Here is a 144,179-nt window from a genome sequence, read left to right as displayed (position 1 = left end):
CTATGGGCCTCCTCCAGAATCAACTCCCGAAGCCCATCTACATTGGGCACACATATCCGGCCTTACATCCTCAATGCCCTATCATCACCAATAGTCACATCTCTGGCATCGTCGTGCTGAACTCTGTCTTTAAGGACACGCAAATGAGGATAATCATACTGGCGCTCTCTGATGTGATCAAATAAGTAAGACCGAGAAATCACGCAAGCCAATACTTGAATAGGCTCCGAAATATCCAACCTCACGAACCAATTGGCCAAGGCCAGAACATCAACTGCAAGCGGTCTCTTCCCAACTGGAATATATGCCAAACTCCCCATACTCATCGCCTTCCTACTCAAGGCATCGGCCACCACATTGGCCTTTCCCGGATGGTACAAAATAGTAATATCATAATCCTTTAGCAGCTCCAACCATCTCCACTGCCTCAAATTGAGATCCTTCTATTTGAACAAGTGCTAGAGGATATGATGATCAGTAAACACCTCACAAAACATACCATACAAATAATGCCTCCAAATCTTCAATGCGTGAACAATGACAGCCAACTCCAAATCATGAACATGGTAGTTTTTCTCATGCGGCTTCAACTGACGAGAAGTATAAGCAATAATTCTACCCTCATGCATCAACACACACCCAATACCAACTCTCGAAGCATCATATTACACTATATATGAACCTGAAGCTGATGGCAAAACTAATACTGGAGCCGTGGTCAAGGCTGTCTTGAGCTTCTGAAAGCTCTCTTCACACTCATACGACCACCTAAAGGGAGCACCCTTTTGAATCAACTTGGTCAAGGGTGATGCTATATATGAAATTCCTTGAACAAACTGGCGGTAATAACCCGCCAAACCAAGAAAGTTGTGAATCTCTGTAGCTGAAGATGGTTTGGGCCAACTTTAAACTGCATCAATCTTCTTCGGATCAACCTGAATACCCTCGCTGGACACTACGTGCCCCAAGAAAGCCACTAAACTGAGCCAGAACTCATATTTAGAGAACTTTGCATACAGCTTCTCCTCCCTCAACCTCTGCGACACAACTCTCAAATGCTCCGTGTGCTCCTCCTGACTACGCGAGTACACCAGAATATCATAAAAAAAACAATCACGAACGAGTCGAGATAAGGCCGAAACACGATGTTCATTAAATGCATGAATGTTGTCGGGGAATTGGTCAATCCAGAAGACATAACAAAGAAATCAAAATGACTGTATCTGATCCTAAAGGCTGCCTTAAGAATATCGGAGTCCCTGATCTTGAACTACTGATAACCTGAACGAAGATCAATCTTGGAGAACACCCTCGCTCCTTGAAGCTGTTCAAGCAAATCATCGATATGAGGCAAAGGATACTTGTTCTTGATTGTTACTTTGTTCAACTGCCTATAATCAATGCACATACTCATCGTGCCATCTTTTTTCTTCACAAATAGAACATGCGCACCCCAAGGCAACACACTATGCTGAATAAAACCCTTATCAAAGAGTTCCTAAAGTTGCTCCTTCAACTCTGCTGGTGCTATACGATACGGTGGAATAAAAATGGGTTGAGTGCCCGAAACCAAATCAATACCAAAATTAGTATCCCTATCCGGCGGCATGCCCGACAGGTCAGTAGGAAACACATCGGGAAAATCCGTCACAATAGGAACAGAATCAATACTAGGAGTCTCTACACCGACATCCCTCACAAAGGCTAAGTACGAAAGACAACCCTTCCCAACTATACATTGGGCCTTCAAGAACGAAATCACCCTACTGGGTACAAAATCAGTTGAACCTCACCACTCAATCCGTGGCACACCCCTCATAGCCAACGTCACTGTCTTAGCATGACAGTCCAAAATATCACAAAATGGAGATAGCCAATCCATGACCAATATCACATCAAAGTCCACCATATAAAGTAATAACAGGTCCACTCGGGTCTCCAGACCCCCAATAGTCACCACACACGATCGGTACACACAGTCCACAACAACACTGTCGCCCATCAGAGTAGATACACGAACAGATGAAACAAGAGACTCACAGGGCGTATCCAAATAACGAGCAAAATGTGATGACATATAAGAAAAATGGAACCGGGATAAAATAATATAGAGGCATCTCTATGGCAGACTAAGACAATACCTGTAATCACAACATCTGAAGCAATAGCATCGGGTCTAGCTAGGAGTGTATAAAAACGGGTCTGACCACCACCTGATCAACCTCCCCCTCTGGGGTGACCCCTAGCGGACTGTCCTCCACCCCTAGCTAGTTGGGTGGGTGATGGTGAAGTAACTGGCGCTGAAGTCGATGGCTGACTCCTCTACTGAGATGAACCCCCAAGACGACGAGGACACTGCCTCCACATATGGCCCAACTCGCCACACTCATAACAACTCCTGGGTGCTGGAGGTAGGGACTGAAGGGAACCTCTAGCACCGGAATCACTAGCAGATGCGCCTGACATAGAAAAGCCCTGAACTGATGGATCACGGGACAAACTCTGGACTAGAAGGGCACTGAGTGATGAATGGCCCTAATGAGAACTGTGAGAACCATGACCCGATAATGCCCTACGATAACCTGGGCGAGCTGACTAAGTATGCTGAATGGATGGCCTCTATTGTGCTGAAACTGACCCCTCGAAAGAATACCACTATAACTACCAGATCCCCGAGGCCTCTTGGCCTCCCTATCTTCTCGCTTCTAGCAACGAACTGACTCAATATCGCGAGAAATATCAACAACCTTCTCAAAGGTAGCACCAGACACCCTCTACCTGGTCATGAGAATACGAAGCTGGTATGTGAGGCCATCAACGAATCTCCTGATCCTCTCTCTGTCTCTCTCTATCGGAACCAACCAAACATCATGACGAGCTAACTATGAGAACCTCATCTCATACTACATCACAGTCAAATCTCCCTGATGCAACCACTCGAACTACCTGCGCAGCTCCTCTCTGCGAGACTATGGCACATACTTCTCCAAAAAAAGAATGGAGAACTGCTACCAGGTAAGGGGTGCTGCACCAACAAGCCTACGCCTCTCATAAGCCTCCCACCAAGTGAAGGCAGCTCCTGAAAACCGAAAAGTAGTAAAAGCGACCCCGCTGGTCTCTAGAATACCCGCTGTATGAAGAATCCTCTAACACTTTTTCAAGAAACCCTAGGTATCCTCGCCCTCTACACCACTGAAAGTCGGAGGCTGAAGTCTACCAAACCTTTCCAATCTATACTGCTCATCCTCTAGCATAACAGGAGCCACATAGTCCTGAACACCTGCAATCGGCTGGGCTAGAGGTGCCTCCAGTGTCTGAAGTCCCTACACGACCTGCTTAGGTATGCGAGCGGCGAGAGTCTGAGTGCCTCCCCTGGCTTAAGAAGTAGCTGCAGCTGTAGTAACTGAGACTGCCTGATCTAGGCCAGTGCATACTGATAGAATCTAAGCCAGGGCCTCCTGAAGACTCGGAATCACTATGGGCACAACTGGTGCCTGAGCTAGTGCTACAGGAGCGTCCACAATTGGGACCTAATCGTGAACTGGGGCGGCTGGTGGATTTGCAGATGCTACCCTAGCTGCTGTGTGGGCTACACCCCTGCCTCTACCATGGCCTCTACCACGTCCTCGACCTCTAGTGGCCACAACAGGTGGCACTGGTGGTCATCCATCCTGACCAGTAGCACGTATCCTCACCATCTGTGAGAGAATAGAATAATAGAAGTTTAGTACTCGGATCAACAAAATTGCACGACAAGAATTTCAAGAATATAAAGTTTCTAAAGGTTTTGCAGCCTCCCGAGGATAAATAAAGACATCTCCATACCGATCCGTGAGACTCTACTAAACCTGCTCATAACTCATGAGACCTATGTAACCTAGGCTCTCATACAAGCTTGTGACGACCATAAATCCCGACCCGGTCCTGATAGCCCTATCGTGAAACAAGGCCAGCTGACACAAACCCCTAATACTAATTAACAGTTTTATAATTCATAATTAAGTCATTAATAAGTGATAAATTCCAAAATAAGGTAAAATAGAACAAGTGCAGCAACAAACACAGGCCGACATCGGGGTGTCACCAGTCATGAGCATCTAAACATTTGTCTAATAGTATGAAAGAGGCTATGCAGTCTATTACAGAACTAATTCAAATGAAAGTAAGATAAGAGGGAGAAGCACTGGACTGCGAACGCCGAGCAACTACCTAGTTGTGACGACCCAGATAGTCATCTCATGAGTTACGCTCTGTTTCCCCCATTTCTACTTCTTATTGCTTTGTTTATTGGTTCTATGTGTGATCGGGTTGGTTGGCTCGAGTTCGGAAAGGTTTTGAGAAGGTTTGAGACACTTAGTCTCTTTTGAGGAAACTTAAGTTGGAAAAGTCAATTGGACGTTGACTTATATGTTAGAGGGCTCGGATGTGAGTTCCGATGGTTTGGATAGCTTCATGAGGTGATTTGAGACTCACGAGCATGATCGGAATGTATTTTGGAGGTCCGGAGTAGATTTAGGCTTGAATTGGCGAAATTGGATTTTTGCATTTTCCGGTTGATAGGCGTGATTTTGATATAGGGGTCGGAATGGAATTCTAAGAGTTGCAGTAGCTCCGTTGTGTCATTTGGGATGTGTGTGCAAAATTTCATCTCATTCGGACGTTGTTTGGTTGGGTTTTTGATCAAAAGTGGAATCCGAAAGATTTTGGAATCTTAGGCTTGAATTTGATATGATTTTGGTGTTTTAATGTTGTTTTGAGCATTCCAAAGGTTGGAACAAGTTTGAATAAGGTTATGGGATATGTTTGTGCTTTTGGTTGAGGTCTTGGGGGCCTCGGAGTGATTTCGGGTGGTTGACGTAAAGAATGGAAATAAGAATTGGCAGCTGAAGTGTTGGAGCTACTGTCATAACCATATCTGCGGTTGGGAGGCCACAGGTGCGAACCCCGTAGATGTGGAAAGGAGTCGCAGAAGCAAAAAGGACCAAGGAGAGCTAGAACCGCAGAAGCGATCAATGAGCCGCACCTACAATGGCGCAGGTGCGGACTATGCATCGCAGATGCGGGGTTTGGCGTTTAAGTGGTTTGCACAAAAACCCACCTGGGACCACAGGTGTGGGTCCGTAGGTGCGGATCCGCAGGTGCGAGCTTGTGGCCGCAGAAGCGATTTAGCTGGGGCAGAACATATAAATGTTTTTCTTCGCAATTTTTGAGCTATTCCACCATTTCTAAGTCGGGTTTTGGAGTTTTTTGGGTGATTTGAAGAAGGATTTCAAGGGGGTTTCATTGAGGTAAGGATTTTGGACCTAAAACTCATTTCTATGGTATTATTTCATGGATTAGAGCTTTAATTAATGGAATTTAAGGGTTAAAATCGGGGAAAACTAAGGCTTGGTATTGGAGACCTAGACTTGAGGATTTGAGGGGCCATTTATGGTCGGATTTTGGGACTTTTGATATGTATGAACTCGTGGGGAGATAAGGAATCCATTGATATAAAATTTATCAAATTTAGAGACGTGAGCTCGGCAGTCGAGTTTTGGTAATTTCGGGATTTATGTTCAAATTTGATTATTTTTGCATGGGCTTCGTTCCCTTAGCATATTTTAACGTCGTGATTCTGATTTTGGAAAGATTCAGTGTGAGTGGAGGCCGATTCAAGGGGCAAAGGCATCACAGGCTAGAGTTCAGACCGGGTTGAGGTGAGTAATGATTTTAAATGTAGTTTTGAAAGTATGAAACCCCGGAGTGCACATCGTGGTGCTATATTGAGGTGACGCACATGCTAGATAACGAGTGTGGGGTCGTTCACTATTAGGGATTGTGACTTCGTCCATCCGGAATGATTGTTTTACTGCGTATTTGACACAAAACTATTTGATATCATCATGTTTTGGGCTGAATGCCATATTTGAGCCTTGTGCCAGCTATTTGAACCCTTAGGATATTTTCATTGATATTTCCTCACTGTTTTGACCTTATACTTGTACTTGGTCATGCTACATGCTACTATTTTCATAACTCATCCATATTTACTCTACTTTAACAATTAAAAAGATATTTTGGGCTGAGCATCATGTTTTACTATTGCCGAGTGGCTTGTGAGATTCTGACTGAGTAAGGCTGAGGGCCTATGTTGTGAGGAAACACTGATTATGATTATGAGGCCGAGAGCCTGAGATTTGTACGTCATGAGGTGACTTGTTGATATGAGGTCGAGAGCCTATGTGATTATGCCACGAGATGGCTTGATATTGCACTTGGGTCATAAGGGGCCCCTCCAGGAGTCTGCACACCCCCAGTGAGCGCGGGTACCCATTGTGATATGAGATATAGCGTGATGGGCTGGTTATTGTTCCATGTGTTGCCCGAGGGTCTGATCCTATTGGTATTGTTCCCGAGGGGCGTTTCTTTATGTGTTTACCTTTTCTAGTTTCCTGTCTTTTACTTGCCTAACTGTTTAGAAAGGAATTTTAAGAAGCTTAAACTAAATTAAAATGACTTTGCATATTTTCACTATTTCATTACTTTTACTGGCTTTTACTGCTTCCTTATATCCTGTGACGTGCCTTACGTGATTTCTTATTTCTCAGTCTTCATTTATTATTATTACTCAATGATTTGGAGTACTCACTTTACTCCCTGCACCCCGTGTATAGATTCAGGTGCTTTAGGTCCTGCTGGCGAGGGTTAAGAGCTTCCAGCAGATTCCAGAGTTCACAAGGTAGCTGCTCGGCGTTCGCAGCCCCGTGCTTCTCCCCTATCTCATTTATTTTCTCTTGTTAGTGATTCTATAGTGGTTGTTAGACTCTTCAAACTTGTAGTATATTGATAGATGCTCATGACTGGTGACACCCCGATGTCGTGCTGTGTTGGTTTCATTTTCGCAAATTGTACTGTTTTGCTACTTATTTTGGGATTTTATCATGATTAAGACTTAATACTTATTACTTAAATTTCTTAAAAAATGAATTGGAAATGTATCGACTGGGCTCGTCTTCACGAGAGGCGCTATCACTACCGAGTCCGGGTTTAGGGTTGTGACAAGTTGGTATCAGATCCTAGGTTACATAGGTATCACGAGTCATGAACAGGTTTAGTAGAGTCTCGCGGATCGGTGTAGAGGCGTCCGTATTTATCCTCGAGAGGCTGCAAAACCTTTTAGAAAAACTTCACATTCTTGAAATTCTTGTTGTGTGAATCTGTTGATCCGAGTAATAAAGTTCTGTTATTCTATTCTCTCACAGATGGTGAGGACACGCGCTACCGATCAGGATGGATGACCACCAGTACCACCAGCTATGGCCACTAGAGGCTGAGGACGCGGTCATGGTCGCGGTAGAGGTAGAGGTGTGGCCCGCACAGCAACTAGGGCAGCATCTACAGATCCACCAGCCGCCCCAATCCAGGATCAGGTCCCAGTTATGGACGCTCCAGTAGCACCAACTCAGGCACTAGCTGTGCCCATTGTGATTTTGGGTCTTCAGGAGGCTTTGTCTTAGATTCTATCAGTTTGCACTGGCCTAGCTCAGGCGATCTCAGTTACTACAGCCGCAACTACTTCTCAGATCGGGGGAGGCACTCAAACTCCCGCCGCTTGCACACCTGAGCAGGTCATGCAGGGACTTCAGATATTAGGGGCACATCCAGCCTAGCCGGTTGCAGCTGTTCAGGACTATGTAGTTCCTACCATGCTAGAGGATGAGCAGCGTAAATTGGAGAGGTTTGGTAGACTTTAGCCTCCGACTTTTAGTGGTGCAGATGGCGAGGATGTCCAGGGTTTCTTGGATAAGTGTTAGATGATGCTTCGTACAACGAGTATTATGGAGACTAGCGGGGTCGCTTTCACTACTTATTAGTTTTCTGGAGCTGCCTTCACTTGGTGGAAGGCTTTTGAGAGGCATAGGCCTATTGGTGCATCACCCCTTACTTGGTAGCAGTTCTCGTTTTCTTTCTGGAGAAGTATGCGTCGCACTCTCGTAGAGAGGAGCTGTGCAGGTAGTTCGAGTGGTTGCATCAAGAGAGATGACTGTGATGCAGTATGAGATGAGTTTCTCTGAGTTAGCTCGCCATGCGATTTGGTTGGTTTCGATATATAGAGAGAGGATTGGGAGTTTGTTAATGGCCTCACTTATCAGCTTCGTATTCTCATGACCAGAGAGAGGGTGGCTGATGCTACTTTTGAGGAGGTTATGGATATTGCTCATGATATTGAGTCAGTTCGTCGCCAGGAGCGAGACGAGAGGGATGCTAAGAGGCCTCGAGGATCTGGTAGTTATGGTGGTGCTTTTTCGAGAGGTTAGTTTCAGCACGGCAGAGGCCGTCCATTCAGGCATGCTCAACTAGCTCGCCCAGGTTATCGTGGGGCATTATCGGGTCATGGTTCTCACAATTCTCATCAGGGCCAGTCATCACTCAGTGCCCTTCCAGCTTAGAGTTCATCTCGTGCTCCATCAGTTCAAGTCTCTTCTATGCCAGGTGCATCAACTAGTCATTCTGGTGCTAGGGGCTCCCTTCAATCCCCGTCTTCAGCACCCGGGAGTTGCTATGAGTGTGGAGAGATGGGTCATATGTGGAGGCAGTGTCATCGTCGTCTTGTGGGTTTATCTTAGCAGAGGAGTCAGCCATCAGCTTTAGCACCAGTTACTTCGCCACCCCCACCCCCCTTAGCTAGCTAGGGGTGGAGGTCAGTCAGCTAGGGGTTGCCCTAGAGGGGGAGGTCGATCAGGTAGCGGTCAGGCCTGTTTCTATGCAATTCCAGCTAGTCCTAATGCTATTGCTTCTGATGCTATTATTATAGGTATTGTCTCAGTCTGCCACAGAGATGCTTCTGTGTTATTTCATCCTGGTTCCATCTTTTCTTATGTGTTATCATACTTTGCCCATTATTTGGACACGCCCCATGAGTCTCTTGTTTCATGTGTTCATGTATCTACTCCGATGGGCGATACTGTTGTTGTAGACCGTGTGTATCAGTCGTGTGTGGTGACAATTGGGGGTCTGGACACCTGAATGGATCTATTGTTGTTATGTTGGTAAACTTAGATGTTATTTTGGGCATGGATTGACTATCTTTGTGTTGTGCTATTCTAGACTATCATGCTAAGACAGTCACATTGGCTATGCCGGGTATGCTAGGATTGAGTGGCAATGTGTGACTGATTATGTTCCTAGTAAGGTAATCTCATACTTGAAGGCCCATCTTATGGTTAGGAAGGGTTGTCTTTCGTATCCATCCTTTGTGAGGGATTTCGGTGCATGGACTCCCAGTATTGATTATGTTCCAGTTGTGAGGGATTTACCCAATGTGTTTCCTGCAGACCTGTCGGGCATGCCACCAGATAGGGATATTGATTTTGGTATTGACCTGGTGTTGGGCACTCAGCCCATTTCTATTCCGCCGTATCGTATGGCACCAGCGGAGTTGAAGGAGTTAAAGAATCAGCTTCAGGAACTACTTGATAAGGGGTTCATTCGGCCTAATGTGTCACCTTGGGATGCACTGGTTCTATTTGTGAAGAAGAAGAAGGATGGCACTATGAGGATGTGCATTGATTATAGGCAATTGAACAAAGTAACAGTTAAGAACAAGTATCCTTTGCCTCGTATTGATGATTTGTTCGACCAGCTTCACGGAGCGAGAGTGTTCTCCAAGATTGATCTCTGTTCAGGTTATCACCAGTTGAAGATCAGGGACTTGGATATTCTTAAGATGTCTTTCAAGACCTAATATGGTCATTATGAGTTCTTGGTGATGTCTTTTGGGCTGACCAATGCCCCAACAGCGTTCATACATTTGATGAATAGCGTGTTCCGGCCTTATCTCGACTCGTTTGCCAGTCTTCATTGATGATATTCTGGTTTATTCGCGTAGTTAGGAGGAGCACGTGGAGTATTTGAGAGTTGTGTTGCAGAGATTGAGGGAGGAGAATCTTTATGCAAAATTTTCCAAGTGTGAGTTTTGGCTCAGTTCAGTGGCTTTCTTGGGGCACGTGGTGTCCAGTAAGGGTATTTACGTTGATCCAAAGAAGTTAGAGGCATTTCAGAGTTGGCCCAGACCGTCCTCAGCCATAGAGATTCGCAGCTTTCTTGGTTTGGCAAGTTATTATCGTTGGTTTGTTCAGGGGTTCTCATCTATCGCATCGCCCTTGACCAAGTTGACTCAGAAGGGTGCTTCATTTGTATGGTCGGATGAGTGTGAGGAGAGCTTTCAGAAGCTCAAGACAGCCTTGACCACAGCTTCAGTGTTAGTTTTGCCACCAACTTCATGTTCATATACCGTGTATTGTGATTCTTTGAGAGTTGGTACTTATTGTGTATTGATGCAGGAGGGTAGAGTTATTGCTTATGCTTCTCATTAATTGAAGCCCCATGAGAAGAACTACCCCGTTCATGATTTAGATTTGGTTGCCATTGTTCATGCATTGAAGATTTGGAGGCATTATTTGTATGGTGTGTCTTGTGAGGTGTTTACTGATCATCGTAGCCTCCAGCACTTGTTCAAGCAGAAGGATCTCAATTTGAGGCAGCAGAGGTGGTAGGAGTTGCTTAAGGATTATGATATCACTATATTGTACCATCCGGGAAAGGCCAATGTGGTGGCTGATGCTTTGAGCCGAAAGGCAGTGAGTATGGGGAGTTTGGCATATATTCCAGTTGGGGAGAGACCTCTTGCAGTTGATGTTCAGGCCTTGGCCAATCGATTCGTGAGGTTAGATATTTCAGAGCCCAGTCGGGTATTGGCTTGTGTGGTTTCTCGGTCTTCCTTATATGATCGCATCAGAGAGAGCCCATATGATGATCCTCACTTGCTTGTCCTTAAGGATAGAGTTCAGCATGATGATGCCAGAGATGTGACCATTGATGATGATAGGGTGTTGAGGATGCAGGGCCGGATATGTGTGCCCAATGTGGATGTGCTTCGGGAGTTGATTTTGGAGGAGGCCCATAACTCGTGGTATTCCATTTATCCAGCTGCCGCGAAGATGTATCAGGATTTGAGGAAACATTATTGGTGGATGAGAATGAAGAAAGAAATTGTGGGATTTGTAGCTCGGTGTCTAAATTGTCAGCAGGTGAAATATGAGCATCAGAGACTCTGTGGCTTGCTTCAGCGGATGGATATTCCAGAGTGGAAGTGGGAGCGGATCACTATGGACTTTGTAGTTGGGCTCCCATGGACATTGAAGAAGTTCGATGCTATTTGGGTGATTGTGGATCGGCCGACTAAGTCCGTGCACTTCATTCCTGTGTGTACTACCTATTCTTCAAAGCGGCTGGCATAGATCTATATCCGGGATATTGTTCGTTTGCATTGTGTCCTAGTTTCCATCATTTCAGATAGGGGCACTCATTTTACTTCGCAGTTTTGAAGGTCTGTGCAGCGAGAGTTGAGTACTCAGGTTAAGTTGAGCACAGCTTTAACCCTCAGACAGACGAGCTGTCCGAGCATACTATCTAGATATTGGAGGACATGTTGCATGCTTGTGTCATTGATTTCGGAGGGTCATAGGATTAGTTTCTACCGCTTGTAGAGTTTGCTTATAACAATAGCTACTGGCCGAGTATTCAGATGGCTCCATATGAGGCTTTGTATGGGAGGCAGTGTAGATCTCCAATTGGTTGGTTTGAGCCAGGTGAGGCTAGGCTATTGGGGACAGACTTGGTGCAGGATGCTTTACAAAAGGTGAAGGTGATTTAGGAGAGGCTTCGTACAGTGCAATTGAGACAAAAGAGTTATGCTGATAGGAAGGTTCGGAATGTGTCCTACATGGTTGGTGAGAAGGTTCTATTGAAGGTTTCACATATGAAGGGTGTTATGAGGTTTGGGAAGAATGGTAAATTAAGTCCCTGGTTCATTGGGCCTTTTGAGGTGCTTCAGAGGATTGGGGAGGTGGCTTATGAGCTTGCTTTGCCACCCAGCTTGTCGAGTTTGCATCCGATATTTCCTGTTTCTATGCTCTGAAAGTATATTGGAGATCCATATCATGTTCTGGATTTTAGCAAGGTTCAGTTAGATGATGATTTGACTTATGATGTGGAGCCAATAGCTATTTTGGGTCGTCAGGTTCGAAAGTTGAGATTAAAAGATATAGTTTCAGTGAAAGTGCAGTGGAGAGGTCGGCCCATGGAGGAGACTACCTAGGAGACTAAGCGGGAGATGCGGAGCAGATATCCTCACCTATTTGAGGCTTCAGTTATGTTTCTTGACTCATTCGAGGATGAACGTTTGTTTAAGAGGGGAGGATGTGACGGCCTGGCCAGTCGTCTCATGAGTTACCACTCTATTTCCCCTATTTCTGCTTCTTATTGCTTTGTTTATCGGTTCTATGCGTGATCGGGTTGGTTGGCTCGGGTTCGGAAAGGTTTTGAGAAGGTTTGAGACACTTAGTCTCTTTTGAGGAACTTAAGTTGAAAAAGTCAACCAGATGTTGACTTATGTGTTAGAGGGCTCGGATGTGAGTTTCGATGGTTCCGATAGCTTTGGGAGGTAATTTGGGACTTAGGAGCGTGATCGGAATGTGTTTTGGAGGTCCGAAGTAGATTTAGGCTTGAATTGGCGAAATTGAATTTTTGGCGTTTTTCGGTTGATAGGAGAGATTTTGATATAGGGGTCAGAAGGGAATTTCGAGAGTTGCAGTAGCTCCGTTGTTTCATTTGGGATGTGTGTGCAAAATTTCAAGTCATTCGGACATGGTTTGGTTGGGTTTTTGATCAAAAGCGGAATCCGGAAGATTTTGGATTCTTAGGCTTGAATTTGATGTGATTTTGGTATTTTAATGTTGTTTTGAACGTTCTGAAGGTTGGAACGAGTTTGAATAAGGTTATGGGATATGTTTGTGCTTTTGGTTGAGGTTCCGGGGGACTCGGGGTGATTTTGGGTGGTTGACGTAAAGAATGGAAATAGGAATTGGCAGTTGAAGTGTTGGAGCTGCTGTCATAACCGCATCTGCAGTTGGGAGGCTACAGGTGCGACCCCCGCTGATACGGAAAGGAGTCGTAGAAGCGAAAAGGATCAAGGAGAGCTGGAACCGCAGAAACGGTCAAGGAGCCGGACCTGCGATGGCGCATGTGCAGACTATGCATCGTAGATGCGGAGTTTGGCGTTTAACTGTTTTGCACAAAAGCGCACCTGAGACCACAGGTGTGGGTCTGCAGGTGCGATCTTGTGGCCGCAGAAGCGGTTTAGCTGGGGCAGAACATATAAATGGTTTCCTTTGCAATTTTTGAGCTATTCCACCATTTCTAAGTCGAATTTTGGAGTTTTTTGGGCGATTTGAAGAAGGATTTCAAGGGGGTTTCATTGTGGTAAGGATTTTGGACATAAAACTCGTTTTATGGTATTATTTCACATATTAGAGCTGTAATTAATGGAATTTAAGGGTTAAAATTGGGGAAAACGAGGGCTTGGTATTGGAGACCTAGACTTGAAGATTTGAGGGGCCAGTTGTGGTCGGATTTTGGGACTTTTGATATGTATGAACTCATGGAGAGATAAGAAACCAATTGATGTAAATTTATCGAATTCTCAGACGTGGGCCCGGGGGTAGGGTTTTGGTAATTTCGGGATTTATATTGAAATTTGATTATTTTCGCATGGGCTTCGTTCCCTTAGCATACGTTGACGTCGTGATTCTGATTTTGGATAGATTCAACGCGAGTGGAGGCCGATTCGAGGGGCAAAGGCGTCGCGGGCTATTGTTCGGACCGGATTGAGGTGAGTAATGATTTTAAATGTTGTCCTAAGGGTATGAAACCCCGGAGTGCACATCGTGGTGCTATGTTGAGGTGACGCCTAGATGACTAGCGTGGGGTCATGCACTATTGGGAATTGTGACTTAGTCCATCCCGAATAATTATTTTACCGCGTATTTGACTGAAAACTATTTGGTGTCATCATGTTTTGGGTTGAATGCCATATTTGAGCCTTGTGCCAACTATTTGAACCTTTAGGGGATTTTTACTGATATTTCCTCACTGTTTTGACCTTATACTTGTACTCAGTCCTACTACATTCTACTATTTTCATAACTCAGCCATGTTTACTTTGATTTAATACTTAAAATGATATTTTAAATAATATTTTGGGCTAAGCATCATGTTTTACTGTTGCCTAGTGGCTTGTGAGATTCTGACTGAGTAAGGTCGAGGGCCTATGTTGTGAGGAAATACTGATTATGATTATGAGGCTGAGGGCCTGAGATTTGTATGCCACGAGGTGGCTTGTTGATATGAGGCCGAAAGCCTATGTGATTATGTCATGAGATGGCTTGATATTGCGCTTGGGAGGTAAGGGGCCCCTCCAGGAGTCTGCACACCCCCAGTGAGCGCGGGTACCATTGTGATATGAGATATAGCCCGAGGGGCTGGTTATTGTTCCATGTGTTGCCCCAGGGGCTGATCCTGTTGGTATTGAGACCGAGGGGCATTTCTTTATGTGTTTACCTTTTCTAGTTGCATGTCTTTTACTTTCTTAACTGTTTAAAAAGGTATTTTAAGAAGCTTAAACTGAACTAAAGTGACTTTGCATAATTTCACTATTTCATTACTTTTACTGGCTATTATTGCTTCCTTATAGCCTGTGACGTGCCTTACATGATTTCTTACTTCTCAGTCTTTATTTATAATTATTACTCACTGAGTTGGAGTACTCAATTTACTCCCTGCACCGCGTGTGCAGATTCAAGCGCTTCAGGTCTTGCTCGCGAGGGTTGCGAGCTTCCAGCAGATTCCAGAGTTCACGAGGTAGCTGTTCGGCGTTCGCAGCCCCGTGCTTCTCCCCCTATCTCATTTATTTTCTCTTGTTAGTGATTCTGTAGTAGCTGTGTAGACTCTTCAGACTTGTAGTATATTGATAGATGCTCATGAGTGGTGACACCCCGATGTCAGGCTGTGTTGATTTTATTTTCGCAAATTATACTGTTTCACTGCTTATTTTGGGATTTTATCATGATTAGGACTTAATACTTATTACTTAAATTTCTTAAAAATGAATTGGAAATGTGTCGACTGGCCTCGTCTTCACGAGAGACGCCATCACGACCGAGTTCGGGTTTAGGGTCGTGACACTAGTGAACTCCGAACCGCCTACTGGAAGCAATCAATCCTCGCTAGTAGAACCCGAGGCTCTTGAATCTGCACATAGGGTGCATGGAATAATGTGAGTACGCTAACTCAGTGAGTAATAAAAGTAAAGGCAACTGAGCGATAAGAAAACACGTAAAACACAACAAAATGATACAACGAGGCAGTATAAAACTAATACAATGCAATAAAATAGTGAAAGCTCATAAAAACACCTTAGTTCAGTGAAAACCTCTTTAAAACATCTTTTAGCAGTTTAAACGAGTGATTGAAAAGTAATGAGAACAAATAGAAACATAAATCGGCCCCTCGGGCAAAATACCAACAGAACTAGCCCCTCGGGCTATCTCACCATCTCATATCAGCCCCTCGAGCAATAACATGGAACAACATCAGCCCCTCGGGCTATATCACATATCACACTAGGTACCCATGCTCACTGAGGTGTACAGCCTCCGGGAGGGGCCTCTTACGACACAAGCGCAATATCAAGTCAAATCGTGGCATAATCAAATAGGCTCTCGGCCTCATATCAAGCCACCTTGTGGCATCACAAATCGGGCCTCGACCTCATAATCATGAATCAGCACAATATTGATGCGGCACGCAGCCCAATCCCATAATAACCTCACAACATAGGCCCTCAGCCCTACTCAGTCAAAAATCTCTAAAAGCCACTCGTGCACAGTAAAATATGATGCTCAACCCAAAATATCATTTAAGATGTCAAAACAGAGTAAATATGGCTGAGTTATGAAAATAGTAGAATACAGCATGACTAAGTACAAATATGAAGTCAAAATAGTGAGGAATAGTAGTAAAAATCCCCTAAGGGTCCAAAACAGTTGGCACGAGGCCCAAATATGGCATTCAGCCCAAAATATGATGATAGCAAACAGTTTTCAATCAAATACGCGGTAAAATAGTCATATAGGACGGACTAAGTCACAATCCCCAACGGTGCACGACCCCACACTCGTCATCTAGCGTGTGCGTCACCTCAAAGTAGCACAACGATGTGAAATCCGGGGTTTCATACCCTCAGGACAACATTTACAATCATTACTCACCTCTATCCGGTCCAAACTCTAGCCCGCGATGCCTTTGCCTTTCGAATCGGCCTTCGGATGCTCCAAATCTATTCAAAATCAGTACATAACCATTAAAATATGGTAAGGGAACAAAGCCCACTCGAAAGTAATCAAATTACAACACAAATCCCAAAATTAACCAAAACCCGACCCTCAAGCCCACGTCTCGGAATTTGATAAAAATTACATCAATAAACTCCTTATCCTCCCACGAGTTCATCCATATCCAAAGCACCAAAATTCGACTACAATTGACCCCTCAAACCCTTACTCAAAGGTCTCCAATCTCAAGCCCTAATTCCCAATTTTTAACCCTTAATTTCCATTAATTTCAAGCCAAATCAGTGAAATAACACCATAGAAAAGCGTTTAGGGTCCAAAAACCTTACCTTTATGAAATTCCCTTGAAATCCCTCTTCAAATCGCTCCCTCAAGCTCAAACTCGCATGCAAATTGTCACGACCCTAGTTCCCTCTCCGTGAACTATTGTGACGGCACCTAGTCTCTACGACTAGGTAAGCCTAACAAATGCGGAAAAGAAACAAATTTGTTGAAAGAAAATAATATAAAACCGAGATAACAAAATGAAATAGTTTTTAAGATGCTGCCCGGCATATAACAGTACAAGAATCTCAACCTAACACTCCCAAAATCTGGAAACCCATGAATCACAAGTTAAGAGGTACATAAGAAGCTCTAACTCCAGAAATGTCTAACAACAGGAAAAATACAGAAGGGCTATACTATTACAGAAAGATAGAAAGGGACTCCTCGGTCTGCGGATGCGGCAGATATACCTCGAACTCTCTACAAAATCACCTCGCCTCAAGGATGATAAGGCTGAGTGGAAGTACCTGGATCTGCACATGAAAAACATGCGCAGAAAGGGCATGAGTACACCACAGCGGTACTCAGTAAGTGCCAAGCCTAACCTCGATCGGGTAGTGACGAGGAAGGTCAGGGCCCTACTGAGATTAAATGAAATACAAGATTTAACAGTATAGAACAAAATAGTATAAATAAGTGCAACAGTAAAAGTAACACAGGATAGAAAGAACAACAACAACTACTATAGAGGCAAAGTAAACACAGAAAGAAATATAACTCAGCACAGAGATAACATCCGATCGAGTGGATCCTGGTATCTCCCAGGATACCGTCCTGTAGTCCCCAAATATAAATATCCAGTGGATCTCCCGGGATACCATCCTATAGTCCAACTCATAAAGCGAGGGGATCTCCCAAAATACCGATCCGTAGTCCCAAACGTAAATACTCAGTACAGGGGGAATCTACCGGGTGCAGTCCCGTAGTTCCAATGTAAATGTGTAGGGGGATCTCCCGGAATACCATTCTATAGTCCCAAAGTAAACATACATGGGGATCTCCCAGGATACCATCCCGTAGTCCCAAAGTAAATACACAACAACAAGAAGAAGAATACACAGTTCAATTCAAATTCCATACCAAGGTAAAATAGGTATTTCTAGCCTAGCATGCTGCATATAATACAAATAAGGCAGTTTGAGCAAGTAAAACAATTAAGTCAATTAGACATGCTTCCCTAAGCTAGAAACAGACTTAAATTCCAAGTAGTATAAACAGGAAAAAAGAAACATAATTGTAATTACTTAATGAAAACCGAATTTTCAACAATTAGCACAAGTACTCACTCGTTACCTCACGTACAAGGCATTTCAAATATCAATAATACCAAATCCTAAGGGTAGTTCCCCCACACAAGATTAGGCAAGCCACTTACCTCGAACCGGCTCAAAATCAATTCGAAATAATGCTTTTGCCATGAGTACTCGACTCCATATGGCCCAAATCTATTCAATTCAATTGCATAATGTAAATAGCACTTCAAGTAACTGATTCTACAAATAAATTCTGAGCTAATATGCGAAATTAGGTAAAATGACCAAAACGCTCCTCGGACCCATGTCTCGCGATGGGTAAAATTTACATTTTCAGAATCCTCACACTCTCACAAGTTCAGTCATACCAAAAGTACCAAAATTGGACCTCAAATGGTCCCTCAAATCATCATTCAAAGCTCTCTAATTAATCAAGCCCTAACCCCAAATTTACCACTGATTTTCCCTCAAATTTCATGCTTACAATGATAAAAATCACCATAATAACGAGTTTATGTTCCAAGAATCTTACCTCCTCAAAGCTCCCTTGAATTCCCTCTCAAAAACCTCCCAAAAAGCTCAAATTGCGGATGAAAGTGGTGAAGGAATGGGCAAAATCGCGACTGAAACCTTATATAGATTCTGGCCCAGGGTTTTTGCACATGCGGCCTTTTTCTCGCACCTGCGGACCTGTACCTACGGTCCCAGGTGTGCATCTACAAAATTTCACTTAAAGGGGTAGGCCTCACCTACGCTTCTTCTACTGTATCTGCGGTCATGCAGGTGCGTGGGCACTTCCGCACCTGCGGCTTCTAGCTTTTCCTCAACTTGCCGCATCTGCAGCTCCGCACCTGCGGTCTCCAATCTGCAGGTGCAGTTATGATAGAAATTCAGCATCTTCAGCTGCACACTCTAACTCTCAACTTCCCGTCAACCATCCGCAATCATCCCGAGGCCCCCGAGACCTCAACCAAAAGCACAACCAAGTCATATACCACTATCCAAACTTATACCAATACTCAAAACACCTAAAACAACATCGAAACATCGAATTAACCATGGATTAGAGCCTAAGAACTCCAAAAACTCTCAAATTACGTTTTCGATCAAAAAGTCTATCAAACTTTGTCCGAATGACCTGAAATTTTGCACACACGTCACATTCAACACTACGGAGCTACTCCAACTTCCGGAATCCCATTTCGACCCTTAGATCAAAATCTCACTATCGAACCGAAAACTTCCAAAAATTCAAATTCTGGCATTTCAAGCATAAATTAACTACGGACCTCCAAAACACAATCCGGACACGGCCCTAAGCCTGAAATCACCCAACAGAGCTAACAGACCCGTCGGAATTCCATTCCAAGGTCATCTTCGCACCACTACAACTACGGCCCAAATTCTACAACTTAAACTCTCATTTAGGGACTAAGTGTCCCAAAATACTCCGAAGCTCAAAACCAAACATCTCGGCAAATCAAAATAGTATAAACAAACACGGGGAAAGCATCGTTACACAAATGGTGAAGAATAACTCAAAAATCATGAAGGAAATTTTTTATACTTTCTGACCCAGGCTTTTTGCACCTGCGGTCCATACACCGCATCTGCAGTACCGCTTCTGCGTTCTAGCCCACCGCACTTGCGGATTTCACTTAAAACCCCAATTCCGCATCTGCGATCGAATACTCGCATCTGCGCCATCACAGGTGCGCTCTACATTTACGGCTCCTGACCTACACGTCCTTGACTGCATCTGCGGCGTCACACCTGCGGTCCCCAATTCGCAAGTGCGGAAATAACAGGAGCAGGAAATTTTGCAACTTCTCAAAAACTCCAAACTATCTGTCAACCATCCGAATCCATCCCGAGGCCCTCGGGACCTCAATGCAATATTCCAACATATCCCATAACCTCATTCAAACTTATTCCAACCTTCGGAACGCTCAAAACAACATCGAAACACCAAAATTACATTGGATTCAAGCCTAAAAATTCCAAATTCCGCTTTCGATCAAAAAGTCTATCAAACCTCATCCAAATGAACTGAAATTTTGCACACACTTCCCAAATGACACGACGGACCTACTGCAACTCCCGGAATTTCATTCCGACACCTATATCAAAATCTCACCTATCAACTGAAAAACACCAAAATTCCAACTTCATCAATTCAAGCCTAAATCTACTCTGGACCTCCAAAACACATTCCGATCACGCTCCTAAGTCCCAAATCACCTCCCGAAGCTATCCGAACCATCGAAATTCACATTCGTGCCCTTTCTCACATAAGTCAACATCTGGTTGACTTTTCAAACTTAAACTCACTCAAAAGAGACTAAGTGTCTCAAACCTTACCAAAACCTTTCCGAACCCGAGCCAACCAACCCGATAACACATAGTACCGATAAACAAAGCAATAAGAAGAAGAAATGGGGAAAACGAAGCAGTAACTCATGAGACGACTAGCCGGGTCACATCCTCCCCCTCTTAAACAAACGTTCATCCTCGAATGAGTCAAGAAACATACCTGAAGCCTCAAATAGGTGAGGATATCTGCTCCGCATCTCCGCTCAGTCTCCCAGGTAGCCTCCTCCATGGGCCGACATCTCCACTGCACTTTTACTGAAACTATATATTTTGATCTCAATTTTCGAACTTGACGACCCAAAATAGCTACTGGCTCCACATCATAAGTCAAATCATCATCTAAATGAACCGTGCTGAAATCCAGAACATGAGATGGATCTTCAATATACTTTCGGAGCATAGAAACATGAAATATCGGATGCACACTCGACAAGCTGGGTGGCAAAGCAAGCTCATAAGCTACCTCCCCAATCCTCCGAAGCACTTCAAAAGGCCCAATAAACCGAGGACTCAATTTACCCTTCTTTCCAAATCTCATAACACCCTTCATAGGTGAAACCTTCAACAGAACCTTCTCACCGACCATGTAGGACACATCCCGAACCTTCCTGTCAGCATAACTCTTTTGTCTCGACTGCGTTGTATGAAGCCTTTCCTGAATCACCTTCACCTAGTCTACATCATCATGCACCAAGTCTGTACCCAATAGCCTAGCCTCACTCGGCTCAGACCAACCGACCAGAGATCTACATCGCCTCCCGTACAAAGCCTCATATAGAGCCATCTAAATACTCGATTGATAACTATTGTTATAAGCAAACTCTGCGAGCGGTAGAAATTGATCCCATGATCCTCCAAAATTAATGACATAAGCACACAACATGTCCTCCAATATATAAATAGTGTGCTCGGACTGCCCGTCCGTTTGAGGGTCAAAAGTTGTGCTCAACTCGACCTGAGTACCCAACTCTCTCTGCATGGCCCTCCAAAACTGAAAAGTAAAATAAGTACCTCTATCTGAAATGATGGAAACCGGGACACCATGAAAACGAACAATCTCTCGAACATAGATCCCTGCCAACCGCTATGAAGAATAGGTAGTACACACAGGAATGAAGTGCACGGACTTGGTCAGCCGATCCACAATCACCCAAACAACATCGAACTTCTTCAAAGTCTGTGGGAGTCCAACTACAAAATCCATAGTGACCCGCTCCACTTCCACTTTGGAATATCATCTGCTGAAGCAAGCCACCCGGTCTCTAATACTCATATTTCACCTGCTGACAATTGAGATACCGAACTACAAACCCCACAATATCCTTCTTCATTCTCCTCCACTAATAATGTTGTCTCAAATCCTGATACATCTTCGTGGCACCCGGATTAATGGAATACCATGAGCTATGGGCCTCCTCTAAAATCAACTCTCGAAGCCCATCTACATTGGGCACGCATATCCAGCCTTGCATCCTCAATACCCCATCATCACTAATAGTCACATCTCTGGCATCGTTGTGCTGAACTCTGTCCTTAAGGACAAGCAAATGAGGATCATCATACATGCGCTCTCTGATGCAATCAAATAAGGAAGACCGAGAAATCACACAAGCCAATACTTGACTGGGCTCTAAAATATCCAACCTCACGAACCAATTGGCCAAGGCTTGAACATCAACTGCAAACAGTCTCTCCCCAATTGGAATATATGCCAAACTCCCCATACTCACCGCCTTCCTACTCAAGGCATCGGCCACCACATTGACCTTTCCCTGATGGTACAAGATAGTAATATCATAATCCTTTAGCAGCTCCAACCATCTCTGCTACCTCAAATTGAGATCCTTCTATTTGAACAAGTGCTGGAGGCTACAATGATCAGTAAACACCTTACAAGACACACCATACAAATAATGCCTCCAAATCTTCGACGTGTGAACAATGGCAGCCAAGTCCAAATCATGAACATGGTAGTTCTTCTCATGGGTTTTCAACTGACGAGAAGCATAAGCAATAACTCTACCTTCTTGCATCAACACAGACCCAATACCAACTCTCGAAGCATCATAATACATCATATATGAACCTGAAGCTGATGGCAAAACTAATACTGGAGCCGTGGTCAAGGCTGTCTTGAGCTTCTGAAAGATCTCCTCACACTCATCAGACCATCTAAATGGAGCACCCTTTTGAGTCAACTTGGTCAAGGGTGATGCTATATATGAAAATCCCCAAAAAACCAACAGTAAAAACTCGCTAAATCAAGAAAGCTGTGAATATCTGTAGCTGAGGACGGTCTAGGATAACTCTAAACCGCCTCTATCTTCTTCAGATCAACCTGAATACCCTCGCTAGACACCACGTGCCCCAAGAAAGCCACTGTACTGAGCCAGAACTCACATTTGGAGAACTTTGCATACAGCTTCTCCTCCCTCAACCTCTGCAACACAACTCTCAAATGCTCTGCATGCTCCTCCTGACTACGCAAGTACACCAGAATATCATCAATAAAAACAATCACGATAGAGTCGAGATAAGGCCGAAACACGTTGTTCATCAAATGCATGAACGTTGTCGGGGCATTGGTCAGTCCAAAGGACATAACAAGGAACTCATAATGACCGTATCTGGTCCTGAAGGCTATCTTAAGAATATTCGAGTCCTTGATCTTCAACTGGTGATAACCTGAACGGAGACCAATCTTGGAGAACACCCTCGCTTCTTGAAGCTGGTAAAATAAATCATCGATATGAGGCAAAGGATACTTGTTCTTGATTGTTACTTTGTTCAACTGCCTATAATCAATGCATATCCTCCTCGTGTCATCCTTCTTCTTAACAAATAGAAAAGGCACACCCCAAGGTGGCACACTAGGCTAAATGAACCCCTTATCAAGGAGTTCCTGAAGCTACTCCTTCAACTCCACTAGTTCCATACGATACGGTGGTACAAAAATAGGTTGAGTGCCCGACACCAAATCAATACCAAAATTAATATCCCTATCCGGCGGCATGCCTGGTAGGTCTACAAGAAACACATCGGGAAAATCCCTTACAACAGGAACAGAACCAATACTAGGAGTCTCTGCACCGACATCCATCACAAAGGCTAAGTACGAAAGACAACCCTTCCCAACTATACGCTAGGCCTCCAAGAACGAAATCACCCTACTGGGGAAAATCAATCAAACCTCGCCACTCAATCTGTGGCACACCCGGCATAGCCAACGTCACTGTTTTAGCATGATAGTCCAAAATAGCACGACACAAATATAGCTAATCCATGCCCACTATCATATCAAAGTCCACCATACAAAGCAATAATAGGTCCACTCGGGTCTCCAGACCCCCAATAGTCACTACACACGACCAGTAAACACGGTATACAACAACAGTATCGCCCATCAGAGTAGATACACGACTAGATGAAATAAGAGACTCACGGGGCTTATCCAAATAACGAGCAAAATATGATGACATATAAGAAAAGTGGAACCGAGATCAAATAATACAGAGGCATCTCTGTGGCAGACTAAGACAATACCTGTAATCACAACATCTGAAGCAATAATATTAGGTCTAGCTGGGAGTGCATAGAAACGTGCCTGACCACCACCTGATCGACCTCCCCCTCTAGGGAGCCCCCTAGCTGATTGTCCTCCACCCCTATCTGGCTGGGTGGGTGATGGTGAAGTAACTGGCACTGAAGTCGATGGTTGACTCCTCTGCTGAGATGAACTCCCAAGACGACGAGGACACTGCCTCCATATATGGCCCAAATCTCCACACTCATAACAACTCCCGGGTGCTGGAGGCGGGGACTGAAGGGAACCTCTAGCACCGAAATGACTAGCAGATGCGCCTGGCATAGAAGAGCCCTGAACTGATGGAGCACGGGATGAACTCTGGGCTGGAAGGGCACTGAGTGATGAATGGCCCTGATGAGAACTATGAGAACCATGACCTAATGATGCCCTACACTAACCTGGGTGAGCTGACTGTGCATGACTGAATAGACAACCTCTACCATGCTGAATTTAACCCCTCGAAGGAGCACCACCATAACTACCAAATCCTCGAGGCCTCTTGGCCGCCCTCTCATCTCGCTCTTGGTGATGAACTGACTCAATCTCGCGAGCAATGTCAACAAACTCCTCAAAGGTAGCACCAGACACCCTCTCCCTGGTCATGAGAATACGAAGCCGGTATGTGAGGCCATCAACGAACCTCATGATCCTCTCTCTCTCTCTCTCTCTCTATCAGAACCAACCAAACAGCATGACGAGCCAACTCTGAGAAGCTCATCTCATACTGTATCGCAGTCAAATCTCTCTGACGCAACAACTCGAACTGCTTGCGCAGCTCCTCTCTGCGAGACTGTGGCACATACTTCTCTAAAAAGAGAACGGAGAACTGCTACCAAGTAAGGGGTGCTGCACTAACAGGCCTACGCCTCTCATAAGCCTCCCACCAAGTGAAGGCAGCTCCAAAAAATTGAAAAGTAGTGAAAGCGACCCTGCTGGTCTCCAGAATACCCGTTGTATGAACAATCCTCTAACACTTTTCCAAGAAACCATGGGCATCCTCGCCCTCTGCACTACTGAAAGTCAGAGGCTGAAGTCTACCAAACCTCTCCAATCTATGTTGCTCATTCTCTGGCATAACAGGAGCCACATAGTCCTGAACAGCTGCAACCGGCTAGGCTGGAGGTGCCCCGGTGTTTGAAGTCCCTGCTCAACCTACTCAGGTGTGTGAGCGGCGGGAGTCTGAGTGCCTCCCCCGGCCTGAGAAGTAGCTGCGGCTATAGTAACTAAGACCTCCTGAGCTAGGCTAGTGCATACTGATAGAATATGAGCCAAGGCTGATGTGCCGGAGAATTTCGGCACATTTAATACAAATTGCTTAGATTTAGCTTGTTTTAGATGCAATTATCTTCTATGCTTATGTAATCTTAGTGTTTTGCAGTGCATGAGGTTTACGGACTTAAGAGCATGGAAATGGAATAAAAAAGCCATAAAAGACAAGAAAAGAACAAATGCATCGCAAATGTGGATATGCGATCGCAAATCCAACATGCGGATCGCAGAATGCTCAAGGGAATCGCAAACCACAATAGATTTTCGGGCAAAGTCCAGTGCAAGAAATGCTGAAGGTGGAAAATGCAACGCGAAATGCGATCGCATATCTGCAATGCGGACCGCAAAATGTGAATGCGATGAAGCTCTGGAAACTAGGGTTTGAAGATGTGATGGCTATGTCAAGAATGCGGACCGCATGTCTGTTATGCGACAGATATGCGGTCGCATATTTAACCAGAAAGGGTATTTTTGTCCAAATTTTGTTCCGAGTTTTGACCCACTATAAATAGATTTATTGGAGTTTTGTGGGGGCAGCTTGTCTGATTTTGGAGATACAATACAAGGCTTTATTATTCCTCTCTTTTGGAAGCTTTTGGGTCAAGAATCTTGAACTTTGTAAGCTTTATGGCACTATTCTCAACCTTTTGTATTCTAGTATATGTAGGTAACTTTAAATCTAAGGTTGTGGACCCTAAATGGGTGTTATGTTAATGGGTGTTTAATATTGAATATATATATAATGGTTGGTTGATATTTATTTACTTCCCATTCTTCATTTATTGTTGGTGGTTGCAAACATTAACAAGTGCCATTAAATTCTTACTTTGCTTGGGAAAGTGGGTTAGAATTTGGTAGAAGTAAATATCAAAGACTCAAGGCTTTAAATCTTGTTTAATAGAATCGCTTAGGAATAAGTGAGTTTATTTGGCATAGATTGATTGTTCTTAATTGCAACTCTTTTATATTTGGAAAAATCATAAAGAGGAAATACTACTCAACTATTGGAAAATATTGGGTAGTCATTTAGAAATCATTTGCATATCAAAAGAACCTTCCACTAGAAATATACCATATTAACACCGATAGCATTACACTTCATTGAAGGGGACATAACCTTGGTTTATTTAATCAAATTATTTACATTCTCAACATTACAACTAGCTATTTCTTCAAACCAAAATCATTTCATACTCTTGTTACCGTTAACCGAATAGAATTACGACTTTAGTCAAGTAACACACTATTTGAGTAACCTTTTCACACCTATTCCCTGTGGGATTCGCCCCCAACCTTGTTGGGTTATTATATTTTGACACCAACCGCCTTACACTATTTAATTAAAGTGTAATTTGAGCGTATCAAATTTTGGCATCGTTGCCAGGGAATACGGTTTTGAAATTACTAATTAGTGTGTGCTTTACTTTACGTCTTAGTCTATTCCATCACACTTTTCTTGTTTTGCTTGGTGTTGATAGGAAAATATGGCCGAATATGAAGAAGAAATGGAAGAAAATCCTTTTGCGGACATAGAGGAGTACATTGAGGATACAAATGCTATTGTACCTCCGGTCGTTGGTGCTGCAACTTTCAAGGTGGAACATGGTTTAATCCTTATGCTCAAAGCGGAGGGGTTTTTTTGGAATTCCACTGATGATGATCCGACAAAACATCTTAGAAACATCTTGGGTGTGTGTGCGATGCATAAGCAGAACAATGTCTCTGATGATGCTCTAAGGTTGAGGTGCTTCAAGTACTCACTAGCTGGGGACGCAAAGAAATGGCTCCAAAATATGCCACCAAACTCCATTCATTCTTGGCCTGAACTTGTCCGGGCATTCTTAGCTAAATGGTTCCCGCAAAGTAAGAAGTCTGAGCTCCGGGATAAAATTTTCTTTTTCAAGCAAGTACCGGGAGAACATCTATATGAGGCATGGGATCGGTTCAAGTTATATTTGGTGAGATCTCCCAACCATGGTTTTCCGAATTCTACATGGGCTTGGATACTATGAACCAATCTATAGCCAAGAATGTAGCTGACGGATCTTTCATGGACAAATTATTCGCAAGGGTCACACAAATACTTGACAAAATAGCAAAGCATAATCAAGCATGGCACTCCGGGGACACCACAGGTGGAATTGCATATGGGTCTCCTTCCTTGACCACCATGAACAAGGAAACCCAAGAGAGGGATCAAGTGATTGCAGGGCTTGCCACAAATGTCAATGTGTTGACAAAGATGTTCACATAAAGCCAAACGAAGAAAGTAAATATGGTGGAAGATGTGCAACCCATATCATATGAAGACTTTGAGGAGGTAAACTATGTCAACAACTCTGAAGGAGGTTATCAAAGGCAACAATATCAAGGTCAAGGACAACAAAATCAATGGAGGTCTCACCCGCAAGGGCAAGGCAACCAACAGTGGAGAAATGACCAAGGCGGCTCAAATCAAGGTAATTGGAAAAACAACAATAACTTCCCAAATCGGAGTTCAAACCCTTATGTTCCTCCAAAGGGTCAATATTCAAATCAAGGTTCCTCAAGTGAGTCTAAGTTGGAAGGCATGCTTGAACGGGTATTGCAAAATCAAGAGAAGTCTGACACTTCTATGAGGAGTATGACCGAGCTTGTTGGTTCTCATACCGCATCCATTCAAAAATTGGAGATGCAAATGAGAGACCTCTCTAGGGAACAAAATCCGAAGCAAAAGGGGACACTTCCAAGTGACACAATTGCAAACCCTAAGGGTAGTTGGGGTGGTCCAACTAGTCATGTCATGGCAATTACTACTCGGAGTGGGAAGGTACTACAAGGAGGGAGTGAACAAGTGGTTGAAGTTGAAGAGCCCGAACATGAAGTTGAGATTGAAGAGCCAAGTGTTGTTAAAGTTGAAAAGGTTCCAAAAGAGTTGAAGATGCAACAAGAAAACCGGGAAGAGGTAAAGGAAAAGGTAAAAGAGACATCAAAAATTCTACCACCTATTCCTAGACCTCCTCCTCCATTCCCTCAAAGACTTTCTAGGAAGGTTGATAATAGCAAACTTTAAAAGTTCTATGACATTCTCAAGCAATTATTGGTGAATATTCCATTTGTGGAAACATTTCAAGAGATGCCGAGTTTTGCTAAATATTTGAAAGATTTGATTACCAAGAAGAGAACCACCAAAAATTAAGTGGTGAATGTGACTCACCGGGTTAGTTCTATCAGTGCAACATTTAACATTCAAAAGAAAGAAAACCCGTGAGCTTTCATCATTCCTTGTACTATTGAGGCACATGATTTTGCAAGAGCCCTTTGTGATAATGGGGCTAGCATCAACTTGATGCCTCTTGCCATTTACAAGCACGCATGGTTAGGTATGCCAAGTCCCACAAGTATGAGATTGCAAATGGCCGGTCGTTCCATAAAGAAACCGGTGGGAATTGTTGATGATGTACTTGTTAAAGTGGGAAAGTTTCATCTACCTGCCGATTTCGTAATCCTTGATTGTGCGGTTGATAAAGAGATCCCTATCATTTTGGGGAGACCATTCCTTGAACAATTGTTGGAAGTCTTGAAGAAGCATAGGCAATCTATTGGATGGACAATTGCGGCTATTTGAGGGATTCCCCCCAGAATTTGCGAACACAAGATCCAATTAGAGAGTGAGACGAAACCAAGTGTGAAACATCAACGATGGTTGAAGCCGTCCATGCAAGAGGTGGTAAAGAAAGAAATCATCAAGTGGTTGGATGCCGGGGTAGTCTACCCCATTGCCGATAGTTCTTGGGTGAGCCCAGTGCAATGTGTGCCGAAAAAGGGAGGCATGACCGTGATTGAAAATGATAAAAATTAGTTCATCCCGATAAGAACGGTGACCGGAAGGAGGGTGTGTATGTATTATCGGAAGCTCAACAGTGCCACATGCAAAGACCTTTTCCCTATGCTTTTTATTGATCAAATGCTTGATCAGCTAGTAGGAAGGTCATTTTATTGCTTTCTTAATGGATATTCTGGCTACAACCAAATTAACATAGCACTGGAGGACAAAGAGAAGACAACATTCACTTGCCCTTACGAAACTTTTACTTTTAGCCGGATGCCATTTGGTTTGTGCAATGCTCCGGCTACATTTCAAAGATGTATGATGTCCATTTTCTCCGACATGGTGGAGGATTTTCTAGAGGTTTTCATGGACGAATTCTCGATGGTAGGTGACTCTTTTGAGCACTGTCATAATAATCTTAGACAAGTGCTTGAGAGATGTGAAGAGACCAACCTTGTGCTCAACTGGGAGAAATGCCATTTCATGGTGGATGAAGGCATTGTATTGGGGCATAAAATTTCAAAACATGGCATAGAGGTTGATCGGGCAAAGATTGAGATTATTTCCAAGCTTCCTCTGCCTACTTTCGTTAAAGGTGTTCGAAGTTTATTGGGGCATGCTGGGTTCTATAGGTATTTCATCAAGGATTTTTCCAAGATTGCAAATCCTATGTGCAAACTCCTTGAGAAAGATGCCAAATTTGTGTTTGACGAGAAATGCCTCAAAGCCTTTGAGGAATTGAAGCAAAAGCTCACCACAACACCTATTATTGTCACACCCGATTAGTCTCTTCCTTTCGATCTCATATGTAATGCTAGTGGTGTAGCTATTGGAGCAATGCTTGGCCAAAGTCACAACAAGGTTCTCCACCCGATCTGTTATGTAAGCAAGACACTCAATGGAGCGCAAATGAATTACATAGTGACTGAGCAAGAATTTCTTGCCATTATTTATGCCTTTGAGAAATTCCGGTCTTATTTGTTGGGATCCAAGGTGATAGTGTACACAGATCATGCTACTCTTTGATATCTCATGGCAAAGAAGGTTGCAAAGCCTAGATTAATTCGGTGGGTCTTGTTGTTGCAAGAATTTGATTTCGAGGTTAAGGATCGCAAGGGAACTCAAAATCAAGTAGCGGATCATTTATCAAGGCTTGAAGAGGCAGGGAGGCCAAATGGAGATCTTGAAATCAACGATGCATTCCCGGATGAACACATATTGGCACTAACTAGCCCTTTTGCTCCTTGATATGTCGATATTGCTAACTACTTGGTTAGTGACCTTATTCTGGATGGATTGGAATCCTATCAAAAGAAGAAGTTTTGAGAGACTGTCGGCAATACTATTGGGAAGAACCATTCTTATTCTGTGTGTGTGCTAACAACATCATCAGAAGGTGTGTTCCAGAAGAAGAGATTATGCCCAATCAAGTGGTCAAGTTGAGGTTTCCAAAGGATGCAGTTTGTCCATGACAAAAAGATCTTGAAGAGGGAGTTCAAGTCGGGTGACTTGGTTTTACTCTTTAATTCAAGCATCAAATTATTTCCGGGCAAGCTCAAATCGAAATGGTCTGGTCCATTCAAGGTGGTCAATGTCTCTATTTTTGGAGCTGTGGAACTAGAATCGGAGGATGGGCTCCGAACCTTCAAAGTGAATGGCTAGCGAGTCAAGCACTACTTGGGCACAGATGGAGAAAAACATTTTGTGGAGAAGTTGTCTCTCAAAGATGGTCCATGCCCGACCAATGAGTGAATCCTAAGGAACGCCAACTTCGTCGTGTCGTGACGTTAAATCAAACGCTTCATGGGAGGCAACCCATGTGTGGTAACACCCTTTGGCCTTTAAATTTTTAATTTTTGTTAGATACATTTAATTGAGCAATTTAAAGTGTGTGTTAGAGTGCAGAGGATTCAAAAGATCATAACACTGGGCAAGATATCATGAGAAAGGGAAGAAAAATCACCTTGGGAAGTTTGCTACGCATATGCGGTCGCATTTTCACTATGCGGACCACATTGTGGTCGCAATCCCAGACAGTGTGTTTGGATAAAATTGGTGATCAGATTGCGACAAGGTGGTGCACTTTGTGGACCGTATTTCCATTATGCGATCGCATAGTGCACGCATTTTTGGCCCTCCAGCAACTCAATTGAATCCACCGCATAACACTTATGCGGTCGCATAATGTGTTATGTGGTGACTTACCCATCGCAAATTGCTCAGGTACGTCCTTCGCATCTCTTCATTCAAAACAAAAAGAAAACTTTTTTATTATCAGAAACAAAACAAAAGCGAAAAATAAAACGAAAAAAAAGGAACGGAGAATGCAAAATGGCCACTGCATCACGAACGTAAGGCAAACACCTATGAAATCATCTCCCAAGTGTGCTCATAAACTCATCACTGGTATGTTTTCCTTGCCCCGATTTCATCCTTGCACGCTTTAATTTCAATTTTGTCTTTGTGTCGATTTCTCATTTTCTTTTTCTTCTTGTTTGTGTTTGGTAGTTAAATGTTTGCTAATAATGTGATTTTGGCTAAGTAGTGTGTTTTGGGGTGCTTGGTAGTAAAAAGTAGGTCTGCCATTGTTGAGAGTTAAGTTCAATCGTTGGGAGCGATGAATTTTGCGGCTCGCATTATCAAAATGCGGTCCGCATTTTTGCCGCAAAAGTGAACCCTAACTGGCTGAAGAAGATGACAAAATGCGGCGACTTTGCGATCGCATAATTGATATGCAGACCGTAAAGTCACCGCATACTGAGACATACTACCCAGTTTAATAACATGTTGTTTGCGGCCATTTGGCGATCGCATATCCAACTTTGCGGTGGATTTTGCGATCGCATTTTATGATTTTGTTTTCTGAGAAATCAGGTATGCGATGGTTATGTGAACCCCATAATGGTTATGCGATTGCATAACCCATCGCATACTTAGATCATTTGAATAGCCTGAGAGTTAGTGACAAGTTTGCGGTCCGCATAGTGGTTATGCGACCGCATAACCTGTCACATTCTTAGCTTTTTCTTGAGTTTTTCTGTTTTCTTTTCATTAATGCCTACCATGTTGCTCACGTTTCATTTTTGTGCAGATATGGGTCCTAGGAAACATACATCCACTGCCCAGAAAAGGGCCTCATCCATACATCAAACTCAACAAGCAAAACGTCCGTGACTGGACCTTACTGCTACACTTCCCTCCCAGTCTGATAAGGAGGAGTCCTTGCCCTCAGTTGACCTATAAGCTGAGGCAATAAGGAAACGAGGAGATGACTTCCAACTCAGGTTTGGGGTCGAAGGGTCCAGGGAGCTTTATAGAGAAGGGCTAATCAAACGAAAAATCCTGGTCGAAAAACAACTGAGTTTGAATGGTCTACAAGAGCAGTACCCCCACATCTGGAAGAACATCAAGGCAAGAAAATGGGAGTGCTTCATTGAGCTGCCTGATGACTATAATGAAACTCCTGTCCGTGAGTTTTATGCCTCAAAGCCTCCAGGACTGCTCACCACAAGCGCAACAGGGTTTTCTGTGACACTGTACTAGTTCAGGGGAAGAGCGTGTTCTGCAGCGATGAGACCTTCAATGAGTTTTACATCCCTGATTGGAGCCCGAGCATAGCTGAGTATGCCGCCAAATGGGTAAACCGGGAAAACGAGCGTAGTTGGATAGTTTCTGTGATAGCTAAGGGGACCCCTTCTTGGATCAATCCCTATGTACAAAATATACAAGGAGGATCTTACACGAGAGGGCAGATTTTGGCTTAGCTTTGTCACCTCTTGACTGATGCCGTCCAGAAATGAGATAGACATAAGCATTGAGAAAGCTCTTCTCATTGCATGCATTATGGCGGGAATCAAGATTGATGTGGGTAACTTTATCTTCCGAGAGCTAGGGATCCGGGCAAAGCAGACAACCACTTCACTTCCATTCCCTAGTTTGATCATAGCCCTCTATAAGGCTGTGAAAGTCCCTACCATGCCACATACTGACAAGAAAGGGAAGGCACTGAAGGATATTGATATCATGTGCATTAGTGATGTTGTTTCCCCCTAGAGGTTCAAACTCCGGCTCAAGCTGATGTAGAGCCCTCAGATTCCCAGACTCCTGTGTCTCCTCAAGCTCCAGTTGCATCCACTTCTACTTCACAGCCTGCCTCTCAGTCCACCATTGCTTAGCCTACTACTGCACTGCTAGCCGTTTTGAGGCTTGGTCTCCTAGCTCAGCATGCCAATGCTAAGGTAGACCGGCTTCTGAAGAACTTGCCCACCCTCATCAGATAGGCTTTGACTTCTATACAGTCCTTAGTGACGTCACTCCAACAACAACAAACGTTTTACGAGAATAGTCTGCAATAGCTTGAGTTAAGGGTTGAGAAGATAGAGTGAGGAGAGGTTAGCGACTTGCCAAAGCTCCAGGAGGAAGTTGCCACTATGAAGACTGAACTCCATAAAATGCAGACTTTGGAGTTCCATCTATCATCCTTCCTGCCCAAGGAAGGTGAGTAGGGAGCAGACACAGCAGCACCTGGCATGGATCTTGACTTCTCCACACTGATGATAGATGTTGCACCTCCGACTGCTGGGTCTTCCCGGCCTCCATCTCCCTCTACACATATTGATATTCCTTCTGAGGAAGAGTCCGGGCACTCTGTAGAGTCCGAGGGTGAGGAGACAGAGGAGGAGGATTCATGGTCCGAGGAGGATGATGGCCCTTAGGAGAAGGGCAAGAAGATTGTTGCCTCGACAGTTGAGGATGAAGAATAAGCAGCAATTCAGGTGGCAATAGCACATTCGCTAGCAGATATGGTCGCCCCAGCAGATCCATCGACCACTTAGCCATCAGCGGGCGAGGCTAGCAGCTCACAGGCCCCAGCTCCAGTATTAGGTCAGCCAGATGTCCTCCTCCATCAGTGGAGGTCACTGATAAGTTAGGATTTTAACATGTTTTATGCCCCTACTTGCCTATGCTTTGATCATATATTGTTACAAAATAGTCCTAAAAGGCTCACAAGTTGTGCTTGATTGCAGGTTTGATCGGCAAAGTGATGAAATGTCAAAGATCAGCTCAAAACAAAGGAGTGAAACCGGCTCAAGTATCAAAAACCAAGAAATCTAAGGAAAGAAGGCCTAGTGCGGACCGTGCAAAGTTGAATGAGGCCGCACTAGGTGGTTCAAAGAGTTAGTAAATCAGGCCAGAAGAAGCGCGGTCGCGGCACACATCTTGCGGTCCGCGGTGAAGGCTCTGCAGCCGCACTACTCGTTTGTGCGGTCCGCGGTCATGAGATTCAGAGAGATGAAAGTTTTTAAAGCCAATGCCATGCAGTCTACGGTCGTAATTTTGTGGACCGCACCTCTCTCTCTGCGGCTACGGTCCATTCTACGCGGCCGCGGAGTCCAAGTTCAGAGAAGCAAAAGTCAAAGTCAAAGAGGCCAGTGCAGCCACGGTTCATTTAGTACGGCCTGCACTGACCCCGCAGGGGCATATTTGTCCAGTTTTTCCGGCCTAATATAAATAGAACATTTTACCATTTTTTAGGGAAGAAGATATATCATACAAGGGCTGCGCTCGTGAGAACGAATTTTGTAGCCATTTTGGCACTTTTTCTTTACATTTACAATAGATTCTTGTAGTTTAATTTTAGCAATTAATTAATATGCTTAGTTCTTCATCTATTTCTTTATTTTCTTCTTCAAGCATCAGTAGCTAAACCCATCAGCTAGGGTTGTGGCTCAACCCTAGTGTGGGTAATTGATGGGTGTTGCCATCTAATGTTAGATTGACTATGGGTGTTTGCTATTTGGGTTGATTTTATGTTTTAATCTAGAATTGGTGGTTGCAAATACTGATTCAAGCTTTGTGGGTTTAACTCTTCTTGAGGAAGTGAGTCTATGACCCCAAAATTGACCCAACAAGGAATTGGAATGGACTCATGAGAAATGATAGTCCCAATTAACGGGTTAAACCTCGAGAGATTAATTACCCTACTTGAACCCTATTTACTTGATCTAATTTGCCTACCCATTTGGTCTCGAGAGAGTCAATTAGGCAAAATCACTTTCTCTACCGAGAGGTGTGAGAGTGGGTAAAATTGTGCAACGGTTATAGCATAAGCCCCAATTATGTCAATCGAACCTTAGTAACATCTACCCGTCAATTAGCCACCTAGGTAGTGTCACGACCCTAGTGTCCTTCTTCCCATTAGATACAACTTAGCAATATTCTCGTAGCATAATTTAGTGTTAATCAATAGTTTTATAAAAATAGTTATAATTTGAAAACCCAAAAATGTTTGAAGTGACATTAGGAGTACAAACACATCTCTAGGCAAGACAGATAATCCAACTCCACTACTAGCTCCCTAAGGAAATCGATTCTGACCCTCATGTTGGGTAAAAGCTATTGCGACCCGCTCTTCCTACCTTAGTGTAGCATCAAGTTGGAAGCGATCACTTTTTGGCGCCGTTGCCGGGGAGTTTACGGTGTTGACTGTCTCTTTATTTAGTCTTGTGTTTTGCTTCTCTTTCCTTTTTGTTTACTAATTCTATTTGTGTCGATCAATCAAGTACAAATGGCTCTTAATGCAAATGACCCTCTCGGCAATGTGATAGCGGGGGAGGAGGTAGAGGATCTAGAACAAGATGAGGTCTTACCTCAAGTTCCATGGAGAGGCTGAAATGCCAATATAAATGCAAATAAGAATAACAATATTCCAGACCCTCCTCCGCAACCGCTGAGAGTGGCTCCCAGAGTTTTACCAAATCAAGGATACGCCAGTGCTATTGTTCCTCCCCGATTCTGGCAGGGGAACTTTCAAATCACAAATGTTATGTTAACCTTGCTCGAGCAAAGAGGGTATTTCACGGGCGCCTCCGATCAAAATGCCTACAAGCACTTGAAGGGGTTCGTGGATACATGTTGGGGTAGCAAGCAGACAAACGTGTGTGAGGATGCGTTGAGATTGAGGCTTTTCCCATTCTCTCTTCGAGGTAAAGCATTGGATTGGTTAGAAAGGCTCCCCAATCATTCTATTACAACATGGGATAAATTGGCGGACAAATTTATCGCCAAGTTCTTTTATCCAAGTCATATGGCGGCTCTTCGGGATGAAATTCTAGCCTTCAAGCAAGAGCCAACGGAACCTTTGCACGAGATATGGGAAAGATATAGAACAATGGTGAAAGAGTGCCCTAATAACGACATGACTGAGGCTATGATTCAACAAACCTTTAATCAGGGCATCAACACCATGAATCAATGCATTGTGAACCAATTGACTGGAGGGAACTTTATGAAACTTTCTTACCAAGAGGCATGTAATGTACTTAATGAAATGGCCGACACCTCTTCGGCATGGCAAAGCCAAGCAAATGTGCCCCAAGGTGACCCCACGGTCATCCATTTGCACAAGGAAGTGCACGATCATGGCCAAGCTATTGCCGATCTTACAACAACTATGAATCAATTGGCAAGGGCGCAATTGCAACAAGTCCAAAACCCGTGCCAAGTCAATGCAATAGAAGGTGCTTCTATATTGAAAAGGAGGCAAAGAGGGCAACAACCCCAAGGTAATTGTGAACAATATGACAACAACAATGATGGTGGTGGTTATTCAAATGAGTGCTATGATGATCAAAACGAAGAGGTCCAATATGTCAATAACTACCAAGGGAATAGAGGCAACTCTTCGAATCAACAATGGCGTCCTCAAGGAAATTGGGGCAATCAACAACAAGGCGGAGGTAATTGGAATAACAACAATCAACAACAAGGTGGTGGCAATTGGAATAATAACAACCAAAACAACAATTGGGGTAATCAAAGCAACCAAGGGAATTGGAATGGTAATAACAATAATTGGGGCAACAACAACAATCAAGGCGGATGGAACAATAATAGAAACCAAGGCAACAGGGGGATGGGCTTTCAAAGGCCCATTTCCCCTATCAAGGTCCTAGTTCTTCCGGAGGTGATATGGGAAGAATTGAAAGCATGTTCGAGCAAATGATGAAAAAGAACCAAGATTCTGATGCCCAATTAGCTTCTCATAATACATCTATCCGGAACTTGGAGATGCAATTAGGCCAAATCTCTCAAGCGTTGAATACTCGTACCAAGGGTGCTCTACCAAGTGATACGGTAGTGAACCCGAAGGGTGGGAATAATAATCATGTGATGGCGGTTACAACAAGAAGTGGGAGAGTCGGTAATGTGAATGCCTCAAAGCAAAAGCAAGTTGTGGATGAAGATGTTGAGTTGGGGGATGATGATGTACCTTTGATTGTTGATGATGTGGTTAATCAAAATGTGAACAATGATGTGCGGATTGATATTGATGATGAAACCAAGGTAGAGACTCAAGATGCCACGAACCCGTCTAGGGAACACGTGATTGACATGCCCGAGCCAGTTGTACCAAAGGCCAAGGCACCTTTGCCATGCCACCTCCACCTTATCCTCAACGGTTAGCAAAGCAAAAGAGTGACAATCAATTTAAAAAGTTCATTGACATGATGAAGAGACTCACAATCAATGTGCCTTTGGTGGAGGCACTTGAGCAAATGTCGGGGTATGCTAAGTTCATGAAAGATTTGGTAACAAAGAAGAGGTCGATGGAGTGTGAAACAATTAAAATGACTCATCAAGTGAGTGCCATAGTGAATTCAATGGCACCCAAGCTTGAGGATCCCAGAGCTTTTACTATCCCTTGTACTATCGGAAGTGCGGATTTTGCCAAGGCCTTTTGTGACTTGGGGGCTAGCATAAATTTGATGTCGTACTCGGTCTTCAAGACTTTGGGAATTGGACAACCTCGACCTACCTCAATGAGACTTCAAAAATGGCGGATCGATCGATGAAACGACCTTTGGGCATAATTGATGATGTACTTGTCTGGGTAGATAAGTTTATATTGCCAGCCGACTTTGTCATATTGGATTGTGAGGTGGACTTTGAAGTGCCGATTATTCTTAGTAGACCTTTCCTAGCTACGGGAAAGGAATTGGTTGATGTTGAAGCGGGTGAGATGACTTTCCAAGTGGGGGATGAGAAGGTGGTATTCCATGTTTGCAAATCAATGAGACAACCCAATAGCACGGAGGTGTGTTCATTTGTGGATATCATCACAGCTGTGATAGTGGATGACACAAGTTCCATGATCCATGTTGAAGATCCCCTTGAGGTCGTGCTTCTTAATATGGATGCCAATGATGATGCTAGTAGAGTGGAGTGCGTGAATGCATTGCATGGTATGGTTCATATTCATATGAGCCTAAGAGGCTATCTTTGGATCTTGAAAACCGCAAAACTCTACCAAAAAAGACATCGATTGAGGAGCCACCGGTGTTGGAGTTGAAGCCACTTCCTCCACACCTCAGGTATGAATTCTTGGGTTTAAATTCTACTTTACCTGTTATTCTTTCTTCTTGCCTTACTAACATGCAGGTTGAGGCCACCTTGGCGGTTTTTCAAAAGCGGAAAAGGGCAATCGGATGGACTCTAGCTGATATTCGGGGTATAAGCCCCGCATTTTGCATGCATAAAATCATTTTGGAAGAGGATGCAAGGCCTTCCTTGGAGCATTACAAAAGACTAAATGAGGCGAAGCAAGAGGTGGTAAAGAAAGAGGTTATCAAGTGGCTAGATGCTGGGGTGGTTTATCCTATTTCTGACAGTTCGTGAACTTCTCTGGTGCAATGTGTGCCGAAGAAGGGTGGTATGACTGTGGTGACCAATAACAACAATGAGCTCATTCCCACTAGAACGATCATCGGGTGGAGAGTTTGTATGGATTACCAGAAGCTAAACAAGGTGACTAGAAAAGATCATTTCTCATTGCCATTCCTTGACCAAATGCTTGATCGTATTGCGGGATGGGCTTTCTATTGCTTTCTGGATGGTTACTCGGGGTACAATTAAATTCTAATTGCCCCAGGGGACCAAGAGAAAACCACCTTTACATGTCCTTATGGCACATTCGCTTTCTCTAGAATGCCATTTGGATTGTGTAATGCTCCGGCGACCTTCCAACGTTGCATGATGGCTATTTTCACCGACATGGTGGAGGATATCTTGGAGGTCTTCATGGATGACTTCAGCGTAGTTGGGGATTCTTTTGAGGAGTGCTTGGTAAACTTGGATAGAGTGTTGAGCTGATGTGAAGACACCAACCTTATTCTCAATTGGGAAAAGTGCTATTTTATGGTAGAAGAAGGTATAGTGTTGGGTCACAAGATCTCGAAGCGAGGAATTGAAGTTGATAAGGCCAATATTGAGGTTATTTCAAGGCTCCCTCCCCCTACTTCTGTCAAAGGGGTGAGGAGTTTCCTTGGGCACGCGGGTTTTTACCGGAGGTTCATAAAGGATTTTTCTAAAGTGGTATACCCTTTGTGCAAGTTGCTCGAGAAAGATGCAAAGTTCTTGTTTGATGAGAGTTGTATGAAAGCATTCGAGCTACTCAAGCTCAAGTTGACTTCTACCCCTATCATCACCGCACCAAATTGGAGCTTACCTTTCGAGCTCATGTGTGATGCTAGTGACGTTGCGGTTGGGGCTGTTTTGGGCCAAAGAATCAACAAGATGTTTCATCCAGTGTACTACGCAGGCAAGACCATGAATGAGGCTCAAAGAAACTATACAGTCACCGAGAAAGAATTATTGGCTATTGTGTTTGCTATGGAAAGTTTCAACCTTACCTTATGGGGCCAAAGTTATAGTGCACACCGATCATGCTACCCTTAGGTATTTGATGACCAAGAAAGACTCCAAGGCGAGATTGATGAGATGGGTGTTACTTCTTCAAGAATTTGATCTAGAAATTATTGACCAGAAAGGTAGTGAGAATCAAGTGGCGGACCACTTGTCCCATTTGGAGGAGGAGGGGAGGCCTTGTGACGGCCTTGAGATCAATGATTCATTTCCCAACGAACAACTCCTTGCGGTGTCAATGAAGGATATGCCGTGGTTTGTCGATGTTGCCAATTACCTTGTGACCGGAATAATCCCGTGTGAGCTCTCTTCTAACCAAAGGAAGAAGCTCAAGCGGGATAGTTTGGATTTCTATTGGGATGAGCCATACTTGTTCAAGATTTGCACGGATGGTGTGATTCGTAGATGTGTCCCGGAGGAAGAACAATTGAGTATCCTAGAGGCTTGTCATTCTTCACCATATGGTGGCCACCATGGTGGGGTAAGGATCGCCTTGAAGGTTCTTACTTGTGGATTCTATTGGCCCACCTTGTTCAAAGATGCAGGCAATTTGGTGAAGAGATGTGATGAGTGCCAAAGAGCGGGCGGAATTTCAAAAAGGGATGAGATGCCCCTCAATATGATTCTTGAAGTGGATATCTTTGATGTTTGGGGCATCGATTTCATGGGTCCATTTGTTAGCTCTTGTGGGAATACTTACATTCTCGTGGCAGTTGATTATGTCTCAAAGTGGGTTGAAGTCGTGGCTTTGCCTAATAATGAAGCCCGGAGTGTTGTTGCATTTCTTAAAAAGAACATCTTCACAAGGTTTGGCACTCCTTGTGCTATCATTAGTGATGGGGGGTCTCACTTTTGTAACAAGGATTTCGACACATTGCTTTCTAAGTACGGTGTCAATCATAAGGTTTCGACCACCTATCATCCTCAAGCTAGTGGCCAAGTGGAAGTCTCCAACAGATAAATTAAGAGTATCTTGTCTGAAACTGTCCATGCTAATAGGACCTATTGGTCGAAAAAGTTGGATGACTCTCTTTGGGCTTATCGGACGGCTTACAAAACTCCGATTGGTATGTCTCCGTATCGGTTAGTGTTTGGGAAAGCTTGCCATCTTCCGGTGGAATTACAGCACAAGGTCATGTGGGCCTTGAGGAAGTTGAACTTAGAATGGGATGTTGCGGCAAATCTTCGGGTTGAACAACTTAATGAGCTCGATGAATTTAGATTCCATGCCTACTCCATCTCGTCCTTGTACAAGGACAAAATGAAGTACCTTCATGACAAATATGCTCGGGGTAAGGAGTTCAAGGTTGGAGATATGGCTCTCTTGTTCAATTCCCGGTTACTTCTGTTTCCGGGTAAGCTCAAGTCAAAGTGGAGTGGGCCTTTTGAAGTTGTGTTCGTGACCCCATTTGGTGCTCTTGATCTAAGGAACAAGAATGGTGAAGTATTCAGAGTCAATGGACATCGGTCAAGCATTATCTTGGGAAATTTTATGATAGCCACGTGGTGGCACTTCTCCATCTAAAGTGATGTGCTGGTAACATGCGTCGTGCCACGACGTTAAATCAGGAGCTGCTTGGGAGGCAACCCATGTCTTTTTATTTTTGTTGTTTTCTGTGTTTTCATGGTAGTGTAGGTTTGATTTTTGAGCTAACTGATTGTGAGATGTTGCAGGGATTGAGTTGATGCAGTGCAAAATAGTGTGAAAAAAGTTGAAGAGTCTTTGAAGATTGCCAGTGCCGCCACATTTCACTTTGTGCGGTCCGCACTGGTGATGGTTAAAAGTGGTGCTCTCTGAAGTTTGCCACCGCGGCCGCATTCTATTTAGTGCGGTCCGCGGTGGACCTCCGCGGCCGCAGTCTATTTTATGCGGACCGCGGAGGTTGCCTACTAAAGCTTCATTTGAACAAACCCAGTGCGGTCCGCGGTCGGTTTTGTGCGGCCGTGCTAGTAGGTAAGGCTGGGTCCCATTTCTTTTCTATAAATAGACTGCACGGGTCACCATTTACCCTTTTCGAACTCTTAACACTCAGAGACATGAAAGTACTATTCATACCCTCTTGTGACAGTGATTCTTGCTTAAGATTGACTAATTACAATTCATCTTCTCATGTGGTAATGTTTCACTTAGTCCTTGTGCATTTACTTGATTAATTTTGTTTTATTTTATTACCATTAGCTTATAACTTCTTTTTCTTCTCATTAGTTTCTTCTTCTTTATTTAGTTGTTAGCTTAGGGTAGTTTTAAATGCTGGGTTGGGGTGCTGAATATGCATAATGGTTGGGCAAGTGAGTAAGGACAAAGTAGGTGAACTAACGTGAACAATTATGCAAAAAAAATGATGACACCCTAGCTTAGCGCCTGTTCAAAATACTCTCCGCGGCCCGCGGTCGCCTTTGTGCGGTTCGCGGTACCCTAACGCGGTCCCCATTGCCATTTTGCACGAACCGCGGTGCCCAAGTGACTAAAATTGAACCTATGCCCAGCGTGGCCGCATTGCACTTTATGCGGTCCGCGCTGGCCCACCGCGGCCGCGGTGCTACTTTTTGCTGGCCACGGTGGTTGGATTCAGAGAGATTTTTTTCAAGGCTTTGTCCCAATGCGGACCGCGGTCACTTTTGCGCGGTTCGCGGTGCCCCAAGTGCGGCCGCACTCCTATTTGTGCGAGCCGCGGTGCTCTGTTCTGCAACTGTTTCTGCAACATTTAATCTGCTATCTGCAATTCAATTTCAACACTTGTTTCACTGGCTGTGCTGATACTAACCATGTTAGATGTGTATACTTGCAGATAATGTCCAAACAAAGAGGCAAAGGCTCGAAACAACCCGGCCGAGGTAATTCCTCCCGGAGAGGGAAGCAAAGGATGGTAAAACTCACTCCCCAGGCTAGAAAAAACATAAAGGACGTGAGGAAAGCAATCAAAGCGGCTGACAGAGCCATTGACAACTCGGGGAGTGAGTACGAGCCCTCCCGGGAGATCACTTCAGATTCAATCCCTCTATACATCCCGTATCCAGAGAACGCCATACATAGAGACACTCCTCCCTCTTCCCCCAATGTTTGAGCTTCAATCAACATTTATTTTGGGTCGTCTGATGGCTCAGTGGCAGGTAGTGAGGATGAATACTTTACCTCTCCCACAGCGCCAATATCTGGAGAGGGTGCTAGAGGTGATGAGGGAGATGGGGAGTTACCTGGGGGTGGTGTGCCTCAGGTTGGGGGTGTTGACCGAACTAGAAATCCCACTATTTGGGAAGATAGATTCGTCAGCCAGGTGGCATTCCATAAGTTTAGGGAATGGTGGCAGGCACGAAAGTTGATTCTCGAAAGGAGTTTCATTGACAAATACCTTCTACCCCTACAGCCCAATATACATAGACAGTGTCGAGCTCGAGTGGGTTGGGAGTTCTTTAAAGATAATTGTGTGAAGGAGAATGAGTACATGGTCAAGGAGTTTTATAGCAATGTGGCCCACATTTTGAAGGGCACTAAGGTGACCAAAGTGCAAAACAAAAATGTGGTATTTACCGAAAAGGAACTAAATGAATACCTGGGGTTCAATGATTAAGATGAGTCCTTTACAATGAAAAGTTGGCAATGGGCAAGGAGGTTCGTTCGTGGTTAGCTTCATAGCTGGCAATCCCGGGTACGGTTCCAGAGTGGTTCCAAGTAGGGGCCAAAATACTTCGGAGAACCTTTAACTTTGAGGCTAGAGGGTGGTTGACTTTTGTGTGCAGTCAGCTCGAACCCACTACCCATGATCATACTATTTCACTTGCCCAGACTATTCTTGTTGCTTCTATCATGGCGGGATATCCTATCAACATGGGCAATGTAATGTCCTGTGTCATTTCTGTAGTGGGGGTTGAGCATGACCGGAATTACCCTTTTCCCAGCACCCTCACTATGTATTTCTGGGACCTGGAGGTGGAGAAGAGACCTTTTGACATCAAGGTCAAACCTGTGGCTCCATTTTCATGGTACAGTTTGAAGGGGTCAGACAACCCCATGGACAAAAATTACAAGCCACCTGCTTTTTCCCCAACCGGCCAGTCTGAAGAGCCGGTTGCGGTAGAGCCCTCCACTGAGCCTACCTCCACAGTTGCTGACATGCCTCCCGGACCTTCCACTACTACTAGTCCCTCTACTTCAGGTGGCCCGAGGATTCCATCTTCCCCGGCCCATCCTATCACCGCCCACCAGTTGAGCCAGACACTTCATAGCTTGAATAACTGGATAGCGACTGCTTCATCCAAGTTGTCCACCTTAACTTCTACCATTGTGGCTCAGTCGGCACTACAACCAGTGCAGGTGCCCCAGTCTATCGAGGATTCACTTAAGAAGATTCTTGCCAACTAGCAAAAGATCCTCGATTCTCAGGCCGCCTTGGCTAAGGCAGTGGATTCACATGGCAAGGCCCTGAAGGAGCTTGCCAGGGAGCACAAGAAGCTGCGCAAAACACGGGCTTCCAAGGAGTCTGTGAAGGCGCTGAGGGCAGATATTGATAGACTAAAGGTAGACCAACTGCCTTTAGACTTGTTATTTGAGGATCCAGCTACAGCAGCAGAGCCACAGCAGGAGCAAACACAACAACTTCCAAATAAGAAGAGGAAGCTCCCTAGTGCAGATGAGGCGATCATCTAGTTGGCGGACCCACCAGAGGCTTCCTCCAGTCAGTCACATGACGTTCTTGATATTCAGCCCGTACAAGTCCAGGCCCCAGTCCCAGCAGCTGAGCAGCAGGAGACCGGGAACCAGTCTGAGGTTCCCGTACATACAGAGGACCCGGGGACCACTCATGTTCCCATGCATACGGACGAGACTTAAGGAGCTCCTATATCCTTTCATCTTGATTTTTGATGCGTATTTGTTTAGTTTGCATTGGGGACAATGCCAGCTTTCATTTGTGGGGGTGCGCCCTACCTTTTATCCGGATGATTGTATATATTAATTGACTTAGTTTATATTTTTGTTGATTTTCTATTTGGTCTGTATATAACTTTACATTTAGTTACTTTTATCACACTTTTTATCTTCTCTTTGGTCTGTATATAAAGTTACATTTTTGTATATATTCATCCCCTGTTGTATATTCTAATCCCCTATTGTAAATATTCATTCTATTTTATATTTTCGTACAAGTGTTTCATTTTTAGCTTAGTAGATAGGCTCGCAGCCTTGTTGTTTCATTTTTGGCGCTTTCGATAAGCCCTTGGTTTTCTTAATGCCACAGTTCTTTCCAAGGGTGGAGTATTGTGTGAACCGAGGGGCTCTTCCCGATGATGGATGGTGTGACAACCTTCTTAAGGGTTTGAGTCTGTTTTTGATTTTTCTTTTGTTTTTAGTAGTTTATAGTTAAGGGTACCTCAAGTAAAACTTCACTTGGGCCTAACACATTTGTCTTTGATCCCATGGTCAAAGACAAGTGGTTGTGTTTAGGATGGTGAAAGTAGTGACCTTGAGACTCTTGTTTTGATCAAATAATTATCATGTGGTCTTTCGGGACTATTGTGTGCTCAATCATGTCTAAGGTTGTTGTGGGCCGTCGACTCTACGTCTTTAGCAATCCTTGAGTGTGTGTGGTGAGAAATCAAATTATGAGTCCAAGCCCCAAGCCAATGGTCTAGAACTTGCCCTGAATGTGTGTTGAGGCGAAATTTTGAGTGAAATTCGACTTGAGAAGTGATTATAGGCTCTCCTTGATCCAAATAATAGTCGAACAATTCCATAACCTACCAATGATATAATCCCTAGCTAACCCTTTTGAGCCTTAAACCTTTTTCTTTCAAGAACCAATGCTACAAGCCTATACCTGTTCTAAATTATACCCTCTCTTGGCACCCAAATTGTCCCTTGAGTAATGGCAAAAGTTTAAGTTTGGGGGGGTAGAGACAAGAAAGGAAACAAAGTGGTAAAAGGTACAAAAGCAAAAGGAAAGGAAGGCGATGAAAAAAAAGAAAAGAAAAAGACAAAAAGAAAGCCCAATGTGCAAAGAGTAAAACGGGATTCAAGAAAACAAAAGTAAAAAAAGGTGTGGAAAAAGTAGAAAAAGGAGAAATGCTTTGAATTGCATAAGAAAGAGTGACAATGTGTCTCTCTAACCCCTTGAAAAGAAGTGAAATACTCAAAGAGGTAAAGAGAATTGTGCCAAAATGAATCAAAAGAAGTGCTTAAGGGAAGATGGAACCCATATAGACCAACAACTTTTCCTACCCTAAACCAAAAGCCTTTACATTGACTCCACAAAATCCCTATATGATCTTGAGTTGAATGACGCTCGCATTAGTGGATACTTACATGAGGGTCAAGCATATGGTACTTAGAGCCGAACTTGTGACCTTCCTTGAGAGAGACGAGTGAATTCCATTAACCATGGTTTGTGTGCTTATACTCTAAAAGGTGAGCTTTTGCTTAGGGAGAGTTGAGGATGTGTGAGTTTGTGTTCCACAGCGACCGAAGTAATTGAGAGAGTTCTTTGATGTAATGAGTCAATTCTTGATGCTCTTGTGTCACACTTGATCCATAGTTTTTCAAAGTTTAAATTTTGTTAATGATCTATTCGTATTGAGCGCAATTGTTAGTCCCAATTGATGCTTGTTGAGGTTACTCTAAGACAGCTGGAATTACTTGGATTTTCCTTTAAGGGGTGGGTCTTATTTTGTTTGCTTGAGGACAAGCAAATGTTTAAGTTTGGGGGAGTTGATAAGTTAGGATTTTAACATGTTTTATACCCCTACTTGCCTATGCTTCGATCATATATTGTTACAAAATAGTCCTAAAAGGCTCACAAGTTGTGCTTGATTGCAGGTTTGATCGAGAAAGTGACGAAATGTCAAATATCGGCTCAAAAACAAAGGAGTGAAACCTGCTCAAGTATCAAAAACCAAGAAATCTAAGGAAAGAAGGCCCAGTGCGGACTGCGCAAAGTTGAATGCGGCCACACTAGGTGGTTCAGAGAGTTGGTAAATCGGGCCAGAAGAAGTGCAGCCGCGGTACACATCTCGCGGTCCGCGGTGAAGGCTTCGCGGCCTCACTACTCGTTTGTGTGGTCTGCGGTCATGAGATTCAGAGAGATGAAAGTTTTTAAAGCCAATGCCAAGCGGTCCGCGGTCGTGATTTTGCGGACCGTGCCATCTCCCTCCACGGGCGCGGTCCATTGTACGCGGGCCGCGGAGTCCAAGTTCAGAGAAGCAAAAGTCAAAGTCAAATAGCCCAGTGCGGCCGCGGTTCATTTAGTACGGCCCGCACTGACCACATAGGGGCATTTTTGTCCAGTTTTTCCGGCCTAGTATAAATAGAACATTTTACCATTTTTTAGGGAAGGAGATATATCAGACAAGGGTTGCGCTCGTGAGAACGAATTTTGTAGCCATTTTGGCACTTTTGCTTTACATTTACAATAGATTCTTGTAGTTTAATTTTAGCAATTAATTAATATGCTTAGTTCTTCATCTATTTCTTTATTTTCTTCTTCAAGCATCAGTAGATAAACCCATCAGCTAGGGTTGTGGCTCAACCCTAGTGTGGGTAATTGATGGGTGTTGCCATCTAATGTTAGATTGACTATGGGTGTTTGCTATTTGGGTTGATTTTATGTTTTAATCTAGAATTGGTGGTTGCAAATACTGATTCAAGCTTTGTGGGTTTAACTCTTCTTGAGGAAGTGAGTCTATGACCCCAAAATTGACCCAACAAGGAATTGGAATGGACTCATGAGAAATGATAGTCCCAATTAATGGGTTAAACCTCGAGAGATTAATTACCCTACTTGAACCCTATTTACTTGATCTAATTTGCCTACTCATTTGGTCTCGAGAGAGTCAATTGGGCAAAGTCACTTTCTCTACCGAGAGGTGTGAGAGTGGGTAAAATTGTGCAACGGTTATAGCATAAGCCCCAATTATGTCAATCAAACCTTAGTAACATCTACCCGTCAATTAGCCACCTAGGTAGTGTCACGACCCTAGTGCCCTTCTTCCCATTAGATACAACTTAGCAATATTCTCGTAGCATAATTTAGTGTTAATCAATAGTTTTATAAAAATAGTTATAATTCAAAAACCCAAAAATGTTTGAAGTGATATTAGGAGTACAAACACATCTCTAGGCTAGACAGACAATCCAACTCCACTACTAGCTCCCTGAGGAAATCGATCCTGACCCTCATATCAGGTTAAAGCTACTGCGACTCGCTCTTCCTACCTTAGTGTAGCGTCTAGTTTGCAGCGATCAGTCGCTCCTCAGGTCGTGATCTCATCGGTCCCAGGTTCAGCATCAGAGGGTGACCCCACCATCACTCAGTCGGCTTCCGACTCCCATAGCGCTTAGTGCGCCTCAGGGAGCCCCTAAACTCTGTTTACATTCTTATGCAATGGGGACAATGCATGCTTTTTAGTTGGGGGTGGTAGCCTTGTATATATTTTTTTGAAATTGGCAACTGTTGTACTTGTTTATGTTTTTGTGCTATATAAGCAAACTTCTGTATTTATTTGTGTTTTGTGATTCTGTATATACGGTGTTTTGTGGTTTTAGTACATGAGTTATCCTTGTGTATAAAAAACAAAAACAAACAAGTAGATAGTTGCATGTCCATCTCTAGTAATTAGCAATGAATTTCCCTTGGTTTTTCTTCGTCGGGTTCTTTTCCAAGGGTGTAATAGTAGAACCAGGATAGTAGAATGAAGCATATTGACCGGTTTGGTGTAATTATCTAGTTTCAAGAATGTGTGTCTGTATATAGCCTATACCCTTCCATTAATATAAAAATAAGAGATATCAACTGTGTGAACTTAAGGCTCGCTCTGTGACTCTATGTCTACCTAGAGTTATACCTGTATATATGATGAAAGCTTTGAGTTGCAAGTGTTGACTCGAGGGCTTCAAATTATGTGAGCCAAATAGTTCATGTGCCATGTGTGTGAGTCTTTGTGTAAATAATTCTTGTGTTTACTTCTGCCATATAGAACTTGCTCGGTTGGCTTTTCGATGCTAATAATAATTACATTTGGTTAGAGAAATGACCTTATGTTGTCTTTGTGATTTTTGGAAAACTAGTTAGCCTCTCAAGCCACCCATTGTATAGATAGTATCACTAGTCACCCCATTTGAGCCTTTAACCTTTTCTTTGGCTACCTCATTACAAACCTTTTCCCTTTTTGTAAAATAATTCCCTCTTTTGAACCTGTCCCTCCTTGAACATTGAGAATAAGGCTAAAAGCCTAAGTTGGGGGTGTGGTGTCAAGCCGGAAATTGACAAGGTTGTGCAGTGAGTGTAGAAAAGTGTACATCAAAATGTGAAACTACTCAAGCTCCAAAAGCAAAAATTAAAAAAAAATAAAAAGAGAAAAGAAAAAAATGGGAGTTGTGAGTATATATACATAAGGAGTCTTGAAGAGAATAAAAGAGGTAGTTGAGGTGGCTCAATATTGGAAAAGTAGAAGCTAATGAAAGCTATGTGGTTTGAAAATAAGCAAAGAGCAACAAGAAAGAAAAATGTGAGTAGTGTTCAAGGAGGGTGTAGTCACTTGTACCCAAATGCTTATCCGGCCCTTCCCTAAACCTATATTACAATCTTAAAAAGGACCTATGGGATCTCCAGCCGATCATTCTTAGAATAAAGCGATGAATTAAAATAAGGGCAAAACTATGGTGTGGTATGTTGTAACACTTGAAACTCTTTTTGAGAGTGAGTGTATTTGTGAATTCGTCCCTTTTTGTTGTCATTGTAAATATTGTGAGTTTGGGACTTTCTTTCTAGTGAGGGCACATAAATTGTGAGGTTGGACAAAAATTGAGTTTTTGAGTCAAATGTAAGTGCACTCAGCTGAGGGTAACATTTTGTCAAATTGGTCGAGGCTCAAAGTTTCACAAGTTGATTAGTTTCTTTGTAAATATTGATGGTTCAGGAAGGGTAAAACAATCAAAAATGCATGCTTGTAGTACTGACAACGAACAGCGTCCACGGTCACTTTTGTTTCATATCTTTTTAGATGGAGTCTAGAATAGGATAGTTTCGTTTTAGTTACTTGAGGACAAGCAAGAGTTTAAGTTGGGGGTGTTGATGTGTTGGAGAATTTCGGCACATTTAATACAAATTGCTTAGATTTTAGCTTATTTTAGATGCAATTATCTTTTATGCTTATGTAATCTTAGTGTTTTTGCAGTGCATGAGGTTTACGGACTTAAGAGCATGGAAATAGAATCAAATAGCCACAAAAAGACAAGAAAATAGCAAAATGCATTGCAAATGTGGATATGCGATCGTAAATCTAACATGCGGATCGCAGAATGCTCAAGAAGGTGTTTGCGAGAAATGCAGTCTAGTCTGCAATCGCATAACCTATTTGCGAGCCACATAATGGACCGCAAACCCGTCATGAAGGTTGCTGAAGATGGAAAATGCGACACGAAATGTGATCGCATATCTACAATGCGGACCGCAAAACGTGAATGTGATGAAGGCCTAGAAACTAGGGTTTGAAGATGCGATGGCTATGTCAAGAATGCGGACCGCATGTCTGTTATACGACAGATATGCGGTCGCATATTTAACCGAAAAGGGTATTTTTGTCCAAATTTTGTCCCGAGTTTTGACCTACTATAAATAGATTTATTGTAGTTTTGTGGGGGCAGCTTGTCTGATTTTGGAGCTACAATACAAGGCTTTATTGTTTCTCTCTTTTGGAAGCTTTTGGGTCAAGAATCTTGCACTTTGTAAGCTTTATGGCATTAACTATTCTCATCCTTTTGTATTCTAGTATGTGTAGCTAACTTTAAATACTAAGGTTGTGGACCCTAAATGGGTGTTATGTTAATGGGTGTTTAACATTGAATATATGTATAATGGTTGGTTGATATTTATTTACTTCTCGTTCTTCATTTATTGTTAGTGGTTGCAAACATTAACAAGTGTCATTAAATTCTTACTTTGCTTGGGAAAGTGGGTTAGAATTTGGTAGAAGTAAATATCAAAGACTCAAGGCTTTAAATCTTGTTTAATCGAATCGCTTAGGAATAAGTGAGTTTTATTTGGTAGAGATTGATTGTTCTTAATTGCAACTCTTTTATATTTGGAAAAATCATAAAGAGGAAATACTACTCAACTATTGGAAAATATTGGGTAGTCATTTAGAAATCATTTGCATATCAAAAGAACCTTCAATTAGAAATATATCATATTAACACCGATAGCATTACACTTCATTGAAGGGGACACAACCTTGGTTTCTTTAATCAAATTATTTACATTCTCAACATTACAACTAGCTATTTCTTCAAACCAAAATCATTTTATACTCTTATTACCGTTAACCGAATAGAATTACGACTTTAGTCAAGTAACACATTATTTGAGTAACCTTTTCACACCTATTCCCTGTGGGATTCAACCCCAACCTTATTGGGTTATTATATTTGACACCGACCGCCTTACACTATTTAATAAAGTGTAATTTGAGCGTATCAAGGGCCTCCTGAAGACCCGGAATCACAATGGGCACAGCTGGAGCTGCTGGAGCATCCACAACTGGGACCAGATCGTGAACTGGGGCAGCTGGTGGACCTGCAGGTGCTGCCCTAGCTGTTGTGTGGGCTACACCCCTGCCTCTACCACGGCCTCGACCGCGTCCTAGGCCTCTAGTGGCCACAGCTGGTGGTCATCCATCCTGACCGGTAGCACATTTCCTCACCATCTGTGAGAGAATAGAATAATAAAAGTTTAGTACTCGGATCAACAAAATTGCACGACAAGAATTTCAAGAATATGAAGTTTCCTAAAGGTTCTGCAGCCTCCCAAGGATAAATATAGATATCTATGTACCGATCCGCGAGACTCTACTAAACCTGCTCACAACTCGTGAGACCTATGTAACCTAGGCTCTGATACCAACTTGTCACGACCCTAAATCCGGACCCGGTCGTGATGGCCCTATTGTAAAACAAGGCCAGCTGACACAAACCCCCAATACCAATTAACAGCTATATATTTCATAATTAGGTCATTAATAAGTGATAAATTCCAAAATAAAGTGAAATAGAACAAGTGCGGAAACAAACACAACCTGACATCGGGGGTCACTAGTCATAAGCATCTAAACATTTATCTAATAGTATGAAAGAGACTAGGTAGTCTATTACAGAACTAATACAAAGGAAAGTAAGATAAGAGGGAGAAGCACTGGGCTGCGAACGTCGAGCAGCTACCTAGTCGTGACGACCCAAACAGTCATCTCATGAGTTACCGCTCTGTTTCCCCCATTTCTGCTTCTTATTTCTTTGTTTATTGGTTCTATGTGTGATCGGGTTGGTTGGCTCGGGTTCGAAAAGGTTTTGAGAAGGTTTGAGACACTTAGTCTCTTTTGAGGAAACTTAAGTTGGAAAAGTCAATCGGATGTTGACTTATATGTTAGAGGGCTCGGATATGAGTTTTGATGGTTCGGATAGCTTCGGGAGGTGATTTGAGACTTAGGAGCGTGATCGGAATGTATTTTGGAGGCCCGGAGTTGATTTAGGCTTGAATTGGCGAAATTGGATTTTTGGCGTTTTCTTGTTGATATGCGAGATTTTGATATAGGGGTCGGAATGGAATTTCAAGAGCTGCATTAGCACCGTTGTGTAATTTGGGATGTGTGCAAAACTTCAGGTCATTTGGACGTGGTTTGGTTGGGTTTTTAATCAAAAGCGGAATCCGAAAGATTTTGGAATCTTAGGCTTGAATTTGATGTGATTTTGGTGTTTTAATGTTGTTTTGAGCGTTCCGAAGGTTGGAACGAGTTTGAATAAGGTTATGGGATATGTTTATGCATTTGGTTGAGATCCTGGGGGCCTCGGGGTGATTTCGGGTGGTTGGCGTAAAGAATGGAAATAGGAATTGGCAGCTGAAGTGTTGGAGCTGCTATCATAACCGCATCTGCGATTGGGAGGCCGCAGGTGCGACCCCCGTAGATGCGGAAAGGAGTCGCAGAAGCAAAAATGACCAAGGAGAGCTGGAACCGCAGAAGCGGTCAAGGAGCTACACCTGCGATGGCGCAGGTGCGGACTATGCATCACAGATTCGGAGTTTGGCATTTAAGTGGATTGCGCAGAAGCGCACCTGGGACCGCAGGTACGGGTCTGCAGGTGCGAGCTTGTGGCCGCAGAAGTGGTCTAGCTGGGGCAAAACATATAAATTGTTTCCTTCGCAATTTTTGAGCTATTCCACCATTTCTAAGTCGATTTTTGGAGCTTTTGGGCGATTTGAAGAAGGATTTCAAGGGGGTTTCATTGAGGTAAGGATTTTGGACCTAAAACTCATTTTTATGGTATTATTTCACAGATTAGAGCTGTAATTAATGGAATTTAAGGGTAAATATTGGGGAAAACTAGGGCTAGGTATTGGAGACCTAGACTTGAGGATTTGATGGGCCATTTGTGGTCGGATTTTGAGACTTTTGATATGTATGAACTCGTGGGGATATAAGGAATCTATTGATGTAAAATTTATCAAATTTCGAGATGTGGGCCCGGGGGTCAGGTTTAGGAAATTTCGGGATTTATGTTGAAATTTGATTAATTTTGCATGGGCTTCGTTTCCTTAGCATATTTTGACGTCGTGATTCTGATTTTAGATAGATTTGACTCGAGTGAAGGCCGATTCGAGGGGCAAAGGCGTCGCGGGCTAGAGTTCGGATCGGATTGAGGTGAGTAATGATTTTAAATGTTGTTCTGGGGGTATGAAACCCTGGAGTGCACATCGTGGTGGTATATTGAGGTGACGCACATGCTAGATGACAAGCGTGGGGTCGTGCACTGTTGGGGATTATGACTTCGTCCATCCCGAATGATTGTTTTACCGCATATTTGACACAAAACTGTTTGCTATCATCATGTTTGGGGCTGAATGCCATATTTGAGCCTCGTGCCAACTATTTGAACCCTTAGGGGATTTTTACTAATATTTCCTCACAGTTTTGACCTTATACTTGTACTCGGTCATGTTATATTCTACTGTTTTCATAACTTGGCCATGTTTACTCTGCTTTAACACTTAAAATGATATTTTAAATGTTATTTTGGGCTGAGCATCATGTTTTATTGTGGCTTGTGAGATTCTGACTGAGAAAGGCCGAGGTCCTATGTTGTGAGAAAACACTGATTATGTTTATGAGGCCGAGGGCCTGAGATTTTTACGCCACGAGGTGGCTTGTTGATATGAGGCCGAGAGCCTATATGATTATGCCACGAGATGGCTTGATATTATGCTTGGGTTGTAAGGGGCCCCTCCAGGAGTCTGCACACCCCCAGTGAGCTCGGGTACCTATTGTGATATGAGATATAGCCCGAAAGGCTGGTTATTGTTCCATATGTTTCCCGAGGTCTGATCCTATTGGTATTGTTCCCGAGGGGCATTTCTTTATGTGTTTACCTTTTCTAGTTGCATGTCTTTTACTTACTTAACTGTTTAAAAAGGCATTTTAAGAATCTTAAAGTGAACTAAAGTGACTTTGCATATTTTCACTATTTCATTAATTTTAGTGGCTTTTACTGCTTCCTTATAGACTGTGACCTTCATTACGTGATTTCTTATTTCTCAGTCTTCATTTATTATTATTACTCACTGAGTTGGAGTACTCACTTTACTCCTTGCACCCCGTGTGTAGATTCAGGCGCTTCAGGTCCTACTGGCGAGGGTTGAGAGATTCTAGCAGATTTTGGAGTTCACGAGGTAGCTGCTCGGCGTTCGCAGCCCCGTGCTTCTCCCCCTATCTCATTTATTTTCTCTTGTTAGTGATTCTATAGTAGTTGTGTAGACTCTTCAGACTTGTAGTATATTGATAGATGCTCATAACTGATGCTACCCTGATGTCGAGCTGTGTTGGTTTTATTTTCGCAAATTGTACTGTTTCACTGCTTATTTTGGGATTTTATCATGATTAAGACTTAATACTTATTACTTAAATTGCTTAAAATGAATTGGAAATGTGTCAGCTAGCCTTGTCTTCATGAGAGGTGCCATCACGACCGGGTCCGGGTTTAGGATCGTGACAAGTTGGTATCAGATCCTAGGTTACATAGGTCTCACGAGTCATGAGCAGGTTTAGTAGAGTCTCACAGATCGATACGGAGACGTCTCTATTTATCCTCGAGAGGCTGCAGAACCTTTAAGAAAAGCTTTACATTCTTAAAATTCTTGTAGTGCGAATTTGTTGATCAGAGCGCTATCTGTTATTCTATTCTCTCACAGATGGTGAGGACACGCGCTACCGGTCAGTATGGACGACAACCAGTACTACCAGCAGTGGACACTAGAGGCCGAGGACGCGGTCGTGGTCGCAGTAGGGGCAGGGGCGTGGCCCGCACATTAGCTAGGGTAGCATATGCAGATCCACCAGCCGTCCTAGTCTTGGATCAGGTCCCAGTTGTGGACGCTCCAGTAGCACCAACTCAGGCACCAACTGTGCCCATTGTGATTCCGGGTCTTCAGGAGGCCTTGGCTTATATTCTATCAGTTTGCACTGGCCTTGCTCAAGAGGACTTAGTTACTACAGTTGCAGCTATTTCATAGGCCGGGGAGGCACTCAAACTCCCGCCGCTTGCACACCTGAGCAGGTCGTGCAGGGACTTAAGACACCGGGGGCACATCCAGCCCAGCCGGTTACAGCTGCTCAAGACTATGTAGTTCCTGCCATGCCAGAGGACGAGCAACGTAGGTTGGAGATGTTTGGTAGACTTTAGCCTCTAACTTTCAGTGGTGCAGAGGGTGAGGATGTCCAGGGTTTCTAGGATAAGCGTCAGAGGGTGCTTCGTACAGTAGGTATTCTGGAGACCAGCGATTGGCTTTGACTACTTATCAGTTTTCTAGAGCTGCCTTCACTTGGTGGGAGGCTTTTGAGAGGCGTAGGCCTATTGGTGCAACACCCCTTACCTGGCAGCAGTTTTCCGTTCTCTTTCTGGAGAAGTATGTGCCACAGTCTCACAGAGAGGAGCTGCGTAGGCAGTTTGAGTGGTTGCATCAAGGAGAGATGACTGTGATGCAGTATGAGATAAGGTTCTCTGAGTTAGCTCGCCATGCGATTTAGTTGGTTCCGATAGATAGAGAGAGGATTTGGAGGTTTGTTGATGGCCTCACTTATCAACTTCGTATTCTCATGACCAGAGAGAGGGTGACTAGTGCTACATTTGAGGAGGTTATGGACATTGCTTATGAGATTGAGTCAGTTCGTCGCCAGGAGCGAGACGAGAGGGATGCCAAGAGGCCTCGAGGATCTGGTAGTTATGGTGGTGCTCCTTCGAGAGGTCAGTTTTAGCACGGCAGAGGCCATCCATTCAGGCATGCTCAGCCAGCTCGCCCTAGTTATTGTGGGGCGTCATCGGGTTATGGTTCTCATAGTTCTTATCTAGGCCAATCATCACTTAGTGCCCTTCCAGCTCAGAGTTCGTCCCGTGCTCCATCAGTTTAGGGCTCTTCTATGCCAGGTGCATCAGCTAGTCATTCCGGTGAAAGGGGCTCCCTTCAGTCCCTGTCTCCAGCACCCGAGAGTTGCTATAAGTGTAGAGAGATGGGTCATATGTGGAGGCAGTGTCCTCGTCGTCTTACGGGTTTATCTCAGCAGAGGAGTCAGTCATCGGCTTCAACATTAGTTACTTCACCACCACCCGCCAACCGGGTAAGGGTGGAGGTCAGTCAGCTAGGGGTCGCCCTAGAGGGGAGGTCGATCAGGTGGCGGTCAGGACAGTTTCTATGTAGTTCCAGCTAGACCTGATGTTATTACTTCTGATGCTGTTATTACATGTATTATCTCAGTCTGCCACAGAGATGCTTCTGTATTATTTTATCCCTTTCAACATTTTCTTATGTGTTATCATACTTTGCCCATTATTTGGATACGCCCCGTGAGTCGCTTGTTTCACCTGTTCATGTATCTACTCTGGTGGGCGATACTGTTGTTGTAGACCGTGTGTATTGGTCGTGTGTGGTGACTATTGGGGGTCTGGAGACTCGAATGGATCTATTGTTGTTATGTATGGTAGACTTCGATGTTATTTTGAGCATGGATTGACTATCTCCATGTCGTGCTATTCTAGACTGTCATGCTAAGATAGTCACATTGGCTATGCCAGGTGTGCCACGGATTGAGTGGCGAGGTGTGACTGATTATGTTCATTGTTGGGTAATCTCATTCTTGAAGACCTAGCTTATGGTTTGGAAGGGTTGTCTTTCGTATCTAGCCTTTGTGAAGGATGTCAGTGCAGGGACTCCCAGTATTTATTATGTTCCAGTTGTGAGGGATTTTCCCTATGTGTTTCCTGCAGACCTGTCGGGCATGCCACTGAACAGGGATATTGATTTTGGTATTGACCTAGTGCTGGGCACTCAGCCCATTTCTATTCTGTCGTATCGTATGGCACCAGCGGAGTTGAAGGAGTTAAAGGAGCAGCTTCAGGAACTCCTTGATAAGGGGTTCATTCGGCCTAATTTGCCACTTGGGGTGCACCGGTTCTATTTGTAAAGAAGAAGGATGGCACTATGAGGATGTGCATTGATTATAGGTAGTTGAACAAAGTAAAAGTTAAGAACAAGTATCCTTTGCCTCGTATTGATGATTTGTTCGACCAGCTTCAAGGAGCAAGAGTGTTACTCCAAGATTGATCTCCATTCAGGTAATCACCAGTTGATGATCATGGACTCGGATATTCTTAAGACGGCTTTCAAGACCCAATATGATCATTATGAGTTCTTGGTGATGTCTTTTGGGCTGACCAATGCCCCAACATCATTCATGCATTTGATGAATAGCGTGTCCCGGCCTTATCTCGACTCGTTTGTCATAGTCTTTATTGATGATATTCTGGTGTATTCGCATAGTTAGGAGGAGCACGCAGAGCATTTAAGAGTTGTGTTGCAGAGATTGAGGGAGGAGACGCTTTATGCAAAATTCTCAAAGTGTGAGTTTTGGCTCAATTTAGTGGCTTTCTTGGGGCATGTGGTGTCTAGTGAGGGTATTCAGGTTGATCCGAAAAAGTAAGAGGCGGTTCAGAGTTGGCCCAAATCGTCCTCAGCCATAGAGATTCGCAGCTTTCTTGGTTTGGCAGGCTATTATAATCGATTTGTTTAGGGGTTCTCATCTATTGCATTGCCCTTGACCAAATTTACTTAGAAGGGTGCTTCATTTGTATGGTCGGATGGGTGTGAAGAGAGCTTTCAGAAGCTCAAGACAGCCTTGACCACATCTCCAGTGTTAGTTTTGTCATCAGCTTCAGGTTCATATACCGTGTATTGTGATGCTTTGAGAGTTGGTATTGGGTGTGTATTGATGCAGGATAGTAGAGTTATTGTTTATGCTTCTCGTCAGTTGAAGCCCCATGAGAAGAACTATCCCATTTATGATTTGGAGTTGGCTTCCATTGTGCACGCGTTGAAGATTTGGAGGCATTATTTGTATGGTGAGTCTTGTGAGGTGTTTACTGATCATTGTAGCCTCCAGCACTTGTTCAAGTAGAAGGATATCAATTTGAGGCAGCGGAGGTGGTTGGAGTTGCTAAAGGATGGTGATATTACTATCTTGTACCATCCGGGGAAGGCCAATATGGTGGCCGATGCTTTGAGCCAAAAGGCAGTAAGTATGGGGAGTTTGGCATATATTCCAGTTGAGGAGAGACTTTTGTAGTTGATGTTAGGCCTTAGCCAATCGGTTCGTAAGGTTAGATATTTTAGAGCCTAGTCGGGTGTTGGCTTGTGTGGTTTCTCAGTCTTCCTTATATGATCGCATCAGAGAGCCCCAGTATGATGATCCTCATTTGCTTGTCCTTAAGGACAGAGTTCAGCATGATGATGCTAGAGATGTGACCATTGGTGATGATAGGGTGTTGAGGATGTAGGGCCAGATATGTGTGCCTAATGTGGATGGGCTTCGGGAGTTGATTCTGGAAGAGGCCCATAGCTCGCGGTATTTCATTCATCCGAGTGCCGCGAAGATGTATCAGGATTTGAGGAATCATTATTGGTGGAGGAGAATGAAGAAAGACATTGTGGGATTTGTAGTTTGATGTCTCAATTGTCAGTAGGTGAAATATGAGCATCAGAGACTGGGTGGCTTGCTTCAACAGATGGATATTCCAGAGTGGAAATGGAAGCGGATCACTATGGACTTTATAGTTGGGCTCCCATGGACATTGAAGAAGTTCGATGCTATTTGGGTGATTGTGGATTGGCTGACCAAGTCCGCGCACTTCATTCCTGTGTATTCTACCTATTCTTCAGAGCAGCTGGCAGAGATCTAGATCCGGGAGATTGTTCGCTTGTATGGTGTCCCAGTTTCCATCATTTCAGATAGGGGCACTCATTTTACTTCGTAGTTTTGGAGTTCTGTGCAGCGAGAGTTGGGTACTCAGGTTGAGTTGAGCACAACTTTTCACCCTCAGATGGACGGACAATCTGAACGCACTATCCAGATATTGGATGACATGTTGTGTGCTTGTGTCATTGATTTTGGAGGGTCATGGGATCAGTTTCTACCGCTTTCAGAGTTTGCTTATAACAACAGCTACCAGGTGAGTATTCAGATGGATCCATATGAGGCTTTTTATGGGAGGCGGTATAGATCTCCAGTTGGTTAGTTTGAGCTGGGTGAGGCTAGGCTATTGGGGACAGACTTGGTACAGGATGCTTTAGAAAAGGTAAAGGTGATTCAGGAGAGGCTTCGTACAGTGTAGTCGACACAAAAGAGTTATGTTGATGGGAAGGTTCGGGATGTGTCCTACATGGTTGGTGAGAAGGTTCTATTGAAGGCTTCACCCATGAAGGGTGTTATGAGGTTTGGGAAGAAGGGTAAATTGAGTCCTCGGTTCATTGGCCTTTTGAGGTGCTTCGGAGGATTGGGGAGGTGGCTTATGAGCTTGCTTTGCCACCCAGCTTGTCGAGTGTGCATCCGGTATTTCATGATTCTATGCTCCGGAAGTATATTGGAGATCCGTCTCATACTTTGGATTTTAGCACGGTTCAGTTAGATGATGATTTGACTTATGATATGGAGCCAATAGCTATTTTGGGTCGTCAGGTTCGAAAGTTGAGATCAAAAGATATAGCTTCAGTGAAAGTGCAGTGGAGAGGTTGGCCCGTGGAGGAGACTACCTGGGAGACCGAGTGGGAGATGCGGAGCAGATATCCTCACCTGTTTGAGGCTTCGGAATGTTTCTTGACTCGTTCGAGGATGAACGTTTGTTTAAGAGGGGGAGGATGTGATGACACGGCCAGTCATCCCATGAGTTACCGATCTGTTTCCCCTATTTCTACTTCTTATTGCTTTCTTTATCGGTTCTATGCATGATTGGGTTGGTTGGCTCGGGTTCGAAAAGGTTTTGAGAAGGTTTGACACACTTAGTCTCTTTTGAGGAAACTTAAGTTGGAAAAGTCAACCGGATGTTAACTTATGTGTTAGAGGGCTTGGATCTGAGTTTTGATGGTTCAGATAGCTTCGGGAGGTAATTTGGGACTTAAGAGCGTGATCGGAATGTGTTTAGAAGGTCCAGAGTAGATTTAGGCTTGAATTGGCGAAATTGGATTTTTGGCGTTTTTCGGTTGATAGGCGAGATTTTGATATAGGGGTCAGAATGGAATTCCAAGAGTTGTAATAGCTCCGTTGTGTCATTTGGGATGTATGTTCAAAATTTCAGGTCATTCGGACGTGGTTTGGTTAGATTTTTTATCAAAAGCGGAATCCGGAAGATTTTGAAATCTTAGGCTTGAATTTGATATGATTTTGGTGTTTTAATGTTGGTTTGAGCGTTCCGAAGGTCGGAACGAGTTTGAATAAGGTTATGGGATATGTTTGTGCTTTTGGTTGAAGTCTCGGGGGACTCGGGGTGATTTCGGGTGGTTGACATAAAGAATGGAAATAGGAATTGGCAGCTGAAGTGTTGGAGCTGCTGTCATAACCGCATCTACGGTTGGGAGGTCGCAGTTGCGACCCCCGTAGATCCAGAAAGGAGTCGCAGAAGCAAAAAGGACCAAGGAGAGCTGGAACCACAGAAGCGGTCAAGGAGCCTCACCTGCGATGGCGCAGGTGCGGACTATGCATCGCAGATGTGGAGTTTGGCATTTAAGTGATTTGCGCAAAAGCGCACCTGCTACAGCAGGTGCGAGCTTGTGGCCGCAGAAGCGATTTAGCTGGGGCAGAACACATAAATTGTTTCCTTCGCAATTTTTGAGCTATTCCACCATTTCTAAGTCAGTTTTTGGAGCTGTTTGAGCGATTTGAAGAAGGATTTCAAGGGGGTTTCATTGAGTTAAGGATTTTGGACCTAAAACTCGTTTCTATGGTATTATTTCACGGATTAGAGCTATAATTAATGGAATTTAAGGGTTAAAATTGGGGAAAACTGGGGCTTGGTATTGGAGACCTAGACCTGAGGATTTGAGGGGCCATTTGTGGTCGGATTTTGGGACTTTTGATATGTATGAACTCATGGGGAGATAAGGAATCTATTAATGTAAAAATTTTCAAATTCTGAGATGTGGGCCCGAGGGTCGGGTTTTGGTAATTTCGGGATTTATGTTTTGATTAATTTTGCATGGGCTTCGTTCCCTTAGCATACTTTGATGTCGTGATTCTAATTTTGGATAGATTGGACGCAAGTGAAGGCCGATTCGAGGGGCAAAGGCGTCGCGGGCTAGAGTTCGGACCGGATTGAGGTGAGTAATGATTTTAAATGTTGTTTTGAGGGTATGAAACCCTAGAGTGCACATCGTGGTGCTATATTGAGGTGACGCACATGCTAGATAACGAGCGTGGGGTCGTGCATTGTTGGGGATTGTGACTTCGTCCATTCTGAATGATTGTTTTACCGCGTATTTGACACAAAATTGTTTTCTATCATCATGTTTTGGGCTGAATGCCATATTTGAGCCTCGTGCCAACTATTTGAACCCTTAGGGGATTTTTACTGATATTTCCTCACAGTTTTGACCTTATACTTGTACTCGGTCATGCTACATTCTATTATTTTCATAACTCGGCCATGTTTACTCTGCTTTAACACTTAAAATGATATTTTGGGCTGAGCATCCTATTTTACTGTTGCCGAGTGGCTTGTGAGATTCTGACTGAGTAATACCGAGGGCCTATGTTGTGAGGAAACGCTGATTATGATTATGAGGCCAAGGGCCTGAGATTTTTACGCAACGAGGTGGCCTATTTATATGAGGCCGAGAGCCTATGTGATTATGCCACGAGATGGCTTGATATAGCGCTTGGGCTGTAAAGGGCCCCTCCAGGAATCTGCACACCCCCATTGAGCGCGGGTACCTATTGTGATATGAGATATAGCCCGAGGGGCTGGTTATTGTTCCAAGTGTTGCCCGAGGGTCTAATCCTATTGGTATTGTTCCCGAGGGGCATTTCTTTATGTGTTTACCTTTTCTAGTTGCATGTCTTTTACTTGCTTAACTATTTAAAAAGGTATTTTAAGAAGCTTAAACTGAACTAAAGTGACTTTGCATATTTTCACTATTTCATTACTTTTACTAGCTTTTACTGCTTCCTTATAGACTGTGACCTGCCTTACGTGATTTCTTATTTCTCAGTCTTCATTTATTATTATTACTCACTGAGTTGGAGTATTCACTTTACTCCTTGCACCCCGTGTGCAGATTCAGGCACTTCAGGTCCTGCTGGCGAGGGTTGAGAGCTTCTAGCAGATTCCGGAGTTCACGCGGTAGCTACTCGGTGTTTGCAGTCCCGTGCTTCTCCCCCCTATCTCATTTATTTTCTCTTGATAGTGATTCTATTGTAGCTGTGTAGACTCTTCAGACTTGTAGTATATTGATAGATGCTCATGACCGGTGACATCCCGATGTCAGGCTGTGTTGGTTTTAGTTTCGCAAATTGTACTGTTTTACTGCTTATTTTGGGATTTTATCATGATTAAGACTTAATAATACTTATTAGTTAAATTGCTTAAAATGAATTGGAAATGTGTCAACTGGCCTCGTCTTCACGAGAGGCGCCATCACGATCGGGTCCGGGTTTAGGGTCGTGACAAGTTGGTATCAGATCCTAGGTTACATAAGTCTCACGAGTCATGAGCAGGTTTAGTAGAGTCTCGCGGATCAATACGGAGATGTCTCTATTTATCCTCGAGAGGCAGCAGAACCTTTAGGAAAAGCTTCATATTCCTGAAATTCTTATCGTGTGAATTTGTTGATCAGAACGCTAAACTTCTGTTATTCTATTCTCTCATAGATGGTGAGGACACGCGCTACCAGTCAGTATGGACGACCACCAGTACCACCAACTATGGACACTAGAAGCCGAGGACGTGGTCGTGGTCGTGGTAGAGGCAAGTGTGGCCCGCACAACAGCTAGGGCAGCATCTGCAGATCCACTAGCCGCCCTAGTCTGGGATCAAGTCCCAGTTGTGGATGCTCCAACAGCACCAACTCAGGCACCAGCTATGCCTATAGTGATTCCGGGTCTTCAGGAGGCCTTGGCTTAGATTCTATCAGTTTGCACTGGCCTAGCTCGGGCAGTCTTAATTACTACAGCTGCAGCTACTTCTCAGGATGGGGAAGGCACTCAGACTCCCGCCGATTGCACACTTGAGCAGGTCTTGCAGGGACTTCAGACACCGGGGGCACATCCAGCCCAGCCGGTTGCAACTGCTCAGGACTATCTAGTTCCTGCCATGCCAGAGGACGAGCAACGTAGGTTGGAGAGGTTTGGTAGACTTTAGCCTCAGACTTTCAGTGGTGCAGAGGGCGAGGATGTCCAGGGTTTATTGGATAAGTGTCAAAGGATGCTTCATACAACGGGTATTCTGGAGACCAGCGGTTTGTTTTCACTACTTATCAATTTTCTGGAGCTGCCTTCACTTGGTGGGAGGCTTTTGAGAGGCGTAGGCCTATTGGTGCAGTGCCCCTTACCTGGCAGCAGTTCTCTGTTCTCTTTCTGGAGAAGTATGTGTCGCACTCTCGTATAGAGGAGTTGCGCAGGTAGTTCGAGTGGTTGCATTAAGGAGAGATGATTGTGATGCAGTATGAGATAAGGTTCTCTGAGTTAGCTTGCCATGCAATTTGGTTGGTTCCGATAGATAGAGAGAGGATTAGGAGGTTTGTTGATGGCCTCACTTATCAACTTCGTATTCTCTTGACCAAAGAGAGGGTGTGACTAGTACTACATTTGAGGAGATTATGGACATTGCTCGTGAGATTGAGTCAGTTCATCACCAGGAGCGAGATGAGAGGGACGCCAAGAGGCCTCGAGGATCTGGTAGTTATGGTGGTGCTCTTTCGAGAGGTCAGTTTTAGCACGACAGAGGCCATCCATTCAGGCATGATCAGCCAGCTCGCCCAAGTTATCGTGGGGCGTCATCGAGTTATGGTTCTCACAGTTCTCATCTAGGCCAATCATCACTTAGTGCCCTTCTAGCTCAGAGTTCATCCTGTACTCCATCAGTTCGGGGCTCTTCTATGCCAGGTGCATCAGCTAGTCATTCTGGTGCAAGGGGCTCCCTTCAGTCCCCGTCTCTAGCACCCGGGAGTTGCTATAAGTGTAGAGAGATGGGTCATATGTGGAGGCAGTGTCCTCGTTGTCCTGCGGGTTCATCTCAGTAGAGGAGTCAGCTATCGGCTTCAACACTAGTTACTTCACCACCACCCACTAGCCGGGTAGGGGTGGAGGTCAGTCAGTTAGGGGTCGCCCTAGAGGGGGAGGTCGATCAGGTGGCGGTCAGGACCGTTTCTATGTAGTTCCAGCTAGACCTGATGTTATTGCTTCCGATGTTGTTATTACATGTATTATCTCATTCTGCCAAAGAGATGTTTCTGTATTATTTGATCTCTTTCCACCTTTTCTTATGTGTTATCATACTTTGCCCATTATTTGGATACGCCCCGTGAGTCTCTTGTTTCACCTGTTCATGTATCTACTCCGGTGGGGGATACTATTGTTATAGACCATGTGTACTGGTCGTGTGTGGTGACTATTGGGGGTATGGAGACCCGAATGGATCTATTGTTGTTATGTATGGTAGACTTTGATGATATTTTGGGCATGGATTGACTATCTCCATGTCGTGCTATTCTAGACTGTCATGCTAAGACAGTCATATTGGCTATGCCAGGTGTGGCACGCATTTAGTGGTGGGGTGTGACTGATTATGTTCCCTGTTGGGTAATCTCATTCTTGAAGGCCCATCTTATGGTTAGGAAGGGTTGTCTTTCATATATAGCCTTTGTGAAGGATGTCGGTGCAGGGACTCCCAGTATTGATTATGTTCTAGTTGTGAGGGATTTTCCCTATGTGTTTCCTGCAGACTTGTCGGGCATGCCACCGGATAGAGATATTGATTTTGGTATTGACCTAGTGTCGGGCACTCAGCCCATTTCTATTCCATTGTATCGTATGGCACCAGCGGAGTTGAAGGAGTTAAAGGAGCAGCTTTAGGAACTCCTTGATAAAAGGTTCATTCGGCCTAATGTGCCACTTGGGGTGCACCGGTTCTATTTGTAAAGACGAAGGATGGCACTATGAGGATGTGCATTGATTATAGGTAGTTTAACAAAGTAATAGTTAACAACAAGTATCATTTGCCTCGCATTGATGATTTATTCAACCAGCTTCAAGGAGCGAGAGTGTTCTCCAAGATTGATCTCCATTCAGGTTATCACCAGTTGAAGATCAGGGACTCGGATATTCTTAAGACGGCTTTCAAGACCCAATATGGTCATTATGAGTTCTTGGTAATGTATTTTGGGCTGACCAATTCCCCAGCAGTGTTCATGCATTTGATGAACAGCGTATTCCGACCTTATCTTGACTCGTTTGTCATAGTCTTCATTGATGATATTCTGGTGTATTCGCGTAGTCAGGAGGAGAACGCGGAGCATTTGAGAGTTGTGTTGCAGAGATTGAGGGAGGAGAAGCTTTATGCAAAATTCTCTAAGTGTGAGTTTTTACTCAGTTCAGTGGCTTTCTTGGGGCACGTTTTGTCCAGTGAGGGTATTTAGGTTGATCCGAAGAAGTTAGAGGTGGTTCAGAGTTTGCCCAGACCATTCTCAGCCATAGAAATTCGCAACTTTCTTGGTTTGGCAGGCTATTTTCATCGGTTTGTTCAAGGGTTCTCATCTATTGCACCACCCTTGACCAAGTTGACTCAGAAGGGTGCTTCATTTGTATGGTCAGATGAGTGTGAGGAGAGCTTTCAGAAGCTCAAGACAGCCTTGACCACAACTCCAGTGCTAGTTTTGCCATCAGCTTCAGGTTCATATACCATGTATTGTGATGCTTTGAGAGTTGGTATTGGGTGTGTATTGATGTAGGAGGGTAGAGTTATTGCTTATGCTTCTCGTCAATTGAAGCCCCATGAGAAGAACTACCCCGTTTATGATTTGGAGTTGGCTTCCATTGTGCACGCGTTAAATATTTGGAGGCATTATTTGTATGGTGTGTCTTGTGAGGTGTTTACTGATCATTGTAGCCCCCAACACTTGTTCAAGTATAAGGATATCAATTTGAGGCAGCGGAGGTGGTTGGAGTTGCTAAAGGATTGTGATATTACTATCTTGTACCATCCGGGGAAGGCCAATGTGGTGGCCGATGCTTTGAGCCGAAAGGCAGTGAGTATGGGGAGTTTGGCATATATTCTAGTTGGGGAGAGACCTCTTGTAGTTGATGTTCAGGCCTTGGCCAATCGGTTCGTGAGGTTAGATATTTTAGAGCCCAGACAGGTATTGGCATGTGTGGTTTCTCGGTCTTCCTTATATGATCGCATTAGAGAGCGCCAGTATGATGATCATCATTTGTTTGTCCTTAAGGACAGAGTTTAGCAGGATGATGCCAGAGATGTGACCATTGGTGATGATGGGGTGCTGAGGATGCAGGGCCAGATATGTGTGCCCAATGTGGATGGACTTCGGGAGTTGATTCTGGAGGAGGCCCATAACTCGCGGTATTCCATTCATCCGGGTGCCGCGAAGATGTATCAGGATTTGAGGCAACATTATTGGTGGAGGAGAATGAAGAAAGACATTGTGGGATTTGTAGCTCGATGTCAATTGTCAGCAGGTGAAATATAAGCATCAGAGAACGGGTGGCTTGCTTCAGCGGATGGATATTCCAGAGTGGAAGTGGGAGCGGATTACTATGGACTTTGTAGTTAGGATCCCATGGACATTGGAGAAGTTCGATGCTATTTGGGTGATTTTGGATCGGCTGACCAAGTCCGCACACTTCATTCCTGTGTGTACTACCTATTCTTCAGAATGGCTGGCAGAGATCTAAATCCGGGAGATTGTTCGTTTGCATGGTATCCCAATTTCCCTCATTTCAGATAGGGGCACTCATTTTACTTCGTAGTTTTGGAGGTCTGTGCAGTGAGAGTTGGGTACTCAGGTTGAGTTGAGCACAACTTTTCACCCTCAGACGGACGGGCAATCTGAGTGCACTATTCAGATATTGGATGACATGTTGCGTTCTTGTGTTATTGATTTCGGAGGGTCATGGGATCGGTTTCTACCGCTTGCAGAGTTTGCTTATAACAACAGCTACCAGCCGAGTATTCAGATGGCTCCATATGAGGCTCTGTGTGGGAGGCGGTGTAGATCTCCAGTTGGTTGGTTTGAGCGGGGTGAGGCTAGGCTCTTAGGGACAGACTTGGTGCAGGATGCTTTAGAAAAGGTGAAGGTGATTCAGGAGAGGCTTCGTACAGTGTAGTCGACACAAAAGAGTTATGCTGATGAGAAGGTTCGGGATGTGTCCTACATGGTTGGTGAGAAGGTTCTGTTGAAGGTTTCACCCATGAAGGGTGTTATGAGGTTTGGGAAGAAGGGTAAATTGAGTCTTCGGTTCATTGGGCTTTTTAAGGTGCTTCGGAGGATTGGGGAGGTGGCTTATGAGCTTGCTTTTCCACCCAGCTTGTCGAGTGTGCATCCGGTATTTCATGTTTCTATGCTCCGGAAGTATATTGGAGATCCGTCTCATGCTCTGGAATTTATCACGGTTCAACTAGATGATGATTTGACTTATAATGTGGAGCCAGTAGCTATTTTGGGTCGTCAGGTTCGAAAGTTGAGATCAAAAGATATAGCTTCAGTGAAAGTGCAGTGGAGAGGTCGGCCCGTAAAGGAGGCTACCTAGGAGACCGAGTGGGAGATGCGGAGCAGATATCCTCACATGTTTGAGGCTTCAGGTATGTTTCTTGACTCGTTCGAGGATGAACGTTTGTTGGAGAGGGGGAGGATGTGACGACCCGGCCAGTCATCTCATGAGTTACCGCTCCATTTCCACTATTTCTTCTTCTTATTGCTTTGTTTATCGGTTCTATGCGTGATCGGGTTGGTTGGCTCAGGTTCGGAAAGGTTTTGAGAAGGTTTGAGAGACTTAGTCTCTTTTGAAAAAAGTGGCTATTTAAATACTAGCCCCACTTATTTCAATTTTAGCCTAAATTATGTCCCAATTAAACCCAATTGAACCCCAACCCAATTCATAAATTTACCCACCCCTGACCCAATTAAATCCAACCCGCCCGGATCCCCATTTAATCCAGGTCGTTGATCAAAATGATCAACGGCCATATTCTCTCTATTCCTTTTTTTAATTCACCAACCCCACTAACCCTAAGTCATTTTCACCTACCCGCCGCCTCTGAAACCCTCCACTCTCTCAAACTCTCTCGAGTCTTCTCAGAACCCTAGCCGCCTCTTACCACTTCCACCCTGAAAGCCACCGGAATCCATGGCTTCCAGGGCTATGGGAGTCTTATACCTACCCCTTGTTGCTCTTACACACTTGATCTCAGAAGATTCAAGGCCCGACCTTGAAGGTTTGTACCCAGACCTCTGTCAATTCGAGGTTCCACGGCCATCTCCGGCTTTGCTCCGGTGTACCATGGTTGTTTGACCTGATCCTGACCTCTCCAACTCAGACCGGTGACTTTTCAAATCATTTCTCATTTCTAGGATTCTTCTGAAACCCTAACCCTTCGAGGTTTTTCCGATTCCCTTAGATCTGTTCCAGATCCATGGTTTCCTTAAGGTCTTAAACCTTTTCCTAACTTTTCTTTCAAAAAACTACTTTCAAAATCTTTCTTTTCCGATCTAGGGTTTTCTGAAAGTATTTAAGTGTTTTCTAACTTTCTTTTTCCTTTTATGTGTATTTGCTTCTACTGCGTTCTTGTATTTTCTTCTACCATGTTCTTACGTGCTTCTTCTGCTGTATTTTCCTATACTATGTTCTTATATGCTTTTCTACTATGTGTTTTCTCTACTGTGTTCTGATATGTTTCTCCTACTATATTTTCCTTACTGAGTTCTTAAGTTTCCTTATTAAGTTCCTTTTACTGACCTCTGTTTAAAGTTTCTTTTAAAATTTCTTAGCATGTTTCTTCTACTGTTCTTATCAGTCTTCCCTATTATGTTTCGTATTAGCTTCTTCTACCCGATTTTTCTTTGAATTCTACTTCTATGTTCTGCGTGTTACTTGCTATCATTGTTTTCTCATGAGTTTCTGTTGCTGAAAGAAACATGCAAGAGGTTTCATAGAACTGAAACCTCTGAGCCTGTTTCGATTACTTGCCTTCTCATCTCTGTACTTGATTCAAGGTGGAAACCCTAGATCCGGGGGTTCTGCCAAGTTTGATTATATGATTTAATTGAACTAGGGTTTTATTTTAAAACCCCTAACTCTTTCAGACCAACTTCGAATCTCTGAACCGAGTTTGGACATCCGTGTTTGCATATGATTTCGATCTTTGGCTAAACTCTTCTAAAACTCTTTCTTCACTGGATTTTTCTATTGATTTTCGCAATGGCAAAACATTTTCTTTCAACTCAACGTGTTTGTGTGCTCTTTATATGTGACAAATCTTCCTCTAAAAAGGCTTTCAACTTGTGAATGATTCAAATTCCTTCTAAATAGGTCTGATTGATTCCCTTTCCATTGTTTGTTGATTTCCCTTAAGTTAAAAAACCTTTCCCATATTTTGACTCGGTTCATTCATACAAGATCCATGGCCTTTGATTTACTGGCTGTTAATTGATTTTCCTTCCTTGTTTGTGCAACCACGTATTTCATAAATTCTGTCCTTAAATAACCTTTATGTATTTACCCTTAGTTGCATGTTGTGCACAAAGTGCTTACTCATTTTCTTTCCTTAAATGGTTTTTACCCGTCTGAATCTGAAACCCTTAATTAAGGGAAGTCTTGTGTAATTGATTGACAATTAGTTCCTCAACTATTTTCTTACCTTATTTCTGCCTGATTTTACACTATAAAAGGCACGACCCTCTTCACAAACAGAACACACTTTTCACAATCCTTCTGAACTCTTACTTACATATAATAGTATTCTTTTTTCTTGCCTGCACTGTGGCTTTTACAAGACTACTGCATTTTCTCTATTTGTTTCTTTGAAACTGGTATGTCCTAATTTAAGCTTCAGCATCATTCATTGTTCATTTACAGCCTTTATATCCATGTCTACTTTACTATTTTTGTACAGTTCAATATTTAAGTTAGTATGCTCATATCTTTCTGCTTGTTTCTGCTGTGAATCCTTGCTCCCTATCCTCATTACCCCTATGTGTTTGAGAGTTGTGACTTAAGGCATGGTAATGTGAGTTGTTGCCCATGAATTGAGTTTGAACCAATGGGGTCTTAACCTCTAAGCAAATAGGATGGAGGGTGTTCCAGCATCTCCCATTGTTGGGTGTGCCCATCAGCCTGCTTTTCTTTTGCTCTTGCAAATTCCCTCATTCCCCTACACCCTTATGTGTACTGATTTTAAGTTATTCCCCATTTCCCTTTCCCCTCTCAGAATTTTACTTTCGCACTTGCACTCCCTCTTAGTTCCTAAGTTCTGCCTCCCTCTTGTGAGCCTTGCCTTGGGACCTTGAGTTCCCTCTGAACTTGGACACCTGAGGGCTGGCCCTTCTACACTACACTATGGCTTAATCTGGTGATACATTTGAGTGTAAGCACTGCCCGGAGTTCTTATGAAACTCTTAGGGAACTCTGACACATCCAAATGGAAGAAAGTCTTAGAAATATGACCTCTTGGAGTTGGTTTACTTCATACTTCAGACAGGAAGTCTGAATCAGGCTCTCTTTGGTTGTACTTTTTTGTTTCCGATATATTTCTACTTTACGTTTCTGGGTTGTAATAACTTTGTAGTAAAATTCTCGGGGATGGCTAGTGAAAAAGAGAGGGGTAACCATGTATGCAAAAGGGGTAAATAACCTGCCTATAGTAGTTTATGAATTCCTGCATTCTCATATAAACACCATGTCTATAGGAATCTCGCATCCTCATATAGATAGAATGTCTCTAAGAATTTTTGCATTCTCGTGTGTAGATATCATGTCTATAGGAATCCTGCATTCTCATATATAGATATCCTGGTCATAGGAGTTTTTTGAATTTCTGCACTCTCATATAGATATCATATCTATAATCACTCGAAATCTGAATTCTGCATATGCATATAGAAAATATGCCTATAGGTCTTTCTGAATCCTGCATATCCACTTTTCATTAGGCAAATATGTTTATAGGTCTTAAATAACCAACTGCAATTAGATATCATATTCATGTAAAATACGACACTTAGATATCATGTTTGTAGGATTTCTGCATCTCTTTATGTCTTTAAAAGCGTTTTAAAGTCGACAAACACATAGAAAGCATGCCTAAAGGAGCTTTAATCAAATCTGAATCGCCTCACTCGCTTATGAGTCTAAAACCAGCAATAATAATGCATTACCAGTTGCAGAACTTATGATCTTTTGCTAAAACTTGCCCTCCTTTAATAATTGACAACTTTTCTTAAATAAGTATGTAATCAGCTCATATCCTTGTTTCTGAAGTCTGTAGATATCATGCCTATAGGATTTTCGTCCAACACTTAGGCATCCATAGGTAAACTTATAAACTGAATCAGACTTTTTATCAGCTACAACCAGCAGGCAGGCTTGATTCGGGTTTCTTATCTGAACTACGTAATAAATCAGTCTGCCTCAACCTTTTAAGTTTTAATCAAACCCTAAACAGTATATGCAAGTCATGCTACATTATGTTCTTTCTTTGGTTTAAAGGAGGTCTATTTGAGACCTTTTATTTGTTTACATGCTTCCCCAAACTTGCTATATGTGTTTTGTTTGCCGCCTTAGTATTTTACCTTTTGTAACCAAAAATAAGCCCAATACCTCCTCCCTTTAGGATTAGTAGTCCCAAGTACCTCCGGGGCTGATAGAATTGGGACGGGTAATAGCATGCAATAAGTAAACGAGACAATTTCTCGCTTTAATACCTTAACGGGGTGGGAAAGGGTAGATATGGATATAATGACCACGCGATAACATCACGTGTAGCCCCTCACTGAGGAGTGATTATCGGATATTGTGTGGGGTGATCCATATTATTAATAAACCTAGGACCCCCCTTCCCTTCGTTTTCTTTGTTTCTTTTAAATCTTTTTTTAAACCATTTCTTTTAAGAAAATCAACTCTTTCAGTTCCTTTTTTCTTACTTTTGTTTATTTGTAACCATTCCGTGAAAATCCCCTCTTATTTGAAGCCTTTATTTGCCTATGTGTTATTTGCACTTAAGTCACAATAATAGTTTGGCCGGGAACCACTCTAGTGAATCCTAAGGGGTGCCTAACAGCTTTCCCTTGGGATAATTTCAAGCTCTTACCCAATTTCTGGTTACTCAAATCAAACCTTCTTGGTGTCCTAATGCACCTTAATCATTAGGTGGCGACTCTTCAATTCAAACCCAAATTCCCAAAAAGGGAACGAGTTGTCCTCCCAAATGTCATAAACCCGATTTCGCGAGAAAAAGGGGCGCGACCGCATGTCGACTCTGCTGGGGAATCTTTTAGGCTTTTACCATTTCAGACTATTATTGTGGCTTGACATTTTATTTATATGCCTTTATTTGTTTAATACCTTTAAGCATTCAATTTTCTTTTCAATTGCAAAATTGACTTGCCTTTTTGTTTCTTTTCCTTTACTGCTTTCCTTAATTACCGCTCTAAATTATGGAAATGTTATATTTATTGCTTTCTTAACATGAAAATACGTGACAACCTGCTTTAATTGTTGCATAACCATGCTCAACATCATATTCCACTCGTGTCAAACAAAATACCATAGCAACGCTTATAATGAGAGGTTGCGCTCTTCCGATATTATCACCCCCTAAATCCAGAAAAGGCGTATTTGCGGTAAAACCAGTCGATCAATGGTATAGTCGACGGTTCCGTGCCTTTCCCCCTTGAGTTGTTTGCTCAAGGGTACCAGTCAAAAACCTCATAGAAATCTTACTCTATTTAAATTGTGCATGCATCATGGTTAAACCTAGCCGAGTAAGTTATGTTGTCCGCATGATGGCTCTTTAAGATAGCCTTGTCCAAAGTACACTAGGTCTCCCTAAAACCCAAACGGATACTACCATGTTCTATGCATTTATTTGGAGAACTAAATGCTTTTATGCCAATTGTTGATATTAAATAGTCGAGTCTGGTGGGGGTAAGGGCCTAACCCTTTTGTCATGCAGAAAATGAGGCACGAGTTCCCCAGTTTCGGTATGATTAGCACACACCCACTCTTGCTAGACTGGTGGGGGAGTCTTCCATCAAATGACCAAATCAATGAGTGGAAAGAGAGGGCCGCCAAAGCTAGCGAAAAGTTGGAATATCTGGAGTACAGTCTGCTAGAATTGGAAGGGAAAGTGAGGAAGAGAGTCACCGACTGCCAGAACGCTAAAGGAAACGAAGGAGAACACATGGCAAAGTCATTTCTACTGGTGAACCTACGTGAGCTGGAGGATTTGATTAACGAGAGAATTCAACCTGAGGAAGGTCCTGCTGGGACCAAATAGATAGGAATTTGTTTTTTCGCTTTATGAATGTAATAAGGCCAATGGCCAGTAGTGACATTTGTTTCTTGTTTATTTAGTGTCGATTTGAGATTCATCTTATTTTCTATCAATAAAATGAGGCATTTAGCATTCTAAGTTCTCCAAATCAACTTGTCGCTAGGCCTACCTCGGGCACAACGAGGCTCCCAAATTAGGACACGATTTACATTCTTGCACTATGTGTTTAAATATCGCAACATTTTTCTTATAATTCGCACTGACTTGTTACCTTTTTGTTTTTACTTTTGTTTTATCTATTCCCCTCCCCAAAGGTTAGTTCGTGCACTCTGGCATCGTCATCATATTCCACAAGATCAAAGGGCCCTCCACCCACTCCTCCTCATAGTCCTATCGGAAGTAGGAACAAAGGAAAGATGGAATATTTGAACAACACCAGAAAGGAAAGCTCAACTGAACGGGTAGAGGTCACTCATGGTACTCAGGTCTCCAAAGAAAGTGCGTCCCAACTCGAGCAGAAACTGTTGAAATTTTAGGAGGAACTTGATCAGGTTCAAAATCTGGCAGACTTGTCATTTTCCCTCACCACTCCAGATATCAATTTTCAAAACGCTCAGAACCCTACGTCTCCACAAAACATCCCAAAACCACAAAACCACCCCACTCCCCACCACCACTGCAATACTTGCCACACATCTAACAATACTCCACTGCTCATCCCTGAAACTTTGAATTCCACAAATGACCATTTCCACGCCAACCATAACACCTCCATCTATGTGGAGATCATGCCATACTCCACCCAACCCATCTCAAGCACACCTGAATCTGATGATAAAGACTCGCTCATCAGGAACCTGGATGCGGAACTCAAGAAATTGACTAATCAAATTCAGGGTGTCGAAGGAAGTAAGGGGATTGAAAGGTTGAACTACGAAGATCTTTGCATACAACCGGATGTTGAACTTCTCGAGGGATACAAACCTCCTAAGTTCGAGATGTTTGATGGTACAGAGAATTCGAGAGTCCACTTGAGAACATACTGCGACAAGCTGGTCGGAGTAGGGAAGGACGAAAGGATCTGCATGAAGCTTTTCATGAGGAGTATGATAGGAGATGCTTTGTCTTGGTACATTAGCCATGACCCGAAGAAATGGTCGAACTGGGTAAGTATGGCGTCTGACTTTATGGACAGGTTCAGGTTCAACACAAAAAATATGCCAGATGTGTTCTACATCTAGAATTTAAAGAAGAAGCCCACGGAAACATTCCGCAAGTACGCTACTCGTTGGAGATCAGAAGCCGCTAAGGTCAGACCGGCTTTAGAAGAAGAACAAATGAACAAGTTTTTTGTCCGAGATCAAGACCCGCAGTACTATGAAAGGCTGATGTTGATTGAGAGCCAGAAATTTTCCGAAATCATCAAGCTAGGGGAAAGGATCGAGGAAGGCATCAAAAGTGGTATGGTTACAAACTTTGAAGCTTTGCAAGCTACCAATAAGGCTTTACAATCTGGTGGTACGTCCAAGAAAAGGGACGTAGGTGTCGTAATGGTTTCACAAAGAGATAAATCCCCTATCAAATACCAAGCCTATCTGATACATCCACTCACATATCATCCTACCCCGAATTATCAAGCACCCTCACCCTCTTACCAAACTCCACCACCTACATACCAATCACCCCAATCTCCTACATATCAACCTACTTCACCCAGATATTCCCAACCTACATATGTCTATCAAGCCTACAATACTCAACCATCCCACTATCAGTCACCTTACGCACGCCAAAACTTTCCTAGACCTCGACCAAATTTTGACCGCAGACCTCCAAAACAGTATACCGCCATTGTTGAACCAATTTTGACCAGTTGTACGAAAGGCTCAAAGTTGCTGGTTATGTCACCCATATCCCTGTTATAACCCCTGAAAACCCTTCTCAGTGGGTCAATCCAAATAAATCCTGTGCATACCATTCCGGCATGAAAGGGCATACCATTGATGAATGCCGCTCTCTGAAAAACAAGATCTAGAATTTGATTGATAACAAGATCATTGTGGCAAAGGAGCCTACTCCGAATGTCCGCAACAACCCTCTGCCGGACCATAAGGGTGTAGGTGTTCACATGATTGAAATAGAGGATGATTGGGATCCCAAAGGATTGATCGGTTTGATCACAGAAGGCGATGAACCAAAGAAGCCAATAGTCACCCTCAATCCGATTGTAGTCTAGACTCAGCCTTCTGGGGATGCCGAGGTAAACGTGTCTGTACCACTTGAGTTTGGAGCACCACCCCCTGCAAAGATGCCAACACCAATTGAGATCGAGTTTGGGTCTCAAACAAATGCACCCGCACCGTTTGAAGTTGCGGTTTTACCCTCCAAAATACATGCTCCATTCGGAGTAAAGGAGCCCATTCCAGTAGCAATGTCGGCTGTAACACCGTTCCATACAAATTCCATACCTTGGGATTACACAGCCGAGGCGAGAAGGAAAGGGAAGGCCAAGTTTGGGAAATCAGTTGCAGCACAGGGTATGACAAGAACCGGCAGGGTTTATACTCCGAAGCATTTAGCTGAGTCGAATAAGCAGGCCTCTAGTCGACCGACCATCACTGAAATCGGGCTCGATGATCTCTAGAGAAGGATACAAGCCAAGGAATACTTAGTCATTGATCAGCTGAACAAAACACCGGCACAAATTTCTATCCTAGCTTTGCTGCAAAGTTCCGATGCACATAAGAATGCCTTGTTGAAGGTGCTGAGTAAGGCATATGTACCAAGCAACATCACCGGAGGAGAAATGGAAAATATGGTAGGGCAAGTACTGGAAAGTCACAAGATCACTTTTCATGAAGATGAGTTGCCACCAGAAGGGTTGAGTCACAACAAGGCATTGCACATCACCGTGCCATGCGAAGATTATTTTATCACTAGAATCCTAATTGATGGAGGATCCAGCCTCAAAATTTATCCGTTGGTAACACTCAGGACATTAGGAAAGGGTCTGCATGAGATCAAGGATGGGACCATCAACGTCAAAGCTTTCGACGGTTCTCAAAGGTCCACCATTGGGGAAATCAGCTTGTGTTTGCAAATGGGGCCTACTTGGTTTGATGTTGATTTTCAAGTTATAGACGTGTTTTCATCCTACAATTTGTTGTTGGGACGACTGTGGATTCATTCCGCTGGGGCCGTAGCATCAACACTGCATCAGGCGAAGAAATTTGAGTGGAACCACTAGGAGGTGATCATTCACAGTGATGGTAGCAATCCCATATACATTCGCCAGACCATCCCAGCAATTAGAGGCAGAAGAAAGATAGGTGGAGAGACCTATCACAACATCGAGCGAGTCAATACCGTCGACAAATACAAGTGGTGGGACAAAAAAATTGAGAGCATACTAATTTGGTGCGGATATGAACATGGCAAAGACTTGGCAAGAACCTCCAAGGAATCGCTAAGCGTATCAAACTGAAGAAACATGGCACCACTTTCGGTCTGGGATACGAGTATACTTGGGAGGAATTTAACAACTGGTCGCCACCATGGCGCGGTCCATACTACCCGCTGGAGCAGCCAATACCACATTTGGAGTAGACTTTCCAGCTGGTCGATGTTATCTATGGGTCGGAAGAAGAGGAAGCACTGGCAGCAGTGAGGAATTTGTTCCTAGAAGATGATGACATGGATTGTTGTGTCATCTTCGAGGAGGAGGGGGAGGAAGGCCCTTCCATACAGGTCGTAAGCCGAGGAGCACGCCTCAATAATTGGACCATCAGAACCACCAGAGCCCGGAAAGCCTCGGGTAGCAAGGCTGAACAAAGCATCATGCACTATCTTTTATTTTTACTAGTTGATTTTCCTTTTGCATTTTGAATTTTTGCAATAAGATCTTCCAATGTTCAAAACAGTTATGAAACTTATCAAATCATTTCGGTTTCCTTACAAATCTTACTCTTATTATTTTTTCTCATTACTTTATTTATACAGCATTACTATTACTTATCTTGATGAACCAATAACTGTGACGTGCAACGAGACAACGCAACAAACAGACATAGATTCAGAGGAAGATGATATACTGGAAGAGGTTGTTAAAGAGGTTGAGAATTTTGAGAACAGACCTAAGTCCAACCTGGATGAGACCGAGATTGTAACCTGGGAGATGCAGAAAATATCAAAGAAACTTGGATCAACGTTCATTTGTCACCATCAGAAAAGGAAGAATACACAGAATTTTTGAAGGAATATGAGGACATATTCGCCTGGTCATATGATGACATGACTGGTCTGAGTACATCTATTGTGGCGCACAAACTACCAACTGATCCGACATGTCCACCGGTAAAACAGAAGCTCAGAAAGTTTAAACCCGACATGAGTCTGAAAATCAAGGAAGAAGTCACTAAGCAGGTCAAAGCTAAGGTTCTCAGGGTAGTAGAATATCTGACATGGTTAGCCAACATTGTGCCGGTACCAAAGAAGGATGGGAAGGTCAGAGTCTGTGTCGACTACCGGAATCTCAACCAGGCCAGTCCAAAGGACGACTTCCCCTTGCCGAACATACACAACCTGATCGACAATTGCGCCAAGCATGAGTTACAATCATTTGTAGATTGTTTTGCTAGATATCATCAGACCTGGATGGACGAAGAAGATGCTGAGAAAACGGTTTTCATTGCGCTGTAGGGAATGTACTACTACAAGATGATGTCATTCGGGTTAAAGAATGCAGGGGCCACCTACATGAGGGCCATGACTACTATTTTCCATGATATGATACACAAGGAGATTGAGGTTTATGTAGATGATGTCATCATACAGTCCAAGAAAGTCACTGATCACATGGAAGATTTGAGGAAGTTCTTCAACAGACTGAGAAGGTACAACCTGAAACTGAATCCCGCGAAATGCACATTTGGGGTTCTTTCCGGAAAACTACTTGGGTTCATTGTAAGTCACCGAGGAATAGAACTGGATCATCAAAGGTCAAAGCTATTCAAGAATTGCCACCGCCAAAGAACAAGAAGGATGTAATGAGTTTCTTGGGGAGACTTAACTATATCAGCCGGTTCATAGCACAATCTACAATTATCTGTGAGCCAATCTTTAGGATGTTGAAGAAGTATGCCGCTACCAAATAGACCGATGACTACCAAAAGGCCTTCGACCGAATCAAGGAGTACCTGTCAACACCACCGGTTTTGATCTTGCCTGAGCCAGGTAGACCTCTATTGCTCTACCTTGCAGTACTGGATAGAGCGTTCGGTTGTGTTCTGGGGAAGCATGATGAAACGGGGAGGAAGGAGTAGGCCGTCTATTACCTCAGTAAGAAGTTCACCCCATACGAGGCACGGTATTCTTTGTTAGAGCGCACCTGTTATGCTTTGACTTGGATGGCGTAGAAGCTGAGGCACTATTTCTGTGCCTATACCACATATCTCATATCAAGGATGGATCCTTTGAAGTACATCTTCCAGAAGCCCATGCCCATTGGAAAGCTAGCCAAGTGGCAAATCCTTTTGAGTGAATTTGACATTGTCTACGTAACTCAGAAGGCAATCAAGGGACAGGCACTAGCATATCACCTTGCTGAAAATCCCGTAGACGAAGAATACGAACCCCTGAAAATGTATTTTCCTGACGAAGAGGTATCTTTCATAGGAGAAGACATTGCAGAATCCTATGACGGTTGGAGAATGTTTTTCGATGGAGCAGCAAATTTCAAAGGATTTGGCATAGGAGCAATCCTAGTATCAGAAACTGGTCAACATTATCCGGTATCTGCCAAGCTCAGTTTCCCGTGCACCAATAACATGGTCGAGTACGAAGCTTGCATTTTAGGGCTCAAGATGGCCATTGACATGAACATCCAAGAGTTGCTAGTAATTGGAGATTCAGATTTGCTCATACATCAGGTCCGAGAAGAATGGGCGACCAAGAACTCCAAGATACTCCCTTATCTGCATCATGTACATGAGTTGAGAAAGAGGTTCACAAAGACAGAATTCCAGCATGTTCCCAGGTTCCAGAATGAATTCATTGATGCACTGGCTACCCTATCATCCATGATACAGCATCCAGACAAGAATTTCATAGATCAAATTCCGGTAAAGATCCATGATTGGCCATCTTACTGTGCTCATGTCGAAGAAGAAGCAGACGGAAAACCTTGGTTTCATGATACCAAGGAATACTTGGCAAAAGGAGAATACCCAGAACTCGCAAACGCTACTCAGAAGTGCACGCTTCGGAGGTTATCCAATAATTTCTTTCACAGTGGAGGAATCCTGTACAGGAGGACTCCTGATTTGGGATTACTAAGGTGTGTCGATGTAAAGGAAGCATCCAGGCTATTAGAGGAAATTCATGCAGGGACCTGCGGTCCATATATGAATGGTTTTGTCTTGGCAAACAAAATACTCTGAGCTGGTTACTTTTGGATGACTATGGAAATAGACTGCATCCAGTATGTCCGAAAGTGACACCGCTGCCAGATACATACAGACATGATAAAGGTGCCTCCAAATAAGCTTAATGCAACAAGCCCACCGTGGCCGTTCGCCGACTGGGGAATGGATGTTATCGGACCAATCGAACTTGTCGCATCAAAAGGCACAGGTTTATCCTAGTAGTAATTGATGATTTCACCAACTGGGTTGAAGCAGCATCTTACAGAGAAGTGACTAAGAAAGTCGTGGCAGATTTTGTTCGCGATCGTATCGTTTGCCGGTTCGGGATCCCGGAGTCAATTGTCACTGATAATGGTTCCAACCTCAACAGTGACCTGATGAAAGCCATGTGTGAAGCCTTCAAGATCAAACACAAGAATTCTACAGCCTACAGACCTCAGATGAACGGAGTCGTAGAAGCTGCCAATAAGAATATCAAGAAGATATTGAGGAAAATGATAGAGAAGCATAAACAGTGGCACGAGAAGTTATCATTTGCTTTATTGGGGTACCGCACCACAGTCCGCACATCAACTGGGGCAACCCCCTATATGCTGGTATACGGCACAGAGTAGTCATTCCCGCCGAGGTGGAAATTCCTTCCTTAAGGATCATACAGGAAGAAGAGCTCGACGACGCAGAATGGGTGAAAAGTCGTTACGAGCGGCTAGCTCTTATAGACAGAAAGAGAATGAATGCAGTTTGCCATGGTCATCTCTATCAGAACAGAATGTCCAGAGCCTTCAACAAAAGAGTCAAGCCGAGACAATTCACACCGGGGCAGCTGGTGTTAAAGAAAAATTTTCCGCATCAAGATGAAGCCAAAGGGAAATTCTCTCCCAACTGGCAAGGTCCATACATGGTTCACCGGGTTCTGACAGGAGGAGCCCTCATACTTGCAGAAATGGACGGAGAAGTTTGGCTAAAGCCAATCAATTCAAACGCAGTCAAGCGATACTATGTGTAACCTTTATGCTTTCCCATATATGATGTAATTTGAACTACGCCTAACCTGATTCCCGTTTAAGAGGGGATACATAGGCAGCCCTATGGGTTCGGTCACAATTCAATAAAATTTTCATTTCCCCCCGCAATTGGAAACTGGGGCAAAATTTTGAGGAGGATCCTCAAAATTCCGAAGTGATTTCAGCCATTCACCGCAAGCGGCCGTCAGAAGCAGCAGCAAAATAAACTGGGGCAGGATTTTGAGGAGGACCCTCAAAATTCCGGAGCAAGAAAAGTTGCAATGTCTTGAACCACGTCGCAGTCGTCGGTTCATCTAAAGAAAACTATTCTTAATTATGTATTTATGTTGCATTTTCTTTACTAAAATCATGCATGTTTATTACTGAAATTGCCTTTTTTAGCAATGTTATCCCAGTGATATATACAGTATCGCCATATCAAAGCCGAGCAGGTCAAGCAAAGCCAGTGGGGATACGAACTAACCTTTCACCCTTTTACAAACTCGCGATTTTTCTTTGGATGCAGACACTTGAGTCGCAAAATCATCAAATATACTATACGCTCACTCACAAAGTTTAGGAATATAACTCTCCGAACCGTTTCACTTGCTTGCAACTGCTATCCGCACACAAAAGTGTCCCCAGCAGGCACAATATCCCCAACAATCATAATACCGCAATCCGCTATCAGCTAAGAAAACTCTATTGCCATTTGCCATTTTCACTTCCTGCATAAGGCTACCATTTTGCCTTCCGAGACTAAGCTCTGTCTCCATCTGCATTCACTTCCTACATAAGGCTACCATTTTGCCTTCTGAGACTAAGCATTGTCTCCATCTGCATTATCTGCATTGCATAAGGCTACCATTCTGCCTTCCGAGACTAAGCTCTATCTCTATCTGCATTCTCTGTATTGCGTAAGTCTACCATTCTGACTTCCGAGACTAAGCTCTGTCTCCATCTGCATTCTCTGCATTGCATAAGGCTACCATTCTGCCTTCCGATGTTAAGCTCTACCTCCATCTGCATCGGCTGAAAGATTGCCACTTTTTTTACATTCTGCATGGCTAAAAGATCGCCACTTCATTTACATCTTGTATTGGCTGAAAGATCACCACTTTATTTACATCTTGCATCGGCTGAAAGATTGCCACTTTATCTACATCTTGCATGGCTGAAATATCGCCACTTCATTTACATCTTGCATGGCTGAAATATTGCCACTTTATTTATATCTTGCATAGGCTAAAAGATCGCCACTTCATTTACATCTCGCATCGGCTGAAAGATCGCCACTTCATCTACGTCTTGCATGGCTGAAATATTGCCACTTTATTTACATCTTGCATGGCTGAAATATCGCCACTTCATTTACATCTTGCATCGGCTGAAAGATCGCCACTTCATTTACATCTTGCATGGCTGAAATATCGCCACTTTATTTACATCTTGCATCGGCTGAAAGATTGCCACTTCATTTACATCTTGCATCGGCTGAAAGATCGCCACCTTCTGCATCTCATGGGCTGAAAAATCGCCAATATGTCCAAAGGCGTCATTGTTTAGGGGCACCATTTTCAGAGCCCGAGAACGCCATGTCATGGCTTGAGGACCCCTTTTATTTTACATATCATTATTCAAAGGCATCATAGTTCGGAGGCATCATTTCATGGCCTGCGATTATCATACGCTTCATGGCCCAGGATGTCATGGTCTGAGGACGTCATCCTAACCGTCCAAAGACAACATTCATGGTCTGACGGGAACTGGCATCACGTTTAAATTTCCGCATAATATACACTTGTATTGTTTATTTGCAAGTAAATGCGAGCAACAGCCGTCTCAGCAGGAGCAGTCCCGCTCCAGTCCCGCAGCCCTTGCAGGTTTCAAGCCATTCACCCCAACCTGAATATTGCAACTATTCTTGAAAGTCTCCATCGGCCTACTCCGCCAACGGGTCCTGAACTACATATGGCCTAATTCCTGTAAAACCAGGGATATGTAGGTAGCTCAAAAACCGGAGTATGGCCCGAGTCTCCTCGAACCCTTTCGTTCGGTCAAAATTGGCCATCGTTTCTTTACCCGAAAACTCTTTCATCCTTCCCGGGTAAAGAGGGGCAGCTGTTGATACCCAATTTTTCCCTGTATTTTTTATATGCAAAATGTCTTTCAAATAGCATGTATATGCATATATAAGTACACCATTTTTTAAAAAAAAAGATTTTTTTATCAATTTACTGCCCCTATTTTATCAAGAAAAACACAATAATTATCCCTAAAAATTATCATTTTGGCAATTAATTTATTGGACTCTCATATTTATACTAAAATATAGCTAGTATGATTTTTGCACATTTTTTACAAATTTATTTAATATTTTTAAAGCCAAATTGTGTATAATAGCAATATTAGCCTATTTTTAAGATTTAATTACGTTTATAATTACAAAATTGAGTCCAGTATTTTTAATTTAATATTTATATATTATTAATTAATTTAGTACCTTTAATTTATTTCCAAAAATCATTTTATTATTTTATAAAATAAATAAGAGAAAAGTGGCTATTTAAATACTAGCCCCACTTATTTCAATTTTAGCCTAAATTCTGTCCCAATTGAACCCCAGCCTAATTCATAAAATTACCCGCCCCTGATCCAATTAAATCCAACCCGCTTGACTCCCAGTTTAATCCAGGTCGTTGATCAAAATGATCAACGGTCATATTCTCTCCTTTTCTTTTTTAATTCACCAACCCCACTAATCTTAAGTCATTTTCACCTACCCGCCGCCTCTGAAACCCTCCCCTCTCTCAAACGCTCTCGAGTCTTCTCAGAACCCTAGTTGTCTCTTATCGCTTCTACCCTAAAAGCCACCGGAATCCATGGCTTCCAAGGCTATGGGAGTCTTATACTTACCTCATGTTGCTCTTACACACCTGATCTCTGAAGATTCAAGGCCCGACCTTGAAGGTTTGTACCTAGACCTCTGTCGATTCGAGGTTCCACGGCCATCTCTGGCCTTGCTTCGGCGTACCATGGTTGTTTGAGCCTGATCCTGACCTCCCCGACTCAGATCGGTGACTTTCAAAACCTTTCTCATTTCTAGGGTTCTTCTGAAACCCTAACCCTTCGAGGTTTTTCCGATTCCCTTAGATCTGTTCCGGATCCATGCTTTCCTTAAGGTCCTAAACCTTTTCCTGACTTTTCTTTCAAAAAACTACTTTCAAAATCTTTCTTTTCCGATCTAGGGTTTTCTGAAAGTATTTAAGTGTTTTCTAACTTTCTTTTTCCTTTTATGTGTATTTGCTTCTACTGGGTTCTTGTATTTTCTTCTACCATTTTCTTATGTGCTTCTTCTGCTGTATTTTCCTATAATATGTTCTCGTATGCTTTTCTACTGTATGCTTTCTCTACTGTGTTCTGATATGTTTCTCTTACTATATTTTTCTTACTGTGTTCTTAAGTTTCCTTATTAAGTTCCTTTTACTGAGCTCTATTTAAAATTTCTTTTAAAATTTCTTAGCATGCTTCTTCTACTGTTCTTATCAGTCTTCTCTATTATGTTTCGTATTAGCTTCTTCTACCCTATTTTTCTTCGAATTATGCTACTATGTTTTGCGTGTTACTTGCTATCATTGTTTTCTCATGAGTTTCTGCTGCTAAAAGAAACATGCAAGAGGTTTCATAGAACTGAAACCTCTGAGCCTATTTTGATTACTTGCCTTCTCATCTCTGTACTTGATTCAAGGTGGAAACCCTAGAATCTGGGGGTTCTGCCAAGTTTGATTATGTGATTTAATTGAACTAGGGTTTTATTTTAGAACCCCTAACTCTTTCAGACCAACTTCGAGTCTCTAAACTGAGTTTGGACATCCGTGTTTGCATATGATTCTGATCTTTGGCTAAACTCTTCTAAAACTCTTTCTTCACTGGATTTTTCTATTGATTTTCGCAATGGCACAATATTTTCTTTCAACTCAACGTGTTTGTGTGCTCTTTACATGTGATGAATCTTCCTCTAAAAAGGCCTTCAACTCGTGAATGATTTAAATTCCTTCTAAATAGGTCTGATTGATTCCCTTTCCATTGTTTGTTGATTTCCCTTAAGTTAAAAAATCTTTCCCATCTTTTGACTCAGTTCATTCGTACAAGATCCCCAGCCTTTGCTTTTCTAGCTTTTAATTGATTTTCTTGTCTTGTTTGTGCAACCACGTATTTCAGAAATTCTATCCTTAAATAACCTTTATGTATTTACCCTTAATTGCATGTTGTGCACAAAGTGCTTACTCATTTTGTTTCCTTAAATGGTTTTTACCCGTCTGAATCTGAATCCCTTAATTAAGGGAAGTCTTGTGTAATTGATTGACAATCAGTTCCTCAACTATTTTCTTACCTTATTTCTGCCTAATTTTATACTATAAAAGGCACGACCCTCTTCACAAACAGAACTGGCTTTTCACAATCCTTCTGAACTCTTACTTACACATAATAGTATTCTCTCTTCTAGTCTGTACTGTGGCTTTTACAAAACTACTACATTTTCTCTATTTGTTTCTTTGAAACCGGTATGTCTTAATTTAAGCTTCAGCATCATCACAATGTGTTCATTTAATGCTTTTAGATCTAGGTCTACTTTACTGTTTCTGTAAAGTTCAATATTTAATTTAGTATGCTCATATCTTTATGCATGTTTCTGCTGTGAATCCTTGCTCCCTATCCCCATTACCCCTATGTTTTGAGAGTTGTGACTTAAGGCATGGCAATATGAGTTGTTGCCCATGAATTGAGTTTGAACCAATGGGGTCTTAACCTCTAAGCAAACAGGCTGGAGGGTGTGCCAGCATCTCCCATTGTTGGGTGTGCCCATCAGCCTGCTTTTCTTTTGCTCTTGCAAATTCCCCCATTCCCCTACACCCTTATGTGTACTGATTTTAAGTTATTCCCCTTTTCCTTTTCCCCTCTCAGAATTCTACTTTCGCACTTGCACTCCCTCTTAGTTCCTAAGTTCTGCCCCCCTCTTGTGAGCCTTGCCTTGGGACCTTGAGTTCCCTCTGAACTTGGACACCTGAGGGCAGGCCTTTACACATTGCACTATGGCTTAATCTGGTGATACATTTAGGTGTAAGCACTGCCCGGAGTTCTTATGAAACTCTTAGGGAACTCTGACATATCCAAATGGAAGAAAGGCTTTGAAATATGACCTCTAGTTGGTTTACTTCATACTTCAGACAGGAAGTCTGAATCAGTCTCTCCTTGGTTGTACTTTTTAATTTCCGATGTATTTCTATTTTACGTTTCTGGGCTGTAATAACTTTGTAGTAAAACTCTCGGGGATGGCTAGTGAAAAAGGAAGGGGTAACCATGTATGCAAAAGGGGTAGATAACCTGCCTATAGGAGTTTATGAATTCCTGCATTCTCATATAAACACCATATCTACAGGAATCTCGCATCCTCATATAGATAGCATATCTCTAAGAATTTCTGCATTCTCATGTGTAGATATCATGTCTATAGGAATCCTGCATTCTCATATATAGATATCATGCTCATAGGAGTTTTCTGAATTTCTACACTCTCATATAGATATCATGTCTATAATCACTCGAAATCTGAATTGTGCATATGCATATAGAAAATATGCCTATAGGTCTTTCTGAATCCTGCATATCCACTTTTCATTAGGCAAACATGTTTATAGGTCTTAAATAACCAACTACAATTAGATATCATGTTCATATAAAATACGACACCTAGATATCATGTTTGTAAGATTTCTGCATTTCTCTATATAAAAGCGTTCTAAAGTCGATAAACGCATAGAAAGCATGCCTATAGGAGCTTTAATAAAATCTGAATCGCCTCACTCGCTTATAAGTCTAAAACCAAAATAATAATGCAATACCAGTTGCAGAACTTATGATCTTTTGCTAAAACTCGCCCTCCTTTAATAATTGACAACTTTTCTTAAATCGGTATCTAATCAGCTTATATCCTTGTTTCTGAAGTCTGTAGATATCATGCCTATAGGATTTTCATCCAACACTTACGCATCCATAGGGTAAACTTATAAACTGAATCAAACTTTTTATCAGCTACAACCAGCAGGCAGGCCTGATTTGGGCTTCTTATCTGAACTATGTAATAAATTAGTCTACCTCAACCTTTTATGTTTTAATCAGACCCTAAACAATACATGCATGTCATGCTACATTATGTGCTTTCTTTGGTTTAAAGGAGGTCTATTTGAGCCCTTTTTATTTGTTTACATGCTTCCCCAAACTTGCTATATGTGTTTTGTTTGTCGCCTTAGTATTTTACCTTTTGAAACCACAAATAAGCCCAATACCTCCTCCTTTTAGGATTAGTAGTCCCAAGTACCTCCGGAGCTGATAGGATTGGGACAGATAATAGCATGCAATAAGTAAACGAGACCATTCCGTGCTTTAATACCTTAACAGGGTGGGAAAGGGTAGATATGGATATGATGACCACGCGATAACATCACGTGTATCCCCTCACTGAGGAGTGATTACCGGATTTTGTGTGGGGTGATCCATATTATTAATAAACCTAGGACCCCCCCTTCCCTTCATTTTCTTTGTTTCTTTTAAATCTTTTTTTAAACCATTTCTTTTAAGAAAATCAACTCTTTCAGTTCCTTTTTTCTTAATTTTTTTTATTTGTAACCATTACGTGAAAATCCCCTCTTATTTGAAGCCTTTATTTGCTTATGTGTTATTTGCACTTAAGTCACAATAGTAGTTTGGCCGGGAACCACACTAGTGGATCCTGAGGGGTGCCTAACACCTTCCCCTTGGGATAATTTCAAGCTCTTACCCAATCTCTGGTTTTTCAAATCAAACTTTTCTTAGTGTCATAATGCATTTTAATCATTAGGTGGCGACTCTTCTATTCAAACCCAATTCCCCAAAAGGGAACGAGTTGTCCTCCCAAATGTCATAAATCCGATTTCGCGAGAAAAAGGGGGAGCAACAGGAACGAGTTTGAATAAGGTTATGGGATATGTTTGTGCTTTTGGTTGAGGTCCCAGGGACCTCGGGGTGATTTCGGGTGGTTGACATAAAGAATGGAAATAGGAATTGGCAGCTGAAGTGTTGGAGTTGCTGTCATAACCGCATATGCGGTTTTGAGGCCACAGGTGCGACCCCCACAGATGCGAAAAGGAGTCGCAGAAGCGAAAAGGACCAAGGAGAGCTGGAACTGCAGAAGTGGTCCAGGAGCCGCACCTGCGATGGCGCAAGTGCAGACTATGCATCGCAGATGTGGAGTTTGGCGTTTGAGTGGTTTGCATAAAAGCGCACCTGGGACCGCATGTGTGGGTTCGCAAGTGCGAGCTTGTGGCCGCAGAAGCGGTTTAGCTGGGGCAGAACATATAAATTGTTTCTTTCGCGATTTTTGAGCTATTCCACCATTTCTAAGTCGGTTTTTGGAGCTTTTGGGTGATTTGAAGAAGGATTTCACGGGGGTTTCATTGTGGTAATGATTTTGGACCTAAAACTCTTTTCTATGGGATTATTTCACGGATTAGAGCTTTAATTAATGGAATTTAAGGGTTAAAATTGGGGAAAACTAGGGCTTGGTATTTGAGGCATAGACTTGAGGATTTGAGGGGCCATTTATGGTCGGATTTTGGAACTTTTGATATGTATGAACTCGTGAAGAGATAAGAAACCTATTGATGTAAAATTTATCAAATTCCAAGACATGGGCTCAGGGGTCGGGTTTTGGTAATTTCGGGATTTATATTGAAATTTGATTATTTTCGCATGGGTTTCGTTCCCTTAGCATACTTTGACGTTGTGATTCTGATTTTGGATAGATTCAACGCAAGTGGAGGCTGATTCGAGAGGCAAAGGCATCGCAGGCTAGAGTTCGGACTGAATTGAGGTGAGTAATGATTTTAAATGTTGTCCTAAGGGTATGAAACCCCGGAGTGCACATCGTGGTTCTATGTTGAGGTGACGCCTAGATGACTAGCGTGGGGTCATGCACTATTGGGAATTGTGACTTAGTCCATCCCGAATAATTATTTTACCGCGTATTTGACTGAAAACTATTTGGTGTCATCATGTTTTGGGTTGAATGCCATATTTGAGCCTTGTGCCAACTATTTGAACCTTTAGGGGATTTTTACTGATATTTCCTCACTGTTTTGACCTTATACTTGTACTCAGTCCTGCTACATTCTACTATTTTCATAACTCAGCCATGTTTACTTTGCTTTAATACTTAAAATGATATTTTAAATAATATTTTGGGCTAAGCATCATGTTTTACTGTTGCTTAGTGGCTTGTGAGATTCTGACTGAGTAAGGTCGAGGGCCTATGTTGTGAGGAAATACTGATTATGATTATGAGGTCGAGGGCATGAGATTTGTACGCCATGAGGTGGCTTTTTGATATGAGGCCGAGAGCCTATATGATTATATCACGAGATGGCTTGATATTGCGCTTAGGCCGTAAGGGGTCCCTCCAGGAGTTTGCATACCGTCAGTGAGCGCGGGTACATATTGTGATATGAGATATAGCCCGAGGGGCTGGTTATTGTTCCATGTGTTGTCCGAGGGGCTGATCCTATTGGTATTGTGCCCGAGGGGCATTTCTTTATGTGTTTACCTTTTCTAGTTGCCTGTCTTTTACTTGCCTAACTGTTTAAAAAGGCATTTTAAGAAACTTAAACTGAACTAAAGTGACTTTGCATTATTTCATTGTTTCATTACTTTTACTGGCTTTTAATGCTTCCTTATAGCCTGTGACGTGCCTTACATGATTTCTTATTTCTCAGTCTTCATTTATTATTATTACTCACTGAGTTGGAGTACTCATTTTACTCCCTGCACCCCGTGTGCAGATTCAGGCGCTTCAGGTCCTGCTGGCGAGGGTTAAGAGCTTCCAGCAAATTCCGGAGTTCACGAGGTAGCTGCTCGGCGTTCGCAGCCCTGTGCTTCTCCCCCTATCTCATTTCTTTTCTCTTTTTAATGATTCTGTAGTAGCTGTGTAGACTCTTCAGACTTGTAGTAAATTGATAGATACTCATGACTAGTGATACCCCGATGTCAGACTGTGTTGGTTTTATTTTCGCAAATTGTACTATTTCACTACTTATTTTGGGATTTTATCATGATTAAGACTTAATAATACTTATTACTTAAATTGCTTAAAAATGAATTGGAAATGTGTCGGTTGGCCTCGTATTCACGAGAGGCGCCATCACGACCGGGTTCGGGTTTAGGGTCGTGACACTAGTGAACTCCAAACAACCTGCTGGAAGCAATCAGCCTTAGGTAGTGGGACCCGAGGCTCTTGAATTTGCACACAGGGTGCATGGAGTAATGTGAGTACACCAACTCAGTGAGTAATAAAAGTAAAGGGAGCTGAGCGATATGAAAACACGTAAAATACAGCAAAACGCTACAACGAGGTAGTATAAAACCAATACAATGCAATAAAACAGTAAAAGCGCGTAAAAACACCTTAGTTCAGTGAAAACCTCTTTAAAACATCTTTTAGCAGTTTAAACGAGTGATTGAAAGCAATGAGAACAGATAGAAACATAAATCGGCCCCTCAAGCAAAATACCAAAAGAACTAGCCCCTTGGGCTATCTCACCATCACTCATATCAGCCCCTCGGGCTATATCACATATCACACTAGGTACCTGCGCTCACTGGAGGTGTACAGACTTCGGGAGGGGCCCCTTACAGCACAAGCGTAATATCAAGTCATCTCGTGGCATAATCAAATAGGCTCTTGGCCTCATATCAAACCACCTTGTGACGTACAACTCAAGCCCTTGGCCTAAAATCATGAATCAGCACAATACCGCTGCGGCGCGCTGCCCGATCCCATAATAACCTCACAACACAGGCCCTTGGCCACTCGGGCACATTAAAATATGATGCTCAACCCAAAATATCATTTAAGATGTCAAAATAGAGTAAATATGGCTGAGTTATGAAAATAGTAAAATACAGCATGACTATGTACAAATATGAAGTCAAAATAGTGAGGAATAGTAGTAAAAATTCCCTAAGGGTCCAAAACAGTTAGCACGAGGCCCAAATATGGCATTCAGCCCAAAGCATGATGATAGCAAACAGTTTTCAATTAAATACGCGGTAAAATAGTCATACGGGACGGACTAAGTCACAATCCTCAATGGTGCACGACCCCACGCTCGTCATCTAGCATGTGAGTCACCTCAAAGTCGCACAACAATGTGAAATCTAGGGTTTCATACCCTCAGGACAATATTTACAATCATTACTCACCTCTATCCGGTCCAAACTCTAGCCCGCGATGCCTTTGCCCCTCGAATCGGCCTCCGGATGCTCCAAATCTATTCAAAATCAGTACATAACTATTAAAATATGCTAAGGGAACAAAGCCCACTCGAAAGTAATCAAATTACAACACAAATTCCGAAATTAACCAAAACCCGACCCCCGGGATCACGTCTCGAAATCCGATAAAAATTACATCAATAAACTCCTTATCCTCCCACGAGTTCATCCATATCAAAAGTATCAAAATCTGACCATAAACTTTCCCCCAAACCCTCACTCAAAGGTCTTCAATCTCAAGCCCTAGTCCCCAATTTTTAACCCTTAATGTCCATTAATTTCAAGCCAAATTAGTGAAAGAACACCATAGAAATGAGTTTAGGGTCCAAAAACCATACCTCTATGAAATCCCCTTAAAACCCCTCTTCAAATAGCTCCCTCAAGCTCAAACTCGCATGCAAATTATCACGATCCCAGTTCTCCCTCCGTGAACTATCGTGACGGTACCTAGTCTCTACGACTAGGTAAGCCTAACAAATGCGGAAAAGAAACAAATTTGCAGAAATAAAATAATATAAAACCAAGATAATAAAATGAAATAGTTTTTAAGATGCCGCCCGGCATATAACAGTACAAGAATCTCAACCTAACACTCCCAAAATTCGGAACCCCATGAATCACAAGTTAAGAGGTACATAAGAAGCTCTAACTCCAGAAATGTCTAACAACAGGAAAAATACAGAAGGGCTATACTATTACAGAAAGATAGAAAGGGACTCCTCGGTCTGCGTACGCAGCAGATATACCTCGAAGTCTCTACAAAAGCGCCTCGCCTCAAGGATGATAAGGCTGAGTGGAAGTACATGTATTTGCACATGAAAAACATGTGCAGAAAGGGCATGAGTACACCACAGTGGTACTCAGTAAGTTCCAAGTCTAACCTCGATCGGGTAGTGACGAGGAAGGTCAGGGCCCTACTGAGGTTAAATGAAATACAAGGTTTAATAGTGTAGAACAAAACAGTATAAATAAGTACAACAGTAAAAGTAACACAGGATAGAAAGAACAACAACAACAACTACAAAGGCAAAGTAAACAGAGAAAGAAATACAGCTCAACACAGAGATAACAATCGGGGATCTCCCAGGATACCATCCTGTAGTCACCAAATATAAATATCCAGTGGATCTCCCGGGATACTATCCCATAGTCCAACTCATAATGTGAGGGGATATCCCAGAATACCGATCCGTAGTCCCAAATGTAAATACTCAGTACAGGGGGACTCTATCGGGTGCAGTTCCGTAGTTCCAATGTAAATGTGCAGGGGTATCTCCCGAAATACCATTCTGTAGTCCCAAAGTAAACATACAAGGGGATCTCCCGGAATACCGTCTCGTAGTCCCAAAGTAAACACACAACAACAACAAGAAGAATACACAGTTCAATTCAAATTCCATACCAAGGTAAAACAGGTATTTCTAGCCTAGCATGATGCACATAATCCAAATAAGGTAGTTTGAGCAAGTAAAGCAATTAAGTCAATTAGACATGCTTCCATAAGCTAACAACAGGACTTAAATTCCAAGTAGTATAAACAGGAAAAAAGAAACATAATTGTAATTACTTAATGAAAACCGAATTTTCAACAATTAGCATAAGTACGCACTCGTCACCTCACATACAAGGTATTTCAAATATCAATAATGTCAAATCATAAGGGTAATTCCCCTACACAAAGTTAGGCAAGCCACTTACCTCAAATCGGCTCAAAATAAACTAGAAACAACGCTTTTGTCACGAGTACTCAACTCCAAATGGCCCAGATCTATTTAATTCAATTGTATAATGTAAATAGCACTTCAAGTAACTGATTCTACAAATAAATTCTGAGCTAATATGCGAAATTAGGTAAAAATGACCAAAACGCTCCTCGGTCCCACGTTTTGGAATCGGGTAAAATTTACATTTTCAGAATCCTCACACTCTCACGAGTTCAGTCATACCAAAAGTACCAAAATCAGACCTCAAATGGTCCCTCAAACCATCACTCAAAGCTCTCTAATTAATCAATCCCTAACTCTCAATTTACCACTGATTTTCCCTCAAATTTCATGCTTACAATGATAAAAATCACCATAATAACGAGTTTAGGCTCCAAGAATCTTACCTCCTCGAAGCTCCCTTGAATTCCCTCTCAAAAACCTCCCAAAAAGCTCAAATCCCGAATGAAAATGTTGAGGAATAGGCAAAATCGTGACTGAAACCTTATATAGGTTCTGGCCCAGGGTTTCCGAACCTGCAGCCTTTTCCTCGCACCTGCGGACCTGCACTTGCGGTGCGCATCTGCAAAATTTCACTTAAAGGGTTGGGCCTCACCTATGCTTCTTCTACTGTATTTGCGGTCACGCAGGTGCGTGAGCACTTCCGCAACTGCGGCTTCTAGCTTTTCCTCAACTTGCCGCATCTGCGGCTCCGCACCTGCGATCCCCAATCCGCATGTGCAGTTATGATAGAAATCCAGCATCTTCAGCTGCACACTCTAACTTCAACTTCCCGTCAACCATCCGAAATCATCCCGAGGCCCCCGGGACCTTAACCAAAAGCACAACCAAGTCATATACCACTATCCAAACTTATACCAATCCTCAAAACACCTAAAACAACATCGAAGCATTGAATTAACCATGGATTAGAGCCTAAGAACTCCAAAAACTCTCAAATTATGCTTTCGATCAAAAAGTCTATCAAACTTCGTCCGAATGACCTGAAATTTTGCACACATGTAACATTCAACACTACGGAGCTATCCAAGTTCCGGAATCTCATTCCGACCCTTAAATCAAAATCTCGCTATCGAACCAGAAACTTCCAAAAATTCAACTTCCGGTATTTCAAGCCTAATTAGCTACGGACCTCCAAAACACAATCCGGACACGCCCCTAAGCCCGAAATCAACCAACGAAGCTAACGGAACCGTCGAAATTCCATTCCGAGGTCGTCTTCTACAGTTCTAACTACGGCCCAAATTCTACAACTTAAACTCTCATTTAGGGACTAAGTGTCCCAAAACACTCCGAAACTCAAAACCAAACATCTCGGCAAATCAAAATAGTATAAACAAACACGGGGAAAGCATCGTTACACAAATGGTGAAGAATAACTCAAAAATCATGAAGGAAATCTTTTATACTTTCTGAACCAGGCTTTTTGCAACTGCGGTCCGTACACCGCATCTTTGGTACCGCTTTTGCGGTCTAGCCCATCGCACCTACGAATTTCACTTAAAGGCCCAATTCCGCATCTGCGATCGAATACTCGCACTTGTGCCATCACAGGTGCGCTCAGCGCTCTACATCTGCGGCTCATGCCCTTCACGTCCATGACCGCATCTACGGCATTGCACCTACGGTCCCCAAATCTGCAGGTGCAGAAACAACAGGAGCAGAAAAATTTGCAACTTCTCTAAAACTCCAAACTATCTGTCAACCATCCGAATCCATCCCGAGGATATCGGAACCTCAACCGAACATGAAAACATATCCCATAACCTCATTCAAACTTGTTTCAACCTTCGGAACGCTCAAAAACAACATCGAAACACCAAAATTAAATCGGATTCAAGCCTAAAAATTTCCAAATTCCGTTTTCGATCAAAAAGTCTATCAAACCTCGTCCGAATGACCTGAAATTTTGCACACACATCCCAAATGACACGACGGACCTACTGCAACTCCCAGAATTCCATTCCGACCCCTATATCAAAATCTCACTTATCAACCGGAAAACGCCAAAATTCCAACTTCGCCAATTCAAGCCTAAATCTACTATGGACCTCCAAAATACATTCCGATCATGCTCCTATGTCCCAAATCAACTTTCAAAGCTATCTGAACCATTAGAATTCACATCCGAGCCCTTTCTCACATAAGTCAACATCCGCTTGACTTTTCTAACTTAAACTTACTCAAAAGAGACTAAGTGTCTCAAACCTTACCAAAACCTTTCCGAACCCGAGCAAACCAACCCGACAACACATAGTACCGATAAACAAAGCAATAAGAAGAAGAAATGGGGAAAACAGAGTGGTAACTCATGAAATGACCGACCGGGTCGTTACAATTACACATCATTTAATTTTTTAATTTAAGTGGTCGGGTGAGTACCTATTTAGACTGATTAGATAAAGCCAAAAGAAAATATGAAATAATTTCAACCAAAGACTAAAAATATAATTAAAGTTCATATGTAGAAATGTTTTATTAAAACTTATCCTTTTATAGTGAAATAAATTAATTTTTTGTAACAAAAGAAATAATGACATGAAAAATAAGATAAAAGAAAATAAATATTGAAAAAAAATGTTAGACAAATCTAAAAACAAGAAGTAAAAGATGACAACAAATTTCTTCTTATGTTTCATCTTTGTTGAGTATAAAAATTTGAAAGTTAATCTCATCGATTTCAAATATTTTTTTTTCAACTCAAATACATAGATTATAAGATAAGAATATCTTAGAATATTTTTTTTAATTTACATTATGTGTCATTTTTAAAAAATCGCTATTACTAACAAACTGATATGATATTTGAATTTGAATTGGAATGCAATTTGAGTAGTTTGCATTGAGGTTAAGCCAAGTGTGGTGTCAAAAAATAAATTACTTGACAATTTTAAGACAATATATGCAATGGTTTATAATAATAATCAACTAATTTAATATTTAATGATTCAAAGAACAAATTTTTTTGTATATATATGGTATTAAAAATTCAAATTCTAGGGCTAGAGATATCGATAAATTTAAAGTTGAGTCATACTGAAATAAATCCGGCCAAAATATCATTAAATTTTTAGATAGCCGATTAAACTGAATTTTAAATTAAGGATAATATCTTCATTTGCATCATTATAAAGATAATCATTATTATAATTGTAACGACCCCGCTTTTGCACTTTGCTCGTCAGTTCTCGGGCATGACTTGCCCTGTGTGATGGTTTATGACTTCTGTAAATCGTTGGTTTTGGTTTTCAGGGTAATCGGAATAAATTTGGAAGAACAGTTCTCAGATTGAAGCTTGAAATTTGAAAAAGTTTGACCAAGATTTGACTTGTTGGTATATGATCTCGGATCGAAATTTTTATGATTTGGTTAGCTCCGTTAGGTGATTTGGGACTTAGGAGCGTGATCGAAATGCATTTTGGAAGGCCGTGGAAGGTTTAGGCTTGAATTGGCAAAATTGAGATTTTGGCGTTTTACCGTTGATAGGTGAGATTTTGATATAAGGGTCAGAATGGAATTCCGAAAGTTGTAGTATCTCCGTTGTGTCATTTTTGATGTGTTTGCAATATTTCAAGTCATTCGGACGTGGTTTGGTTGAGTTTTTGATCAAAAGCGTAATTTGGAAGTTCTTGGAATTCTTAGGCTTGAATCCGATGTGATTTTGGCGTTTTGATGTAGCTTCGAGCGTTCTGAAGGTTGGAACAAGTTTGAATGATGTTATGGGATATGTTTACATATTTGGTTGAGGTCCCAAAGGCCTCGGGTGAGTTTCGGGTGGTCAATCGGATCATTCCATGTTGTTTGGAGTTGCAGGTTTTGAGTTTCAGTTGTTGCAGAGATTTCTCTTTCACGGTCGCGTAGAGAGTTTTGCGATCGCGTAGGGATGTGATGAGGGCAGGTCAGGTTGTTTTTCCCGATCGCATAGCGTGAGTCGCGATCGTGTGAGTTGGGCAAGTAGTGCAACACGTTCGCATGGATCTATCAATGTTTGCGTAGGTTTAAAGTTCTGAGCATCGTGTTCGCGTAGAGTAAATTTGAGGGCCTGGTAGATTGTGCTTCGCGATCGCTTAGGGATTACCCCGATCACGATGAAGGATTCAGACCTGGGGCAAAATGTTTAAAAAGTGAGTTCGCGATTTTTGGTCTATTTTCTCCATTGTTGAGCAATTTTTGGAGTTTTTGAGAAAGATTGAAGAGGGAATCGAAGGGAAACACTTGGAGGTAAGATTTTTAAACTCAATACTCGATCCTATGTTGATTATTACTTATTTAATCATGAAAAGGGTGGAAATTAAAGCCTAAAATTGGGAATTTTAAGGGGCAATTGAGGTCCGATTTGATGTTCTTGGTATGTATAGACTCGTGAGAGGATGTGGATTCTATTGATGTGACTTTTATCAGATTCTGAGATGTGGGCACAGGGAAGGGTTTGAGCAATTTTGAGATTTTCGATGTAAATTGGATATTCGAGTGGGCTTTGTTCCCTTAGCATATTCTAATGGTTATGTACTGAATGTGGCTAGATTTGGAGCATCCGGAGGTCGATTCGTGAGGGCAAAGGCATTGCGGGCTAGAGTTTGGACTGGATTGAGGTAAGTAATGATTGTAAATGTTGTCCTAAGGGTTTGAAACCCCGTTGTTGTGCTACTTTAAGGTGACACACACGCTAGATGACGAGAGTGGAGTCATGCACCGTTAGGGATTGTGACTTAGTTAGTCCCGTACGACTGTTAAGTCGCGTATTTGATTTGAAATCTTATGATATTCCATATTTTAGAGATTGATATTATATTTTGGGTTGTATGCCATGTTTGGGGCCTTGTGCCGACCTATTGAGACACTTAGGGGCATTTTTACTATTTTTTTCTCACTCTATTTGTTTTGAAAGCATATCCTCAGTCATGATTTACCTGTTTATTATTTAAACCTGGTTTTATCACTTAATTCTTAAAATCTGAAAACTATTTGGGTTGAGTTCCCTATTTTTACTGATGGTCCGAGTGATTGTAAGGTTGATGATTGAGATAGACCGAGGGTCTGATTGTGAGGGTATTGACTGAGATAGACCGAGGGTCCGGTGGTGAGGTTAATGATTGAGAGAGGCCGAGGGTCTGGCTGTGAGGATTATATATTTATGGATCGGGTTGCATGCCGCAGCAATATATATATATATATATATATATGTATGTATGTATGCATACGTATATGTATATGTATGTATATATGTATATGTATGTATGTAAATATATGTATGTATGTATATGGATTGGGTTGCACGCCGCAGCGATATGTATATGGATCGGGTTGCACGCCACAACGATATATACATATTGGATTGAGCTTCACGCCGTAGTGCTATAGAGCTTTGGTTGTAGGATCCCCTCCGGAGTCTGCACACCCCCAGTGAGCGCAGTCGACTATATATATGGATCGGGCTGCACGCCACAGCGATATATGGATCGGGTTGCACGCCGCAACGGTTACTATATGGTACCTATTGAGTGTGAGTGCTAAGTGTGAGCGCTGATTGGTAAGAGTTGAGTCACGAGTGACTGAGAGGTTTGCCCGAGGGGCTATATATATACATGTACATGAGTGATACTTTGCCTGAGGGGCTAGTTTATGAACTTACTATTTTCACTCCTCTTTAAAGTGAGTTTCTATTGAACATGTTGATTTAATTACTGCTTTCACTCATCTTTAGACTTAGCCTCTATTGAAAATGTTGAACAAATGTTTTAAATAATCTTTCATTTAAATTGAAGTTTTTAAGTTATGAAAAGGATTGTGAATTTCTATTACTTACTGGGTTGGAGTACTCAAATTACTCCCTGCACCTCGTGTGTGGATTCAGGTATTTCGGAACTCGGTAGCGGGTGTTGATTGCTCGGACGCAGAGTCATTAGAGTTAGCAAGGTGGTTGTACGATGTTCGCAGCATCGCTTCCTTCCTCTCATTTTTATTACTGTATATAGTATATTTTTAGACTCTTGTTGTACTCAGACCTTGGGAGATGCTCATGACTAGTGACACCCCGATATCAGACTTGTGTAATTATTCCGCACTTTTCTTTTAAATTTTCATTATGAGATTATTGGTTTATAAATGGTATAAAAACAACGTTTATTATAAAATAGTTGATTCGGGAGTTGTGTCGACTAGCCTAGTTTCACGATAGGTGCCATCACGACCGGGTCTTTTTTTAGGTCGTGACAAGTTGGTATCAGAGCCTAGGTTACATAGGTCTCACGAGTCATGAGCGGGTTTAGTAGAGTCTCGCGGATCGGTATGGAGATGTCTGTACTTATCCTCAGGAGGTTGCGGAACCTTTAGGATAAACTTCACATTCTTGAATTCTTATCATACATCCTTGATTCATCTTGAAAAGTAACTCTTTGAATTCCTTCCATGCATTCGTATACGCGCATGAGTGCTCAGTATCCGATGTGCATTGATGGCTTGTGATTCCCTGATCAAGGGGCGAGATGTGTTCTCTGTGTGTTGATGTCGGGCAAGTCGAGAAGACTTGAGGTCGAATTTTTGCCTATAGCTCGAGCCCTGAGCTGATGATTGCGTGAGCGCGTGCTTCTAGACCTACATGTTCTGTTGTGTCCCTATTAAGGAGAGTAATGACTGGATAGCTACGTGATGAGTATGTTATGACTGCGAGATGTGTTCATATGAACCGAATGAGGCGATAAAGGTCAACTTTGGGGCAGCAAAGACCATTTGGTGTTTGATTTCCATCTTGATTCGAAGTATAGCCCTGAGTTATGGGCGTGTGAAGAATCTTTTCATGTTTCCTAGTTGGGAGTGAAGTAAATTTCATGTTGCGATATGAGTTCGGACTCAGGAAGATTAAGTGCCTGCGTAACGTTTATGACGGTGGAAGGTATACAGAAATGCTAGTTTGAGGCAAAGTAGGTGGGTTACCTCCTGCTAAGTGTTCTGAGGTTGTGTGATCCTTATGTTGTCTATTAGAAGATCTCATTTATAAGTGAAGTATATGTGTTGCAATTTAAATTTGGGTCGCTTAAGAGAGTAGGCTTAATTGTTACGAGAGTGAATGCGAGATTTGCATAAGAGTTAAAGTACCAAATGGTATGTGTTTAACGAGCTTATGAAAAACGGAGTTTAAATCTCACTATGGTATTACGGCAGCAATAGAGTATATGCGTTACGAGTTATTGTGTGTGTTTTGGTCTATGACTTCGAGCCAAGTGGGGGAGTCCGCTATTGATTAGTTGATTGCATGGTTATGTGCTATATTGGTTCCAGTTTGAGGCATACTGGTGAATCAGTTATGGCCTACGGAGATTGAGATTGCGGATGACTCGAGTAAAGAAAATTTTTTGACAAAGGTTGTAGTATGCTTCATAAGTGTGTGAAAATCACGGAATGTCTTGAGTTGTTCTTGGTAATGGATGCTCGGTGCATAGAGCAGGAAGTTGCTTGGTTGCTCTAGGATGAGGTTACACTCTACGGTGTCGGAGTGCTATTGAGGCACGGGTGGTTCTGTTCGTTTGATCAGGCTAATTGCAGTTTGAATACAGTGAATGACTCTCGAGAATGGTTCTAGTGTGTTCAAGATTTTACATGTAACAATTGGGTATTTTCAAGTTGTATATGTGGCTAGAAACTGAGTTTTCATTAGAAAATGTCAAGATTTGTGGCATTTCTATATCAATTATGGGATTTTATGTGTCAGTATCAGGAAGGTAAAGGTAACGGATTTAGATTTGCAAGAAGTATCTTCAGAGTAAAGTATTTTGAATGTGGTGCTTTTGGGAATATTTAAGAGAGTATTCAGCGGCTTATGAGTCTTAGACGGTGTGGTTTTGTGCTCGGGTCTCGTGTGGTGAATCTGGGGTGAGTAATTGTGATGTTATAGCAAGAAGGAGTATCAAGTTGAAGGTAAATCAGAAGGGAACTCGGATAGATGGGATAGCTTGGTAGTAGGCCGAGTCGGTATAGTAAGGATATGATTAGTTCTTGGATGCTTACGAGGTAATGAGTTTCTACAGGTGTTTCAAGACAATTCTCTTGGGTTTTAGTGACCTGTGTAGCTCGGTTGAGTTAGAAGAATTCAGTCCTGACGATTTAGTGGTGTGCAAATGGAATTCGGAGAGCTCTAAATGGTTTCCACCACAGTTAGAGAGGTATATTTTTCCTATTGGCGTGAGGAGCATGGGATGTATAGTGATTTTCATCTAGATGGTTCAGTGGAAAGTTCTTGGCTAATTGAGTACGTAGCTTCTTGTGTCCCGGAAGGGATATGAAGTTCTCATGGTTATCCCGGGATGGTTCGGTTTATGCGGTATGTTGTGTATAATTGAGATTTGCATGTGTAAGGACACGGTTCAGATTTGAAAAGAAGGTCAAAAAATCTTAAATAGCATGGCCAGCTCCAGGTGACTAGATAAACGGGATCACTGATTGGTGTGGCTTGATGAGGGTATAACATTTTAGAAAGGGCAATGTGTTCGACTTACAGATGTTTTATTGGTATTGCGGCATCATCTTGTCTGATCGACGGATGATATTCGAGTTTGCTTGGTGGCTCAGAAGAATTATAGGTGTACCTCTCATGAGATGATTGAGTACTAGAGGTGTGTTATTTATGCGGACGACAGAATTGGGATCAGATATAGTAATTTGTGTGCTTTATGGACTTAGAGACTAGAAGTTTTCGTATACAGGTTAGCTTGTGGTTGTGGATGGCAAAGATGTGGGTAAGTTAGTCAGATAATAGTGTGTGCTATGATTCAGTCATTGTGAACCTTCGGAAGATTATTTATCTATTGTGTGTGACTAGAGTTGATGTGTGGTTCATTAGTAGACCTATATGGATGTGTATTTTGCATCGAGACGGCTTTGTTGACTTTGAGTGTCATTGGTGAGGGATGTGTTGATTCGGTTGTTATTAAGCTATTATTAATCAGGGGAATCTATGAGTTACCTTTCCGTATTGCGAGCCGTTAGGATTTGTTGATTATAGGCACATGTGGTGCGGTGTTATTGGGGTTTCTTAGTGGAATTCGAGCGGGAAGAGTGCGGGGTATTGCTCGGTGGATGGCGTTTTGGTTATTTCCTTTCGAGTTGTGTGGTGTTATGTAATTTCCTCGCGGTGGTTATGATGATTGCTTTGGTTTTAGACATCATATTACGCACGGTTGTCGATTTTGAGCATAGTGACTTAAGGTGTCTCATGTGGACCAGTGTTTAGATGAGATCGCCGGGATCTTTAATGATTGCAAACGGATTTGATTTCAGCATGTTGGAAGGATAACATCGAGGTTCGGCACAGAAATTTGCTATGGTCTTGGCCAAAGGAGAAGTGGCTTCATGAATGGTTGATCTGAGAAAAACGGTTATGGCTTACTGCGTGTTTCATTTATCATTGACAGTATATGAAAGTGTTGGAATGAGACTTTAGTTGATAAGAGGTTTCCTATCGATATTCGGTTGTTGTATGCAGCTGTTGTGGTTAGAAGTTATCGCTGCAAGCATTTAAGTTATATGGTATATCATATAATTGCACCAAGGTTACGGGTATGGGTTATTACATCTTGTTTGGGCTTAGTCAGAGTATAGATATGAGATTTTGATCTTGTGGATGATTTTAGAAGTGGAAATGTGGTTCTAAGGTTCATGGACTAGGTTGTACTGTGAAATTTCAGTTACATTGTGTTATCGGACCTATACGAGATAGGGTGATATGGGATCAGCCCCGGGTATGTGCATAGTAAGGTTATTCGGTGATTGGTTGGCTTTTGGAACAACTCTGGGCACGTTCGAGGACGAACGTATGTTTAAGTAGGGGAGGATGTAACGACCCGATCGGTCGTTTTGAGCTTTTACACTTTGCTCGTCAGTTCTCAGGCATGACTTGCCCCGTGTGATGGTTTATGACTTATGTAAATCATTGGTTTTGGTTTTCAGGGTAATCAGAATGAATCTGGAAGAACAGTTCTTAGTTTGAAGCTTGAAATTTGAAAAAGTTTGACCAAGATTTGGCTTGTTGGTATATGATCTCGGATCGGAATTTTTATGATTTGGTTAGCTCTGTTAGGTGATTTGGGACTTAGGAGCGTGATCGGAATACATTTTGGAAAGTCGTGGAAGGTTTAGGCTTGAATTGGCGAAACTGAGATTTTGGCATTTTCAAGTTGATAGGTGAGATTTTGATATAGGGGTCGGAATGGAATTCTGGAAGTTGCAGTAGCTCTGTTGTGTTATTTGTGACGTATATGCAAAATTTCAAGTCATTCGGACATGGTTTGGTTGGGTTTTTTTATCAAAAGCGTAATTTGGAAGTTATTGGACTACTTAGGCTTGAATCCGATGTAATTTTGGCGTTTTTATGTTGCTTGAGCGTTCCGAAGGTTGGAACAAGTTTGAATGATGTTATGGGATATGTTGGCATGTTTGGTTGAGGTCCCGAGGGCCTCGGGTAAGTTTCGGGTGGTCAATCGGACCATTCGATGTTGTTTGGAGTTGTAGGTTTTGAGTTTCAACTGTTGCAGAGATTTCTCCTTCGCGATCGCGTAGGGAGTCTCGCGATCGCGTAGGGCTGTGATGAGGGCAGGTCAGGTTGTTCTTCGCGATCGCGCAGCGTGAGTCACAATCGCATGAGTTGGGCAAGTGGTGCATCACGTTCGCGTAGATCTATCCGCGTTCACGTAGGTTTAAAGTTTTGAGCATCGCATTCGCGTGGACCTCACGGCATTCGCGTAGGGAGTCTCGCAATCACGATGAAGGATTTCAGGCCTAGGGCAGAATGATTAAAAAGTGAGTTCGCGTTTTTTGGTCTATTTTCTCCATTGTTGAGCAATTTTTGGAGCTTTTGAGAAAGATTGAAGATGGAATTGAAGAGAAACACTTGGAGGTAAGATTATTGAACTCAATACTCGATCCTATGTTGATTCTTACTTGTTTAATCATGAAAAAGGTGGGAATTAAAGCCTAAAAATTGGGGAATTAGGGCTTGGATTTGGAGAGTGTAAATTGGGAATTTGAAAAGGCAATTGAGGTCCGATTTTGATGTTCTTGGTATGTATAGACTCGTGAGAGGATGAGGATTTCATGGATATGACTTTTATCGGATTCCAAGACGTGGAATCGGGGGCCGAGCTTGAGCAATTTCGGGATTTTTGATGTAAATTGAATATTTTCGAGTGGGCTTTGTTCCCTTAGCATATTCTAATGGTTATGTACTAATTGTGGCTAGATTTGGAGCATCCAAAGGTCGATTCGTGAGGGCAAAGGCATTGCGGGCTAGAGTTTGGACCGGATCAAGGTAAGTAATGATTGTAAATGTTTTCCTGAGGGTTTGAAACTTCACATCGTTGTGCTACTTTGAGGTGACACACACGCTAGATGACGAGCATGGAGTCATGTACCGTTAGGGATTGTGACTTGGTCCGTCCCGTACGACTGTTAAGTCGCATATTTGATTTGAAATCTTATGATATTCCATATTTAAAAATTGATATTATATTTTGGGTTGTATGCCATGTTTGGGGCCTTGTGCCGGCCTATTGAGACCCTTAGGGGCATTTTTACTATTTTTCCTCACTCTATTGGTTTTGAAATCATATCCTCAGTCCTGATTTACCTGTTTATTGTTTAAACCTGGTTTTATCACTTAATTCTTAAATGTGAAAACTGTTTGGGCTGAGTTCCCTAGTTTTACTGATGGTCCAAGTGATTGTGAGTTTGATTGTTGAGATAGACCAAGGGACTGATTGTGAGGGTATTGACTGAGATAGACCAAGGGTCTAATTGTAAGGTTAATGACTGAGATAGACCGAGGGTCCGGTGGTGAGGTTAATGTTTATACATTCAGAGGCCTTAAAACCCTCCTTTAGCACCGCCTCGATTGGCGTGTGCAATCCGGGCGCATAGCCGGAAAGCTTAAATGTGAAAATCTGTGAAAATGATAAGTTTTGACTGTAAAATGAATAAATTTGACTTCGGTCAACGTTTTGGATAAACGGATCCGGACCCGTGATTTGACGCTCCCGGAGGGTCCGTAGGAAAATATGGGACTTGGGCGTATGCCCGTAATCGGATTTCGAGGTCCTAAGCCCGAGAAACGAATTTTTTAAAGAAAATTATTTTCTGAAATTGTTTAACAAAATTTGAAATGAAATTTGCTTAGAACATGGTGGTATCAGGCCCATATTTTGGTTCCGGCGTCCGGTATAGGTCTTATATATGATTTAAGACATTTCTGTAGAATTTGATGAAAAATGGATGTCATATGACGTGATTCGTACTTAAATCGCAAAATTGATGTTTAAAGATGTTTTGAGAAAATTTCAGTGATCTCGAGATTTAATTTGATGTTCATGATGTTATTTTGATGATTTGGTTGCATGAATAAGTCCGTAGGATGTTTTTGAGGTTTTGTGTGCGCTTGGTTTGGAGTTCCGAGGGCTCGGGTGAGTTTCGGGTAGGTTCCGGGGTGTCTTAGGCTTAAAAACTGAGTTGTTGCTGGCTCAGAGAGGTGAGGACCTCTTCAGAGGCCAGTGCAGTCCGCACGATATGGACTGTTGCCGTGGAGAGGCCTGTGCCGCCGCACTAATTTTGGTGCGGTCCGCGGTGAAGAACAATTCACTTGTCCAACTTCGGAAGCCTATATCTTTTGATCTACAGGGCATTTTGAAATGATTTAAAAATCAAAGTTGTAGCCCTTTATGTCTAGTTTCCAGAAAGGTAAAGATATCACAATTTGGACATCTGTAGAGAAAGTTATGGCCAAAATATTAAGACCTATCACTGCAAAACACTGGAAGCATGTGCGGCCGCAGTTGATTTTGTACGGTCCGCACATGGCATCTGAGGGCAGTATATTTAGACGGGATTTTCAGTTATTTTTCATTTATTTAGGACCCCAAAAACATAAGAGGCGATTTTCTAACAACCTTTCTTCTCCAAATCAATTGTAAGTCGTTTTTAACTAGTTTTCTTCAATCATTAACATCTTTTAACATGATTTCAACTTCAAATCAATGATTTTCATGGGGGAAATTGGATGTTTTGTGTAGAACCTAGGTTTTTCAAAAATTGGGGATTTGAACCTCGACTTGAGGTCCGATTTCAAAACAAATTACATATTTGAGCTCGTGGGGGAATGGGTAATCGGGTTTTGGTTCGAACCTCGGGTATTAACCACGTGGGCCCGGGGGTGATTTTGACTTTTTGGGTAAAACTTTGGAAAACTCATTTTCATGCATTTAAATTGATTCATTTAGTGTTTATTGATGTAATTAAGTAACTTGTGGCTAGATACGGGCGAATTGGCGGAGGAATCAAAGGGTAAAGCTATAATTGAAACTTGAGTTGTGTTTGAGGCATCGAGGTAAGTGTTCGGTCTAACCTTAGCTTGAGGGATTAGGAGTTGAGTCCTATTTGTTAATTGCTTCTTGTTGAGTACGACGTATAGGCATGGTAACAGGTATCTATACATTGGAGTCGAGCATGACCGTAAGTCTTAAATTGATAGTTGTTGTGTTCTTAAATGTTACTGCGGATGCTTTAATTGATATTCTTGATATACTTTTATTGAGATTCTGCCTTATCTGTTATTCCCCAAAGCATGTTTCCCCTCCCCAGTTTTAATTGTTTGTTTCCGTCTATCTTTCCGTTGTATATATATACATAACTGCATAGGTTTATCTGGAGTCTGGTCCTAGCCTCGTCACTACCTCACCGGGGTTAGGTCAGATGTTTACCAGCACATGGGGTCGGTTTTGCTAATGCTACACTCTGCACTTATGTGAAGATACAGGAGCAGCACTTGGTCAACAGCGGTAGGGGAGCCAGCCTTCAGTCCAACGAGACACCGAGGTAGCCCTGCAGGTGTCCGCAGGCCCGGCATCTCTTCTATCCATTTAGATGTTCTGTTTTCTTTTGTATCCGAGACAGACTATATTTTCTTTTTCAGAGACTTATATGTAGCATTCCTAGACAGTCCATGCATGTTGTGACATTAGTTTCTGGGTAGAGATATATGTTGGATTTTTATTCATATCGGTTTTGGTATAATATTTATCTAAGTCTTCCTCTTAAATTTCATCTTTCGTCATTATTTAAATGTTAATTACCTGCTAATTTAATTGGTTAAAAAGGCTAAAATGAAAGAGGTTGAAATTTTCGCATTTCGTGGCTTGCCTAGCTTCTATGAGTAGGCTCCATCACGACTCCCGAGGGTGAAAATTTCGGGTCATGACAGTTAATGACTGAGAGAGGCCGAGGCCTGGCTGTAAGGATTATATATTTATGGATTGGGCTGCACCCCCCAGTGAGCGCAGTCGACTATATATATGGATCGGGCTGCACGCCGCAGCGGTTACTATATGGTACCTATTGAGTGTGAGCGCTGACTGGTAAGAGTTGAGTCACGAGTGACTGAGAGGCTTGACCTAGGGGCTATATATATACATGTACATGAGTGATGCTTTGCCTGAGGGGCTAGTTTATGAACTTACTGTTTTCACTCCTCCTTAAAGTGAGTTTCTATTGAACATGTTGATTTAATTACTGCTTTCACTCATCTTTAGACCGAGCCTCTATTGAAAATGTTGAACAAATGTTTAAATAATCTTTTCTTTAAACTAAAGTTTTTAAGTTATGAAAAGGATTGTGAATTTCTATTATGCCGAGGGGTTGTATACGAACTATGTTTTGCCCGAGGGCCGATTATGGTTTTCATCTCTTTTATTATAAATGGTATTGAACCCCTATTGAAACTGTTGGAAAGTATTTTTCAAATGATTTTCACCAAAAGCTGAATTTTAAATGAGACGATTGACTCGTATTCTGATTTGAAAGCCTGATGTGCTTATTGAGTTTATCATAAATGTGGATTCATCGTTTTCTACTGCTCAGTCTTTATTTACTCTTATTACTTACTGGGTTGGAGTACTCACATTACTCCCTGCACCTCGTGTGCAGATTCAGGTATTTCGGAACCCGATAGCGGGTGTTGATTGCTCGGATACGGAGTCATCAGAGTTAGCAAGGTAGTTGTACGACGTTCGCAGTACCGCTTCCTTCCTCTTATTTTTATTATTGTATTTAGTACATTTTTAGACTCTTGTTGTATTCAGACCTTGGTAGATGCTCATGACTAGTGACACCTCGATGTCGGGCTTGTGTAATTATTCCGTACTTTTCTTTTAAATTTTCATTATGAGATTATTGGTTTATAAATGGTATAAAAATAACTTTTATTGGAAAATGGTTGATTCGGGAGTTGTGTCAGCTGGCCTAGTTTCACGATAGGCGCCATCACGACAGCGTCGGTTTTTGGGTCGTGACAATAAGATATATAAAGTTTTAGAAATTGAAATTTCAAAATAGAAATATTTTTTGAAAGTTAAAATCATACCAAATAAGAGTTCAAGTCGTAGTATAAGAGTCACGTCATAATCAAAGAATCGTTTATATCGTGTCAAACTTTGTGTTTTGCCATAAATATGACTTATTATTTCACTTTGTGGCTATTTTTAGGTTCCAATTATACGTATGAGAATATTGCAAAAATAAAATTATCACTACGAGAATTGAGAAAATGTTAGTCTTTTTTTATGTAGTGTTTCTTAATTAATATCTGACGATTATTTATAATTATTTAGAAGGTTTAAATGTTAAGGTTATTTACATATAATTCAAAAAACTCAGATATTTGACATGGTTAATATCAAATATCAAGATGGAGTAAAAAAAATCACTAGCTAAAGAATTTTTTATATTTTAGATAGCCAACTAAAATGAGTTTTAAATTAAGAATAATATTTTCAATTACATTATTATAAGATAATTATTATTGGAAAATAATGTTTTAGAAATTGAAATTTTAAGAAAGAAATATTTTTTAAGAGATATCAACACACCAAATAAGAGTTCAAGTAGAAGTAAAAGAGTTAAGTATTATCCAAAGAGTCATTCATTGTCTCAACATTTGATTGTTTTACCATAAATATGAGTTATTATTTTGCTTCCTGACTATTTTAGGATCCAATGATACCGGCAAGAATGGTATCAAAAAAGAAAAATAGAAGAAATGGTTAATCTTTTTCATGTAGTTAATATCCAATAATTATCTATACTTACTGAGAAAGTGTAAATTTTAAGATTATTTAAATAGAATTCAAATAACTTAAATATTTGACATGATTAGTGTTCGCGCATCCGCGCGGTTACTAATACTAATTCTAGACTTAAAAGAGAAATGTAAAAACAATGGTTTCTAGAATCTTATGCTCATGACTTCTTTTACTTCACTCTTTCTGAAATGTAAAAATAGTGGTTTCTAAAATCTTATGATCATGACTTTTTTACTTCACTCTTTCTGAACATCGTCTACGAGTATATTGGTTTTGGCATGCATCAACTTTATTTATTTTCTGTTATCTTATGTATTTTTTATATTTTCCTAGTGCCTGTTTGGATATGTCAAATGCATTACAAGTGTAAAGCATCATGACACATGGTTAATGGCTTTTGAAATAATGACATACGGAAACTAAACCTTTTGGCCTTAAGCAGCTAAAGATTAGTATAATTTACTAAGTATTTACTAACTATTTTGCCTAACCAAATGTGATGACCCAAAAGGGCATCACTTGTATTAAAAATAAATTTTGCGTTCTGAGGTTTTAAAAACCTCTTTCTGTCTCACCTTGATTTGCGTGCACAGTCCGGGCGCATAGCCGGAAAGCCAATATGTGAAAATCTGTGAAAATGATGAATTTTGACTTTAAAATCAATTAAGTTGACTTCGATCAATATTTTGGGTAAACGGATCCGGGCAGGTAATTTGACGATCCCGGAGGGTCCGTAGAAAAATATGGGACTTGGGCGTATGCCCGGAATCGAATTCCGAGGTCCCAAGCCCAAGAAATAAATTTTTAAAGAAAATTATTTTCTGGAATATGTATGAGTTTTTGAAAATAAAATGTGTTTAAAACTTGATGGTATCGGGCCCGTATTTTGGTTCCAATACCCGATACGGGTCTTATATGTGATTTAAGATAAGTGTGTGAAATTTGGTAATAAATTGACTTGAGATGACGTGAATCGGATCGTATTTGAGAAAAATTGGAAAATTTGAAGTTCTTAAGAAATTTTATGATTTTAATGCTAAATTCATAGTTGTTGATGTTATTTTAGTGATTTGAATGCACGAGCGAGTCCGTATGATATTTTTAGGTTGGTGTGCATGATTGGTTTGGAGCCCCGAGGGTTCAGGCGAGTTTTGGATAGGCCCACGGAGTGGATTTTGGACTTGGAAAGTTGCAGACTTCAGTTGTTGCATTGAAGGCCTGCAGGCTTCACATTTGCGAAGCCTGGTTCGCAAATGCGAGTTTGCAACTGCGAAGGCTATGTCGCAAATGCGAAAATAGCCCAAACCAGCCTTCCTTGCAGTTGCGAGGAATTTATCGCAAATGCGATGTTTCCCCCTTTTGGTCAGTCGTCGCAAATGCGACATGTGGTTCGCAAAAGCGACTTCGCAAATGCGAAGGTCGCCTTACAAAAGCGAGCTTAGCAGAAGTCTGGGTTCGCAATTGCGACCAGGGTTCGCAATTGCGACATCTGCAACCTGCAATTTTATAACTTAGCCGAAAATCTTTCATTTTTCACACTCTTTCAAAACCAAAACACTCTTGGGCGATTTTTCAAAGACAACACTTCTTCCAAATCGATTGTAAGTCAATTTTAACTCGTTTTCTTCAATCATTAACATCTTTTCACATGATTTCAACTCAAAATCAATGATTTTCATGGGGGAAATTGGGTGTTTTGGGTAGAACCTAGGTTTTTCAAAAATTGGGGATTTGGACCTCGATTTGAGGTCCGATTTCAAAACAAATCATATATTTGGGTTCGTGGGGGAATGGGTAAGCGAGTTTTGGTTCGAACCTAGAGTTTTGACCATGTGGACCCACAGGCGATTTTTGACTTCTTGGGTAAAACTTTAGAAAACTCATTTTCATGCATTCCAATTTATTCATTTAGTGTTTATTGATGTAATTAAGCAACTTGTGACTAGATACGAGCGAATTGGTGGTGGAATCAAGAGGTAAAGCGATAGTAGAGACTTGAATTGTGTTTGTGGCATCGTGGTAAGTGTTTGGTCTAACCTTAGCTTGAGGGATTAGGAGTCGAGTCATATTTCCTATGTGGTATTTGTTGAGTACAACGTATAAGCATGGTGACGAATATCTATACGTTGGTGTCAAGCATACCTGTGAGTCTTATATTGTGATTATTATGACTTCGTTGTATTATTCATGCTTTGGGGATGATTTTTATTGTTGGGCAAAGTTTGTGGAAGTAATTGAGACATTTGAACATTGAGGAGCGTTGGCTTAAGTTTTATAATGAAATGTGAAAGTATAAGTGGTAATTGAACCTTTTAGAGCATTGGCTTAAGTTGTGAAGTGAGTTGTGAAGTAACAATGAGAAAAAGAAGAGAATTATTATGTGGTCTCCCTTGCCGGGATATTGTTGCTTTTAATGTTATCTCTCTTGCCGGGATGTTTATGTTTCTTTGATGTTGTTCCCTTGCCGGTACTTGATTGTTGAACTATTGTTCCCTTGTCGGGATTCTTATTGTAATTTCATTTATTTCCTTGCCCCATTATTTGTGATTATTGTTTGGGTGAGGAAGAGTGTTAAAGCACAAAGGGTGATGTCGTGTATTATTATGGTGAGAGAGTATAAAGCACGAAGGGTGATGCCGTGTATGATTTGTGAGGAAAGAGTGTAAAGCACGAAGGGTGATGTCGTGCACTTATTGATTTCTAATTATTTGTTGATGTATGAGATATGTTGTTTCTTTCAATTACCTGTTGTCTTTCTATTCTAAATTGATAGTTCCCCGCAGCATGTTACCCCTCTCATACTTGACTGTATATTATTGTTCTTCTTTTCCATTGTATATAGTCATATTGTACAGGTTCATTTGGTAGTCTGGTCCTAGCCTCGTCACTACTTCGCTGAGGTTATGCTACGCACTTACCAGCACATGGGGTCGGTTGTGCTGATACTACACTCTGCACTGTGTGCAGATCCCGGAGCAGCAGCTTTTGGACCGTAGATTGGGTAGTTGCCTTCAGTCCACGCGAAGATCCAAGGTAGTCCTGCAGGCGTCCGCAGGCCTTGGCGTCTATCCCTTTACTCTTGTTTCATTTACTTAGTTCAGAAACAGCGTATCTTTTATCTTTCGGATTTTGTATGTAGTATTCTTAGATCGCCTGTGAAACTGTGACACCAGTTCTGGGTAGTCGATGCTCGAACAGTTGTATTAGATACATATTCAGATAATTTATTGCTTTTCTTCCGCTTATTGTAAATTCTGTTGTCTACACGTTACTGCTTTATAATTGTTAAAGAATATAAAAGGGGTAAAAAGGTAATTGGTTCAAACAGTCGGCTTGCCTAGCTCACATTAGTAGACGCCATCACGACTCCCGAGGGCGAGAAATCCGGGTCGTGACACCAAAAAATAAAACAAACAAAAAATTTAAGCATTCCATTCCATTTAACTCTGGAATATCTTCCTTTGATTTCTTAATAATTGATATACAAGTACTCACTTCTTGCAATTAGCACGACATTTCGTGCTACAAGCCATCCTTAAACTGGATATACAAAGACCTATATATATAGATTGTATTTTGATATATCTTAAGTGGTACAAATGCTTATGAGCAGCTGAATTTGTCTTTGCTGACATGGTACTGTATCATCTGTTATGAGGTTTTTCTTGTATCAATCCAAACTAAAGAGGTATTAGTTCTCACCCTTAAAGGTTCCGTCCTCAACGAATGATACAGTGTGAAACAGTCAAAACCATTCTTGTGGGTAGCATCCTTTACATGAAACATCAAACAGTTATGGTTTGCTGGCTGTCAATACTGCCACTTTGTACCCCTAGTATTTTGTGACTGTGTTACTATCTTCTCTGAAAGTTCTAGTCTCATAACTAATTTGGTTGATTGATTTGCATATGTGGGCTGACCATTATAAGGCCCATTAAAATGGGTGAGCTAGCACAGCCCTGTCTGTCAATTGCTAAATTTCATGTGGGTTATATTGACAGCTCTAATTCATGTCAAATGTAGCTTAGAACTTTGACTTGAATCTCTTACTAGTACTAGCTCAAGTCATGTTATTAAAAAAAACTATAACTACAATATATATATATATATATATATAATTAAATTCTAGAGGCTTCGCCTATAAATATGCATGCATTCGTAGCTTAATCCGACACCTCGAGCAAACACAATACCAAGTGTCTTAAAGTAGTTTTATTATTTATCTCCATTCCACCATCTAGAGTTAGAGACGAGGTAATCAAATATGGCAGGATATATTGCACACATTTTTTTCCTTTATTTCGTTTATATTGGAGGCCACATCATGCATGTAATCATGGAAGTTAAGTATTTTGGGAGCGGGAATATTTTCTGAAAAAATGTAGTTGTGCAGCCAATACTTTTTGGGAGATGCATATCTTCTTTAATTTTTGTCTTAAGTTAATTTTTTTATTTTATTTTTGTAGATAGTCTAATTTTTAGTGTTATTGTGATTGAAACAGTGAAATCGTGGCCGTGGAAACTGCGAAGATGGAAAATTTCCTACCTTGGCTTGTGATTTATTTACTTTTTTATCATTCAGGTTTGTAGCCTACTTGATAAAACATTAGTTGAAATCATTGATTACCACTGACCAATTTATTAGATATACTTTGAAAGAAAGATAATTTTAAAAAGTAATTTGGGATAGTTGAGTTGACAATTTAAGTAATTGACTCTTTTATAGTACTTTGGATGCAACTTCAATCTCAATTCGAAGAGCTCTTGAAAGTGAAAATTTCTTTTTGTGTATTACCTACACTAAATTTTGCATCACAAATTTCTTTATTTTCTTAATAATAAAACATGAGGATTATATAGTAATCGTAGATTTTTTATGATAGATTCTTTATATTCTCTTTCTTTTTGTATTCATCTTTTAAATTTTAATTTACGAGGTAGTAGTCTCTGCCAAACCCCGCCACTACAAGACGGCTTTATTCAGTAGTAGATTCGATCATATTGTTAGGATTATGATTTATTTATTTTTGTGATAATGAAGAAACTTTATTTATCTATTAAGTTGTAGGGTTATATGGCCTGGTGCTCCCACTAGGAGCAGACGCAGGCATGGTAGTAGTAATATTGTTACAATCAGAAGAAGACATTAAAGAGTTTCCGAGCATAGCCAAATTATTTAAAACAACAACATCAGTGGTACCGGTCCTAGTAGTATTAATATTGTTAGGATTATGATATACTTGTATTGTTATGTTATTATCTACTTGTTTCGGTAGGTTTATGTATCTCTTCCATTCCATTAAGTACTAACAATTTTCTTTTCTGCAACGACTAAATATACAGGTACCGAATTACCCGTTCTTTTCGTTTGTTCCGATTCAGAAAAATATTTCCGTTCCGTTTTCTTATTATAAATTAATGATAATAAACCTTGTATAATGGTCTCGCAAAAACTGATAATATTTGGTACAATCTGGGTAACTTTTTAACCTATATTATACGTGCTTTTAGAACCTCCAATTTCATGAAATAATTCTCATAATTAAAATCAGATAAGGATACAGCTTTTATGACATCCAAAATCATGAAATAATTCTTATAATCAAAATCAGACAAGAAGACGTGATTTTATAACCTCCAAAATCATGAAATAATTTTCAGAATCAAAATGAGATATGAAGACATGCTTTTACATATAACCTCCAAAATCATGAAATAACTCTCTTAGTCAAAATCAGATATGAAGAGGTGCTTTTAATTACTTATAACCTCTGTAATCATGAAATAATTAGCATAATCAAAATCAGATATTTTCTCACCACAATTTAAGGACACGGCTTAAATTCTTCTCAAAGTCCCTATAAACTCTTACACTATAAATACTTTTGATGTTGCCAATTTTATGTAATACATCCTGTACGTGAATTGCATTTCACTACTGTCCCAAGGTAAAAGTATACATTATTATGAGTTCTTATTTCTCTATATATAACCTTTTTTTGGGGGGGGAGGAGTGGGTCAGGGAAAAAATTTACTCATATCGCATGTTGACACCAAGCAAATAAATGTAAGAATGTATCATTCTTATAAACATTTATCACTTGCCAATTTAATTTGTGACACTTATATTTAATTCATTAACTTTGTGCGTGCAATGCTCTTAATGGATTTAAAAGTTATAACACTTAGATTGCAATTTTTTTTATTTTTTTCAATCTCAGTTTGAAACGTTAAATGTTGAAATTGAAGATTTCATATTTTCTTGTACTATACAAAATTTCGTATTAGAAATTTCTTACTTTCTTCATATGATAGCAGGATTATATAGTAATTGTGGATTTGTAAATGCAGATAAATTCTTTGCTATGGACATCATGAAAAGAGAAAATCTAGTTCTAGTGTTATCATATTTACTTATTACGGCAGGTTCGTATATCTTCTTTCCATTAAATTGCAATTTTCTTTAACAAAATGGCATATATTGATTTACGACTTTGTTCCGTTGTTATATATATTTTTGGCAGGTTTTGAAGTTTATGCACAAAACTATGACTACAGTTATACAGCCGAGGTATATAGCTCCTTTTTTTTTTTTTTTGCCCTTATTCGTTTTACTTAATTTTTTTTTTTCGCTAGTTGATTAGCTTATTAATTACTGATTTGTCATGGTTCTTTAAATTTGTGTTTGCAGTGTTTGAAAAACCCTCTTAAACCTCAATATAATGGAGGGATAGTGGTAAATCCGGAACTTAATGATGATTTAAATGGATGGTCGAGTTTTGGAGATGCTAAAATAGAGCACAAGGTTACAAATGATGGAAATAAATTCATCGTTGTCTCAGAGAGGAAAGGACCATATCATGGTTTTTCACAAAATTTTCAATTGGAGAAAGACAAGTTCTACGTAATTTCTGGTACTTACTCACGACTTGTATTTTCAATATAGACAAGTTTTTTTTTTGGCCAATACAGACAAGTATAACAACGTGAAATTAATTTGGCTTTTTTGTTTAAGTAATATTGAGTTCGTTATCATGATACAAGTATAGTTGACAGTATATATAGATTATACACTAATTTTACCCGATTATATACATATTACATGGACTATATGTATATTATACATTTATCGATTATTTGTAGTTTAAGCAAATTAGGCGAGCGGCTATTTAAATTAATTCTTCTTTCGCTTTTTGTAGGTTGGGTACAAGTGAGTCATGGTGATGCCCATAGTGTAGCAGTCATATTCAAGACACAAAATGGTTTTGAACATGCTGCTTGGGCCATTGCTAAATCTGGTTGTTGGTCCATGTTTAAGGGTGGTTTAGTTGTCAATGCTTCTGGACCGGCCGAACTCTATTTTGAGGTACTTTCTATATTTTTTTTTGTTACCCATCTAGTATTTCGTATTCGTATTGGAGCCCGACTATATCTGGATTCGCGTCGCATAGGGCTCCATTCGAGGGGGTGAGGGTGGGGGCACTCCCTACCAAAGATTTTTCCATACTCAGGGCTCGAATCCGAGACCTTTAATTTGGTTAAATGAAGAGCAATCTGATTCACTGCACCACATCCTTTGGTGGTACTTTGTATATTATTGCTATAGTTTAATATGTTATAGCAAGCAGATTAGTTACCATTTTTGTCAAGTTACCGTAATATAGATATTGATTTACTTATAATTAACTGTAAGTGATATGATTGTATAAATATATTTGCAGGGTCAATGCACAAAAATTAGACCGTAATTAAAGAAGAAATTGACATTGCTAATTACTACACATTTTTACTTATTTTCGATCTTTTCTTTTTTCCCTTTACGCAGACCAATAATACATCAATTGATATATGGGCGGATAGTATTTCAGTAAAACCATTCAGCCAAGAAGAGTGGAAGTCCCATCAAGATCAAACCATTGAAAAGGTAAAAATAATAATATCCAAGTTCGCAAAATTGTTACTCTTTCGTCCATCTCTGGATGTCCATATATTATGGTCCCGTTTGGCCATAAGAATTTTTTCACTTTTTCTCGAAAAATTTTCACTTCTTTTGCAAAATTAGTGTTTGTCCATGAAAATTTTAAATTTCACTTGAAGTTGAATTTCGAAATTTTTTGAGAAATTTAAAAAACTCTAAAGAGTTGTTTTTCAAAAAAAATCAGTTCAAATCAATGACAAAAATTTAAAAACAGCTCCAAATTGTATTCATGTCCAAACACAACTCTAATTTTCAAATACCATTTTCACTTAAAACATATTCATTTTTTTCGAAATTTTATAATTCTTATGTCCAAACGCCCACTGTATCTAATTTCGTCTTAAAATAATTCTTACCTTAATAAGATAGAAAGATCTTGATTTTAAAAATTGATATGCAGGTACGCAAAAGCAAAGTGGCAATTCAAGTTGTTGACTCAAAAGGCAAGCCTTTACCAAACGCAACAATCTCCTTAATTCAAGGAAGAGCCAATTTCCCATTTGGTTGCGCAATTAACAAAAACGTCCTAAACAATACTGCTTACAACAACTGGTTCTTCTCAAGATTCAAATTCACAGTATTTGAAGATGAAATGAAATGGTACAGTGACGAACCATCTCAAGGCAAAGAAGACTACTCAGTTTCTGATTCATTGCTCAAATTATGCAAGAGTCGCGGCGTCAGTGTCCGTGGCCATAATATTCTTTGGGATGACCCAAAATTTCAGCCAAATTGGGTTCCTTCATTGTCACCACAACAACTGTCTGCTGCTGCAACAAAAAGGGTTGGCTCAGTTGTGAGAAAATACAGTGGACAAGTTATTCATTGGGATGTTGTAAATGAAAATCTTCACTTCAATTTTTTTGAGAGTAAACTTGGTCAGGGTGCATCTGCTAATTTTTATCGTTTAGCTTCACAATTTGATAAGGCGCCTTTGTTCTTGAATGATTTTAATACAATAGAAGAACAAAAAGATGGAGCATCTTCACCAGCCAATTATCTTGCTAAGATTAAACAATTAAGAGCAGGAGGGTATAATGGTCCTCTTGGGATTGGATTGGAAGGACGTTTTAATACTCCAAACCAGCCTTATATTAGGTCCTCACTTGATACACTTGCTTCTGCAAAATTGCCCATTTGGATCACTGAATTGGATGTTTCAAGCGGTCCTAACCAGGTATTTTTCTCATACAAATTAAAAGCATATTAAATTTTTTTAAGTCGGTCAATGTAGACATGATATGAATAACAACAATAACACCCTAATAAATTAGGGTCAATTATATATATGAATCCTCACTTTTTCATTTATGTTTAACTGTGACAGGAAGGTCACGGGTCAAACCGTGAAAACAACCTCTTGCAGAAATGTAGGGTAAAGTTGCATACAATAGACTCTTGTGGTCCGACCTTTTCCCTGAACCCCGCACATAACGGGAACTTAGTGCACCGGGCTACCTTTTTTTTCATATCATTAATAGACCAAGTTGGGGTCGGTGCATACACAGTGGCGAAGCCACATGCACCCGAGAGGTGTCAACCGACACCCTTCGTCGGAAAATTCCACTGTTTAGTTTGGTAATTTTTTAAAAAATATGTATATATATTATATGATGACACCCCTTGACTTCTTGGTGAGTTTATTTTTTTATATTTTGTCTCCCTTTAATAAAAATCCTGGTTCCGCCACTGTGCATACATATACATACACACACATATATAGGTTTACTGAATTATCCTAACAATTTTTTGTTTTTTATGTCTATTTTGGGATCAAAGGCACAATTCTTGGATCAAATTATAAAGGAGGTAGTTGGACACCCAGCTGTTCAAGGGTTAATAATTTGGTCAGCATGGAAACCAAATGGATGTTTTCGAATGTGTTTGACTGATAATAATTTCAAAAACCTCCCAACAGGAGATGTTGTAGACAGAGTTCGTACGACATTATCTCACGAGGGTTTAATTGGGACAACAAATTCCGATGGTTATTTCGAGACTTCACTTTTCCATGGAGATTACCAAGCCATTGTTACTCATCCATTACTATTGGCAGATTCTTCCTTTCAACACAATTTGACAGTGATACCTACAGCTGATGAAAGTGATGAAATTAGATTGTTAAGTTACAAATTCACTACTGCGTGAGGAAAAAAGTGTACTTAATTAGTTCAGTGAATAAATAATAATATTGATTTTAAGTCTTCATTTTCTTGTCCAGCTTAAAATTAATGCCGCTTATTCAAATTTGATTAACTACTTTAATTTTTTATCGTGACATTATCTACTTGTTTGTTTTGCTATCATTCTTCCTCATGATTCAGCCAAAACTAGAAAAACATACAAGGATCAATAAAAGCAAGATTTAAAGAAAATATAACTATAATGATTAGAAGATAGTAGAGTATTATGTAAAATACAATTTGCACTTATTATTTTAAACAAATATACAATCTATGTATATATTAAAGCAAAAAAGTTTGCATTGTGGTTAAGCCAAGTGGCAAGCTACTATAAAGCCACTTGACAATCTTAAAGAGTTTGTGGGAGATTGTCAAATAAGGAAATATCAGTTAAGAACTATATATGGAATTCCATTATTGAAATTAAATTGAAATAAGAATTCTTTTTAAAAAAAATAAAGTTCAATCAATGTACTAATATTTTCTATTTGAATTTTTTTATTTGGAAAGTAAAGAATTTTGATATCAATAGTATTTGGATTCCTTTTCTAATATCGAGTGAGAAGAATATATCCTCCCGTAATCTAATGTGCAATTTTAATTTATTTTAAAAATTCAATACTTTTTAGTGAGTTGAAGATAAATATATTTTAAGATTTTAACCTAAAGTTCAGAATGTAGCTATATTTAATAATCTATATCTATATATGTCACACCTCCTTTTTGCGCGCCCCGCCCCGAAGGGTTAGATGCGCGGGTGGAGTTTTTCCAATTTAAGTGACAATATTCGAAATGGGATTATTTATTTAATTCAGAGTCGCCACTTGGGAAAGGTTTGGCTTTTGGTGTCCCAAGTCACCGGTTTATCTTGAATCCCAAATCGAGGAATTTTTAGACTTTTCCAAATGAAGTCTGCGAACCAGAAATTCTAAGTAAGGAATTCTGTTGACCCGAGGGAAGGTGTTAGGCACCCTCGAATCCCGTGGTTCTAGCACGGTCGCTTAAATTGTTATAATGGCTAAATATCTGATTCAAATACATGTTATGACTATATATGCTTTTATTAAATTTAAAACCGCTTTTATCATTATCATTTATTTTATAGAATTGCAACGTCGTGAAAATGCATCTCGAACCACGTCACAATCAATGCACCCGTAGTTGTTAACACATTTCGACTCCGTTGAGATTTGGATTCGGGTCACATCAATGTGCACCCAAGTTTAATAGTGTAATTTATTAAGGGCGCCTAAGGGGGTCTAGCGCGTTATTATTTGTAGAAGGCCATGAAATTTATTAAATGGCCTATCCTGAATTCTAGATAATTATCAAGGTTATTTATTGAGGGCCCCGCGATTTACATCTCATTTGGCGAGGCTCGTCTCATTATTTTAGAAGGAACATCCTAAAACGGTTAAATTTCTGATGTGTTTATCTCTTAAAAATAGAAGAAAAGATGCGTGCTATTTTTAACTATGTGTTCGGCCCAAATCCGGATTTTAGCTAATCGTCCGATTAATTATTTACGGACTGAAGAAACATTGTACCTCATGAAAACATGCTTTGAACTTGATAAAAGAAATGTATATGGGATTGATGAAATGCTACGACTGTTACAAGAGCTCCCTAACTTTAACTTATTCAGACAAGATTAATTAAAATTGCTTGTTTAGGAAATGCGACTAATGGTATTTGAAACTCATCCTGTAAACCGCTTCACGCAAACTGAAACTCAAGAGTTTGAAACTGTATTGTCTTTAGCTAGATCTAAACAATCATTTGCCCTTACATATTCGAAACATGCTTAAATAGCGAGTTTGAGCTAACAATTGTATTAAAATGGCTGCCCATTTCATGGATTGTATTTACATCTTATGTACTACTAAACGAATAAAATGTCACAGTTTCAGATTGGCATAAACTTTAATTAAGTACAACCTTACTAATGTGTCTCTATTAGTCTAACAGACCAAGAAACTACATATCTTAACAACATTAAAAAAGCAATTCATAAGCAATACAACAGGTGCTTCTAACTCCTTCAAATCTTTTGATTCATGCTTTCATTGTTACATCAAATGCGAGTCTTAGTATGTACCTGGATATTGGATACAACAGAAGGAGCAAGGGGTCAGTAGGGCAATAGAAGCGATACCAAACGGCAGCAGTAACAGCAGGTACCAATAGAACAGAAATCCCAATGCAAGAGGCCAGTAAAGCCAATGAAGGAAAGGCAGAATGAGACAAATTCCCAGTAGTAATGGAGTCAGAGAATCAAGCAATCCAATTTCCAGGGGAAGCCAACAACACAAATCCAAACAATGGACTTAACTGGCACTTGAAGGAAAACAGGACTAACTTGGACAGTTTGAACAAAATGAGAATCGAACAAACAGTAGGGAGAAGACAATTCCTGATTTTTGTGATATCCCTTTCCCTATCTCCTTTCTTTTCCAGTTCTAATGTCAGTCCTCAATTTGAAATCTATTTGGATTATCAAAGAGAAAACTTTTCCAGTTTCTGTTTTCAGAATTTGAATTCTCAGATGTTCCCTCTCAGTATCTCTCTCTATCTCTGTATGCTTTTTCTGTGTATCTCTATCAACTCTCTCTTTCAAAAACTCCTCACAGTGTGTGTATTTTTCTTTTTCAGTTCTGATTCCCTCCCCAATTCTGTCTGTGTCTCTCTATCAGCTCTCTCTTTTCTCTTATATCCTCACAGTGTGTGTATTTTTTCCCTCCTCACTCTTAGGTCTGTCCCTTTCAGTCAGATGTCCCCCTTTTATATATCCTGCTTACCCCTTTTAACAGCCTGTTTTAAACTATCACCATACCCCTCCCATGTGCCTTCCATTTTCAGTTCCACTTTAGCTAATTAAGTATTAAACCCATCATTCCCTCGGCAGGCTTAAAATTTAAAAGGTTTAACATTTCTTAAACTAAAGCAAAGTATGGGGCAGTAGAATATGTTGACAGCATATGCTGTCAGACCATTTTAAAATTAAACAAGGACCTTTATGCAGGCCACAGGCTGTGCACAAAGCACATGAGGTGCACCAATGCACATGAGGTGCACCAGTGCAAATGCTGTGCAAGAGTGCACATGCCCTCCAATTCAGCATTTAAAACAAACATCCCTTTTACATTATTGATCCAAATCAACAGCTATAAGTAAACAAAATTGGTTCTGAATTGATTCAACAAATGTTCAACAGAAGCAAATCGATTTACTATGCTCAGACAGTTGAAATTAATTGACGACACATGTCGACTCGACTATATTAGCATTAACATACACAATCGAAGCCAAAAATCAGACATTTAAAGTATGGGACACATGACTTGACTTATACTGATTAAACAAAATTATACTTCGAGGAATCAGTTAATCAATACTAATTTGGAACACAACCAATGCACATGCTTTATCAGAATAGGAGGGGTTCAAACAAACACCGTGGTTCAAGCAAAGTGGACAAACAAAAGTTGGTAAAAATTCAAAGATACAAATTGAAACAAAACATGAACATACATTCAATCACTCACATGGACCAAACAGAAATAAAGAAAGCAAGCAAGACTTACCTCAAATCTTGAAAAATCAAAAACCTTGACTCGGACTTGGACAGACTTTCTTAAGGGTGAATGGACTTTAATCGAAGTGTTTCTCAGATGAGAAACACTTCGATTAAGGTCCATTAGACCTTAATCTCTTTGGTTTGGACGGACATAGGCCAGTGATGAAGAACTACAAAGTTCCAAAACTCAGATCCGGGATTCATACTCCCCTGGTCAGATTCGGACCAAACCAAGTATGGTTTGGTCACGAGGGGGGTCTGGGGAGTGTCTGGTATGAATTTAGGGCAGATTGGTGTAGATTAGGTTCCGACTCGAATCTTCAAATGAAGATTCGAGAAGGTGGGATAGGATTCGAGGTGTGTGGTTGATAGATTTGGGTTCAGGACGTCAAGGGGATTCTACGGTGTTAGGGGCGAGGTCACCGGCGTCCGTGCCGCCGGCTTCCATGGTGAAGGATACAGGGGCGGCTCTAGGGTTTGATGGGGAATGAGGTTGAAGACGGAGGCTGGGGTTAGGATAGGGGGGCAGGGTATGTTACGGGCTTATATATGGATGGAAGGGGTTGATCTGAGCTGTTGGATGAGGCGAGATGGAAGGCTCAGATCTTTCTTTTGATGAGGAAACGGCGTCGTTTCTCATTCAGAGTTTGGGGGTCGGTTTGGATAAGACGGGTCGGGTTAGTTTATGGGTATGGGGATGTGATCTAGGTCGTCGATCAATCTGAGATCAACGGCCCAGATCAACCTGTACCAAAACGACGTCGTTTGGATTCTCTGGGCATCAGGTGGTCTGGACCGGGCAGGCTTGGGTTTTGGGCTGTTCGTTTGGGCCAATTTTGTTAAAATTGGCCCATGTCCGGAAGAATAAAGGGACCTTTTTTTCTTTTTTTTTATTATTTTTATTTATTTATTTCCTTTTTATTTTAAAACAAAACTAAGCCAAAAAATCAAATTAAAATTAAATACACACTCAATACAATTATTTGCACACTAAAATATTTCAAACAAGTAAAGTTAAACAAAATAAAATCACGGACGAAGATGCCTATTCATGATTTTCTATTTAACGACCGGATTACGGTTTGAATTATGCAGGACACATATATTTTTGAATTTTATTTTTAATAAAGTAAATAAATAAAAATGGGCCGAAGTCACAAATAAATCAACAAGGTGCCGCACAGAAATTCAAAATTGTACAGCAGGGCCAATTATTATTTTTTATTTCTTTTTGGAGCGATTGTCGTGCGAAACAAAAATCACGTGCTCACAGCTGCCCCTCTTTGTTCGGAAACACGAAGGGTTTTCGTGCAAAGACAAAGTGAGCGTGTATGAGCGATTTTTGCCTATAGACCACTCCGTATGAAGCATTTTTTTTGAAAGATCTGACCGAATCTTGCTTCAAAGATTTCCTACATATCCTGGGCTAAACAGGAATCAGGTCAATGTAGTTCGGGAGGTTTTGGTAGCTGGGACTACCATGGGATTGCGATGCTTGCTGCTACTGCTGCTGCTGTTGTCACTGCTACGTTACTGACCGCCTTATTACAACCAAATGGAAATTGGAAACTGAGCTAACTACTTATGTGTATGTCAACTGCTAGTTACAAGATTCCTATCTATGATTCTTTTACGACTTGATCTTGGGTCTTAGCTGATTCTGTTTGTAGACTCCGATCTGAATCTTGATGCTTGCGAGTTGTGGTGACCTGTTTAATCTCTGGGATACTGAGTGAGGCGCGACTGGCAGGGTTCAAGATCTTAATTAAATGCTGGAGTCAATCCGCCTTCCATTTAATCAGAATCTTGGGACACCTCTTTTTCTTCTTTGATTTTGAGTTGAGACTCATCTCGTGGGTCATTTCGATCCGTGTGGCTCGAGGTTAGACCTGCGGGAGAAAACAAACAAACGAACGAAATTTTCTGCCCCAGTTTCACTAGGAAAATTTCATTAATTATTCACCAGGAAGTTCATAAAATTGACGAAAGAGGATATGCATGCTCAGTTCAGGGCTGGAGCCTTAACACCGGCTAGCTGGGGAAAGGTTCAGTTTAGGGTTTAAAACCCTAATGCTGACTAAAAGGAAAATTCAGTTTAGGATTTAAAAACCCTAATACTGACTAAAGGGAAAAAGTTCAGTTTAGGGTTTTAAAACCCTAATGCTGACTGCATGGAAAAGCTCAGTTTAGAGTTTAAAACTCTAATGCTGGCTGAAAGGAAAAAGTTCAGTTTAGGGTTTAAAACCCTAATGCTGACTAAAAGGAAAATTCAGTTTAGGGTTTAAAACCCTAATGCTGATTGCATGGAAAAGCTCAGTTTAGAGTTTAAAACTCTAATGCTGGCTGAAAGGAAAAAGTTCAGTTTAGGGTTTAAAACCCTAATGCTGACTAAAAAGGAAAATTCAGTTTAGGGTTTAAAACCCTAATGCTGATTGCATGGAAAAGCTCAGTTTAGAGTTTAAAACTCTAATGCTGGCTGAAAGGAAAAAGTTCAGTTTAGGGTTTAAAACCCTAATGCTGACTAAAAGGAAAATTCAGTTTAGGGTTTAAAACCCTAATGCTGATTGCAAGGAGAATTCAGTTTAGGGTTTAAAACCCTAATGCTGATTGCATGGGAAAGCTCAGTTTAGAGTTTAAAACTCTAATGTTGGCTGAAAGGAAAAAGTTCAGTTTAGGGTTTAAAACCCTAATGCTGACTAAAAGGAAAATTCAGTTTAGGGTTTAAAACCCTAATGTTGATTGCATGGAAAAGCTCAGTTTAGAGTTTAAAACTCTAATGCTGGCTGAAAGGAAAAAGTTCAGTTTAGGGTTTAAAACCCTAATGCTGACTAAAAGGAAAATTCAGTTTAGGGTTTAAAACCCTAATGCTGATTGCATGGCAAAGCTCAGTTTAGAGTTTAAAACTCTAATGCTGGCTGAAAGGAAAAAGTTCAGTTTAGGGTTTGAAACCCTAATGCTGACTAAAAGGAAAATTTAGTTTAGGGTTTAAAACCCTAATGCTGATTAAAAGGAGAATTCAGTTTAGGGTTTAAAACCCTAATGCTGATTGCATGGGAAAGCTCAGTTTAGAGTTTAAAACTCTAATGCTGGCTGAAAGGAAAAAGTTCAGTTTAGGGTTTAAAACCCTAATGCTGACTAAAAGGAAAATTCAGTTTATGGTTTAAAACCCTAATGCTGATTGCATGGAAAAGCTCAGTTTAGAGTTTAAAACTCTAATGTTGGCTGAAAAGAAAAAGTTCAGTTTAGGGTTTAAAACCCTAATGCAGACTAAAAGGAAAATTCAGTTTAGGGTTTAAAACCCTAATGCTGATTAAAAGGAAAATTCAGTTTAGGGTTTAAAACCCTAATGCTGATTAAAAGGAAAATTCAGTTTAGGGTTTAAAACCCTAATGCTGATTGCATGGGAAAGCTCAGTTTAGAGTTTAAAACTCTAATGCTGGCTGAAAGGAAAAAGTTCAGTTTAGGGTTTAAAACCCTAATGCTGACTAAAAGGAAAATTCAGTTTAGGGTTTAAAACCCTAATGCTGATTGCATGGAAAAGCTCAGTTTAGAGTTTAAAACTCTAATGTTGGCTGAAAGGAAAAAGTTCAGTTTAGGGTTTAAAACCCTAATGCTGACTAAAGGGAAAATTCAGTTTAGGGTTTAAAACCCTAATGCTGATTGCATGGAAAGGCTCAGTTTAGAGTTTAAAACTCTAATGCTGGCTGAAAGGAAAAAAGTTCAGTTTAGGGTTTAAAACCCTAATGCTGACTAAAAAGGAAAATTCAGTTTAGGGTTTAAAACCCTAATGCTGATTGCATGGAAAAGCTCAGTTTAGAGTTTAAAACTCTAATGCTGGCTGAAAGGAAAAAGTTCAGTTTAGGGTTTAAAACCCTAATGCTGACTAAAAGGAAAATTCAGTTTAGGGTTTAAAACCCTAATGCTGATTAAAAGGAAAATTCAGTTTAGGGTTTAAAACCCTAATGCTGATTGCATGGAAAAGCTCAGTTTAGAGTTTAAAACTCTAATGCTGGCTGAATGGAAAAAGTTCAGTTTAGGGTTTAAAACCCTAATGCTGACTAAAAGGAAAATTCAGTTTAGGGTTTAAAACCCTAATACTGATTGCATGGAAAAGCTCAGTTTAGAGTTTAAAACTCTAATGCTAGCTGAAAGGAAAAAGTTCAGTTTAGGGTTTAAAACCCTAATGCTGACTAAAAGGAAAATTCAGTTTAGGGTTTAAAACCCTAATGCTGATTGCATGGCAAAGCTCAGTTTAGAGTTTAAAACTCTAATGCTGGCTGAAAGGAAAAAGTTCAGTTTAGGGTTTGAAACCCTAATGCTGACTAAAAGGAAAATTTAGTTTAGGGTTTAAAACCCTAATGCTGATTAAAAGGAGAATTCAGTTTAGGGTTTAAAACCCTAATGCTGATTGCATGGGAAAGCTCAGTTTAGAGTTTAAAACTCTAATGATGGCTGAAAGGAAAAAGTTCAGTTTAGGGTTTAAAACCCTAATGCTGACTAAAAGGAAAATTCAGTTTAGGGTTTAAAACCCTAATGCTGATTAAAAGGAGAATTCAGTTTAGGGTTTAAAACCCTAATGCTGATTAAAAGGACAATTCAGTTTAGGGTTTAAAACCCTAATGCTGATTGCATGGGAAAGCTTAGTTTAGAGTTTAAAACTCTAATGTTGGCTGAAAGGAAAAAGTTCAGTTTAGGGTTTAAAACCCTAATGCTGACTAAAAGGAAAATTCAGTTTAGGGTTTAAAACCCTAATGCTGATTGCATGGAAAAGCTCAGTTTAGAGTTTAAAACTCTAATGCTGGCTGAAAGGAAAAAGTTCAGTTTAGGGTTTAAAACCCTAATGCTGACTAAAAGGAAAATTCAGTTTAGGGTTTAAAACCCTAATGCTGATTGCATGGCAAAGCTCAGTTTAGAGTTTAAAACTCTAATGCTGGCTGAAAGGAAAAAGTTCAGTTTAGGGTTTGAAACCCTAATGCTGATTAAAAAGAAAATTTCGTTTAGGGTTTAAAACCCTAATGCTGATTGCATGGAAAAGCTCAGTTTAGAGTTTAAAACTCTAATGCTGGCTGAAAGGAAAAAGTTCAGTTTAGGGTTTAAAACCCTAATGCTGACTAAAAAGAAAATTCAGTTTAGGGTTTAAAACCCTAATGCTGATTGCATGGAAAAACTCAGTTTAGAGTTTAAAACTCTAATGCTGGCTGAAAGGAAAAAGTTCAGTTTAGGGTTTAAAACCCTAATGCTGACTAAAAGGAAAATTCAGTTTAGGGTTTAAAACCCTAATGCTGATTGCATGGAAAAAACTCAGTTTAGAGTTTAAAACTCTAATGCTGGCTGAAAGGAAAAAGTTCAGTTTAGGGTTTAAAACCCTAATGCTGACTAAAAGGAAAATTCAGTTTAGGGTTTAAAACCCTAATGCTGATTGCATGGAAAAGCTCAGTTTAGAGTTTAAAACTCTAATGCTGGCTGAAAGGAAAAAGTTCAGTTTAGGGTTTAAAACCCTAATGCTGACTAAAAAGAAAATTCAGTTTAGGGTTTAAAACCCTAATGTTGATTGCATGGAAAAGCTCAGTTTAGAGTTTAAAACTCTAATGCTGGCTGAAAGGAAAAAGTTCAGTTTAGGGTTTAAAACCCTAATGCTGGCTGAAAGGAAAAAGTTCAGTTTAGGGTTTAAAACCCTAATGCTGACTAAAAAGAAAATTCAGTTTAGGGTTTAAAACCCTAATGATGATTGGCTGGGGGTAACGCTCGAGAACACTACACGACCTATTTTTGAGTTTTCTTGTTTTAATAGGAGATGAAAGGGAGTTTTGCGGGAACTTATCTTTTGAGTGAATTCCTTATTGCCAAAATGTTTCTTGTATCCGCGTACCTTCTTCTTTGGGCGACACCTGCTTCTTGCACGGTTGTCTTGGATTAAAACCTGTCTCAACTTCTCAGACAAAGACAATTGTTAGTTCGGAAATGACGGTCGGTTCGGTGACCTTGATCGTTCCCAATTTCTTTGTTGCGTCTCTATTTATGTTGCGAAGTCCCGCCATTGATTTGATTCGAATGGCGAAACCTTTAGACTGCTCAGGCTTGTATTTCCGGATTCTGCGATGACTTGCTTCGTAAGGCTCCTTTTTTTTTTGTGTGCCGTTTTGCTTGAAGGTTCTCAACGGGGATTTTATTGGAGGTATTTTGTGGGAATTTGTACAACAAAGGAAGCTCTGTGGGGAATATTTACAAAGTGGATTCTTTGTGTGGATTTTTGTACAATGGGGCTGGGGATTTACCTCAAAATGAGTTTCCCAGGGTTTGTTGGGGTAAGCTTGTTGGGGAATATTTACAAAAGGACTCGCTGGGGATGCGCCGATGAAATTCCAGCGGGGAGACTTTGTGGGAGCTTGTACAAAAGAGAAACTCTGTGGGGTTTTGTATAGGGGAAACTCTGTGGGGATTTGTCCGGAGGTAGACTTGCTGGGGAAGATTTCAAGATTTCTCTCTTTTTCCTTTACTTCGGAACACCATCAAACGTCATGATTCATCATGCTTGGGTAATCATATCAACGAGATGAGGCGCTTTCCTTCATGAGACGGGATTCCGTGCAAACAAACCTGCCACATGTCCTTTCCGGTGTGTCCTGAACTCGGGGTTAAAATGCGAAAGGGATTCGAAAAGAAACAAAGAAAGGAGAAAACAAATCAGAAAAGGAGCAACCTTTTCGGGATGAGAAAGACTTATCTGAGGAAGACAACGCTGGCTTTCAATGACATGACATGCTTTTTGGACTGGACGTCTGACCTTCTAAGAGCTTGCGTTTTCCTAAACCAGAACTGATCTGTGATTCCAAACTGGTGGCACTTTGCCGAAACTTTCTTGGGGTGGCGTCATTCTTTTTTGGCCAACAGCGCCCTTTGCGGGTTTTCGCTGGCTGACCTCTCTCATTTCTCTTCCTGTCATCGCTTGATAGCACTCTTTGCGAGTTTTTACTAAACAAGCTCTCTCATTTTGGTTTCTCTTCTCCCGTCGCCTCGTGGTGCCCGAAGGTTTTCACCGCCGAGACTCTCTCATTTTATCTCTCTCAATTCCGAGTGTGATGGTCTTCGTTTGTGACGCTTATTGATTCCCCATCATATTTGGTAATTGATTTGAAGGCTTGTGCTTGGTAAAGAGAGGTAGTGATACTAACTTCTCAACTGCTCGACGTGCCCCGGTTTTCAATTTCAGGGTGAATGGGATTTTATTGTTGGTGTGACTGAACCTCAGGGAGAGGCTGCCTACGTATCCTTTCGGAATCAAGTCAAACGTAGTTCAGGCCTCAATTAAATTTTGTTTTGTTTTCTTTTTTTTCTCTTTTTTTTTTTTGTAGAGCGGATTGGGTAGTGTTTGGGGAGTAGTGGGGAATAAACCCATCGTCATTTTCAAATGTGTCAGGACCACTGGAGTATGATTTAGACGTAGTACCTCTTGACTGCATCTGCATTTACTGATGTGTCGGGGTCATTTCCTTCGATATCACCTAAATACAATGCTCCTCTCGGCAATATCTTCCTTACGATGTATGGGCCTTTCCAATTTGGAGCAAACTTTCCTTTTGCTTCTTCATGATGCGGCAGAATACGCCTTAGTACCAGTTGACCTACTTCGAAATTCCGGGGTCGGACTTTCTTGTTGTAAGCACGGGCTATCCTTCGTTGGTATAACTGTCCGTGACAAACTGCAGCCATCCGCTTTTCATCAATCAACGTCAATTGCTCTAACCGAGTCTTAACCCACTCGCTGTCCTCGATTTCTGCTTCGACAATGATTCGAAGCGAAGGAATTTCTACCTCTGCCGGTATTACAGCCTCGGTCCCATAAACCAAAAGATAAGGAGTTGCTCCCACCGATGTGCGTACCGTAGTGCGGTAACCTAATAGTGCAAATGGTAACTGCTCATGCCACTGTCGGGAACTTTGGATAGTCTTCCTCAAAATCTTCTTGATGTTTTTGTTTGCCGCTTCTACGGCACCATTGGCCTTTGGCCGATAAGGCGTGGAATTCCTATGCGTTATCTTGAATTGTTCGCATACATCTCCCATCAAGTGACTGTTCAAGTTTGCTGCGTTATCTGTAATGATAGTCGCAGGAATACCGAAACGACAGATAAGATTTGAGTGTACAAAATCTACCACAGCTTTCTTAGTGACCGACTTGAGAGTGACGGCTTCTACCCATTTTGTGAAGTAATCGATGGCAACCAGTATAAACCTGTGTCCATTCGAAGCCTTTGGTTCAATTGGTCCAATGACGTCCATGCCCCAAGCGACAAATGGCCAAGGTGCGGACATGGGATGCAGTTCCGTGGGAGGTGCATGAATCAAATTACCGTGCACCTGACACTGATGACACTTCCGGACAAAGCTAAAGCAATCCCTTTCCATGGTCATCCAGTAATAACCCGCTCTAAGGATCTTCTTCGCTAGGACATACCCGTTCATGTGAGGTCCGCACACACCTGCGTGTACTTCGTGCATGATCTTTCTCACTTCCTCGATATCGACACATCTTAAGAGATTGAGGTCCGGAGTTCTCTTATATAACAATTCACCGCTCAGAAAGAAGACACTTGCATGTCGCCTAATGGTCCTCTTTTGATCTCCAGTAGCGTGCTCGGGGTATTCTTGCATCTTTAAGAACCTCTTGATGTCATGGTACCAAGGATGCGTATTTGATCCCGCCTCGATTACATTGCAGTAACCGTGTCTTTCCTTGATTTGGATTTCCAAAGGATCGACGTGGGCGTTGCCCGGGTAGGGTAGCATAGAATCCAGAGTAGCAAGTGCATCTGCCAGTTCATTGTGACACCTCGGAATATACCTGAACTCTATTGAGGTAAAGCGCTTGCTGAGGTCCTCCACATGTTGTCGGTATGGGATAAGTTTGACATCCCGAGTTTCCCATTCACCTTGGACTTACCGGATGATCAGGTCAGAATCTCCCATAATCAGTAAGTCTTCGACATCCTGATCGATTGCCATATGCATGCCCATAATGCAGGCTTTATACTCAGTTGTATTATTTGTGCAGAAGAAACGAAGTCTAGCTGTGGCGGGATAATGCTGACCGGAAGGCGAGATCAAAATCGCCCCAATCCCTACACCCTTAGCGTTCACGGCTCCGTCGAAGAACATCTTCCATACATGAGCTTCCTCCGAGATCACTTCTACGGTGTTTACCTCTTCATCTGGAAAGTAGGTATCCAATGGCTGGTATTCCTCATCGACCGGGTTTTCGGCCAAATGATCTGCTAACGCCTGGGCTTTCATTGCCGTGCGGGTGACATAAACTATGTCGAATTCCGTAAGCAAGATTTGCCATTTAGCCAGTCTCCCAGTAGGCATTGGTTTCTGAAATATATACTTCAAGGGATCCAACCTGCTTATGAGGAACGTAGTGTGGGCTTGGAGATAATGCCTCAGCTTTTGAGCAACCCATGTGAGAGCGCAACATGTCCTTTCCAACAGTGTGTATTTGGCCTCGTAACCGGTGAATTTCTTGCTCAGGTAGTAGATTGCTTGCTCCTTCTTTCCGGTTACGTCGTGTTGCCCGAGGACACAGCCGAAAGAGTTCTCTAAGACTGTCAGATACAAGAAAAGTGGCCTTCCCGGTTCTGGAGGGACCAAGACTGGGGGATTCGAAAGGTATTCTTTGACTTTATCGAAGGCTTCTTGACACTCAGGTGTCCATTTGATCGCCGCATCTTTCCTTAACAACTTGAATATGGGCTCACACGTGCTTGTCAGCTGGGCAATAAACCGACTGATGTAGTTCAACCTGCCCAACAGACTCATCACGTCTTTCTTTGTTCTTGGAGGAGGCAAATCTCTGATGGATTTTATCTTAGTTGGATCTAGCTCGATACCTCTCCTGCTTACGATGAAACCCAAAAGTTTGCCCGACGGAACTCCGAAAGCGCATTTGGCTGGATTTAGCTTCAAGTCATACTTCCTTAGCCTCTCGAAGAATTTCCTCAAGTCTTGGATGTGATTATCATGCGTCCTGGATTTGACTATCACATCGTCCACGTACACCTCTATTTCCTGGTGCATCATGTCATGGAAAATGGCGGTCATGGCCCTCATGTAAGTAGCCCCAGCATTCTTTAGACCAAATGGCATGACCCGATAACAGTAGGTGCCCCAAGGCGTGGTGAAAGCAGTTTTCTCGGCGTCTTCCTCATCCATCAGCACCTGATGATACCCGGCATAACAATCTACAAAAGATTGTATTTCGTGCTTGGCACAATTATCAACGAGGATGTGGATGTTAGGCAGCGGGAAATTATCTTTAGGACTTGCTCTGTTCAGATCTCGGTAATCTACACATACCCGAGTTTTCCCGTCCTTTTTTGGTACTGGAACCACATTCGCCAGCCATGTTGTATATTGGACTACCCGGATCACTCCCGTTTTCAGCTGCTTGGTGATCTCCTCTTTAATCTTGTCACTGACCTCAGTTTTGAACTTTCGTTGCTTTTGTTGAACTGGAGGACAATCAGGATGAATCGGCAATTTGTGAACCACTAGATCAACACCTAGTCCCGGCATGTCATCATATGACCAAGCAAACACATCTTTGAATTCAAAAAGAAGTTGAATTATCGCCTCTCGCGTTTTCTTGTCCGTGTGAATGCTTATCTTGGTCTCCCGGATTTCTTCCGGGGTTCCTAAATTTACCGGTTTAGTGTCATTCAGATTTGGCTTAGGTTTATTCTCGAAATATTCCAACTCTCGGTTTATCTCCCTAAAAGCCTCTTCCGCATCATATTCTGGTTCTGGGTTCATTAATTCGCAGTTAAATAGCTCATTGTGGTCTGGGCGTGAAGTCCGCAAGCATGTCATTTTTAAAGCCGCATTATTAGGGCTGAAAAGGAAGATAGAAGGAAAACTAATAAAAATCAGAATAAAAGAAAGAATAGGAAAGCAATGAAGATTTTTTTTTTGTATATTTTCTTTGGAAAGTTGGAAGACAACAATTTTTACAACTAGGAATTCAAAACAACAATTGAAAAGAAGAAAACGTTCAAGTTATGTCCCGGAGATAACTCGTGATACAGGAAAGGTGGCAGGACAGGTCTACCCGGACTTCCGTCTAGTCGGGAATGGCGTGGCCTCCCAGTTTTGGAGTTTGGCGTTTGGCCCCATGTACATCATCTCAGCAGTGCTTGTGCCTTCGCCTGGTTGAACCATGTGGACCTCGTAGAGCATTTCCCTCATTGCCCCACATATTTCCTCGATTTCCTCAGCTGTGAAGACCTCATCATCTTCTTCTTCAGCGTACCTTGGCCTGACGAAAGTCGCATATAAATCCGGCAGTGGTTGAGGCAACTTCCAGCCCTCATTTCTCCTCTTTTTTGCCCATTTTTCGTTTGCTGGAGTAGGTTTGAAACCTAGTCCAAAAGGTTTCTTGATGACTGGCAAAGTAACGGGTTTTGTTATTCCCTGAAGGGTTCGTCCAAGTCCCTTCCCTGGCCTAAATCCGTGCCGGATCATCTCTTTGGCCACCATGACCGAAGCGTTAGACAAGAAAGGCTGGGGGCAAGGTACTCCCTCTTCGTGCTGTTCTGCCAGTACCACTTCGAATGCTTGATAGACCGTATGTTCGCTCCCTTCTCTCGGTTCAAGATACGGGATGGATGGGTCCCGGTAAATGGCATGTTCGTCTTCCCCATGGACCACGATTTCTTGGTCTTCGTACTCGAACTTCACCATCTGGTGAAGAGTGGAAGGAATGGCTCCTGCCGCATGGATCCAAGGTCTTCCAAGGAGAAAATTGTAGGATGTGTCCATGTCGATCACCTGGAAGGTTACTCGAAATTCGACTGGTCCTATGACCAACATCAGGTCTATTTCTCCCATGGTATCTCTCTTGATGCCGTCGAAAGCTCTCACGCAGACGTTGTTGGGTCGGATTCTTCCTGCCCCAATTTCCATTCTTTGTAGCGTGGAGAGCGGGCAAATGTCAACACCTGATCCCCCATCCAGCATTACCCGCTTGACATAGTAGTCCTCGCATTTCACTGTTAAGTGCAAGGCCTTGTTGTGTGCTGCTCCTTCCGGGGGTAAATCGTTCTTGTTGAAAGAGATTTGGTTGACGGCGAAGAATCTTTCTGTCATCCGCTCTAGTTGCTCCACCGAGGTTTCGACCGGTATATATGCTTCATTCAAAGTTTTCAGCAGGATCTTTTGATGCTCGTTTGACCTCATTAATAACGACAGCATGGATACTTGCTCAGGGTGCTTGCGCAGCTGATCTATCACTTCGTAATCCGGCATCTTCATCTATTGGAAGAACACTTCCGCTTCTTCGACACTCACGGGCTCCTTTAGAGGGAAGCGCCTTTGTGTGGCGTTGTTCAGTTCTTGGGTATTTGAGTACCCTCCAACGAAAGTATTTTCTGGAAGTTCTTCCATGACCTCCTTACCTTTGTATGTTACCAAAGTCTTTTGATAATTCCACGGCACTGTGGACGGGTTGGTCATTGGCTTTTGTGGCACGCGTCCGATAACCACTGGCTCATTCAGCCGAGGTGGTTGAATCGTCCCCCGGACCACATAGGCCCCTTTTGGCACGTACATAGGTTTTGTCTTTTTGATCCCGAAGTTCTGCGTCTTCTTGGCTTGACCTCGCGGTATGTAAAGAACTCCACCCTTTGCTGGTACCACTTTCTTCTCCACCTTCTTTTCAGGCTTGCTTTCTGCAGCCTTGACCTCCTCCCTCCTTTCTGATTTCTGGTCTATTTCAGGCCTCCTCCCCGTGTCGACAATGGCAATTATGGCTTTCAGAGCAGGGTCGAACTCTTTGTCTTCACAAATCATTCCGATCAGCGGCCCATTATTGTGAGCGGGCAATGGATTGTTAGTCACATTTGGGATCTCTTCGCCCCTTAGCACTATTTTCCCCTGCTCTATCAAATTTTCGACCACTCTTTTCAATGACCAGCAGTCGTTTGTATCATGTCCCTCGGCCCCTGAGTGATAGGCGCATCTGACTCCGGCTTTGTAAGAAGGCGATGTTGGGTTTTGCCTCGTTTGGGGAATTGGTTGCAAGAAACCCAACTGGACTAGCTTAGGGAACAATGTAGAGTATTGTTCACCGATGGGCGTGAAAGTCCGCCGTCGAGGTGGCTCTTGGGGGCGGTAGTTATTCTGCGGGGGTTGTGGGTTATAGTGGTTGCGGTAAGGAGGCTGATTTCTGGGAGGTGGAGCTGGGCCTCGGTTGGCTTGTTGTGGTGGATGGTTATAAGGTTGGGCATTCATGACCATATAAGGTTGATGAGCATATGCCACATTTGAGTGGGGGTAGTAGTGTTGTGGGGCCCTTTCCGGAAAATGGGGCCTGGGATGACGATACTCCCTTGCTTCAGAGGCTGCCATAGCCGTTTCTTCCTTCTTCTTCCCCCTTGTCGTTCCTCCAGGCCCGCTTTGGACGGCCTGGGAGGTTGCCCTTATGGCTGCTTGACTCAGAATCCGACCCGTTTTCGGCCCATTCTCTACCATCTCTCCTATCTTGATCGCTTCCGCGAATGGCTTACCCATGGCCGACATCATGTTCTGGAAATAGTCAGACTCTTGAGCCTGGAGAAAGGTAGTGACCATTTCCACTTCATCCATGGGAGGCTTCACTCTTGACGCCTGTTCACGCCACTTAATAGCATACTCTCTAAAGCTTTCCGAAGGCTTCTTCTTCAAATTCGACAGAGAGTTTCGGTCTGGCGCAATGTCGATGTTATACTGGAATTGCTTTACAAAATCTCTGGCGAGATCATCCCATATATGCCATCGGGACATTTCCTGATCCATATACCATTCCGAAGCTATCCCTACTAAGCTTTCCCCAAAATATGCCATTAGCAGTTCTTCTTTTCCGCCGGCTCCCCGCAATTGGTTGCAGTATTTCTTAAGATGTGCAATGGGGTCACCGTGCCCATCGTATTTCTCGAATTTGGGGGTCTTGAAACCCGTTGGCAGGTGCACGTGAGGGAACATGCACAGGTCGGCGTAAGAGACGCTCTTTTGTCCGCTCAACCCTTGCATATTCTTCAAACTTTGTTCAAGGCTTCTCATTCTCTTAGCAATCTCATTTTGTTCTGCAATCCTGGGGTTCTGATCCTGTCCCGGTGCGAGTTCGCACTGAGGCGGTAGAGGATTATTGTTGGTAGCGAACCTGGTTGGTTCCATTGAGAACGATGGTGCTTGGAATGTAAAAGAGGATGAGTCAAAGCTTGGCTTGTATGTGGCAGGTTGTGCCGTAGCTGGGCAAGGCGATGCAGTAAAGATGTTCATGCTTGCATCAGTGGCCGACATTCGGGGATGAGGCTCAGAAGGTGATCCTGCGGAGAGAGAGCGGAGTTGGCTGGGTACCCGAATGGGGTAGCAGGGTAATTTATGGGGACATTAGAAGTCCCACTTGACCTGGAGAATAATTCAGGGAATCCGGGGACGACACTTGGCGGCTCTTTCCCATTGTTCCAGTCATCCAGCATTTCCAACATGCGGAGCCGTAGGATTCTATTTTCTTCCGCAGTTGCGAATTCAGGTGTGAGAACGGCTGAGATTGAGCTCTCCTCAGAGACGGGGACTGTTTGCAATGGAATTTCCGAAGACATTTCCACACTTCCTTTTGACCTGGTGAAGTAAGTGTGAGTACTGCTTCTAGTCCTAACAACAGGTAGTTGAACACCTCTCCTTGACCTCGTGAAGTATGAGTGCGAGGCCAGACTTTCACCAAACCAACCGTCTTTCAAAACCCTGGGAAAAATGCTCAATGACAAGCGCACGGTTAATTTGCAGCAAATAACAGATAGTTAATCTCACGTTGGGCATGATGCACCTATACAGTTAAGTGGATTACTATATGTCTGCTACGAGAGCATGCGTCATTCCGGTATTTTTCCTCTTATTTCCCTTTTTTCTTTTCTTTTCTTTTCTCTTTTGTTTTCCTTTTATCTTATTTTTTTTTTGTAGTAAAAGAAAATGCGACCGGATCCGATGAGGATTGCCTACGTATCACGATGCTTACGTGAATCAGATCATTACGTAGTTCGAATACACAAATGAGCGTGAAAGAAGCAAACTCTTTATTATTGAAGCAGTCTATTACAAACTACATTTTGCAAAAGAAAAAAGCAAACTTTGAAAATAAAACTAGACTCAAAAAATAGACTAAAAATCACCCTGATGAAAAAACAGGCAGAAGATGCTAAGATACAGATTTGACCTATGAATGCATTATGGTTTTAAAAATTGGTTTCCGCGGGGCATCGTTCGGCCTCGCCGCGGTCTTAGGCGTGAGATCCCTCTCAAGTTGCTCCAGCTCGTGCATAGTTTGCTTGACATAACCCATTACTGCCGAGAGGACGGTAACGATGGACATGTTCTCACATCGTAGACATCATCTGGTGATGGCATGGGCAATGGCCTTGATCCTATATCTGGTTTGCTTCTTCTCTATGAGTAGGTGCTTTATCTGATCGCTGCATATCTTGAAGACTTGAACATCTTGTACGTGTTGATGCTTCAATCGCCGTACTTCCAATTTCATCTGGGCTATTGAGTCATACCAGTATCTGCTCTCAATTTGGAAATCCTTGGCCTGACTAGCTGCTTTGATCTCAAGTGCTGCCATCTCTCTCTTTATTTTAGCAACAGTCTTCTCGTGGTCGTCTTCCAATTGATTCAGGTATCTGCGATGCTTATCTGCTCTTGTATCCCACTGTGCCTTGAACTCTGCTATGATGTTTTCAGATTTCTCCAAACCATCTCGCCATTCCCTGATTTCACCTTTTAGCCCTTTTATCAGCTGCTCGTCCGATCGACGCCTTGGTTGTCTATCTGCATCCAACCTTATTTGTTTGATCTGAGCTCTGAGCATCTCATTTTCTTGAGTTAACCTGTTCCGCTCTCCCAGATCGGTAGCAATTTGCACGCTGTGCTCGTATTTCATGCCTTCTACTTGTTGCTTTAATTTGCTGATTTCGGCACAATAACCTCTTTCCTTTGCTAACCAATCCCAATGCCTTTGCGACGACTCGGTGAAATCCCGGATGTGGGGTCTCTTAGCTGGCCTTTCATGCTCGAGTTCCCTTCTATACCATGCAAGGTAACCTGGCGCCGTTTCTCCCTTGGCTCGATCCCGCACGCAAGTACCTGATTTCAAATATTGACCCTCATTCCAGATCTGGCGAATCTTCGCTTCTGGGAAATGTCCGTTAGGACTTATCTCGACTGTTTGAGTGCTAAGATCTTCCTCATGAGGTACTGTCTGGCACCTTCCGAACTGTCTCAAAACTCGGCCGGGTGTGTAAGGTTGGATGCTCTTAAGCCCCATCAGTAAGAAGTGAGTTTTAGCCGCCGACATATATAAGATCTCATCAACAGGTAACCATCCCAACGTCCATTGTATTTGGCTGGCCGTAAGAGCTTGCAAGAACGAGGTCCATGCCAGGACTCCTTTGGGCCAAATGATCTCTCTGGTTCTCGTGTAAGATTCTTCTATGCGGGTCTTTTCCGGGGAACCATGGCTCATCACCCCGGAATGATGGCAGAGGTGCTCGGCCATCCATATCTGTAGGAGCAAGTTACAACCTTCGAAGAAATTTCCCCCAGCTTTACAAGCTGTGAGAGCTCGAAAGATGTCAGATACCACCATTGGCGCGAGAGTACTGCCACTTTGCGTGAGTAAAGTGCTGACGACCCCAGATATCTTCAAATCAATGTTTCCATCTTTTCTCGGAAATACCAGAAGACCCAGAAACATTATCATGAACGCCACCCGTCTGTGCTCTTCCCACTTCTGACGAACTCCTTTGCTGCACAGTTTGTTGATTGGATTATTGAATCCCCCCTCGTGACCGTATCTATCATATATGAAGCATGGAGTACAGAATCCGGCTGCTAGATCCGGGTTGTGGACCGTTCTAGGTATTTTCAATGAATCCAGGAACCGATGTACTGTGACGACTCTTGGGGCGACCAAGTATTTTTCCCTCAACGGAAGTTCAGTATTCCCGATGTATCCGGCCATTTCTTCCAAAATCGGGGTGAGCTCAAAATCAGAGAAATGGAAAACATTGTGCGCCGGGTCCCAATAGGTAACCAAAGCTCTTATGATATCTCCCCGGGGTTGGATTTCCAACAGACCCACAAGACCTTTCAAATATTTCTTAACCTCATTTTGTCCTTCAACACCTAGATCATTCCACCATAGCCGTAACTTGACAGGGATTTTGGTCATTATTGAAAAATGTTCATTTTGCATCGTGCTCATCCTGCACATTTATTAAGGTGATTTTAACAAAAATAACTGACTCAAAATATTTTACAGAGGGGACCAAGTTTTGAACGCGTCCTTTAAGCACTTCGAAGACGAAGATTTTAAGGCTGTGTGGGTCTAAAAATGCTAAACAAAACCCAAAAGTGGCTATTTATGCAAAGTCAGCCTTCCGGCGTCCCTTTCGGGAACATTCGGCTATTTATGACAAAACAGCATCACCTGACTTATTTATGACTATTTAAAAATTTGAAACATATTTTTGATTTTGGCTTTTTTAGAAAAATGGGGTTGAACCCGACGAGGGTTGCCTACGTATCTCACATCCGGTGAGAATCAAACCGGCGTAGTTCGGGATATCGTAAAATAGGGAAAAAAAATCGAATAAACCTAGAAATCAGGAATGCGTATTTTTTACATTTTTTTTGAAAAGAGATAAAGATTAAAGAAACTATTTATTTTTTATATTATTTTTGTTTTTTAGGAAAAATTTGGACCTTTAGTCTGAATTCATAAAAGGGGTACTACGAAAGAAACAACACATTTTTTGAATTATGAATTTTCGATTTTTTTTTTTACTTTTAAAATAAATACCTTGTCTTTTTTTTTTATTTTGAAAGTGATAAAAGAAAATTTTTATATTATTTTTTTTTTAATAACTCTCAATAAACAAGACAGTTTTTTTTTAGAAAAATTCCAAGAGGTTTTGACACTACTTGGACATTGGTTTTATTTTCCAAAATTAAGTAATTATCTCCCCTACGCTGCTATTTTCCCCTTTTTTTTTTAGGAACCGGTCGACATGCGGAATCGAAGCAAATAAATGCACAACACAGATAGGAATGCAGCATGATGGTCTTTTCCATTTCAGGTTGCCTGTCCTAGATGGACCCAACCCCTGTGTTGAGTCCCCTAAGTCAAATGCAATATGATGCAAATAAGCGTTCCTACTAGGGATCCGGCACGAAGTTTCGTTATACTAGGTTTAAACCTTGGTATTTGTTCTAGACTGTGTACCCGAGCGGACAACTCGAGTCGAGGAGGGAGATACGTACCGGGGACCCGCGAGATCGTCCGGCTTTGTAACTTGTCCGACCTCTTTCTTATTTCAGGTATTGACACTAACAGAATAGGGAGTCTCGACCAGCGAGCTTCTCCCCGGAGGTAAGAAAAGAAGGGTTTCGGCACAGTTTATATACAGTTCAGATAATATCAAAAGCGGTAAAAGACAACATTTAGCACTTTTATGCAAAACATGTAATAAAGATCAGATAATAAAGCCAGATATAACAATTATTCTAAGCTCGAATTCTTGGACCCTGAACCAGTGGTTCTGGGTCATCACATCCCCAGTGGAGTCGCCAGAGCTGTCACACCTCCTTTTTGCGCGCCCCGCCCCGAAGGGTTAGATGCGCGGGTGGAGTTTTTCCAATTTAAGTGACAATATTCGAAATGGGATTATTTATTTAATTCAGAGTCGCCACTTGGGAAAGGTTTGGCTTTTGGTGTTTCAAGTCACCGGTTTATATTGAATCCCAAATCGAGGAATTTTTAGACTTTTCCAAATGAAGTCTGCGAACCAGAAATTCTAAGTAAGGAATTCTGTTGACCTGAGGGAAGGTGTTAGGCACCCTCGAATCCCGTGGTTCTAGCACGGTCGCTTAAATTGTTATAATGGCTAAATATCTGATTCAAATACATGTTATGACTATATATGCTTTTATTAAATTTAAAACCGCTTTTATCATTATCATTTATTTTTATAGAATTGCAACGTCGTGAAAATGCATCTCGAACCACGTCACAATCAATGCACCCGTAGTTGTTAACACATTTCGACTCCGTTGAGATTTGGATTCGGGTCACATCAATGTGCACCCAAGTTTAATAGTGTAATTTATTAAGGGCGCCTAAGGGGGTCTAGCGCGTTATTATTTGTAGAAGGCCATGAAATTTATTAAATGGCCTATCCTGAATTCTAGATAATTATCAAGGTTATTTATTGAGGGCCCCGCGATTTACATCTCATTTGGCGAGGCTCGTCTCATTATTTTAGAAGGAACATCCTAAAACGGTTACATTTCTGATGTGTTTATCTCTTAAAAATAGAAGAAAAGATGCGTGCTATTTTTAACTATGTGTTCGGCCCAAATCCAGATTTTAGCTAATCGTCCGATTAATTATTTACGGACTGAAGAAACATTGTACCTCATGAAAACATGCTTTGAACTTGATAAAAGAAATGTATATGGGATTGATGAAATGCTACGACTGTTACAAGAGCTCCCTAACTTTAACTTATTCAGACAAGATTAATTAAAATTGCTTGTTTAGGAAATGCGACTAATGGTATTTGAAACTCATCCTGTAAACCGCTTCACGCAAACTGAAACTCAAGAGTTTGAAACTGTATTGTCTTTAGCTAGATCTAAACAATCATTTGCCCTTACATATTCGAAACATGCTTAAATAGCGAGTTTGAGCTAACAATTGTATTAAAATGGCTGCCCATTTCATGGATTGTATTTACATCTTATGTACTACTAAACGAATAAAATGTCACAGTTTCAGATTGGCATAAACTTTAATTAAGTACAACCTTACTAATGTGTCTCTATTAGTCTAACAGACCAAGAAACTACATATCTTAACAACATTAACAAAAAAGCAATTCATAAGCAATACAACAGGTGCTTCTAACTCCTTCAAATCTTTTGATTCATGCTTTCATTGTTACATCAAATGCGAGTCTTAGTATGTACCTGGATATTGGATACAACAGAAGGAGCAAGGGGTCAGTAGGGCAATAGAAGCGATACCAAACGGCAGCAGTAACAGCAGGTACCAATAGAACAGAAATCCCAATGCAAGAGGCCAGTAAAGCCAATGAAGGAAAGGCAGAATGAGACAAATTCCCAGTAGTAATGGAGTCAGAGAATCAAGCAATCCAATTTCCAGGGGAAGCCAACAACACAAATCCAAACAATGGACTTAACTGACACTTGAAGGAAAACAGGACTAACTTGGACAGTTTGAACAAAATGAGAATCGAACAAACAGTAGGGAGAAGACAATTCCTGATTTTTGTGATATCCTTTTCCCTATCTCCTTTCTTTTCCAGTTCTAATGTCAGTCCTCAATTTGAAATCTATTTGGATTATCAAAGAGAAAACTTTTCCAGTTTCTGTTTTCAGAATTTGAATTCTCAGATGTTCCCTCTCAATATCTCTCTCTATCTCTGTATGCTTTTTCTGTGTATCTCTATCAACTCTCTCTTTCAAAAACTCCTCACAGTGTGTGTATTTTTCTTTTTCAGTTCTGATTCCCTCCCCAATTCTGTCTGTGTCTCTCTATCAGCTCTCTCTTTTCTCTTATATCCTCACAGTGTGTGTATTTTTTCCCTCCTCACTCTTAGGTCTGTCCCTTTCAGTCAGATGTCCCCCTTTTATATATCCTGCTTACCCCTTTTAACAGCCTATTTTAAACTATCACCATACCCCTCCCATGTGCCTTCCATTTTCAGTTCCACTTTAGCTAATTAAGTATTAAACCCATCATTCCCTCGGCAGGCTTAAAATTTAAAAGGTTTAACATTTCTTAAACTAAAGCAAAGTATGGGGCAGTAGAATATGTTGACAGCATATGCTGTCAGACCATTTTAAAATTAAACAAGGACCTTTATGCAGGCCACAGGCTGTGCACAAAGCACATGAGGTGCACCAATGCACATGAGGTGCACCAGTGCAAATGTTGTGCAAGAGTGCACATGCCCTCCAATTCAGCATTTAAAACAAACATCCCTTTTACATTATTGATCCAAATCAACAGCTATAAGTAAACAAAATTGGTTCTGAATTGATTCAACAAATGTTCAACAGAAGCAAATCGATTTACTATGCTCAGACAGTTGAAATTAATTGACGACACATGTCGACTCGACTATATTAGCATTAACATACACAATTGAAGCCAAAAATCAGACATTTAAAGTATGGGACACATGACTTGACTTATACTGATTAAACAAAATTATACTTCGAGGAATCAGTTAATCAATACTAATTTGGAACACAACCAATGCACATGCTTTATCAGAATAGGAGGGGTTCA

General features: G+C 41.7%; 1 protein-coding gene across 1 annotated transcript; it reads left to right on the top strand.

Annotated features, from left to right (window-relative positions):
- Positions 1 to 33,281: 33,281 nt before the first annotated feature.
- On the top strand, positions 33,282 to 119,221 carry LOC107770121 (endo-1,4-beta-xylanase 5-like). The gene is made up of 8 exons (XM_075218760.1): positions 33,282 to 33,348; positions 115,387 to 115,461; positions 115,560 to 115,606; positions 115,727 to 115,949; positions 116,235 to 116,401; positions 116,861 to 116,959; positions 117,414 to 118,190; positions 118,793 to 119,221. The coding sequence occupies exons 1-8, from the start codon at positions 33,282 to 33,284 to the stop codon at positions 119,159 to 119,161; spliced, it is 1,824 nt and encodes a 607-aa protein (XP_075074861.1). The 3' UTR covers positions 119,162 to 119,221.
- The last annotated feature ends 24,958 nt before the right edge of the window (positions 119,222 to 144,179 follow it).

Source organism: Nicotiana tabacum, chromosome 7, assembly GCF_000715075.1.
Source record: "Nicotiana tabacum cultivar K326 chromosome 7, ASM71507v2, whole genome shotgun sequence".
Classification (NCBI taxonomy): Eukaryota; Viridiplantae; Streptophyta; class Magnoliopsida; order Solanales; family Solanaceae; genus Nicotiana; species Nicotiana tabacum.
This window is presented reverse-complemented; position numbering and strand designations above follow the sequence as displayed.

Bases quoted from the DNA above. Each gene is read 5' to 3' on its own strand.
- LOC107770121 (XM_075218760.1), top strand. From the start codon at position 33,282: ATGAAGACTGAACTCCATAAAATGCAGACTTTGGAGTTCCATCTATCA. The intron at 115,607-115,726 runs GTATATAGCTCC...TTGTGTTTGCAG, and splicing joins ACTACAGTTATACAGCCGAG to TGTTTGAAAAACCCTCTTAA. The intron at 116,960-117,413 runs GTAAAAATAATA...ATTGATATGCAG, and splicing joins AAGATCAAACCATTGAAAAG to GTACGCAAAAGCAAAGTGGC.